Source organism: Grus americana, chromosome 4, assembly GCF_028858705.1.
Source record: "Grus americana isolate bGruAme1 chromosome 4, bGruAme1.mat, whole genome shotgun sequence".
Classification (NCBI taxonomy): domain Eukaryota; kingdom Metazoa; phylum Chordata; class Aves; order Gruiformes; family Gruidae; genus Grus; species Grus americana.
Window position 1 is genome coordinate 15,768,268 of NC_072855.1, and position 118,354 is coordinate 15,886,621.

General features: G+C 40.8%; 2 protein-coding genes across 4 annotated transcripts; both read right to left on the reverse strand.

Annotated features, from left to right (window-relative positions):
* Nucleotides 1-9,927: 9,927 nt before the first annotated feature.
* RAB28 (RAB28, member RAS oncogene family) lies at nt 9,928-78,719 on the reverse strand. Of its 3 annotated transcripts, XM_054825325.1 has the most exons (9): nt 78,213-78,719; nt 72,172-72,260; nt 70,626-70,722; nt 65,280-65,368; nt 55,329-55,458; nt 20,930-21,033; nt 17,946-18,023; nt 11,534-11,634; nt 9,928-10,602 (listed from the first exon to the last, which is right to left on the reverse strand). In XM_054825325.1, exons 2-8 carry the CDS (start codon nt 72,190-72,192, stop codon nt 11,539-11,541), a joined length of 615 nt encoding a protein of 204 aa, XP_054681300.1. In that variant the 5' UTR covers nt 72,193-72,260; nt 78,213-78,719; the 3' UTR covers nt 9,928-10,602; nt 11,534-11,538. The 3 variants fall into 3 exon arrangements, with proteins under 3 accessions (XP_054681300.1, XP_054681298.1, XP_054681299.1); XM_054825323.1 differs by lacking the exon at nt 72,172-72,260 and having other exon boundaries at nt 78,213-78,704; XM_054825324.1 differs by lacking the exons at nt 11,534-11,634; nt 72,172-72,260 and having other exon boundaries at nt 78,213-78,668.
* A 24,013-nt stretch (nt 78,720-102,732) lies between these two features.
* NKX3-2 (NK3 homeobox 2) lies at nt 102,733-105,401 on the reverse strand. Its single transcript, XM_054824596.1, has 2 exons — nt 104,766-105,401; nt 102,733-104,294 (listed from the first exon to the last, which is right to left on the reverse strand). Exons 1-2 carry the CDS (start codon nt 105,172-105,174, stop codon nt 103,819-103,821), a joined length of 885 nt encoding a protein of 294 aa, XP_054680571.1. The 5' UTR covers nt 105,175-105,401; the 3' UTR covers nt 102,733-103,818.
* Between the last annotated feature and the right edge of the window lie 12,953 nt (nt 105,402-118,354).

A 118,354-nucleotide genomic window follows, 5' to 3' on the forward strand; every position in this document is an offset into this window, starting at 1 on the left:
TTAAAATACTGTAGGCTGATACTACTAGGAGCATCCAAGTGCTTTGGAGAAATGACAAAAAGAGCTGGTTTGCATATCTACTCTCCAGCCATCTTCCCATTTCCCTGCTTCCCACCGCAGCTCTTATTGCACCATCTAATTAAAAGCAGAAGGTGAGCTCTGGGCAGGCATGTCACTTCTGCATCACAGCAGTGTAAGCAGCAATGTTCCAGCACTCCACAGCGCTCCTGGGACCTGCTTCATTTACCATATTGATGTAGTCAACATAACCTAGAGACAGCTATATTTAATATATAATATTAATAATTGTAGGTATTTCCAAGTTATAGCCACATGACTTAATATGCACTTCTTGCAGTACTGAAACCTCTGGGTTAAAACAGTAGAGAGACAGGTGAGGAGAGAAACAAATATTTACCTAAAACTTTGCTAGCACCAACTACCAAGATATGTATATGTGCATAAGTGTATGCTGGTTTATATATATATATTTATGTACACATATAAATTGCTTGTGTGTGCAAGCAATATAATGTCCTGCTAAAGTACACAGCAACAAAAGAATCAGTTACACTCAGAAGAGAGATGCGTGGTTGTTGTTGAGGATGACTGCAGTCACCAAGTATACAACAGAAGCCACTGCTGTAGTATGTTGAACATTTAAAGAAAGAAAAAAAGAAAAAAAAAAAGAGGTGACTTTTTGGTAAGTTTTTGGGTTTTACTAGAATAATTAGGGAAAGGCATATATCAGTAAAAAGACTAATTTGTTAATTCAAAAGAATCCCAAGACCGACTTACGTGACTACTCAGTCAGGCAAATCATTCACCCATCCCCAGGCTTTGCCAGAACACCGCAGTGATCACTTGATCACAGTTTTCAGCTGTCACTTGGGTGTCTTCTAAGTAGAAATGGACAACTTTTTTTAATGTTTATGTATGTAAACAGTCAGCTATCCTTGCTGGGATAACTTTTATAAACTTGAACCTATTTGCTCCAGGTCTGCCCTGTGTATTTGGCTATAAGGGGAACACCGTCAGGCTGCACAGCCGCACAACAGAAGCATTAACAAGAATCCTAGACAGTATTACTTGTTGCTTCCGATGTCCAGACAAGGTATCAGTCAAAACTAGAACTCCAGCACCACAGTAGGTGAGCACAGGACATTCCCACGAGTGTCCACGGCAGCCCTGCTGGGTGAAGTATTATGGTCACCCCGAAACGAGTCCCCAGACCCAGGCAGCTGAAGTGTTTGTACAAAGGCACACAAGAACCGTTTGCACCTCCTCCAACTCGGAGCCAGAGATGCCATTCTGCCACTTCTGCTGAAAACACTCATCTGCAAGGCCCAGTTCCAAATAATCTTAAAGACATTATCATTTTAATTTCTTGGTGAATAGGTATCAATTAGACTAGTAAAGTCCTATAAGCCACCAAAAAACCCCCAAACATCCCCCCCCCCAAAAAAAAAAAGCCCAATATGCCAAATATTCAGCAATTCATCACTTTTCATTGCCCAGCACCTCCACCATGCTGGGGGGTGTGTGCATGTGAAGAATAGAGAAACAATCACAAAGACCAGAACTACCGCCAGCTACTTCATACCATCCTCTTGTAATGGATATTGCAGCATCACCATTACTGCGAGAGCTGGCTTATGAGGTCAGCGCATGCACAAGGATCTGGATTCAAACTTTCTCAAAGCTGAGCCAGCGGTCACGATCAGAACACTTTTTATATTGGAGAACACTTCCTTATTGCAGGAAATCTTTAATGTCTGACAAACCTGCCGTGGTAACACATCTCTGGCTCTGTACAATTCCAGAAGAGAAATATAGGTAAGCTGCAAAATGCAGTTTCCGCACGTAAACTGATCTCTGAGAAGCACCTTTACCCTCCTTTTTTCTTTCCAGTTAAGTTCCCTGGTGATGATTCAAACCAGGTACAGCACACAGCTTTGATTAACTTCATACCCAGAAACAAATATTGATGCTTCTAAGAGCTTCGCTTGCCTGTAGCCCTCTGCTACCCGCAGGAAAGTTATTTTTCATGTGCTGAATGACAAAGAAGATTTTTACCAGTAGCAGATCATTGTTAATGATTGGGGATCTTCACAAACCCTACAGTTGCCATAATCTACCATATTTCTGTTGGTGGCATAAACATTTTGCTGTAATAGGCAAATCCATGGTTGCAAGTATCTGTGCCATGATTTAACAGATTTGTGCCTCTTATACTGGTTTCCAGTCAGTTGTCAGTAAATGTTGAAAGTTGTTGTATTTACTTGTTCAGACAAATATTTCAAAGCACACGTGGAGCGTGATGCCACTGTTTCCTCCTCAGATGAACAACAGACATTGGAATTAACATTTTTACTCTTCTGAGGTGAGGTTTGGCCTCATCCTTGCTACTCCAGCCTAGGAAACCAGAAAATGCTAAGAATCAGATTCAGAAAACCTGAACTTTTGTTCACAAAAGCCACAAAATGTGCCCTGAGAGAGAAACATCTACTGACTAATGGAGGTTCATGTGCACAGAGGATAGTATTTTGAGATTATTAGATCTGTGAGTAGCCACTTTGAAGTATCTGCGTACAAAAGGAGTTATAGGACTTTATCCTGTAACTAAATGCAGAGCCAACAGCCCAATTCTTGTGCTGTCTAGCATTTCTCTGCCTTTCCACATGGCCACTCCACAGACCAGCATAGGACTTTTGTGATACAGTAGACCCTGCATGGACCCTGACCACAGCCTTCTTTCATCTGCATGATTTATGCTACTATGGAGATGAGCATATGTGCACAAACCCACCTTTATTTTGAAATTGTTGCTTTTTCCTCGAGTCTGTTTTGTCTCTGGAGGGCACAGATTTCCCACTCCCCGGTATCAATCACTCTGAGTTTTTCCCCTATGTTTATTTTAATGAAACTCTATTAACAGGGCTAAATTATTTGAACTCAAATATATATTTTTGCAGTACGTACACAGATAGCAGTAATAGCAGACAGCATTAGGTATAATACAACAGCACAGGTGCTGTGTGTAACAGCTGCAAGGAACTGGATTTGCTCTGCACAGGGAATGGGAACATGCACCTGGTATTTCCAGATATCCACAACCTGGGTAGTGTCCAACCTGAATCAGTATGGTCAGTGAGTCTGCAATAAGCTTCTCGGCCAAAGAGGAAAAGACTATGCCCACACCCAGGAGGATGCAGAAACATCCAACCTGTTGTCACAACTAAACAACTACAGTAAACTTATACGCACCTAAAAACAATAGTTTAGAAAAAAGTAAGTTTGCGTCTTATCCAAAAGACAACAGAAGAAATTCAGCTGCTGGTGACATGTACAAATCAAACTAATTGTATCTCGATCAACTTACACTTCTGTGATTGCAAAATCTGGCTGAACCTTCTCCAAGCATGAGCATCAGCACCGGCTGTCATCTCAGTCCGCTGCGGGGACCTGGCTGGCAGCAGGTGCTCTGGGCAGAGGAGATCAGAAAGCCATCTCATCATGTCATCAACTCAGCCGATGACTGTATGGAGGCAGAGTTAAACTCTGACTTGCAAAGGCCGGCCTTTGAGTCAGAAAGATTAGCAGAACCATAGCAAAAAAAAGATGGGGAGCACTCTCTTAAGAGTCTTGATTATATTCAAGCTTAATTGGGACAAACACAAATAGTGCTTTTATGCTGAGAATGCGCAACCCCCTGAATACAGGCTTATTTGCACCTGTGAATTTCTGGGTGATAAAACCAGGAAAGAGGTTAAACTGAAAGACTTCCATTTCCTTTCTTACATCAGTGTGTGATTCCTGGGGGATATGATTAGTTTTCTCGTAGTTTACGCTAGGGTGTGAGCTCACTCACTGTTATAAATGGGTTGTCTGTATAATTGTTACCAATTACATGCAAATTGCTGCTAAATGGCACAGACAGCCCATTTGTGCCAAATGTTGGTTTACACTTTGCTCTCTTTCCAAGACAGTGGGGAGATAAAAAAGCAATTGGATTGATGAGTGGGATGTCAAAATTTCTCTCCAGTTTCCATTATGCAGTTAAACATTGCCTCACCATTCTTTGACAAATACTGGAATATATCCAGAAATCACACTTCATTTTTTCCAACATGGTGATCAAATACCTCCCCAAATCTGAGCAAGAAGTACCAGCTCTTGTTTATCCTCCGTGTCAGATCTGCAATTCAGACACTACAAATGGGAGCTTGAGACGTTTTCCTGCACTATCAGACCGGTATTCAGCTTGCAGTGAGGCTTGCCAAGTGTCTCCAGATTCCGTTCTCTGTTTCTGATTCATAATGGATCTGAGGAGCATTCGTTCCAAAAACAGCAACTTGCCCAATGTCAGTAAGTGGTCTGATCACACAACTGAACCACATGTCAACTTTTTTTTTTTTTTAACTTCTTTATCATTCATGCTAGGAGAAAGTATCAGAAAAGCAACTGAATATATGAGAAATACCTTTTTTTTTTTTCTCTTTCTTTTCAACTTGGGAGTGGCTTTAGTTTATACCCTTCACAATGGGGAGAAAATTTAAGAAACAACACTGAAATTCCTGAAAGAACTCTAGCTTCAAAGGCATTTATTTCAATGGAGCCAGATTTTCGGTGTCAGCAAAGTATGCCAGAATGTATTTAGCTTCAAGTGTGTACTTAAATCATGTAGACTTCAAGGGAACTTAAATACATGCTTAATTTTGAGCATATGCTTAAGTGCTTTTGGTGAATAGTATTGAACCACAGCGTTCACCTCTTTGTAAAGGAGAGAATGCTTTCCAAAGCAACATTTACTTCTCAGGGCACCGTGTGTGTCTTTTAAATCCTCCTTTGATGTTTCTTGGTCTACTTTGTTTTTAAAAGCTCACCAGAAATCAAAAAGGATTAGTAGGTCATGATCCTGCAAGCTACCTGGTATGGATCAGCCCAGGAAAGGACAGAAATGGAGTTTAGCTAGCAAAGAAAAAATGTTTGCCTGGAGCAGTTTACAGGACCAGTTTTCTGAGGTACAAATTAGTTAAGAACAGCTTGGTATTTTATTTTGTATTTATAATCATTGTAATTCTAAAGAATATTTAAAATAAGAAAAGTAGAAAGTAGGATATAGGATATTTAGCAGATCATAACAAGCAAAGATGATTATAAAATCATTGTATAAAATACAACACAAGCAGTTTTTTCCACTCATCCTTAAAAGAAAAACTTTCCTGAATGGAAGTATAATTACCACATTTTGATTTTAAAATGGGGACTTGAATTAAGTTTTTTATAAAAACATTGATTGCCAGTTGAGTAGAGGTAGAGAGTCTTGAAAGTGAGATTAAAAAAAGATCTGGATTCGTTTCCTCCAGAACTCAGGGCTCTAAATGTGGTATCTGAGCAAACACAAGCTCTTGACCTCAAATCTATATTCTTCTCCAAGGTTCATCCACTAGGATAAGGAACGCTGTGTAGCGGTTAAATACAAAACAAACCTGAAATTGGTACCTTCTGAGGTTTGGTTCTGACCAACCTTTGAAACAAGATTGCTTTCAGTCAATTGGTTATTTCAGCACTTGACATCACCCCCACATAAAACAAGGCAAATGGCCAATTAGCTAACTGGAAGATTTCCAGTTCAAAATGGTGCCAAAATGAACGAAGATGAAGTGGAGTAGGGGGGAAAAAAAAAAAAAGTTTAAATTGGCTGAACAGTCAGCTCTCTATGGGAAGCTGAAAATAGAAATCAGTTCACGGAACTCAGGAGCTTCACTATCTTCTATTTGGGGAAGATCAAACTTCGGCATTTGCAAGTTAAACAGGGATCCCCAAGGCTTCTAGAGAGTACTTTATAAAAAGAGGTTTTATATAGGACCTGTGTATTTTGCAAATAAAACTGCAGCACATTAAATTCTAATCACATTCTATTCATAGCATCTGAAATCAGAGTATAAATTTGCTTCCTATGGATAATTATCTGGACTGGAGTTTTAATCATCTCATATGTATGCCATTACCCCTGTGCAAACATGGATAATTTTGGGCTTTTTCTTTTCAGCAGCATTCAGCTATTTTGACATTTTAAGTGGTTATGAGGTGGTTTTAAATAAAGACAGCCTAAAGAAATCAGATGATATGTTAAACAGTAGTACTTGAACTGAGCAAGAAAAGAATATAATGTTGTAGAATAACCTCTTTGCTTGGGAAGTAGTGCTCAAATTCCAGGAGCAAAAGTAGTTAATCATGTCAGCTTTGTAAATATAATTTTTATAAAAGTCAATGTCACTTTAAATACATTTATCAGACCCCTCATGCAAACTCTGAAGCTACATCAGAAACGAATGCAAGTATTCTAAATCAGAAAAATTCTCCTGCAGAAAACTTAGTCTTCTGTCAATGACAAAACATAAGGACAGTGCAGTTCTAGTTAGATATACCAGGATTTACTCGAAAAGGGTTGAAGACCACAAGTTATGGGGGATGTAGTTTTACTTCCCATCAGTTACAGGTGTTGGGTGAGCGCAGAGCAGTGATCCAGGCACGGCACAGGCACGGAGCGACGCGGCTGCAGCACCGCTTGCTCTTCCCAGCGACGCCTGAATCTTTGGTCTCAGATCAACACATGAAATAGGAACACCTCCTAAACACTACCCTCTACTACAACTTGTATGAAAAGGTCACGATCATCATGAAACACAAACGACAAACCTTCTTTTGTGAAAAAGCAACTATATTCCTAACATGAAATGAATGTAAAAAGGAAAAATATGATTTTTATTTATTTAAATTGCCATCATCATCAAAAAGTGAAAGAATAGCCAACTTTAAAGATTACTATGATATTTTTCATTATAAGATTATTATAAAATTTTGGCTACCAGGTGCATTTGCATTTACTCTGACAAGCAAGTTAGCTCTGCATTTAAAAGAAGCTGCCTGATCCAAAAGCCCTTTAGTTCCAGTGAAACCCAAACAGTGCTTTATGGAACAGGTTTTTTGGTAAATAAATGTCTAATGATGCAGATAGATAGCACCAACAATTTTCAAATTCCTCAAAAGAGGAACACTCAGTAACCTTGTAAGTGTCCTTTAAAACTTTTTTTTTTTTTTAATTATTCTGGTTAAAAGGAAACCTTGTGTGGTTTTTTTGAACTTTTATGAACTGTGAAAAGAACGATGTATTCAGAGAGGAGATCACAAACTCGTCGCAGGTTCTGGCACTCACAGCAGCTGGTCGTAAGGGAAAATACCTTCACAGTGCTGTTTGTGAGAAAGCCTCAATTTGACCCCTCCAAACTTTAGAACCACAAAAGATAAGAAGTTGCACAAGTCTAATACCGCTTCAAATACATGTTTTAAAAGCACTGGTTACCTAATATACAGCCAGGCACAAGGTACCTATTGGTGTCCACCACATCATGTGAGACTGACCCTAGTGAGGAGCTGAACTGAGAAACAACTTTTAGCTGGGGAGCCGTTACCGAAATGATTAGTTACAACAGCTCGGAGCAGGCAGATCACTTCACCAGCGTGGATCTGTGTAAGATCAGGGCCTGAACATGTTTCTTCCCTTCATCTGGCCTCAGCTTCAGGAAAAAACATGCTTCCCCCCGCCTCCACCCTGCTCTCCATGTCAATGGACATTAAGCATATGTTGCCTCACTTTTGGAAAGCGTCACATTATTTAACTTCATTACTGTTTGCTGAACTGCTTTCAACCAGTTCACACCTTGCAAAAAAACTTTTAAGTGCATTAATATGGCACATGCTTAAACTCCACCATACGTGACTTGTGCGGATCAGCAGTGGGACGTTACTTTTGGAAGGAGACCGGACACAGGGCGGTGGCTCGCCTGCCTCCCCCTACACACCTCTCCAAATTTGCTTCCACCCCTCCAGCAAGCCCTTGCCTTCCCTGCAGAACAGCGTCTCCTCCCGCTCTCCACGTCGTTTTAATCCTCCAGAATTATCTCTGACCTTTCTGCTCAGCCTGGTGGAACTTGGGCTGTAGTGATGGCAAAGGCACCCCTGAATCTGCAGCTACAGCTGCTGCAGCACTTCAAAGGCAGCCAGCACAGCTACGGATTTAGACGGCAGCTGGAATCCGAAGGCTTGAGGTGGGGTCCCCAGGGCTGAGCAAAGAGAGCAAAGCTCATTTGTAAGGATTAAAACGTGGACAGGTAATGGATCTAAATGGGGAGGGAAGGGTAGGGAAAGGCAGGGAGAGTGGAAGTCAGTATACAATACAGAAAATCTGAGGAGGTTAAGAGGGGCAGCAAAAGGAGGGGCTGGGGGCACAGAAGACAAGAGATTCCTGGTTAGCATAAATAATATACACGTATGGTAGGGAGGAAGAATGAGAGCAGCTTGGAAATGTAAACAAAAATATCTTCAGAGGATGTAGGGCTTTAACATAGAAAATGGTGAAAAGATCAATGGGAGTAAAACACAAAAGGATGTACAAGTCAAAGACAGCTAGAAAAACAGGCACTGAGAATAAAAGATCGTGATGAGATGGAGACATAAAATCCATCTGTAAAATACCCTGGACTGGGACAGGTATCACATGAAAAAGCATTTTCTTCTGAAAAGTGAGACTACAGAAGTTTTTAAGAGAAAAGCAGTCTGCTTTTTAAGTCCATGCTACTTATTATTACTTGGGAAGCAGGACTATGAAGTTGACTCACATGCACCAGAGATGGCTCCAGACATCTGCCTGGGCCAGGCTGTGCTCAGCTCCTCGGAGAGGGGGCAGTTCTCGTGCATATTTGAACATATGGGCAGAGTTCAGGACACAAACACACCAAGAAACCTGAGGGTGCAACAAATTTACCACGTGCTTTGGAGAGCATAAACTTGTAAACTCATCAGCTACTTCAGAAAAACTGTTTGAACAGAAGTTCTCATCTGTGGTAGTGCAAGACAGTTCACCTTCAGTTGCATTTAACTATAAGGTAAAGCTATGCAGGGGGACACGAACTCCATGGGACGGGAGCAAGAACACAGACTGTAATCCTGGAATAAATAATTTACTGCAAATTCACACCTACCTTAGTGTAGAATAATTTCTCAATATCTCAGCTTGTTTCTTAGAATTTCCCGCATTTGAATGATAAAATATTACAATACTAAGTCCTTATCATGCAGTTATAAAACTGTGTGTCAAGCTGCATGTTGAATGGTTTAAAAATGAATTTAGGTTTTCAATGAACTTGGAATATACCAAAATAATAATAGCACATTTTTGTCATCTGCACTTTTTTAACATAGTTAAAATAGTTAAACTATTTTATTAAACTATTAATAGTTTAATAGTTCCAACCATTAAGCATTTGCTTGAACAGCTTAATAGGAACACTCACTTGAAGGACCTTATCATTTTCACTTGCGATAGACAAGCTTCCTTCACTCAGCCTCATTAATTTCCTAGATCTCCAAACATTTTGCTGTAGTTTGTAAGAAAACACATTCTAGAGTTAAAACAGGAAAAGATTTCTAGTTTGGAATCAAGTTGGCTTAATTTTTTTTCTCTCCTTTGCTTTCTATTCAGATGTGCCAGCAGAGAACTGCATATCTAAAAGAGACTGCTAGAAAAGGAACAGAGGAGAAATGTGATGATCACAGAGCAGACAACTTTTTATTTGTCATTTACTCTGAACTAGAAAGAAAAGAATACGAGGCCAAAAGTCATTCAGTTAGTTATTAAAAATGACTGATCCTAATTGATCTATCAACAGTTTCTAATGCATGCTGAATGTATCACTCAACTTTTACAGCCCAGACTGTTGACTGAGGTTCATCCATATTCATGAAGACATATGAGTGTATCTACTACTGCAAGAAGTAATGCTGATGTGGTAATAAAAATACACAAAACCAGTAGCTTTTCAAAGTATCCATGGAGACAACTTGAGACTTCAGAAAAGTAACTATTTTTATATTACAGCTTTATTTCAAGCACTGTTTCTTACTGGATACAATTTATACATTTTGCACTGTATATAATTAATTGAATACTTTCCAAATTATCCCTATATGAAATATGTTACGTGCTTAAAATTATCTCCAAGTTACATTTTGCTGAGTGTTAGTTCATATCACAGGAAAAAAAAAAAAGAGAGAAAAAAATTATTAAAATGCTTTGGCAAAATAGCCTTCCATGGTGATGTCTTTAAAAGTATTTTGAATGCAGGACTTCTTCATCCATTTTTATTTCGGTATCAGTCAAATACATGGAGGAAACATATAAACACAGTTACAACTGCTTTATTTAAATATAATTTAAAAGAATATATATCTTATTTTTTGCAAAGTGTGTGGTTTCAGGTTTTTATTTCGTCCAGTCAAAAAACTGCCTGCTGCTTCTCAATGTACAATGGTGCAAGACGTTTTTGAAACCTCTAATTGCATTGTTGCCATGGTCACTGTTAAAACAAAGTTCCTGGTAATCCCAGGGCCTGTGTCAAGGTAGGAGGACCGCCAAAGGTATCAAAACAGAGAAGAATAGTATGGTCATTGAACTGTACACATTGAGCTTCTAGGAGGATTAACTGTTCTTGTCACAGGCTCCTGACTGTAGTTGACAATATCTGCCTTCACCACCCTCTGTCATAAAAGAAAACACAGTAACAATCAAAAAATATAATCTTCATGTTGGCAAAGCATTCAACAGATATTTTACTATGAAATATGAAGGGAAAAATATCAGGCAAAACAGACACTGTTTAGGGGTCTTTTCATTACCTTACAGAATGTCTTATCAGGTGCTAACTCTTGTTATAAATACCAGTTTATCCATACTAAGCAGAAGGAAGTGCCTTGGTAGGTTTTCACAACACTGCAAATGGAGCATGACTTTTTTTGCAAAAGCAATGAATAGTTTTACTTCCATTAAAATTGTTTTGTATGGAAATAATAAAACAATAGTTGTTAACAAAGACTATGGCATGCATTTTTTAAGAATAACTGCCTAAACTGTAATTGGAAATTGTACATAAGTTTATCTTTCCATCTTTACTCCAAGCACTTCACAGGAAAATATGTACAGAATTCAAAGCAAATTTCAAATACAATCATATTTCAAAAAAGCTTTGATAGGCAGACTGACTAAAGACTAAATTAACATAAAAAGAACTTCTGCATACCATAAATACTTATTTTCTAATACAGATCCAACAGATACTAGCCATTCTATTTATAAAGCATTTGATAAGACTGTTGGTCTCTCCTACATGATGAGAAGGAAATGAGATTCCAATTTGTGTCCATTCCATCTGAGACAGCTATGTAACATTTTGAATATACAGCACTGAAGGACCTTCCTAATACAGTATCAGGAAGTATTTCAAAGTTTTTATGAACTACCCGGTTATTAGAAACACCATGTAATTTTACACAGAGTTCCAAATTAACATGTTAAGTATTACAAGTGCTTAACAATACAAAATATATTTTTCCAACAGAACTCACTGTAACAGTTGTTACTCCATGTAAAAGCAATGCAGCTTGAAAAACACCCCAAGTTTTCCATCAATACCTGAACTACTGCATTGAGCAGACTTTGCTCTGGCAGTTGGAAGTGCTCTGACGTTGGTTATCTTCTTCAGGATATTTCACTAGTTCTGCCCTGACAACATGCTGTTAATCATGTTTCAACATAATGGATAGAGAGGAGGGAGAAGAATGTAAAAAGAGAAGAGAAGGGAAAAAAATTGAGAGATTGATCAGTAGTTGAAAAGAATGAATGAATGACATAAAATGTTATGCAGAAGCAAAATGAAAGTGCATTTCTTTTCAGACAACAGGAGCAACATGTCTAGCTGAAAGCAGCACTGTCAGCATCAGGGATGCTTCTCAAGCTTCTTCAAGGACATGCCCTTTGAAAGCACCAAAGTGAAATACTCATACATGCAATCAGCGAAAGTCTATGAAAGCAAGAGAAGGGACAGAAGGAAGGCAATTCAGTGGAAGAAAAGATGACGATGGCCTATTACTTTAAGTCTAGGGTACTTAAATATTACATTAGTCAGCTTCCTATCTACAATTGTAACAAGTGCATGAGATGTACACATGCATCTTTTCCATGGCATAACTATCGTATTATAACTACATATATTATCAAAAACAGTGACATAAATTAACAACCTCACAAAAAGCTTTGATTTTTTTCTTTTTTTTGCTGCAAAGCTTTGATTTTTCTTTACTTCATATCAAAATAAAAGGCTCTCACTTTTCCCCTTAAAGGCAAACAAAACTGTTGAAAGTTTTCTCACTATTAATACAGTGTTCATGCAAAGGGGAAAAAAATTCATAGAACAATTTCAGCAAAGAAGTAACAGAGGAGGTAGGTGTGCTATGAAAGATACCCTAAACCAGTTTAATAATTTTTTCTTATATACCTCAACTGTTACACAACATATTTTCAAGGCTAAAATGAATGGATAACTTAATAAATACTATTATTTTAAAGGAAACAATATATAAACTGGATTATATGAATATATAAACAGTATATGTTAAAGATTACCTCTGTAAATAAAACCTGTATGTCAAACAAGCAACAATAATTGAATTGGCTGGTAAGGGATCTGGATTTATTAGCTGCTGATGTATTCTTCTTGAGTTTAATTGATCACATTCGTATTATCTTATCTAGTGGACAACACTCATGATTTACTGGACTCCTGGTCTGATGTTATCAAGGGAAAGGTTGTCAAATACCATGTAAGGCGGTAGTAGGAGTTTTAGCATTAAACAGTGTTATCTGACCTCACAGGACCTAGTTTCTTCATACAAATCTTTTGACTAGAGCTGGGGGGGGGGGGGGGGGAAGAAAAAAAAGTCTTGCAATCAGTAGGCAATTAATTGTTCCTCAAAACATTGGTTTAAACCCCATCCTATAAACACAGGCAGGTTAGTGACCCATGCTTAGGCACATGTAGCAAGCAACTGACTATCATAAATGACTTGGATTTTCTAAAGGAATTTCATCTAAATAAGAGTAAAAAAAAACCACTGCAACATTCCTTTTATTAACTTTGCGGTAATTAAAAACTTGGGCTTCTTTGTATCAGTTTCTATGTCAGGCACATCACTGCCATGGTTCAAAGCACTGTCAATCATGAGAAATAACCTTTCTTGGTGCAGGTGCTCTGAATTCCAGATCTGAGTTATCTGCCAAACATTTTATTGCACAAAGCTGGCACACACACCCTAATTTGCTGAACTGGCATTTAGTTAAAGAGAAAACTACACATCACTTACAAAAATGCTAGCTTTTGCCAATGCCAAGGAACAAAGCTGTACCCCATGCAGTTTTTACACTACAGTTGGAAGTAAAAAACATAGTAAGAAAAACATTTGATTAGTAAAGAAGCTATTTCCTCAAATTTCATAAGACCCTTGCAATTTAAAAGGGAGAGTGTTTTGAGGACTGAAAATAAGTCAGAATCTGCAATTTTCTTACTTTGGAACTGTTCCACTTCAAAAACATTCTCTACTTTCCAGTCACGCAGAAAGAGCAATCTAGTTCTTTGTTTCACCACAGTTTTGACCAAATAAAGGTTTGATTAACAGTCATCTCAGCGTGTTAACAGACAAGGTTTAGTAGCTCTAGCTGAGATAGTTTAAAAACTTACCACCCCCAAATGTCTGTCCTATTCCTCTGCTGGAGATCACTGCTGCCAAAGGAGAGCTGGTGGAATGTAACGTGTACTTGCACCTCATCCGCTTCAGCGCAAAGTCTGGCAGCTTCACTTAAAAACAACTTTCAGCAGCATTTTAAGCTAAGCTGCTCAACTTTACCCTGATGTGGCCAAGGCACATGATCACCTTCCATTTTCTGATTCTGCTGTGGGAGTGATAAATTCCAGCAAAAGGGCAGTAACAAATAGCTTGGGTTGTATTAATATCTTAAACTGCTGCAGCTGTTTTCTACAACAATGCATGGTAAATAATTCAATTTCTATGGCTTGTTCTCGCAGTTAATTAATAGAAGTTTTGCTGTTAATTGGAAGGGGACCAAGAACTCCATCCACTTTTCACAAGAGCTTCTGCAGTTCTGCCATTCAAAGCTCAAATGTCATGAGTCAAGCCCCACAGATTCATACAAATTAAAATAATGTGTTTGGGAATGCTATTACTTTTTTCTAGCCACTTGTGAGTCACTTCTAAGATCTTCCTAGTGACTGTAACAATTATAATTGATTTTAAACACAAGAAATATGATCTTCAGGCAAAAAATCAAAAATGCGAGAAATCATTTTTAAAGAGTCTTCTCAAGATTAGACAATCAGTAATAATGAAGAAATGCATAATAAAACATAATTCATGTACAGCATTTCACTGTTGACATTTTATACAAACTCAGTATTTCATCTTATACTTTGTTACCACCTAGGTGGAATGAAGACATCTGATGTTCTCTGACAAACATATTCCAGCAACAACCTTCTCATTTTTCAAAATAAGGAAACCTCACATTACACAAAATATGGAAAATTCAAAGATACCATCCAGCGTGTAAATAGTGCACATTTGTAAAAACTAAAATGTATTTTACTCTTTGTTTAAAAATGAAACTTAAGTCGAAACTTGCGTACTTACTGATTTAAGGATTAGTTGCACTTACTATTGCTTTTTTTTTTGTTTCTTTACAGCATTTATCTATCATCCATCCATCCATCTATCTATCTATCTATTTTTGTAGTCCAATAGCTAGAGTACTAAATGCCAAAAAATGTTACGGAAAACAGTCACATAACTGTTCCACAATTTAAGGAAGCTCTGTGCCCACTTTACAGATGGGAGAGGAAAAAAAAAAACCCCACACCAAAAAACCAAACACCAACCCACCACCTCCCTAAGGAACCTGTACCTGTCATACAAGTCTGTGGTAAGCCAAAAGCCTAGTAATGGCACCGTCACCTAACACCACCTCCTCCACCCAAGAGACCAGCTCCATGCTTTTGGGAAACAGCATCAACACATTACTTCAATTAGACTTTTCCACTGCAGGCTAATAAATTTCTCTCAAGAAACATCCTTCTATTCATCTCCATGAGGACAGGAAGGTTAAAGTTTTCCTTCTCCAATTTTATGCAGAGACTTTACCTTTCCTATCTTAAGAAGTGACCAAGGTATTTGGTTGCATACAACAATGAACCTTTAGATACAGCTAACAGACAGGCACTCCAATACAATTCCCATTGGTTTCTCACCAACTTAAATTTGGGCAATTCCTACAGCCCACTCGATACAGCACTCTGAAAGGAAGCAAACGTTTTACTGGTAACAAAGAACTATTGCTTGTTCGAAACAGATTGAAACTACGCTTGATTAGCAGAATCCTGCAAAGTCAGGCAGCAGCTTTCCAGCTCTTACTCTTCAGCTACGTGCACAGTGTAGCAACACATAGTGACTTCTGCTGTACCTGAATGGCCATAATGTAATTTCTTTTCTGTCCAACTCCATTTACCGGCTTTGTTTCTACTTTTGTTGTTGTTCGTTTGTTGTCCTTGGTTTTTTGGTTTGGGGTTTTTTTTTGGGGAGGAGTGTACCTTCTTTTATCACTATAGCTTGGATTGACATTAACAGTAAATGTGTGAGTCACAGTGAGTATTTAATTTATGCATATTAACTATTTATAGGCCAATATCAATTTGACATAGAAAGTTATATACTCTTGAGTCAGGGCTATATAGAGGGTTTTACTTTAAAAACAACCTAAAAATAGACACTTTCTTTAGAAACCTACAATTTTTTGTATAGCCACATTTCTCATATTCTCTTTTTAATTTAAGGTATTTGCATACCTATCTACAAGCTTACTCCTGAGTTACGGGAACAAACCACCACACAGCACAGAGAGGTCTAAGACTGATGTTCCAGTGCTAGCTAAACAACCCAAGAAAAATCAAAGACTCTTTATGTGCTGAATTATTTATATGCAAATAATCATAGAGCTCAGAACAACAGATGGATAGTGCCTTCATAGTAAAAGATGAATGAAAAGACACAATATTTCTCTACCTATAAATTAGAGTTTTCCGAAGCTCCTTAGCTTTGCTTGTTGGGTATGCACTACAAGTATATTTTACCATTTTACTGTTTGCAATACAGTTTTCTACTTAACCACTTCAACACAGATTGTAAACACTGCTGTGCCAAAACACTTTCGGAAATTACATATTTATTGTATATTTCAAAAAGCAGGAGACCAAGCTGTAGGTAAGAGATGTTTTGCCTTTCTTTTAAATAAACTTGTTGACTTATTTTGTGGTACTTGTTTAATGTTGGTACAAACAAGCAGTTCCACGATATAACACCACTAGAACAGCTACCTTTTGGTTCAATAACTAAATTTAAAATAAGTGTATTGTAATCTCAAATGTCATTATATATTAAGGGTTGCCTCAGTAGCATAATCTTTGTGTTTGAGGTTTCTGAAACTGGGTTTGTATAAACTGGGTTTTTGGTTTAAACCTATGCACACAGTCTTCCTGGCAGAAAAATTATTTTTAGAAGCAGGAACTAGGAAGAAGGGGGTGGTAAGGGAAAAGCGGTTATATTGGAAAACCTCTTGTTTGATTGCTTATTTGAACAGTTAACACATTTTCAATCTCCTAACTTTCACTGATAAAAACTAAGTGCCTTCCAACTCTGGTAGATAGAGTTAAGCAAGTACTCACATTTTAATTAATATAGTTACAGTTCAAATTTTTAAAAATAGTGAAAACATCTTTTCCCCACTAATTTGTAAGGTCATAAAACAATGTTCTCATCAGAGCTATTTTGCATACATCAGTTACTGAACAGCATGAACTCAACAAAGCTCTGCTACGGTTCAGAGCAGGACATGCAGCAGGATTTTCCCATGCATTCACAGTGAAATTGCTGTATTCACATCCCTAACTCACTGCTAACCCATGTCAGAGAATGGGGCACAACATTCTTGATGGCCTTCCCACCTATTGCTGGGAAACATTCTCCTCTCCTTCGGCCCTTTCTTAGTGCAGAGGAAATTGCGGAAAAATCCCCAAGATAACACTCACCACACGAAGAGCAAAACACAGAATGCAAGGGCAGAAACTATACACCTCCTTTAAGGGGAGATTATTTGGGACAGGTACAGTGAGAAAAATAATTGCAGATGCCAGGGCGCCATAATAGCTACCCAAACGCATGGTTCCACAGGTCTGCATGCTGTTGAGAATGGGTTTACTGAACCAGAATAGGATTCCTTTCTCATCTGCACATCAGAATAAAACAGAAAATAGTGACTACAAAGTCATTATTCCTTCCCTGAGGCAGATAGCCAATACTGAGGAAAGTATTCTTGTGCTGTATTATATATAGGCATATAATGAAAACTAAACTCTGAGATTAACTAAACACAGGATTTGACATAGTTAATTCCTGACTCTGACTCACAAATAATATTTTTTCCTGTATGACTATAGTGAAGACTGATTTGGAACATTTCCACTCACAGAAGCTTATGCCTTCTATCACTTAAATTTGTAGTGTTCTAAAATGAAATTTGTTTTTAAATATGTAAAGAATTAAAAAGAACAATTATGATAAAAACTTTATCTGACATCAACATACAGTAATTAATGTATATATGTCTCCCATGATACCTGTATATGCATACATATAGAGAGGTTTTAATTTCTAAAACAATTTTAAGTACTATTTTTCAACAAACAGCTCTCAAACTAAAGTTCTTTCCTGATTTTTTTGAACATACATTTTCTTGTTTCAGCAAGTTTATCATGATGGATAAATAAAGAATTATTATGTTTTTAAAAAGCTGTTGTGAAAGTAAATAATTGTCTTCAGAACAACAGATGCAGCTTGCTTTAAAGGACAGTTATTAATTTGCAATGAGATTTTTTTTTAATACTAAATAAAATACTAAGAAATAACATGTATTTCTGGAAAATCACCTGTGATTGTTCCAATTCTGCTTTGTTTAATTTGATGCCAAGTATGTCAGCAGCAATTCTCTGAAAACACAGGAAGACCTATGGAAAAAAATTAAATTGCATTTAAATGATTAAAACCAGACATCCTTGAGGTTCTTTCAAATATATCAAACCATTCTTGAACTGTAAACAATGAGATATACAAAATTATGACCTGTGCAAAATAGATCTGAAAATAACCTCATCTGGTACATTCAATTTTGTTTAAGAATTGGAGAAAATAACTCAACAATGGTACAAGGAATGAACAGTTTGCTGGGCTGTTAAGCAACACTTTTACTCTGCCTCCAGAGACCTAAGTTTAAACAAGCTTTTACACAACCCACCTCTCAAATACTGCTCTCAGTGCTATAAAATATGAATAAGGGTATTCAGTAATGTTTAGCACAAAAACATATTACCAGACTATTGTGCAAGAGAGTTGTAGGTTTCTGAAACTGAGAATAACAGAAGTGTGCATCAACATCACCAAAATCTCTACTGCTCACATTTGAAAAACATTAACAATACAAAAGCCAAGCAATGATACATTTGTTCTGAAGAGTCTTGCAAAACATTCTGAGTGTTATACTGAACAGAAGTTATCTAGGGAACAAGCAAGACGGTGTACGGCATGCACCAGCCTAGCAGAGTTAGAATTGGACGTGGTTTGACAGATAACATGGGGTGGCAATGCTATCTTAAATAACTCCTTCACTTCATCTCAATCCAGTCCTCCAATCTTATTGTTTAGGAAGCGGCATTTTAAATGAGATTAAAGAACACAACAGGTGTTAAAGAGGAGCAGCTTAAGCTTGCACTGCTGCTGAACACTGTATTGTCAAGCTACACATTATATTGTATCTACATCGTTACTCAACTGAGCTTACAACCTAACCTACTAACAAACACTGCTTGCATCATGCAGATGCCACCCCCAAAAGATAAGGCCTGTGTAAGTGCTTTTAATATTTTTCAATGAAAATTCAAAAAAATACCATTTACACAATCTCTTCTTAAACCTGACATGGAAACTAGTAACGAATTAGTGGCACAACCAACAAGCCACCGTAGCTTCTGAAATAATCTCTTTCTCTGAACTACTTGGTCAAGTACTGGTCTACTCTACCAGCATCCACGCAGCAAGAAAGGAGATCCTGAACAGCCTTACCTTTTCCAGAGACCTACTTTAACCCACACCAGGCTCTCAGGTGTACTGAACTAGATCACCTGCCAAGAGGATGCTTTATGCAGAAAACATCAGGCATGTGTTCAGTGCTTTAGTTATGCAATTTGATGGACAGTAAGACAGTTAGCTATACTAAATCTTTTATAGGTTTTTCTCCCCTGAGGACACTTTCTGGCTTTTCTATGTACATAAAATTATCTTTTGCAAATGAGTCTGTTAGAAAGATCTGAGGTAAACAAAACAAATCATTTATCTTAACTGAGTATTTAAGACTCCTCCAGTCTATATCCACAGTAGCAATGGACAACCTCTTCTTAAATCACTGTCTAGGATAAACACCCTGTCTTTCCTGCACAACTACCCACATACATGAAGATTTTGAAAGGCCAGTGTGCACTAACAGTGAAAGAGTTAACTGAAATCTATACTGAAACTAAAAATTAACTACTGTAAACTATACCTCATAACTTCTTTTGTTAGTAGACTTTTAAATAGAGATTTCTGGTTAATGCTTTCTAGGTATCTTCAGATTTACTTTTGTTTTTAAACAGTAAGTTAAAAAAAGGACAATCAGTATATATAACAGAATGCTGCTGTAAGTCTTGAATTAATTAAAAAGAGGTAATAAAGATTTCTTCATAATTTGTAATGTTAGGTATATCAACCTTATAAAAAGTACTGCTTTTCCTTCCTATTACCAAATCCCACAAAAAAGTTGTCTCCTTGACAAAGGAATACATTTTATCAGATGCATACTTCATTGACTGAAGTATTATAAATTTTTTCTTGTTTCTAGCATACGAAACTTGATTTTTCACACATTAAACAAAAATTTATGCCAAAGATTTAACACAAACTATAAGGAAAATCAGGATTCATTGGATTTGTAACAGCAGTATTGTTAGACTTTACAGAATAGCTATTATCTTATAAAATTAGGTAGTCCAATGTAGAAGTTTCAAAGATCTTAAAACAACAAGCGATTCCATTTACGTTACAGAATTATACTTCCATGTAATTGAACATGGTCTTACCGTTCAATAACATAAAAATAAAGTAAATTATGTTGTCATAAATAGGAGACAGATACAGGACTGTTTTATGGGAATGACAAAGTCATTAGGTATGTGACAGAAATCAAGCAAAACAATACAGTGTGATTTAATTTGACTGATACAGTCAACTGAAAAAGAACCTTTTCTTCAATAGGCTTCCAACTAAAACAAATAACGCAGTTAGCTCAAAGTCAGAAGATTGTTCAAAAATGTGCTCTGCAAAGCATTACAAATACCAGAATGTTCAAATTTCAATGGACCTGCAGAGGGAGTTTGTCTCATGGCTCAGGATCCATATTAAAAACTTTGATCACAACAGGCTCTTGTGACACTATCAACTGCTGAAAGTTTCTATATTGATGGTCTATAAATGGGACTCCACCTGGATTGAAGGAATACATTTAACTACAGGCTGACAGCAGAGATCCAGCTGGTCACAGTTCTCATGCTGATGTATAAGCTAGGCCATTTCCATATTAAAATCTATACCTCAAACTGCAAATTGGATGAGAAGCCACTGTAATTAATAAAGAACATATATACTTATACAAAGATCTATTTTTTACACAAGTATGTAGGCAAAAAGGACCAGCAGCAGCCAAAGTTCTCAATGGTTTTATGTGTGAAGAATAATAAAACTGCTACATCGTATCCCAGAATAATGGCTTTAAAAAAAAAAAAAAAAAAAAGACATCTATAAGGATTTTATTTTTCATACTTACAGAATCTCCTGTCTTGGCTGACACGAAATGGCTACTGAAATTGTTTTCCTGACAAAATCGTTGGTGCTTGTCAACTTTCACTGTGCGCATATGCTCCAAGTCAACTAAAAATAAGTTGGGGAAAAAAAAAAAAAGGAAAAATTACTACAGTGGAGCCCATTTAGTTACTTGTCTCAGACATTATACCTTGGAAAAGCATTAGATGTAATCTTTTCCTTTACAGATGTATACAAATATAAATTTCTTTTTATATTTGCAAAAAAATAAAAATAACTAATTAGCTCAGATGAATTTTATTTGCAAAACTAAAATGAAACCACAATTAAAATTATACAGTCAAATGCAACAAATTTATATCTGAAATAAAGGACAAATTTATTTCTGGATACACAGAAGAAATTTGTAACAACTTTCCTGCTAACTACATACAAAAACCTACGACAGAACTAAATTTTGAGCATTCTCTTTGCAAGCATGATGCATATTGAAGATTCCAGTGTAATTTAAAGACTTTTACAAAATAGAGTTCACCAAGCGCATCTGAATCTACGTATTTTTTCTAAGTAAAAAATGTAAATGAGTTATAAAGAATTTTATTGCAGAACATGGTAGAGCAAAAACATTCACTATAATAAAAAATGAACTCAGTAAAAACATTGATGCTTAGCTACTTGCATATGAAGTTTTCAATTCCACAAAGGTGTGGTTCAGAAAATTAAAAACAGTAAAATCCGTATTTCAAGAGTCACAAGCATTTTCATTTTTATCATTTTACAACCACTGGAAGCAGAGCAAAGCTTTCAAATGGTATTTTATGTTGAAAAGCACTGGTTGCTTCCAAAACAACATGGAACTCAAGTCTTGCACAGGTTTTATTGTGTACATTCCAGTTTCTCCAAATCTGATCCTAAGGTAACTGGAAACTATATTGAACAGTTTCTCTTTTTATTGCATTACAGTTCCTATAAGGGTGTTGACTCAATGCCGTCAAATTATAAGGCAAATATATTCAGAAGGATTTAAGGACAACCAGGCTCTTTGAGTCAATACAGGAAAAAAAACTTAAACTGATTTCCTGAGGAAGGGACCCAACTGACTTGTAAAAACTTGTAAATTTGCAAATCTAGTAAGCCTGCATAATAGTGTCATTTGATTATCAGCTGAAAAAATGCTCTCCTACTACATAAAAGGCTTTATTTTTAAATGATATTGGAGGTCTTTAATTTGTAGGCTCTGGAGATTTTCTCTTGGAGATTTTCAGTCTAACAGGGGATTCCTACACCCCATTTATACTGCTTACCTTGGTTAACGTGGAGTTTTTGCCACATATTACTGTTCCTTGCACATCAGTAAGGCCTTGTTTATAAGAACAGGCCTAAAATCATCCAGCTACCACAGGCATTAATTTGCGAAGGACTAAAATACTAAGCTATTAACACTAATGTTTGTAGTACAGTTTTTCATAACACTAAGTGCAGAATATACAGTTTCTTAAAAAATAGGAAGAACAAATACATTTAGTTAGATAAAACCCAAAGTCGATAACAATTTTCTTCAGAACTCATGCAGTCTACATAACAGCTACTTAGCTTTTTTCTCTAAAAAATAACTACCAGAAGAGAGCCTCTGCTGAAATGCTTTTAAGAATAAAATACAGCACACTAAACCATATCATTATTAGCTATTATTTTTACTCTTCACATATTAGCTTTAAGTGCAGCTTGGAAGACACAACAGTGAGATTACTCTTTTGGGAACAATAAATATGTATTTTCTTTATTTTTATTTGACAAGGTCTTACAGGAACCTTAACCCCACCTCCAAGTTTCACTCACTGTATTTCTTCGACTATACCCGAACTCTAAAAACCTACACACGATTACAACAAAAATAAATAAATAGATAGCATTTACACTGTATCCCTCTACAATACCATGACATGCTTATGCAAGTCCATAAAGGCAAAGTCACAAGTTACAATCTCTCTCCAAGTCTCTTTCCCAGGGAGGAAAGAACCAGGAGTGGAAGAACACAACAGCATGCTGATGAATTTGCAAGAAGAAAATGCCACTGCCATATTGCAAATCATATCCTCAAATACCTCCTGTTTTCTATTTGAAGAAACATCAAGAATAATATACCATCAGCGGAGCATATACTTTACTACAGTAGAGAAATTAAAAGCACACAAGATCCTAGAATCTAACAGACTGGAATTGAAAATCAAGGTAAAATTACATTTCTGAATTTTGTGTAATTCTCAGTCCCTCTCTCTGCTTACAAGTATTTCACCTTGTGCCTCCTGAATTATGGGCAGTCTGCTGTGAACTGTACGGTTACTGTTATGCCAGATAACTGCCAGGTAACTGTCCATGTGCACACTCTCAGCCCACAGTAAATGCAAGGCAATTCATGTTACATTAGCTCTCAATGAAAGAGGGCACAGTTTTAGTACAAGAAAAGGGTTTCAAGCGTTAACAAATATTTAACTATAAAAAGTTGCAGTTTGCAGTCAATGAAAGACGACTATGCTAACTCAAATTACTTTTCATTGCCACAGGCTAAGGGCACAGTCATAGACAGTTACTGAAGATCAGCTAAAATACAGTCAATAGTTACCCTCCAGTCTTTTCTTTTTTTTTTTTTTTTTTTTTGAACATCTGATGTTGGTCAGCTCAACAGGCAGAATTCTTAGCACACCAGGAGATAAGTCTTGTCCGGCTTTTGTTTAGACATCACAGCAAAAAGACTTTAAGGAGGGATTTGGAGGAGAAAAATTATTTTCTAAAAAGATGTTTATAAGGAATGTAGGGACTTTATAGAAAGAAAACTGACAGCTGGCCAACGTGGGCTCATATGATGAGCCAATTAACAGCAGGAATAGATATCTTGGGATGAAGGATGATAATAGAATGCACTTAAGCCATGAAAAGTTTAAAGGCAAAGACAAAAAAGTTTTGGATAGAAAGCAAGAGAATCAGATACATAAATACAGTTTGATTTTACAAACCAGGAAAATGATCTTGTAGAATATTCTAAATGACTAGATAACATTGCATTGGCCAAGAAAAAGGAATTACTGAAATTAAGATGCAAAATAAGAACATTTTAACTGTGGTAATGGTTATGATGGGCCATATCTAACAAAGGTTTCAAAGAAAGAATCTGCAAGATTTGGACACGCATCAAACAAACATTTAGAGAAAGGCTCACAGTGAAGTTTATGTGTCAGATGGCACAGTCATCGTCCTCATCTGAAGTAAATGAGAAAGAAGACAACAGAAGGAGAAAATAGCTCCATTTTCACCACGTAGAATTTAAATTGATGGCTAGAAATTCACAATGGGATGTCAAAAAGAGACACAAGGATTTCAGTTTGAAAAGTGAAAAGACATACAACCATTTGCAAACAGTGAATCTCTAAATGACACAAATGTGACAAACCAGCACTTTGAATTAAGTGCTTGGATACAAACTCTGCTATCTACATTAATAAATTAAGTTTTCTGATCATGAAAATCTAAAGCAACCCCAAGATGTGTAAATTTTACAGAATGCAGTGAAAGAATTTCTTTGATGGATCATGTCTTAAAAATGAGACCAACAGGAATAGCACTTAAAGTAGGAGTTAGCAAAGCAATAGTTAAAATGTCAAAGGAGTACAAGAACATTGCTACTTCCTTGACTATACAGGAGCCACTTGGTATATTTGCATTAAATTGAATACTTAAATAAACCACATGAAAACTGAAATCAGGAGAAGCAGAGGGACATCACGAGCAATGGCGGGGGGAGAGAGAGAAAGATAGGTCATAGTATTGTTTCACTGATTGGCCTGATGAGGACAGAAAAAGGGGCTCATCAGCCCCAAAGTCATTTTGAAGTCCCTTTCTAAGAAAAAAGCATCCACAATATGGGCTGCTGCCATTTGCTCATTTTTATGCCTGGAATACACACTAAAAGCTTGTGTGACAACTCCAAAAAACAACACCCAAAAAACAAAAAACAAACAAGACAACCAAAGTTGCCAGATATTCACCAAAAAGTATCTCTGGAATCAAACCAAACCACCTTTAAGCTTGTCTGGTGTGAAGAATCATTTCAATCAAAGCTAGCAAGAGAAATTGGTGCTCTACAACTAAAAGATCTATACATGTTTGTATGTGCAGGTATCCCATAAAGATACTGGCACGATTAGGACTTCCACCAAGCCAGAGAGATTCAAGTGAAAAAAAATCTCACCTTGTAGATGAAACCAGCATAGATCACTGTCTGCTGTAGCAAAAGCAGGTAAGGCTTGCTAAAAGACTTGTTTCTTATGAACTCTGGAGAGTTCAGTTTTGATTTGTAGGGGAGACTAAACAGATATCTAGTGAGGTGAAAAAAGAAAACAGAATATAGGAGACAAGTATGAAACTCCTACAGAAATCCCAAAGACACTCCCTTTCAGGCACGCCTGAAAATGTGAGGGGGAAAAAAAAAAAAACAGGTAAGAAGAAAACTGCAGAATCTACATAAGGAAAAAGATATAAAGAAGAAAACTGCAGAATCTATGTAAGGAAAAAGAGATAAACATCATCATGGTCACCACTGTGGAGAGAAAGTGACATTTCAAAGATGACAAGGACAACATAGTCGGTTTAAGTTAGGACCAGAGAGATTTGATTGGACCACATCTTTATTTAGATAAACAACATTTTCATCATCCTTTGAATTCCTGCTGTACATCACTTATTTGCAGTGAAAAGCTGATAGTGCTAACTCAAAATGGAGAAGGAAACTGTATTTTAAATGACTGTCTGCAAGGCTAGATACCACACGATAGAAAAATTCTGAACAAACACTTGAGACAGTATAAATAGTTATTCAAAGTCAAATCTCTCTGTAACTTTGAGAAATTAAGAATAAGTCACTGAAATTTTAGTTTATTGGCTAGCAGCAAGGGAATAGAAAGACACTAGATAAAGTGCTAGATAAAACACAAATGGGTGCTTTGCAATCTACCCACACACAGCTGTTCAACAGCAATCCAGTCTTGATTAAATAATTCTGCTATGTTTTGACTTGAGACTTGGGAACCACTTAATGGTAAATAAATTAATGCCAAATATATTTCTTTTACACTATTTAGATACATGTACCATTCCTTTAAGATAAAAAAGGCTTGCAACAAGCCACGTAGCACCATTGTGCAAAGAAATGATCATTTCCATTCCATTACACCATACAAATGTGGAAAAACAACAGTCAGGCAATTTAAATAATCCTTTAGCTCACCTGCTTCACTGAAAGGAACCAGAACAAATGCAATCAGCTAGCCAGAGTTTGCTTCAAGGAATAAAATGTGATACCAAATCCCACAGCTGTATTGTCTTAAAATAAATTACATAAAAATATGCATAACAATCTACTAGAGTAATACAACTGGTACAAACATGAAGCCAGTAAGCATTTTAAAATATGTATTATCACTTAGTAGAATGATGAATGTTCTGGTTTTGTTGTCTTTCAAAATGCCAAAAATGTAATAATTGCATATTTTTATTTAAATATTGTCACTCGAGCAAATAACTGCACATACTCTAAAAAGACAACAAAACATCATTTATGCAGAATGTAAAGCCTGCTACTCATGCTATTTATCTCCCTTTCCCACAGGGCTGCCAGTCTCTTCTTTCATAACATCACTGGAGAAGAACTCCATGTAAAACTACTTTTTTTTTTTTTTTTTAAAGCCGGAAAACATCCATTTTGCATGAATCTTCCTTTCAGGTAATTCTGGAAGAAACACAAATATATAACTTGTACAGGTACTTCCAAGCAGCTGAAAAAATAGTGACAGTACTTGTTCAGAATGGCATAAACAGCTGAGTGCCATGCATAATGCATGTTAAGCAAGTCTGAATGTTTAATAGTTTGTTGGCATTTCTCCTGGATCGTGAGATTACACTTGCAAACTATAAGGCACTATACAGTCACTGTAGATGACTACACCAGCAATAACTAACCTAACTATTTTCTAAACCATACGTATGAAAAGAAACATGAGACAGTTCAGAGAATTTCAGTAAAGGGATGCCTCTCCACCCAAATCTGACCGTCTTTCACTTTCAAAGCTTGCAATTGTAGTAACTGCAAGTAACTGTTACAAAGGGGCAGTTCTCCTATTTAAGCTAATCTTTTTCTTTTATTGTTAATTAGAGTATTTGCCATTAAAATTGGTACAAACACATAAATGAATTTGCAACTATCTGGTTTTGTAGTTATGCATATGATAACTATTTCATATTTTAATATAATCAAGGATAGTTTTAAATTTATAAGTAAACATCTATATTAATCTACCGTATTGCACAAAAATATATTCTTTTATAGTATGCTGTGAAAAACGAAATATAAATCTTTCTGCAAAGTATTTGCAGCTGTTCACACAAGGTATACAATTACACAATGTTTAAATAATGAGCTATCACGATTAGCCCACACAGACATGACAAGTAAAATGCTTTAATAATTTATTAATTTGATTTACATGTGCTTAAAATTATGTACATATTTTCTCTTCTGAAAATACTCCAGGGTCATAAAAAAGGGGGCTGTATACGATGATCTCTTTTTCATCCTATTTTTTGGTATAATTTCAGACTAATTTCTTAAGAACAAACCTAGCTTGAGCACCTGAAAACCCAACAGAGTGATGAAGATACTAGTTCTACAGTGGTATCTTCATGCCGTAATGCACTGCTCAACAAGTGCAGTCCGTTTAATTTCAGAGTGTGAACGTTCTGCTTCTCCCATGCATAAGCAAAAGTGCACAAAGAGAGGAATAAAAATGGGATTTCTCTAAGATGTGCCAAAATATCCACTGTTCTAAAAAATAAAAGAGAAATCATGATGAATACTGGGAGCAGCATTCTGGGTAACAGGATTTACTGCCCAGTTTATCAGACCTCTGCCCCACAGCACCTCAGCAGAGCATGGCTTGGCAGGTCCCACAGCCCTGGCCACAAGGAACCCCTTTCAAGCCTCTTCTGCCATAAGCAATATTACCCGGTTTTAATTCTAATTCTGCCATCTCTCCAAAGAAAATAGAAAAAAAAAAAAACAACAAAAAAACCTCCCTAGCTTTTTATTGCCCAGCTTACCAGTCACCTACTGCCTTACCACTAAAAAATGGAGCTATTTCATTATGCCTTAGCTTTTAAAGAATATTTGAATGGGTTATTTAGAACTTCAAAGAAGTGCACTTTCATTTTCCAATTAGATACAAAGGTTCTTTCTACGTAGACAAAAAATCATCTGATATAACATATATCTGATGTTATTAATAATAATTAGCTGATATAATAACAGAAGAATAACCAGAATTATGCAGAAATAATAATAAATAAATTTGACAACAAATTGTACTGAGTCTGCAGTACTACCAAACTTCGGGTGTTACCTAGCTTTCTAAAAATCAGTTTTGATTTGGTACTTTGAAATTACTACAGCACACACTTCTCGAATATTCAAACCTAAACGGAGTGCAAACTGCACCTTTTTGTAGTTAAATTTTTATTAATACTTTCAATCTTTTTCTCACACTAAAATTGTATAACTGCCAAGAAAAGAAAACTCTTTCATGGAAGTCCTGAAAACTATGCCACTACTCTGATTTAAGGAAGCTCAAAACGAAATATAAATATAGTTCCAGTACAGATTTTCTCAGTAATTTTTTTAGGTTATCAAGAAAACATCTAGAGTGTTGATCTGGTTATACTCATGTCAGACAAACTACATGTCACATTAACTACCTCCAGGAAGTTATTCCAAACACAAAATAAACTGTTTATGCCCCTTCTCAGATAGATAGCATGACAGATTGTTATTAGTTGAAGACAGATGAAATACATTAATTTGATTGCAAGCATGTGTTTACTTTCTCACTGTCATGTACACTCTACTGCTGATTCTTCCCCATGAGGACATAGTAACAAATCAAACGTATTAGAAGACTTGCTAAGGCAGAATAATAATAGCTGGTCCTGCACTTCAATACTTAAAAAACTGTACTTAACTTTTCCAGCTACAACAGGAAATTACTAGGTTCAGAAAGAAAAAAAAAATTGATAGCTTAAAAACTCTTGTAATTTACACAAAACATTGTAACACTTCCTCCTCTAAAAAAATTAGAATTATCAGCAAATATGCTTGTCAATTATTAAAGAAAAATGTACTTTCTCAATGCCCAATCTATGATCTGAGCTCCTTCTACACCAAAAGACAAATTCCTACAGATATAAAACTAGAAAGTGTATGCCTAATCTGGGAAATGAAAGGTGAGCAATTCCTAGGTCTTCAGTTAAAAACAAAAAGGTGTCCTGCCTGTGAAGTGAGGGTTGCCTGGTTTTATGCATACCTCTCTTATGGGCCTCCACTTGTTTGTACAAAGCCTATGTGGAATTCTCTTTCCTCTCAAAGAATGACATACGAAGACACAAAATCTGTGATAAACTGCTTAGAATAAAGGTACTTCATACAATAAAATCAGATTGATGATGCTAATAGTTTGTTCTAACACAGGAAATAGTAAGAAAGAATGTGTTTAGCATGACCAGTTCTCTTTGATCCGTATTTATGGAGGTAGCTATAGTCTCAGTATTGTTTTCTACATAAAAACATACCATATAAAATGAGACTTTCAAAGACTGTTAAATAATAAAGGATTACAGCATTTTTTCTAAAGCTATGAAACATAGTGGTTCTTGGGCATCTTTAGAAGACAAAAGGCTAATATGGTTAACATTTCCAAGATTTAAAATAGATTTCAACAAAAAACAAGAAGAGCAGCCAGAAGCAAACGTCTCCGTCTCAGCACACCAAGTCAAGCTAACTAGAGAGGACACAGTGTGACAGGATTCTCACCTAATAACAAGCATGTACAATGTTTGGTAGATGACAGACTGTTTTTAAGAAGATACGTTAACCTTTGCAAGTACAAACAGCAGGCATCTTTTCATACCAAAGTAAAATCTCTTATGAAGAAAAAAAAGAATACACCCAAGTTTCTTTTCAAAACTAAGATGACAGATGACTGGTTTACACAGCTTGAAGAGACAGTTAAAGAGAAAATAAGAATATTTTTTTCTCAGCTAGAAATTTCCCATTTTCATTTTTCAATAAATTCTTGGCAGAAATTCATGCAACCATTTATCATTTGACTGAACAGACTAAGATTACACTGATAGTTAGAATCTGATCCCTTCTGTCAGGCACCTATACTTCTTACCCCTACCTCTAATGCAGTCATTTTTGGAAACAAGTATTCAAAAAAGATGGTATTATTCAGCAAATACCCAGTTGAATCACCTTGTAGGATTATTTTACAATTAAAACAACTCTGCCTTTTTTTTCCTTTTTTAAAAGGGACACAGAAAGCAAGAGAAGAGAATGAAAGGCAGGAGCTGACTGTCATCTCCCCACTCTGCAACTCAAGTCCCTAAGTACACTGAAGATACATCTAGACGGCAGAGAGTGGCATAGCAAAGACACAGGCAAGTTAACTTGAAATGCATTAACCTGGGCACAAGGAGTTTAGATGTCGCAGTACAGACCTCTGTGCAGATGATTTTACCACCTATCTCTGTTCACTGTCTGCAGCGTACAGACCTACATAAACACACCCTTACGGTAAGCTTAACAAATCAAGTGAGGGTGTGAATGGAAGAACATGAAACGCTTCTGTGCATACTGGTATGGAGAATGACAGCCCAGCTTCAGGAAATTAATGCCACTCTCTCTAAAAAGCATCACCTCACAGGACTTTAATGTTCTCTAATTTCACATCTTTGGTTGATCAGTTTTTACTTTGCCCAAAGAAATTACAAGCTCCTCCTGGAAAGATGACAGTTTGTTCACTCTTGCTGGTTATGTAGACAGTCGGATTCTTACCTGGCCATTATCGACAGTTTATAAGCACTTTGCAATAATTAACAGATCATTTGCTGACTAATTCTCTTCCCAGTAAATTACGCAAATACTATTCTTATTTTTAGCAATGGAAAAATAAAACATACATGAAAAGATAAATTTAAAGCCTTGCCTAAGATCACATGAAGTTTCACTGAACCATGAATTTATTGCTTTGTGCACTAAATCATCTTTCATCTTCTTTAACACTTGTGTTCAGGCTTCCTAATCTTTGTGCAAGTGTGAAAATTGATAGCAATTAATTTTACTTCCTTTTAAGTAAAAGCTGTTAATTTGGACTCAAACATCTTTATAAATAGCTATTTCCTGGATACAAGGAGAAATGATAAAATGGATGGGACAGGAGAACCCCCCTAACTGGATTTTTCTTGCTCTATTAATTCAATTATAAAAATCATTGGCAGTCACAGTGACAAGCACAGCACACAAATGCAGCTGGGAAAGGCTTATTTACTGAACGACATTGAGAAAGCAAAACAAAATGAAACCAACCTGTACTCACACAAACCATAATCCAGGATGCCCAACAACAGCTGGAATTCCAGTCCCCACAGGCACACTCTAACACACTGGCATTAAACAATGAAATGTCTGATGAAATTATAAATAATACAGTAACAGCATTTAAATGATACAGTAATAGCATAAGGGTGACCATCTCAGAGAAATGACAATTCTGTTCATTAAGTACCATAACTCAAATACAGTACAGCATAAAAATATGTAATTATTTTTTATCTCTGCAACTCTAGCTGCAGCATTTCTTCTCATATTCTTAAAAGTTTCTACAAGTAATAAATACAATATTTCACTTTTTGGATCCAGCATCCTTCACAAACACAGTAATGAAACATACTAATTTAAAAAAAAAAGTTTCAAGTGATATATCATTTTCTAATTGGCAATGTTTTAGTGACACTAACAAGAAAAAAGTTATACCATTTAAAAAATCTACATTTTCTCTCACCAATATAATACTACCCTTTACAGCACAACAGATTGAGAAACACAGAATTACTTGATTCATAATCCTGTAAGAATATTTTTAACACTACGATGACTGCAATATATATATTTTAAAATGTTCATATGAACTCCTCCGGACAAATGAATTTCTATGAGCCTAACTTCAAAAAATACATTTCTCTTTAGATTACACATTACTGGTTTTGACAGTAGTTTCCAAACTTCCCTATACTGAACTTTAATGACTGCCCAAGCACTAAGAAACAAAACTTACAGACAGAAAAATAATAACAGACCCTTCTTTGATTCAACATGAAATTATTTTTACCTGGGTTACTGAAACAACATAAAAACCTGTTTAAATTGATTTATTTAGCTGAGCTACTAGTGACAATTGCTGGACTTCAATAGCTTTTTTTTTCCACAAAATAATTTCCCTCCTTGTAATAGTAAATCTACTTTTTAGGACAGAGGTTAAAGAAGTGTAAAATAAAATATTCTAAATTTCTCATTAATTCAACTATAGATATTCTTTGGTTTGGTTTAACGATTTCAAACACAATAGAGTTTTAAAAAGATATTACAGTACTATGATTACTGAAATTCAAAGTTAAGTGAATATTTTTTTTAAATGTTCTTTAATACCTTAGTGAAGACATAAAGCTGTAATGTACTAAACATTCAGAAGATGGTGCTAGTCCAATATATCTGCAACCCATGGATGGATCAGCTTTTCTTCATCGCTTTCAAATTTTTTCTCTAATTTTGATGTATCTACTACATCATCACTGAATTTATCAATTTCGGGACAAAGTATAGTTATCTTCAGTTAAATACTAAGAACACTACTAAATGATTTACCATTCTAAAATTCACAGAGGTTTAGTGGATTGACAGCCACAGAATATAAAACTAATTATAATTTCATCAACTCAAGGTCTTGGGATCTTAATGAAAACTCACACAACATTTCTTAGACCCTACCTTCAGTCACTCACATCTGTCTCCTTTTGCAGTCAACAGCAAGACTTTCTGGCCACAGTTTCAAGACCTACTGATGCCAGCACCAAAGCTCAGAAAATCTCACCAACCTGTCCCACTCCTGGTTGTTCAGTCCCACCCTCATGCCACAGTGCACTATTTTCTCCTCACCTACTTAGGAGGCCAGGCAACTCATACGAGCTTATGAAGCTCAATGAGCTGATCCATGTTAAAAATAGCCATTTCTTTTTGCAACATTCTGTTTAACCCAGATTAAGTCACAGATCTGATTTCCTGTGGGGCAGCAGTGCTACTTGGAGCTGTAAACCAGCTTTACTGCAAAACCACCTGATCATGGAACTGCAGCCTCCATGAGCTCAGAAGGGCTGAATTCTTTGTCAGCATTCAAAAGGGCAGGCAAGTTAACAAAGTCAGTCTCACTATTGCATATGAAAAACTATTTTTTTAATGTTATTAGAGGCCAACATCTCCTTATTAAGAGATTAGATGCAGTCTGTAATTATAGACAGAATACAAAAAAAAAAAATCCCACCTACCTTACCCTCACCAAACCCCCATAAAATGTTAGATACATTTGCAGTTCTGCCTATAATTCAAACCTTCTACAGTGCCTTGTAAGCTAGGTACAGTTGTACCAGCAATTTCTTCCAAAAATAGTAAATCCAGGCATACTATAACATCAAGCGAAAAGCTTTATCCTTACATAGAAGTTCCTAAAACAATGTTTTCAAAATAATACAGAGGAACATAGAGTAATATATTTCATGAAGCCTTGGAAACAAACTACTAATACAAAACTTCTTCCTATAAAAAGCATTTACCTAATAAATAACGCTTCCTCACAGGACCCACTCCAGCATTCCTGATGGCTGCTGCTGCATCCATCTATACAGGCCATTTCCACAGGTACCCTCCTGTTGATTTTACACGAAAAAGCCGTGTTAAAAAACTGGCTAGCCTCTTGAGTGTGATGCTTTTACCCAATACCCTGAATCACTTGCTCCTAACAGAGCCAACCCAGGTCAGCTCCAGGGCCCTTCCATGCCTGATTCCATTGTTGCTTCCAGCAGATGTAATAAAGAGTTGGAGACACTTAGTGTTTCTCCTACATACCCCTCTGGGAGCTCTCCCACAACAAAAATTATAAATGAACATGAAATCATTCACTGGGATATAAAAACAAGCCTTAAACGTTCAAAGATCAGGCCAAGTCAGTATTATTGTTATTACAATAAACCTCCAGCATTAAGCAATTTCAAACATCAGTTCTTCTTCCAAACTTTTTTCAATGTAGAGGCAAGATTGGCACATATCTGAGTGAAATTACTCAGTTACTAGGCAATTTATTACTGCTTAACTGTTCCATGTGTATCAAATCCCATTTGACAGCAGCCCAGTTTTTCTTCCATTTGGAAGCTTTTGTAACTAATTATTACCAAGCCAAACTGTTTTCAACTGGCAGTTAAAAAATTAATAGTACAACTCAACTTTATATTAAATTACTTTTTATGCGAAAAAAGTAAGACTGCTTAGTAAAGAAATATAACATGCTTTGATTAACTATAAAAGGGGAAATGAAAACCAAACATATTCAGATCACTGATAGTGAATTTATCAGCTATTTCTTAAATTCAACCACAGCATTTCAAAGACTACAAAGAACTGAATTCAAACTATTTGTATTTCAACAAGATGATGATTTCAAACCAGACAGTAGAAGTGGGACTCTTTCACATTTGCCAAATCACATATTTCATTTCACTAACTAGTGACCCAGGCAAAAAAAAACCCCTGAATTTCAATCAATACATCAATCATTGCTTCATCATTGTATTGAAGAACTGTTCTTGTCTCCAAATAGAATGAGCATATAACTTCTTTCTTCATGACAAATTTTTATCATTATGTGAACACTTCGGTCCAAAACTTCATTAACTTAATAGAAGGTCATAATTGATTCAGATACTGAGGAAAGGCTACAAAAGCTCTTCTACAATATTTATGTCTACTATTTTTCAAAAAAAATTAAAAACATCAAATAGATGGCACAGTGAGACAGAATATACTAACATTGTAACTTTACAGTATTGACCAGTCTCAGATAAGCAAGAGGCATCAACTCATCAGGCTAGCTACAAGGGACTGAACAAAAATTGTTAACAACTTTGTCAGAGACTTTAAAGCTATATAATACATAGAGGACCCAAGGAATAAGAAAAGTACTTTGTACAGAATTTGATTGTTACACACCTAACAAAGCAGGGTCCATATTCTTTTCAGAGCTAACCTGTCCATCTGGCTGTGCAGAGCAATCCAATTCCCACTTCTTTTCTCTAACACAAAGACAAAAAAACCCCAAAAACCCCAAACCAAAAACCCAAACAAACAACAAAAAAAAAACCTATACAAAAAAAACCTTCCATCAAGAAAGTAGATAGTTCAGCAGAAGGGACTGGCCTGAGGCTAGTTAGAAAAGTGGTAGTTTCTTTAGGAGCATAAGCTACCATGATTGCAAATCAAATGGATGGTCCTGGCTTTCCCTGTTCTGCTGGCCAAGCACTTCCAAACCTCCCCATGTGATAGTAGGACTGCAGAATAAAAGGAATCCACGAGTTCATTCAAACCAGAACAACTCCCATTGTTCTGTTCAGTTTAGGTTGGATCAGGGAACTGAACCAACTCTCTGTGCAGTGCTACCGTGACTACGGTTGACAAAAGCGAAACTGGGTTAAGCCAATTGCGAAACAACCTCCTCAGACTGGGCTGAGCCTTGTGGGGAACACAACACTGGGAACAGCCAAATTTAGACACATGTACGCACTCAAAAATTTTTGTTAGGATTTACTTTAATTTGAAAATATTAAGCAAGTTAAGGTTCAGCTGGGACTTCATTTTGTAAACTTTTTAACACTTTTTTCCTAAAACTTCCTAAAACCAAAGACGACTTTAATAGTTTCTGCTTCGTTCAATTTTTGTTGAAGTTAGAGAAATCAGCTACATCAGACTTACAGCAGAATTTAGATGTTGAAAGAGTATTTTCCCAGATCATTTGGTCAGTCACAACCTGAAACAGTTAAACAAACCCACTCTACTTTTTATAGTTAGGAGTCCTCAAGGATAAGAAGCACTTCCTTTGCTAGGTTTGAAAAGGAAAGGGAGAATATGAGTCAAGAAGTTAACAAGTACCTCGTAAATAACCCCAAGATATTATCTACTAAAATTTTAGCACAGCCCTGATAATGACCTATTTTCTTTTTGACTTAGTACACTCCTCCTCTTCTAGTATACATTAAGAGGGCATGGAGGCATAATTTCCATGGGTGAAGTTTTCAAAATTAGGATAGTAAAGAGATTCTAGTTAATGGTTAAACATTCATTTAGGCCACCACTGAGCATTCTCTAAAAAATTGTGTCACCATCATACTTCCATTTAAAGCATATTTATAAAAAAATATTAAACAGCAAATTATATTTTTAGAACTTTTCGGCAAAACAAACATCTTTAATATAGTCTAGGAAAGAAGTGGCATTTTCAGGAGAGTCTGCGTGACTAACACAGCTGAATTTGTTAACAGCAGATACTATAAAGACCCTGAGGGCCTAAAATTAATCACTAGGGATTACTCAGATACTCAGTGCCTCTCTCTATCCCACAGATTTCTTAATTACTTTATCCAAAGACTGTTGTATTGAAAAATAAATGAGAGACTGTGGAGCAACCACCAGAATCCAGGTCACATTCTCTCACCCGCGCTGTTCCAACCAACCAGCTACAAAGTAATATATATAAATACAGCTACACAACCTAAGGCACTGATGGCAAAATGGGAAGGGAGGGGTGTGTGTTTTGTTCGCTGATCGGCGGGGTTTTTTGGATGGTGGAGCAAGAGAGCAGACACTGTAATAGCTCAAGGTCAAGAATTTTTCTTTAAAATCTGATATTTGAAGGGCTGGTATAACCTATGCCAGTAACACACCTCAAGGAGCAGTCAACAGCAGGTATTGAGGCAGGAAAGTAAGAAACAGTACAACAATCATTCCTTGATACACACCTCACTTTCAGACAAACTGTGTTCCTCAGCCTGACACTACATCTCCAGGTTGCAAGGAATACAGCTGAAATGTTTTATAGTCATTGGTGGACCAGCCCTTCACAAATCTCTGTGGTTCCTTTTATGAACCCAAGCACTTTTGGCTTCTACAACAGTCAATGAACAGGACTTCCACAATTTAATTATTCACAATGTGAAAAAAATAATTTCTTCTGTTTATTTTAAGCTTGCTGTTTAATAAAACGGCATGAGATTTCCTCAGGTTTGTATGGCGAAGATGCTATATAATTGTTCTCTAGTCTCTTCGCACAGTTTTATACACCTGTTTGTCTTTTTCCTACTGCTAATGAACTCAATCTGGTTTGTCCCTCCCCATATAAAAGCTTTTTCATTCCTCTGGTGATTATTGCCCTCCAATATGCACTGTGTAGACTGGGACCACCTAAACTTCCTAATTCTTCGGGATAATTCTGTGATTTATACCCAAAATTCTAATCCCATCATCGATGGAGTCCTATAAGAGCTTTACAGTTTGGTACAGGGATACTCACTGGCATTTTGTTTGTCCTACTTGTTTCTTTTCTTTTCAGAAATGATAGCGGGAAATTTTTAGGGAATTCTGATTAAACACCACAACAATGAGACATCCAAGAAATTTGAAGTGATTGACAAGCTTTTTGGTTCTTGCTTGCTAATAATATGAAGTTATAACATACTTAAGCATATAAGCAGAAAACAACAACAAAATAACTTTGAAAGAATTTACATTGCTACCCCACTCAACTTCATTAGTTGCCTACGCAAAGAAAACACAGGCATATTGCAAAGAGGGATATGTCAAATGAAATCACTACCAAACCCTCAAATCTGAAACATTAGGCTGCACACTGCAGGCTACACTCTTGGGGGCAAAAGTGATATTGAAGGTATAACACCAGCGTGGAAACCCCAACACAGCAGTTAGAAGTGTAACAAAGCAACAAATCCCAAGATAGACTGTTTTAGTGACAGCAGCAGTTAGCACAGGCTGTAATCTGCTAAGATGAAAAGATAACAGACACCTCAACACCCTCAATTAAAAAAAAAAAAATTGCAGCTTTGAAGAAACTTCAAAAGCATTTATGATTATTATCATTCGGCTGCTCCATGAAAAAGTCAAAAGACTTAATTAGGAAATGTGGCTCAGGGGACATCTCACTTCAGTGGATCAGCACAAGTTACCATGCAAAGCTTATTCTGTCACACTCACACACAGGAGGTTATATCTATATGCCACGTGTAGCACAGGCCAGTGCTACAGCCATGTATCTCCCAGGCTTCCAAACTGTATGAAGACAGTTCTACATCCAGATCCATGCTCTGAATGAGTATTAGTGCACACTGACACAGTAACCTGGAGCTAAGCGAACTTACTGTTGCCCTACCACAGTGGACTGGTCACACCTCTTTAGACAGGCTGCCACCATACATCCGGGAAGGCACTGCAGCAATGACATCTCGCTTACAGAATGGACCAACTAGGACAGGCCCAAAGAAAATTGCCCAAATTCCCAAGGTACGTATACATGCTTACTAGGTTGCAAAGCATTTTATACTCCAGCCCCCCCCACTCCATCAGTAAAGACAAAATGTTCTTGAAGGAACTTTTTTTTTTTTCTCTCTGAAAGCTCCTTACGGTACAGAAGGTGAACTGAACAAGGAACAGTCTAAATCTTTCTTCTTTCTTTTAAATATTCAACATCTGATAAATTCCCCGCATGTTTCTGTCCAACTGATTAGTCAGATTTGGTAACTCAGACTTGAAAAAGAAATCCTATAATTACCTCAAAATGCTTAAGTCATGAGCAGGACTATAATGCCTGCAAAACATGACGCGAGGGAAGCATTATCCTTCTACGCTTAGTCTTAGAACTCAGGAATTTCAGTGAACAAGATCCCTCATTAGAATTAGATGGGGACAGATGTACCTGCATGGTGGGTGGGCATGGGTGGACATCAGCCCCTCAAACCTCTCTAATGAGTAATTTCCTCAGATTCAAAGAAAAATTTCATAAAAAGTTAAAGAGAAATGGCAAGTTGCCTCCTATTACCACTGGCCTAACTGCTTGGGCTGCTGCTTCTATAAAACACAGGGTTTTTTTTCAAACAAAATTATTGTTAAAACCATTTGGCTGAAAGTGAAGAGCTATTGAAAAGTACAGTCAAACTGGCAGCTTGCTCTTAAAATTCCCCCTACCACTTTTATAAGTATCGTTTTGCTTGTGGCTTTTAACAGCTGTTCACACACGCCTAAGCTAGATGTGAACTTTTATTTTCCCAAAACTAAACGGGAAGCTTTAAACAGCATCTGATTTAATTTTTTTTTAATTAAAAGTGGAGGTTAAAAGGACCGTGGAAATGGATGATGCAGCTGTGCTGATGCTAGGGAAAAGAATTCCAGAACAAGAAGTGAGGTAGAGTAAACACACAAAATAAGTTTCATGAAACTAAGTGTGCACCACACTTAAGTGATTAGCTAATGGGAAGTTAACTCTATGTTTCTTAAGAAACATTTTCCAAAATTAAATTAAACTGTATTTTGCAAATAGAATTTGGCTATCTACTATGCTCTTCCTTCAGAGCAATCCTAAAATTAATTCCAGAATGAAGTGGTTTCACAGGTTCCAATATTATTCCCAAATACATTTAGGAACTCAGAAAACTCAGACACAAAATTCAGAACTAGCTCACTAATAATGCCATATATTTACTGGTTTGGTTCTCAAAAGAATTTAACTTCTCCTGTATTTACATGTCTTCTTGGAATAATTAAACGTTTAGAATCAGACTTACAACAGTACTGAGATACTGAAAGATGCAGGCAGGTATTCCTAGGGGGACTTTTTAAAGAAGCAAAGCAACTATTGGGCAACTAGGCAATGGTTGAACCACATTTGAAAATCCCACCAGACAGCAGTCTACATTTTTAAGCACCAGCATACTCACAAAAATTCTGCCCTCTTGGCCTAATTACTTAATACATAGCACTATATACTAAATTCAAACAAACAAAAAAAAAACCACAGAAAGAAAGGAGAATAAAAATGCCACGGTTTATTTCTACTTGTACGCCTTAAGTACAAAAGAACACAATGACACTATAATAATTCTAGATATCACCACATATTTAAAGGGTCTTGTCTACTAAAACTCTTAGGAAAAACATAAAAGTATTTTTAAGGCAGAAAATTCATAGGATTATGAAGGAAATACCACATTAATCCACATGGATTATATACCCTGTAGACTGTAACAGCTCCAAAAGAAATCTTTTTCAGTGCACTAGTACAGCTACTATTTAAACGAAAAGACCTGAGTAGTTCATCCATCAAGTTTATTCAGCCAGAGAAGCTGCTAGATTTTTTTATACGATGTCTAATATACTACGAAAATATGCAAAGTAACCCACACTTCTCAAAGCATAACTATTAAAAAAAAAAAAAAACCCAAAAGAACAAAAACCTGGTGTCCATACCGGGCTGATGAAGCAGCACTCCCAGAATATCTATGAACAAAGAAGAAAACCAACAACGTTAAGAGCATTCCCTTTGCACCAAGCACAAGGGACTAGGTGTAAAGAGAATGGAGAGGATAAAAAAGTGCAAGAAGACAGACACGTAATCCAGCCTGAACAGCATAGCCTAACAGAGGGAGGAAGGTGGAAAATTTTAATGATGCAGTCATCTGTTTGTCTCCCTTGTCCACCCACATGCAAGACACTTGAGGATGAGAAATAAAGCGCTCATAACAAATATGAAAATTGGACCTAATCAAAACCAGGAATCCAGAATATCCTATTCACGTCCAATAAAAAAAACCTACAACCTGGATCCCTGCCTAGGGTTCCTCTGGGACAGAACTTGATACCGTCTTTGATGATATGAAGCCTTGATTTCTGTTGGGTTAGTTCCTTGCTGAATCCAAGGCACAGTCTGGCGAATGAAACCCAGGTCACAAGTAAAATATTTTATGCAGGTGCATATAAATTACATTTGTGCACTTTAACACATCAGACATAACAAATAAAAGTTCACCACAGGTAAACATGCTGATAAAGCACTAATGTTTCTGAACCTTCTACAAATAAAACCATGCTTTAAGAACTAAGATTAATACACTGTACACCACTGACAGATAAAATGATCCATAGTGCAGAAAGAAAATTCAACTTCCATAATTAGGAACTAGCTATAAGTTACTTTTGGTTTAGTTACCTAATAGTACTGCCCTCAGCACTACAAATATATATAAATCTATTATGAAAGTATCGCTCGATGAAAAGACAAAAGGAACTATCAATGACTATGCATTTGGCAGAAATACAGTTCCTTAATATTTTACAAGTTAGCCGGAAAAAAAAATGGCCATGCGATCTCAGAAATTGATACACACTACAAATAAGATCACAGAGATGCACTCACACTATAAAATGCTCAAAAACAGATGGCATGGAAACAGAAAATGCCTTGTTCCCACAAGATATTTCTTCGTCCAAAGGATACCAGAAATGCTCTTTCTTTTCCCTTTTGTCAGTCAGTATGACTCTAAACATATCAGAAGCTAGCTCCCAAAAGGAGCACAGAGATTTTCCTGTTTTGAGGATTCTTAGCTGGAAGTGTTCTCTTCAGCTTAAACAACTATAAAAGCATATGGTTCTGCAACCTAGTAAAGGCTAAGTGAAACTATTCAAATTCAAATGGAATGAAAGCATAACCATTTTCATCAATAAAGCAATATAATCTGCTCAGGACAAGGAAAGTGGTTTTATTGCATGTTTGCTCAGTGTTTCCTTTGCACCTTGGTTTCCTAATATCTGACTTCATTGAGAGATTGACTCTGCCTCCTAATGGCAGCAGGGCTTGGGATGTTAGTAGAGTCTGCACTGCTTGAGAGAAAAAATGATGGCCTTTTCACAATTATCTATTCTAGTTGAGGCTGAATTACTAGCCATGAAAAAAGAGTTAGACAGCAAAATATTATGACCTGTGCCATGCAGATCAAGTCTGATTATCAAACAGGGCTTGTGGCTAAAATCTCCGAAACAAATCTTGGTCACGCTGACATCAAAGGCAAAACAGTACAGCTGACAGTAGAACTACACACTCAGTTTTGAATTTATGATTTTTCAGTTCCCTCTCAAAGCACATCAATAATACCCTAAAGCTTATCCCCACATATTTGTCCATATAACAAAAATGTAAGGTGCTATTCAGTGTAAACATCGTAATTAATCATTCTATGACCATTTCTTTCAAAATTAAGAGATGAGTGATAAACAAACTAACAGTTGTTTTGGTGACTGTTACAGAGCAAAACAGTGGATTTGTAAGTATGCTTCAATTTTAGAGAAGCCATGTACAAGACATCTTTCCGTCCATTTTGCTCTCTAGTAACCTGCTTCCATTATTAGTTCATTGCCACGCTCAAAGTTTAAATATATGAAGGAAACTTCAGTGTTCTTTCACTGCTTTTGAAGCCAATGAGACTGCTTGGAACAAGTCAAGATAAGTGTATACCGTGGGATTGTGATGTTGCTATAGTACTTACTCTTCCATGAATAGTAATTACTCTAGCAAGTGTGTAAAGCAGACAGGCCCAGTTGCATAAGGCTCAACGCAAGTTTTATGAACTGCAGAAAAGCATGATTAGTATAGGGGGGAAAACATGTTTCACACTTTTATTGTAAAGAACATGAGAATCTCAGAGAAACTGCCAGAACAGATGTTCATAAATTGGGCCCTTAATCTGCAGCACTTTCCAGGTTTTAAGCTATATCCACTGGTCTGTAGAACATATTCCTCTCTTTTTAATATAATTCTTCTGTTTAGTTTTTTTAATAAATAAGTTTATGACTTTAGTAGTGTTGCCAGCTGTTCAATTTTGATTTACTGTCAGAGTCTGCTTTAATATATAGTGGCTTTTGTGGCTTACCCATATAGATTACATTTTAAGCTTCAAGATATCACTATAAAGCAGCTGGAAAAAGTACTGGCTGTGCTCAGAAACCAGCATTATTGCCCTGGTGATCAACCACTTAAACATGCAACTACACCAGTAACTGTTCTCTAAAAATCTTTTGGATACACCATTCCCAAAATAAAACTGCAAAACTTATGGCATATGAGGAGGTCATTGTAACATATATAGTTTAAAAAGCCAGCCCAAGAAAATTGTTAATTGTTAATTATTCAGTAGGTGATGTATTAGCTGGCAATAGAGATCTCTACAATAACTGTTCTTTACTGTTTCATTACATTGCTTCCTTCTACTGTGTACCTTGAGACAACTTAAGAAATAAAACCTCTTCACATTAAAAAAACCCAAACATGTAAGTTCAAACATTATGAAGTCCAGACATTTTCACTAATTGTTCCTGATAGACATCAGTAGTAGTGTAGAAAGTTACAGTTATTGTAACTTATTGCATTGAAGTTACTGTAGGATGACAAGAACTAACAGAGTAAAGAACATAATAAGTAACTTCTATGAAAATCCAGAACCCTTCTACAGCCTGAACGTGTATTCCATATTTTACAACTGCTTTATACAGTGCTTTCTATCAGATTTCTTTACAGCATTGTTTACTGAGTATTGCTGTGAAGGAACTGTCAGTACTCTTCATACAGAACCATGTTTAACCTTGTAGAATTGCAATATAACCAGACTAGGCTCTTGTTCCTCTATTATCTGCAAGTACAGCGTAACGTTATTAAAATAAACTACCGCAACAGTATTCTTAGAATTGAACAATGGATCAAAAGAAAAAACTCAGGAAACTCTCTACAGTTGGACTAGTCCAGAGTTACCAGTCAGAACAACTAAGGTTTTATTATTATACTGAAAACTGCTTTTTCTGCTCAGAAAAAAATCCTTTTTCCATATAAAACTAACTCCCTAAAAAAACTCTAACCAAGAGAACAGAACAGTTTGATTCAGAAAGATCAGTATCATGCCTAAGGAGAGGGGGGTTTTGTTTGGCTTACACTGTTTTCTCCCAGGTTTGGATTTGCCAGTTGGACAGTATCCATAATGCATTACACTCACAAAGTTCTATCATATCTAAAAGACTGTAATACATCATGGAAGACATAAAGGGAAAAATAAAACAAAACCAAAACTAGCCTTTATACCCATACCATCAGGATTATAGCTCATAGGAGAATGGGAAGAGAAGCATCAGCACTACACTTCCCATGAGACATCGCAGTGGCATCTCTACATCAAAATACTTCAAGCTTTTCCACACTGGTTTTGAAGGGGGACTGAGAAGTAGACTCCCAAATGCCACCATTTTCTTCTATGTGGGAAGCAGAACATAAAAATATTTTTCACAGAATCATTGTGGTTGGAAAAGACCTTTAAGATCATCAAGTCCAACCATTAAAACAGGGGTTTTTTGAAACAATTCAACTTAACAGCCTGACCAACAAGTCCCATACACTGCCTTCTTCCTTCTGCACACTTACAGCAAATGACTTTTCAAACTTCTGTAAACGTATAAAGTAAGTTTTTAGTGACTGAGGGTGTCTCTTTCTTTCCACAATATCAAAGGTGTGCTATCTGTACCAATCTTAACTTATTTTTTCCAGCCTTCATTTTAAATTATCTACCACAAAAAATGCTTAAGATTACAAAACCCAGCATTTTAAAGTTGCCCTCATATTTATACATAACGATTATATCCCAGTATTTTTCAAAAGTGAGCCTTCCTTAAGACATTTTATTATTCTGTGTGTTCCATTCAACTATATAGTTTGTAGCTTTTTTTGAATGTGTGTTTGCTTAGCATCTGAAACAAAGAGCAATGATCCTTATGGATCCTCATGGATAGCAGTTTTCAAATGCTATTACATAGGAATACTTAGGAATGATTTGTCTAGTCAAAGTCAGAAAAAGGTAATGTTATTCCTCTTTTCTGTATACATATTTCAAAACTTTAATGAATTCTACCATCACATACTAGTATGATATATTCCTATTATCACAAATAATTAAGTACATGTATTGGACAATACTTACCACAAAAGAAAGACCACATAGTATAAATATACAAAAAGTAATCAAAAAGAATATTATAATCTAGGGGCTTGTCATGAAAACATCAGAGTAAATTTGGAGCAGCTCACTAAAGGCACTCTAAATTTACACCTATGTAAACAACCAAAATTTTTATCTTAAGGTCAGTGATTCCCCATACAGAATAAAAGAATGCAGCAAATGTGAGATGGCTCATTGTACAGTTTTAAAAATTTTTAAGTGTTAAAAACACTAGTCTGGATGAGATGGGATGGTTACTCCTCGTGCTCAAGGATCAAAGGACAAATATATGGAATGAAATTAAACCTTCTCAAAAAGTTTGGCAGAAGTTACATATTTACAATTCTCTTGTCATATTCACAAAATATACTGTTGCATTGTTAAACAATGGAGATAAAATTTTGAAAGCACTACTTCTGCAAAAAATCTGAGTTAAAAAAGCTAAAATATATCATGAAAAATTCACACGGAACTCGGTATTTTTTAAATAGAAACTATGTATAATGTACATAAAGCCCTCCTCTTTCAAGATCTTATTTTAAGTAAACAAGCTAGATTTCTAATTTTCTGTTCATCATAACTGTACTCCACCTCCTCAATCAACACGTTTCAGCAAATCTTAAATGATTTTTAACACTGATTTTTTTGGCACTACAGAATCTTAGATCTCTCCTTTGAAATCAGCAAACATATTTTGAGGTTATCCTCCATATCATGAGGGCTGGAAGCAGAGAGTGTAAATAACAACAGCAACACTGTCTGCATTTAAACTACCTGGCTTAACTATTAAGATCAAACAAAGCTTGATAATGCCTTAGTAGTTACTTCAGAGTCTCTTGTTACACAGACAAATAATGAAATACCTTTTTTCAAATACCTTTTTTCCTCAAAAATAACTGACCTATAAAGTAAACCAAAGTAGATAGCACAAAGAAATTGCAGCTCATTCAGAATCTTATTAAGACATGCATCTCAAATACTGGAACAATGAATAATTCATAACCAGAGGTGCTAATGTCATAAAGGTATTAATATGCTTAAAGATCTACCAAAAGCCAGTCATTTAGCAGAGTATACATGTTCCTATTCTGAAATGGGCATCATAAACTCAGAATGTCTCATTATATCAAGTGTATGGAGCTATAACTGTAGACTAAACTGAAAATATATATTATATTCCACTTCTCTTGCAAATCCCCAATAAACATCATAATGTCCTGACATTTGTACAATTTTAAAACACACATATAATGCATTCTCCATAATTTTTCTTCATTCTTAAATCTACATGCACACAGTTCATACTATACCACTAAGACAGGCTGATTTGAACACTCATTTATCCATCTTCTATTGTATTTTTCTTCTAAAAGGTCTGAGACCAAATTATTCTCAAAAACAGCAACATGGGAAGATAATCCTACAGTATTATCTTAACTTTAATCTCTGTAAGAACATCAAATATTTAAAAATATTTTCAGGACAATGTTTCAGAATTGCATTTTTCATACTACAAATTCCTATTAATCATATTAATGGTGGTTATCCATTATGATTATTGCCCATATTAGCTTAGGCTATCATTCATCCTTTAAATTGAGCTGAAACAATTACTGGTTACTTCCAATAAAAGTCTTAAATTTTTTATGGTTCATTGAAATAAATAGAAAAAGCTTGAGTTTTCCCTGCTGACTAGGAAGAAACTTCTCTTCCACACTTTCTGCCTGTATGGAGTAGCAAACATACTCAATTATTATATGCATTTCAGTTGAAGTTGCAGTGTATACATAAATACTGTAAAACTGTTACTATGTTTTATTAGTCTGACTCTGAAACTGTGAAGCATTACAAAAGATTTTTTACTGACTTATCTAGCTTTTAAATAGAAAATAATGCTACAACAGCACTTGTTTTTTCCCCACTTTGTCCAAAATCCTACTACTAATGCCCTATTCACACTTGAAATTTGGTTATCCTCTCTCATCAACTTCCTTCAATAATAATATATGAGAATATATTTCCACAGTAGTTAATGGAGACATTCCTACAAATCAATGTGCTGCAGTGATACAGAAATAAAAGCTTATTTCACTGTAATGATGCTTCCAGACTTCTCTCAAGTCAGGTGGTTACTTGCAGTTAATGATCTGTGACATACCACACAAGTAGTCCTAAAAAGACTTATTATCCACTGCATGTGCAACAATATTTGCTTTATGGATGGCTAAATGAATGAAGACATTCAATGTAACTGTAAAAGTAAAATCAAAAGAAAACTTACAAGTAACATGTTTTCTTTGAGTAAAAGAGCTGTGAACATTTTCCATTAATACTTAACCTTTTGCTGGAGCAGTGCAACCACATATAATGCTTGAATCCATAAAGCCCAAGAGCTGCTCAGGGTTAACACTGATTAACTGCCCCCAATCAAATGTTATAACTTTTAAAAATTTCAGAGAGCTTCACTCCACTAATGAAATCAAATTGCATTTATGTCATATGGCAAAGGTGGGAGCAGGACAACTTCCAAAGAAAAGGAATTCTGTCCTGTCTTAAAAACAGGTATTTTTTTTCAATCCAGTAAAATAGTCATGAAATTGACTGGGTTTTAAAACTACTTATTTCATGCTGCACTGACCTACATTAATATTCTAATAGAAAAGAATAGAAAAATAATTTTAAATAAGCTACAATCCAACAGCACAATATCTCCCATGACTCTCAGACTGTGCAGACATTCACACATTTTCTGTTTATAATTTTTTTCATTTACTAGACTCAGCTTTTGTCCACCATATGTCCACCATAGATTAACTATTCCCTTAGGCACAATTAAGGGCTTTCCATTTGTTGTAAGAAGACCTAAGTATGAAGGACGCAGCCAGAAAAAACATTTCTACCTAAACCAAAAACAGAAGCACATTCAGCCTGGACTATGGTTTATGCAGCATCCTTTTTATTAGACGTATGTCTACATTGCTAAATAAACTACAGACAAAATCCATGGAAACAGTAAGAGATCTCTCAGCATTTCATTTGTGTATTATTATAAAAACAGGATACATATACTGTTCTAACCTTTGTATTTAAACAGTTTACTTCTACTTCCATTTTTTCAATGACATCCTTAAAGATTTTTCTGAATTTAAGCATAACCATTAGCAAATGAGAATATAGTATTTACCGGCACTTCTGTCACATTGGCGTTTGAGTTTCAACTACACTAACAATATTCTAGCACGTCCTTGAACTTGGTCTTAGTACTTGGTTGGTCTTAGCAGGCAAAACTTATGTGTGCAAATAAAAACCTGAAGTGCAGCCTCAAGATTTTAAGTGCAGGAAGAAGAAAGCAAGTTATTCACACTCAACTAAAATAAAAAAAGGCTAACATAAGAACAGTCTGTCAGTTGGACTAGTTCATGACTGCCCTCACTTTCTTGTCAAAGTATCATATGATCCAAATGAGAAAACATTAAATTTCAGCAAAACAGTTTGTACAATATCTAATCTGTATTGGTTCAAATGAATGCAAATTAATTGATTTTCATAGAATTACACCTGTTTATATCAGGGCTCTGTCTAGCTATACAAATCTCAAACTCAGACAAGTGGTATAATGGTAATAGAAATTCTGTGGGAAAGACGTATATATTATTCAGCTTCATCCCTGTACTGAATCCCATACTGCAGCAGAACATAAATCAAAAAGCAAGCTCACTACTAGCTAATCCTATCTGTGTTGAACATCAGAAACCGGTCTTAAGACAGGTAGTGCAGAAAATTGTGATAATGATGAAATCATCTTTTGAGTAGCATGACAGAAAAGGTTTCCTCTTTCCACTCTGTTTTTTTTTTTTTTTTGTTGGTACTGTGGCACAGGCCACTTGGCTTTTGAGAGCCACCATCAAACTCTACCCTTTATACATGCTCCAGTAAGGGCTGCAGCATTGGAAGAAAGTCCAGAAATCTAAAAATCTGCCTTTAACCAGGTGATTTAGCAGCTGCCATGTCCATTGTGACTTCTCATTCACGAGATCATTTTATGAAAGACTCTGAAAGAAGGGTCTGAGGAAAACATTAGCTGATTTGCAACCAGATACCTTTACCACAGCAGATTACATGGAGATTGGGGCGAGAATGGAGTACATACGCCCAGATCCTTATGATCTATCCTGCCAAGTGTTTTCCCTTCTCAGCAGTGGAATATGTCTAAGTAAATACTACACAACAGCAATAAACTTTCCTTCCTTTGTTCTGTATAATTTTCTGCGAGCTCAGCTACTTTCTAAAGAACCACACTTGAGACTCAGGCTCTGTTTATATATCTCTGTGTGGCATACATCACAGTTTAGTAGACTTGCCCACATGGCAACTTAACAGACATAATTAAATAGATGACTTTGACAGCAATGGTAGCCAGCACCATTAATACTATGCCAAGCATGATTTAGGATCAAAATCTCACAAGACAGATGCCTTCTCAGACAAGCAAGGTAATTTTATCACTCTAAAATGTGTAAGTTTCTAGATTGGTCCCATCCCTAAAGTAATACAGACAACATTCAGACACTGGGTTGGAAATATATTATTATGGTGAATAAAACAGCATTTTCACCTGTGATTTTCCCTTTCATTAATTGAAGTTTCTTGTTAAAAATAATTTTAAATAAGCTACCCAGCCACTGAAACAAACAAATCCATAAGACTGCAATTTTCTATTAATCTTACAAGTTTGTTGAGACAAACATTCTATACATATTTTAAAACAGGGGAGCATTCTACATTTATTCAAATGAGTTGGTAAGTTGACCGTAGTACAGGACAAGGTTTTCTTTTTAAGGGAGTCTCTACATATAAGTAGTTTACCCTCCAATCCCAGGAGCATGTGTCAGGCTCAGGTGACTGGATCTGCTGTCAGGCATATAGGAACTGTAGTTTAATCAAGCATGAGACTCAAAAGAACAGGGTCTTTGCATTTACTGCTCAACACTTGTCTTAATTACAGGTGAAGGACCTAACAAGTGCAAGCCCAAAGGAAACAAGAACAGAAAACAGCTGAGGGAGGTTGGGAGGGACAAGAGAATGAATGCATAGTTCTGAATTTTAATAGGCCAGAATCTCAAAATTTATATTAATGAAGAAATTTTCTGAGTACAATGGGGACACTAAGTGTATAAGGCAATAACAGACTGGGTACGTCCTATTACCAGCCAGATTCACATGAGTATGCAGTACACCAAGCATTCATTTGTATCTGGGCTGAAAAATGTATGTTTCTGCGCTCAGATAAGATAGGTAAAAACATTTACGTTGTATGTAAATGCAAGTTAAAGGGTACACTAAAATGTAACCTTTAAACTTCACGATGTAACAGCATACCACTTCCTGTTCAGAGATAGCATTCCAAGATCAATTAATCATGGCTAAGACGAACAAATGGTCAACATTCTTAATTAGTGTTGATGCATTCTCCTCTGTGCCCTCATCTGTCATGAAGACTGTTTAAAAATCTGAGTTATTAGTCTTTATTGAGGAGTGGATCTGGTTAATATCTCTAAGAATAGAAATCATTCATCCATCCACTATACACTGGTACCTGATAATTTCTACCCCCTATGTAAGCTACAGATAACCACCGCCCTGAGACCATCTTGGTAGCTATAAATCAAAAAGAGTGCAGCTCCCATGCAACCTGGGTTAATTTTTGTTTACAATATATCCACTGAAAACGTTGGTACGACACTTGAGGAGTCTGCTTATAGATTAGTGCAGAGGAAAATATATAAAGTAGTCAAGGTAGAAAGGAAAGAAACATCATCAGTCATACAAAAGACTATAAAAACCTCTCTAATTCACACTAACAACTAGAAGATCCATTGCGATTACTGAACTTTGTCAAAACCAAATTTAAGCAAAGATCCTAAGTGCACAAAACACAATTAATTCACTTGATAACTATAGTTCAATTTACCCTATATGATATAGGTCAAAGTATTTGACTGCAACATATCTACAAAAGTTTTAAGTTACTTCATTGAAACTCAAAAGCATTTGTTAATCTTAACAATTAGGTTTACTCCCTTACTTCTGGTGCAAATGAAGTGGAATAAGCAACACAGAAATAAGCACACCAGATATACTTTGTATTAAATAAGATTAAAATACCACAAAGTTACAAGGAAAGTTAAATTTAAGATTCAACACCAACTGTAAATTTTAGGATTATTAAGATCTTATGATTTACAGTTAATATGAAAAGTTCTACATTAAATTTTACAATTCCTTTACTGTTTACCAAATGCACAGACAAAAAATCTACCGTAAGACAGAAATAACTGATAATAAGATGTAAGTGCAGGGAGCAGATCTGGAAAAGATCTTGACTCAAAACAGTTTTCTACTCTCTCTGACCAAATGTGTAGGTCAAGCTATGAAAAAAATGTATGGGAAGGAAGAGAGAATGAAAAATAAAACTTAAGCACCCAGGAGGAAGACAGTCACCTTAAATAAAGTACCACTTTCACAAAGGATGACTGCATCTCTGAAGCTCCTGTTATCCCAATTATTTTTAATATATTAGTGAGCAATGACAGTCCTTCATTTTAGCTAGTCCTGAAGAAAAAAAGGAAAGGGGGGGGGGGGGCAAAAAAAGAAAAAAAAGAGGTGGAGAGGTCCAGAATTTAGTAGATCTCAATTCATACTACTCTATTATTTTCAAATAAATTTCTGATGGATGAGAGACCAGAGAATGATTGGAGGTTTCTATGTAGAAATTACCTTTCCAATGAGTAAATCTTAATCTCTTACAATCACGTCAGGACATTTTAATAAATTGCCAGCACTCTGAAGTTAATTATCATGCTTTACACAGGCACACAGTAGCTTACTGTGTTCATATTTCTAATATATTGCAATGTATGATAAAATAATCAAAAGTAGCACTGATTCATTTAAATCAGCACCGAACAATTTCTTCAAGTTTGGTGGAATACTGCAGAAATTCCTGAAAATTTAACACTAACAGAATGACTACAAATTAAAAACACTAAAAAAATCACGCAGTTTTATAAACAATTTAACAGCTAGTACACAATCATGTACCATATATTGCTATACTTGAAGTAACTTGTTTTCAATGACAAAGATGGCTCAAAGAATTTATTTTCATCTAATAGGATTCATATGTAGAGTTTTCTATATTTCATTGTGAAGAAAAGTATTTCTCATTGCTTTCTTCCAAGCTTCTTTTTTTTTAAACTATACCATTATTCCTATTTCTGAAGCACTACAGCAGAGATCCCAGTTGCATTTACCCCAAAATGAAAAAATACGCATTTCTTTCAGACAGTCTAAGTAAGTGAAAACGGTCAAATGGGAGCCTAAGCCAAGCTGAGTATACTTTAAAGAGCAGCACTAAATTTAGGTCAAGGTTTCAAAATGGATGGTTTCAGCTAGGCTTCCAAATTCTTATCTAGGTACCTAAATACTGACCCAATGCTTTCCAATTGTTATGAATGAAAAAAATGAAAATTGCATAATTGGCAATTTTTTAAAAACTTTTATCAGAAAGTTAAGCGTTAGAATAACTTGCCTGTGGATATAGACATTTCTAGTCTTTAAGTAAGCATACCTGGATATTTTCCTAAAACACATGTATAGCTCAAAAACCAAGTACAATCCTGAGACACAAACTACTGACTGAAAGTATTTCTCATATATGACGCAGGAGGTCAAATAAGTTCATCAATTCATCAAATGGCTTTTCTTGGCTTTAAACCTATTACCGCTCTTGCATTGTGTACGAGTGTATTATTACTTACTGAGTAAAGAATTTGAACTATTCTGAACACAGTGATTCCACATGAAGAACTTGTTAGTACTGGTAGCTTATAATATGCAAGAGTCAACACCATGCTTCTGTAGAAACACCTTGTGCCTGGAGTACTGCATTCAGCTTCTGGAGCCCCCAACATAAGAAGGACATGGACCTGTTGGAGTGAGTCCAGAGGAGGCCACGAAGCTGATCAGAGGGCTGGAGCACCTCTCCTATGAGGACAGGCTGAGAGAGTTGGGGTTGTTCAGCCTGGAGAAGAGAAGGCTCCAGGGAGACCTTATAGCAGCCTTCCAGTACCTAAAGGGGGCCTACAGGAAAGCTGGAGAGGGACTGTTTACAAGGCCATGTAGCAACAGGACAAGGGGTAACGGCTTTAAACTGAAAAAGGGTAGATTTAGATGAGATATTAGGAAGAAATTCTTTACTGTCAGGGTGGTGAGGCACTGGAACAGGTTGCCCAGAGAAGCTGTGGATGCCCCCTCCCTGGAAGTGTTCAAGGCCAGGCTGGATGGGGCTTTGGGCAACCTGGTCTAGTGGAGGGTGTCCCTGCCCATGGCAGGGGGGTTGGAACTAGATGGTCTTTAAGGCCCATTCCAACCCAAACTGTTCTATGATTCTAAGATTTATGTAACAAAAGGAGCCTTACTACAGTTACCTCTCACAGGCCATTAAAGTATTGCAGTGGAAGCCCTCCTAGATATTCTTCTCCTGTTTTCAGAAAAGCAATACACTTCTAAAAGCTTCATTTTTATCATGCTGAAATAAAAATAAAGCGAAAAAATTTACCTCTAAGTAGCACCCCCTGCATGCTCAACAAGTGCAACAACAAACATCCTTAGGATCAAGTGAAAGCAATAGTTTGCTTTTGTTCTTTATAGACAGTTTCTGAAGGAAAACAAGGTAGCAAGCACATTGTCCCTTCAGCTACCTTTTTTCATAAAATGAAAGCCCTTTCACTAGTCAGTGTCAGCCTTTATCTGGAAACTCATCTACAAAACCGTATTCTATTTGCAGATGATCCCAAGGAAATACTCGGATTTTAAAGAACTGCAGGCACGTATATGAGAAAAAAATATATATACTTAAGGTACATAAAAGAGAGAAAACTCCTTCAAATGGAAACCAGTGTCTAATTTTCTACCTCTATGGTGTCACTCCAGCAAAAAGAACGTTATTTATCCTATGTTACAGTGTATCTTACAGTAAATAATTAATAAGATTTGCAGAACACCAGCTAGGAAGTCTAATTTGGGGGCAAAATATAAATCAGTGAAAAATATTTTTCATTTGAATTTCAACAGAATCTGTATTATTGACTCTGGTCTACCAGAGTACAACACTGTCTGTGTTATACTTTCAGAAGTGCTATTTATATATTGTAACTCTAAGAGCTTCTCTGTTTTCTTCCCAGAAAATAAGTAGTCTTTCATAATTAATATCATGAAATGTTACAGCATCACAGTAACAACACTACAGTTCTCAATTAAAGTGTTGTTTCTACACTGTTTTCAAATGCTTTTAAACAATATTAACTTGCTGGATGAGGTCTTTTTTTCAGGTTTGTTCATGACAGGGACATTGTGACATGGACATAAATTACTTGGAAAGTCAAAAAATTCAAATCTAGCTTTTGTTGTTCAAATAAATGTATGTACATTTATGTACATTAAATGTATGTACATTAAATGTTTGTAAAAAAAAAATCTATACTTGCTTCCACCACTTTGTTTCTAAAATTGCTTTATGTTGCTTCTATCATCTTCAATAGAAAAAGGGTAAGAGAGCCAAGATCAAGACCTCAGATATGCTAATAAGGATATTTCTGTACGATTTCTTACGTGGAAATGGGGGAATTTGGTATTCATCCTATTAGGAAACTAACCAGGTAATGGTTATTTAAAGTGGCATATTTTGGTGTTCAGAAGAAAACCGTTATATCATACTTACATGATGAAAAAGAGGACGGGATAAAAAAATCCCAGAACAACAGGAAATAAGTAACCTCGTGCAAAACTACAGATAGCATGCAATAAAAGCTAATAAGCACCTCATAAAGATTATGTCTAGTGCATAGTGCAGTTAGTTTAAATAATATATACCAGTACTTAATTTAGCAGTCTCTCAACATACAGAACCATGAGATATACCTGTTATTATATCCAGGAATGCTTCCCTGTTCTCCGTTCTAGATGCATACCATGGCTATATCCTGAAGCCCTATCAAATTCAAACATGGGTGAGAAATATCCCTCTACACCTGTGTGTAGCTCTCCAACTAAAGAAAGCACAGGCAGAGAGGCTGCAGGCTTGGCAAAGCATGATACAGCAAGTCCCTCAACCTAACTACCCAGAACCAGAATCCTGAGGTACACCCAAATATGTCACCTGTACACAGCATTGAGTTTCATTTTACTAAAGATACGTGCCCTGTGCCATTTCTTCAACAGAGAGCAAAATCTAGAGTATTTCAATTAATATTTAAGTATGAATAACTTACTTTTATTTCCAACCAAGGCCACAAGTGGCTGTGTTTCTGATTCTTCATTCACTCTTTTTACCACATTATACCAGTCTTCTAAATTTTCAAAGCTCTGGCCATTGGTAATATCATAAACCAAGAGAATACCCTAAATAAAAAGATATATTTAAAATGTTACAGGTTATAAAAACATTTGAATATGGTAAAATTTGCATCAGTCTAAATTATTAGCATTAGCAGTAACAAATAATGGCATTGTCTCTTTTGAGGAATAATCAAAGGAATTACAAGCTTCTGTAATAAACACATTTCATTACAGTATTTGTCCTGCATTCCATGTGTTCCAAATTCAGATGCTAAGTGAACTAGAAGGGAAAAAAAAAGACAATTCAGTAAACAGCACAATTATTTAAATTAGAAATATTCCAAACTGCCTATGTTTTATGAAAAACTCAAAAAGCACTTCACACTAATAGTAAGATAAAAATCAGACTGGAGAAGGACTTTTATTTTAGCTAAAATTATTTGGAGTTTCACTGTTCTCTTTTCAAAAAAATAATTAAAAATAAAAGCAGTTCAATTGTACGTTTCTGCACTTTGTGTCTCTGCTCTCCTTTGGGAAGAAAGGCCAGATCCCTTCCATCACTGTTGTAAAAGACAAGCAAGAAGTACTGGGAAGCTTTAAAATTTCAAAGGAGAAACTAAAAATGTAGTCAGAAGTCAAAACCAATAGAGTCCTATGTATTTGGGCCAGGTTACATGTAATAAATACTCAAAACAGAGATTACTGAGGATTCCTCAGAGCTAATATCTTATAAGATAAAGCATAGCCTATTAATAGTCCAAATACTTCACCTTTTCCCCTCCATAATTCTAAGATCAGCTCTCACAAATCACTCTCAATTATTGAGTCTTCCGTCCCTGCTTTCCACTACACCCTAATAAAGTAAGTATCTCATAAATGAGGAATAAAGTCAGAATTGGCTTCTGTTGCACTTGTTCTCATGGTGTTCACATCTGGAAAAAAAATTCCAGCAACTGCACACTGTTCCTCACATGAAATTTTCACAAATATTCTAAAAAAACAATACAACGCATACAAAATTAGCTGCTTTCTATTGACTCACTGTCAATAGAAAAGATTTTTTTCAAGTCAAGTTTTCCAGTCATTTGTCTCAGCCCAGCTTTACTTGATAGTTTCATGAGGAGTGTCTTAGCTCGTAAAATAGAGTGCACGCTTATTAAATTAATTTCACAGATGACAACAAACTGGTAGAGACTGCAAGATTATTTGAGAAAAGTTTAGATTATATGATGAGAAACGATCTAAAAATAATAGGATGCAATTCAATAAGTACCATGACAAGTTCAAAGGAAGCAATAATCAAATGCACAACAGGAAACATCTGGCTTTGCAGCAAGTTCTATATAATAGGATCAAGGAGTTATAATAGATCACAGTTGAATATGTCAAGCTTATTTTGTAGTAAAAAGGCAAATATCACACTGGCATGAAATATTCCAGGTGAAACAATGCATCCAGCTTTGGACACTGAATGTTAAGAAAAATGTAGACTAGAAGAGACCAGTAACAATAGAAATTAGGAAAACATGACTGACATCAGAAAATTGAAAAAACTGGACTGTTCCAACAAACACAAGACTGATGGCAGGCATGATGATGCTGGTAAAAGTTGCAAGAGAAGATAACAGGAGTTCTCTTTTTATATGCTCTTATACATAGTTTGCAGATGACACTAAATTGGGAGGACCAGCCAATATGCCTGAGGGCAGGGCTACAATTCAGAGGTATGTAGACATGCTCAAGGAATGGGCAAACAGGAACCTTTCAACATTCATCAAGGACAAATGCAAAGCCCTGCATCTGAGGAGGAATAAACAATACTGGCTGGGAGAACTGACTGGCTGGGAAGCAACTGAAAATGACCTGCAGGTCTTGATAGACAACAAGCCAAATAATGAGCATGTTCGCTGGCAGGGAGGATGGCCAATGTGATCCTGGGCTGTATTAGCAGAAGCACAGCCACTAGTTCAAGGGATCTATTCCCTTTTACTCAGCACTAGTTAGATCATATCTAAAGCAATACATCCAGCCTTAGGCCCCTCAAGACAATGATAAACTGGAGTAAGTTCAGCAGAAGGCCACCAAGATGATCAGAGGCTGGAGCACTTGTCCTGTGAGGAAGAGCTGAGGGATCCAGAATTCTTCAGCACAGACAGGTGGCAGCCCTGGGAGATCCTAAAGGAAGCTTTCTCATACCCATGAGGAAGCTATGAAGGAGATGGAGCCAGGCTCTTCACAGCAGTGCATGGCTGGAGGATAGAACACAATGGGAGTAAGTTGAAACAAAAGAAATTCAACCTAGATACAAGGAAAAGCTTTTTTACCACGAGGATAATCAAGCAGTGGAATAGGTTGCCCAAAGAGGTTGCTCAGTCTCAATCCTTAGAGGTTTACAAGAAGGAACTGGAGCAATGTAGTCCCATCTCACAGCTGACCCTACTTTGAGCAGGAAGTTTGACTAGAGACCTCCTGAGATCCTTTCTACCCTGAACTTTCTTACAATTCTGTGATCAATATGAGATGTAGCAATAGGTTTAACTTACAGCAATGTGTTGGGTTTTGTGTGGCAAGGTTTTGGTAGTGGGAGGGGCTACAGGGGTGACTTCTGTGAGAAGTTGCTAGAAGCTTCCCCTGTGCCTGATAGAGCCAATGCCAGCTGGCTCCAAGATGGATCCGCCCCTGGCCAAGGCCAAGGCAATCAGCACCTCTGTGATAACATATTTAAGAAGGAAAACAAAAGAGTTAAGGAAAACTTTTGCAGCCGGAGAGAGGAGTGAGAAGATGTAAGAAACTCTGCAGACACTAAGGTCAGTGAGGAAGGAGGGGGAGGAGGAGCTCCAGACACCAGAGCAAAGATCCCCCTGCAGCCCGTGGTGAAGACCATGGTGAAGCAGGCTGTCCCCTGCAGCCAGCCCATGGAGGAAGGATGAGGGGGTGTAGAGATTCCATCTGCAGCCCGTGGAGGACCCCACGCCGGAGCAGGTGGAGGCACCTGAAGGAGGCTGTGGCCCGTGGGAAGCCCACGCTGGAGCAAGTCCGGGCCGGACCGGTAGACCCGTGAAGAGGGGAGCCCACGCCAGGGCAGGTTTGCTGGCAGGACTTGAGACCCTGTGGGAGGGACCCCACGCTGGAGCAGTTTGCTCCTGAAGGTCTGCACCCTGTGGGAGAGACCCCACGCTGGAGCAGTCTGCTCCTGAAGGTCTGCACCCTGTGGGAGAGACTACGCTGGAGCAGTTCGTGAAGGACTGTAGCCCGTGGGAGAGACTCCATGTTGGAGCAGGGGAATGTTGAGAGGAGTCCTCCCCCTGAGGACAAAGAAGCGGCAGAGACAATGTGTGCTGAACTGACCGCAACCCCCATTCCCTGCCCCCTTGTGCCGCTGAGGGGGGAGGAGGTTGAAGCCGGGAGTGAAGTTGAGCCCGGGAAGATGGGAGGGGTGGGGGGAGGTGTTTTAAGACTTGATTGTATTTTCTCATTGCTCTACTCTGTTTTGCCTAGTAATAAATGAGATGAATCTCCTCTCTACATTCAGCCTGTTTTGCTCGTGACGGTAATTAGTGAGTGATCTCTCCCTGTCCTTATCTCGACCCAAGCCTTTTGTTAGACTTCTCCTCTCCCATCCCGCTGGGGGAGGGGTGAGTGAGCGGCCGCGTGGCACCCAGCTACCGGCTGGGCCTAAACCACGACAAGCAAGAAGATTACAGCAAGAGTATATACTAGGAAAAAACATGTAGACACTAAGAATAGCAAAGCTCTGAAATATACCACCTTCAGGGATAGCAGAGTCACCAACACTGGAGGATTTTTGAAGGTTGATAAAAATGAAATAGACATTATACAGGTATAGCTTTGGAGGAGGGCAACAGATCCTACTGAGATCCCTTCAATTCTTATTTCACATGACAACAATACAAATATATCTCTTTTCCTTAGATGCCATCAACTCCTTGCCAAAATGAGTTCTTGTTCCTTATATGGCTCCTATTTATTTCTGAAAAACAGTTTTCACCAGTTCCTTCAAGGAAATTAAGAATTATGATGCCCATCTTTTCCCTTGCTATCTTTCCTCCTTTACTAATCAAATCTAATATTTAACATCCACTTCCCTCTTCCAACTTCTGAACAATTTATTCCTTAATATCTCGTGTCTCAGTTCACTTCTCCTGACTATTTTAACTACCCAAATGCCTGTGTATGTATATTTTTGTCTTTCATAATATAAGCCTTGCTCTAGGAAGGACAAACTGATGTTATTAAATGCTCAGTGGAAAAGAAGAAACTCAAGCTGAAGGACAGGTATTATAAAGGTTTAAAAAAGCCAGACATAAGGCTGAAAGTTGTAAACGAGAAAGCGCACATGGCATGCTTCTTTCACCAGTGATCAAGTTCTCTCACCAGCCTTCAGCAAAGCAGACTATCTAAACCATCTTCAGTACTGAAGAGTTTAGTGAGAGTTAGATGTAAGATAAAGTTAATAGAATCTGAGCATTTAAGGTTGGCCAACTCTGTTTCTAACTAATTCTTCATCCAAATGCTACTGTTACATGGTCTCTAGCCAACTGCAGCCTACCTACACCTTTGGAATAAAGAGTACTCACAGTGGATTTACTGTGAAAGAAATCATTGAAGAAAGTTTGCAACTGGAGCTCACCTAACTTCCTTCTGGTCCCCTTCTCCAGGATCTAAAAAATTGCCTCTAAAGCATATCCTTTTCTTAACCAGTCTTTTTTTGAATCTTGTCAATATTTCCTATAATTAAGAAACACAGATGGCAGGTATGACACCTTAGAGACAAAAAAAGGCAGCATAGCATCCAGGTCATAAAGAATACTTCTTGCTTAGATTTTTGCCACAACCGCACTCTGTAAGCAACTTAGTATGATACAGTTAATTAATGAAGGACTACTCATAACTTCACAGGTAAAATTTATTTCACCTTTTTTTATTTAACATAGAAACCCCATCATTGCTTTTACAAAAATATATATTTTCCACAAACTTACAGTACGTGGAGTACAGAATGTGTACATAGTATAGAAGCTGTTACTTCCCTATTATGCATAAAGAATTAAGGTGGAAAATTAACACTGGCTTTTGTTACGCAGAAGTAGTGAATTTCCCTGCCATGAAAAAGGTTTGAAACACATGGAGGATAACATGCCAAAAACAGCATGTTAATTCTCTAGTCTCCAGCAACGTGGCAAATAGTCCCTCTTGCATAATTGCACGCTAGTAAGAGAGACATTTTGCCTACATTAGTGCATATGTGAGTGCTTTTTGTTTTGGAATTACAGAGTGTTTTCAAAAATAAGTCACTGGAAACCGAGAATATTGCAGAAATTATTTGCTGGTCTTTGGAGAAGGTATAGTCTGTCGTACTCTTATTCTATTAACAAGCCAACTTATGAGGTAGTGTATGCCAGCGCTTAAAGATACTTTAGAAATGTGGGTAGGGGCAGCAATTACAGGTGAGAGATGGGAGTGGTTCTCAACACAAACAGCAGCAGTGCTATTATACAGCAGAACTGCTATTATGGAAGTGTTGTAACCAGGCAATATATCATACTAGACAATCAACATTTAAAAGGTGTCAAGTTTATGTCAGGATTTGTCACAATAAAAAAAAAGCTACAGAAAACACTAATTAAGACCATATGTTCTCTTCATCAGGTTTATCCTCAGCTGCCCTCATCCTATGACTGACTGTAGTATAAAGGAACTAAATTAACTTCCAAATTTCATTAATATTCATTAAATATGCCAAATCAATCATAAAATTCTTTTCTAGTCATAGAATATGACTTTTCTAGTCTAGAATATTCATTTTAACAAAGAGTAACTTCATTATGATATCTTGCACATCTGCAGAAATGCTATTTTTACAGGTGAAAACAGTTTACAGTCTACGTATACTTAATAACTGTTGTCTTTGCTGATACTGAGACTACTATCACTCAAATAGATGCAACTGAGTCGCCATAATTGAAAGAGCTACTATCTATCAGCTCAGCTGTGTTAACTGAGTATATGATTACTCTTAGACTCTCTCAATTCTGAGATAAATGCGTCAGTTTTAATCAACACTGACAGAAAGCTGTTTATAGCATTATTTTCATTTATAAAGATCAGAGCTCTTTTTTCCCTTTGCAGGGAAAACTTTGCAGAGTTCTTCTGACCCATCAGTGAAATTCAGCTACCAAGATGGGATGCAGCAACTATATCATTCTGGATACAGAACACCAGAGAAAATTTAAAAAGGGAAGACAAAAAAGCAACTGCTTCAAGACAGCAAATGAATTGCTATTTCTCCAACCGCAACCACGCAAGCAAATTAAATAGGTTCCCATCCTCAAATCTGGCACTCTATTTTAAAACTTGGCACAAGAAATCAGGGACCTCAGTCAAAAAATGGCATCTTAACAGTAACTTAATCAAAAGATCTATCCTACAGAATTGATTCAGCTCTCATTCAAAGAGAAGGAAACCTCCAGTAGCAAGGTTTGCAGCAAAGTATAGACAGATGCTTCACTCATTCCCCCTGGTATCCTGATCAAATTTCAACTGAGATCAAGTGAACTGTAGACTTGCTATTAAGATAACTTTTTCAGTTGCTGTAGATTCTCAAAACTCCCATCTCCAGCTGGTCTTAGTATTTTATAAGTAGGTCTACCATACATTTGGATTTCTGAGTGGAAAACCAAGAATTCAGACACTTGTGATTTCTGAATCTCATGATGATCAACCAGATGAAGTCTATTCAAGGCTGTGGGCATCTGCAAATACTGGATAAAAGCATAATCCATACTGTAGGCATGCTGCAAGCTATTCTACACATGTATTTTAATTTGAATGATTTAGATTTGGAGAATACATGCAGATGAAAATTTCTACAACAGATCCAAATCATCTACTCTAAGTGTATGTGTACAGCTTGTGTACTTTACAAACAAGATGTTTAAAATCCCAATTGCACCACACATGCTGACCAAGTGCAACACACCATAGGTACACCTACTTCTTTTGTAGCAACCTTCACTAGAATTACTCCAATATTTTAAAGGCTTTTTTGTACTGGAGAGCCCAAAACTGAACAGAGTACTCCAAATGTAGCCTCAAAAATGTCAGAAGATGACAATCACTTTCCTAGATTTGCCTACTTCACTCTTATTAATGCAGCCCAGTATTCAGTTAGCTTTTACTGTAGCAAAGGTGTATTGCTGACCCCCATTCAACTGGTTTTTTCCAGTAGGATCCATTTCTCCAAAGCCATTTCACAGAATGACTGAGGTTGGAATGGACCTCTAGAGGTCATTTGGTCCAATGCCCCTGTTCAAGCAGTATCACCTAAAGCCAGTTGCCCAGGCCCACGTCCAGATGGCTTTTGAATATTATCTCCAATGGAGACTCCACAACCTCCTTGGGCAACCTGTGCCAGTGCTCAGTCACCCTTCCAGTGAAAAAGTGTTTCCTGATGTTCAGAACCTCCTGTTTCAGTTTGTGTCCATTGCCTCTGGTCCTGTCACTAGGCACCACTGAAAAGAGCCGAGCTACACCTTCTTTGAACCCTCCTTTCAGGTATTTCTCTATATTGAACCTTCTCTTCTCCAGGCTAAGCAGTCCAAGCTCTCTCAGCCTTTCCTCACAGGAGAGATGCTCCACTCGATTAATCAGCTTCATGGCCCTTCACTAGATGCTCTCCAGTTGATTCCCCCTGCATAAGGTTCTTCTGGCCCAGGTGCAGGACTTTGCATTTGTCTTCAGTGAACTTCACAAGGTTTCTGTTGGTCCATTCCTTCAGTTGGTCATGCTTTCCCTCCTTCCCAATTCGCAAACTTACAAACAACATTTTCTTCCATTGTTCGAAGAATTAATAAAAGACATGACTCCAGTACCAACCCCTCGGGAATACGACTTATAGCCAGGTACCAGTGAGACATTGACCTATGGACCTTTAAGTCCAGCTGTCTATTCAGTTTTTCAGTCACCTTACAGTCCGCCCATCCAGTCTGTATCTCTACATTTTGTCTGTAATAATATTATGGGAGATTATGTCTATGGCCTTGCTGAAGTCAAGGTAAATGACATCCACTGCTCTCCTCTCCACAGAAGGCAATCAAGTTGGTTGGGCACAATCTACCCTGGCCAATTCCATGCTAACTCCTCCCAATTACTTTCTTGCTGCTTTGCTGTCCATTCATGGGAATTTTTATACATACTTTTTTTTTTATACATTTTTATATATACATTTTTCTTTCTAAATACTCTTACTTGTTCTACTTTATCTTTCCTCTTTTTCTTCTAAAAAGCCACAGATGTTCAACATGAAATAAGCTTCTGCCTAGAAACAAGCTGAAAGCAGTGCCTTTCCAAATTATTCACAGTGTTTCATGAACAGATGAAAATAAAGGTAGTTTTATGTGTCTTCAACAGGTGCTGCTACAAAGCTAATAGAAAAGTGTGTTACAAGTCAGCTTTGATGATAAGAAGCCTATACGGAGACATTGGCAATACATGCCAACAATGGGAGAGAGAATAGTTCATTAAAAAAATTAGGGTTACAATGAGGGTTGGGAGAGGATTAAAGAAGAGATTGGATGTATGGTTTTTTTGTTAATGTGCTCAGAATGACTAAAAATCAAACTTTTGTAACTTTAGGCTTACTGATAGCAATTTTTTCACTACTTTGGGGCACTGGTATTAACTTTTTGACCTGCTATTGCTGATAAGAAACTCCTAAGTTTATCACCAAATTCAATACAGAAAAAGTTAATAGTCTTTTATTTCCTTCACTGAGTTTACTTTGGGCATATGGCAACAATTTGTGATTAATCAAATTCCCTCTGTCATGGACACCACTTTCTCCTGTTGCTTGGTAGATCTTTAACAGGGCAGCAAAATGGTTTTTATTAAAAAAAAAAGAAAATGCTATAAAACACATGCAACAGCTAAAAACATTCAGGCATTTTTTGAAAGTGACAAAATGTTAAATTGACAAGTTTGTCTTTATCCTATTAAGTAATAAATCCTAATCTCCTTAATTAGCCATTTCTGTGCTGTACTTATTAGTACAAAGTTTCCGTCCAATAAAAGTTTTAGGATTCCATATTCCTACTGCTTAAAGTATTGAGGGAAAAAATAAGTGTGCTTGGTTTTTTTTCAGATAAATATATCATTGTACAATAAAATGTTATGCCTATTGTTCTCATTACAAACTCCAAATTAAAGAACAGAGTACATTTTAGGATCACTCATGTTAAGAAGTTTGGCATATAGTACATCCTCCTAAACCATCTCGTAACTCAAGATACTGTTATAATATTTAGCTCTTACTTAATCCTAACATTCACTTTAAGTTGCTTAGTTAACCTCAAGATAAAATTAATTTTCATTGGATAGGAGTTCTGCAAAAATATTTAGCTACCTGGTTGCCTCCTTTTGTTTGCCCTCTTATAACCCCAGTTGCATGTATGAGTTTAATGGTGTAGGATTGCTCTTAATTTCCTCCTTCTACTTTTTCCCCCCAGGAGGCATCTGTTCTAAAAGCAGCCACTATATCTACCATGTGGATACCCAAATAGCCTTTACTATTTACTGTGATTGCTTTTCTTAACTCAAGACACAAAGCATGGAAACATACATCTGTTCTTGAGAGTTATTCAGTTCTACAAATGTGCACCCTTGCTTTGCTTTTTAAGGCGGTTCTAAGAAATTAACTATGCACCAAAATTAGACTTGAACATTAATGTCATTTAATTTTAGGTTAAGCAGAGAGTCAATATTTTTGCAATTTACAAAACCTGTAAGATATGTGTAATTTTAAGAACAAAGTTTCAATGAATTTTATATAATTACTATAGATACAATTATCATAATTTATACTGTACCTGAGCTCCATAAATATATTTATCCAGCATTTTGCCTCCTATCGTTTGCCCCCCTACATCCCACACTTGAAGAGTAACATTCAAATTTCCTAAAAAAGAAAATGATACAGATATTGCATAACCTAGAAAATTTAGAGACAAATAAAATTAAAGATATATTATCATGGCAGGTAATACAGCTCTAGCATATCAACAGCAACGGCTTTTTACAAGTATACAATAAATAGTAACTAAATTTCAACACCAAGATGACTATCATTTGGAAAAAAGTCACTTGTGTCCAGGTAAGTCATTAAGATGCAATAAAACTATAGCTGGGTATTAACATACTTAATATTTTAACAGAAATGAACTGGAATTGCACAAAGTATGCAATGACTTTGCATACTAAATTATGCAAAGTATTCTTGACTAGAAATTCAGAAATTTTCAGTTTCTTCACTGAAGAAACATGTAAAACTTTACAGAGAAAGTTCTATAGCACGGTATTTGTAATTGAAAGGTAATACAATTAATGCCAACTTAACCACGTTGTTTCATACTCTGTATCTCTTTCCCACCTCCCCTCCAAATTTTCTTTCAAAACTGCATTTTGGTAGTGATGCTCTTAGTACTATACAGTTAAAGAATTATATAGTTGACAGATTAAAAAATGGAAATACTGACAGACATCTAAGTTGAGGATGCAAACTATGATTTTTCCTCCACCCACCACCACAAAGCAGGCAACTAAACTGGACATGATTTACATAACTTCCATCTTCAAACAATCCACACCAAGAATAGATCTTCCTTTCTACTCTAGTCTTTAAGCTATGTTGAAACTGTTAACAGGTTTTCAAAAACAAAGTAATGAAAAATCTGTGTAAATATCAAATATTTAATATCCTGCAAGTCATACATATTCTGCAAGCTAACAACTCAGAAACCCACAGACTAAATATACACACAGCAACGTATGTCACCACATGGATACAAATGTATTAAAGTGTAATTTGGCTCATTTTGCACAGTGAGAACTGTTTTCAAAACTGCACTGACTACCTGGAAGCACCAAACTCTAATACAGTAAGATCTGATGAAAATTTTTCTAATCTACATACAACTCAGATGACTTACACATTAATAACAATTCTACATACTCACAAATAATCATAACTGCCTATTAATTTTATTCCTAGATTTGAAAAAAGAAAAAAAAAATTGCAACAAATTCCACATTGCAATTGAAAGTCGAGTGAAAAAGAACACATTCTTTTGGGCTGCTAAGATATATATACTCTTAATTCTACTATTCTATGTTATTAACAACCTTCTTATTTTACACAATGTGATCTATTCAGCCATCAATTTATAACTAACACATTCATATTAGTTATGCAAGGGAGTGTGCTCCATGGAAATAAATCATCCCAGTGCTTAGTGAATATAAACAGCAAATTAGAACTATATAGCTGAATATGTGCTACTTGTGGTATTAAATAGACCACATTATGTTTCTATGATGCATCTTGCTTTAATCTGGTTGAAAGCACAGATTTCCTAAACCGCTACTTTGGTCTTAAATATATCGAGATGAATGTGAAACAACCTATTCACAGAATTTTTAATCTACATTGAGTTTTAGCTAATACTGAGATAAAGAATTTCTACATGGAGCTTAGTAAATACATCATAAACACTTCAGTTCAATAAAGGCAACCCTTTATAGAATAAAAAGCTTATTTGTTTTGACAGTGCATATACTATGTATTAATTATTTTTAAAGCTTAGAACATAAGTGACTGCAAACAATCCAGGAAAGTCTTTCATAAGCATCTGGCGTGGATAAACTGGTGAATCCGCAGTCTGAAATGACAATGCATCCTCAGTGCATAAACAAACTAAACATACTCAAAAGCTCACCAGACTGCAGTATTCTACCCCTAACTCGGTTGTATGTATTCTACCGGAAATTTACCACGTCATTCATGCCAGCTATTTGTTAAAAAAGCTTTATAAATATTATCACTTTCAAACTTAACAATTCTCAGATGCCTAATTTTGTGTTCAAATGCTTTAAAATGTTTCTAACTCCATTTTTCGTCCTAAAAGTAGTAATTATGCACAGCATACTGGGCTTAGCATCTGGATAACTGTATGAAATTATCTGAGAAACTTTAATGCAGGAAGTTAAATTAAATGGTCTAACAGTCACTGTTCAACTTAAAAATCTACTATTATGAATTATTTACTTTCCTTCACTAACAACAGAAAAAAGAAATCAGGGAAAAAGGTTGGAATGTTCTTTTAAGATGAAGTGGTTCTCAATTAAGACCTCACTAACTACTGAAATTCATGCTGATCATCTCCAGTGCAACACACTTCATTCTCCCTTTTTTTCAATTACGTCCTGTAGTATTTGCTTTGTGCTCAGATTGATTTGGCGGGAGAAACAAGGATGTTAGGATTATTCTGACTGAAGGAAAAACTCCAGACAATTTGCCTAGCAAATATTTAATTAAGAACTATGATAGTAGCGCATGAAGTTTTCTGCAGAGAGTTTGATTTAAGAGGAACATACGAACTGGAGAATGACAACAAAACAAAAAGAAATCACGCATAAGACAACAGTTCTTAGAAACAAGGTTAACATACCAATAAAAATAACTGAAGAGTCCCATAAAAAGAATATGTAATACACTGATAAGGAACACAAAACCACTAACACTTCTTTACTCTGTAGAAAATCCACACAAGCGCGAAGTTAAAATAACTGAGGCAACACAGTGCAGGTATCTAGACTATTTCTGGTATGAATTGAAGCCACTGGGCTGATTCAGTAGTGATCCTGCAAAAGTATACTTGGTGCATTGGTTAACCTTAAAGTGCTGCACAGTCAAGATGGAACTGAAAACACGAGTCTGCCCACTTTTTGCACTGACGACTTAAAAAAAAAATCCTTTTAACAGAAGAATCCTGTTTACTGGACTGCACCCACAACCCTCCTAAAAGTATTTGACTATGGCTCTTAAGAATATCTATCAGCAGACCCTCTGACTAACACTACACTATTTAAGCAGTAAAATCTACACCGTGGTTGCATCCAGACTATACAAGATACTGCATGAATAAATATACTGAAATGGATTTGCATTTGAAAAAAATATTTTGAACAAACTGCATGAAGAGAATTTCTCAACAGTTGAACATTAAAAATCATATTCAAAATTAATCAAAGCATTTACTATTTGTATTAAACCATATTGTTTTACCATGTAAAATATTTACTTTTTTCACTGCAGAACTGAATCAGTTACTAAAACAACAGGAGACAACTACAGCTTTTACTTTTAAAAAAAAAAAAAAATAGAAAAAAAATACTTTATTTTACAAGCTAAAATGCATTTCTAATGTGGCCTAATGTAAACTTCTGTACAATTCCAGAAATCAGTAATTTTAAATTCTGAAATCTTTGTTTACATTTAAAGAAGAAAAAAAATCAAATACTGAACCATAGTTATTCTTCAATTCTCCTGCTAAATAAGAGAAATTGAGGCTTTTTTTCCTACTGATATACACATTATAATTTCTGTTCAGCAGTATGAATTAACCTTTCAAGTAAACATAGCAGCTCTGCAAACCCAGAACTAATCAAGAAATTAAAAAAATCCGCTTGCTTAAGTAATGCTTCCCATTCCAGTACTTAGAAATTTTACCTCCCTCTTCTCTTCCTTCCCTCTCACTCCCCACCATCAGTTAAGCTTACCTATAAAACACAGAAATCCATATATACCTGAACACATACACAGGCATAGGCAAAACCAGAATGACAATCAACAGAAAAATGCTTCTTCCCAAATATGAATACATTCCACACATGTTACTATTTTGTTAATGACAAATAAGGAGAACAGATGTACAGACTTTGTTGCTAGTTTGGTGTATTTTCATCTACATTCTGAATTCATTACAAAATAAACTAGAAGAAAGTAAAACATGAATGAATCAATAGTTGATAATTTTCCAAATTTTCTACTCGGCAAGAATATTTAGAACCCCAGTAATGTACTAATAGCTTCTGTGTGCTTAACAGCTGGAAAAAAACTTGCAAAATACAAGTTCTCAGCATGCACACTGCATGATTTGTGTACACATTCCACTTGCAAGTACTGCTGTTAAGTATTATGCACACTGGTATTTTTAGAGGCATGAGCAGGACAATAAAAAAATTATTCTGTTGATTTTATGGAGAAATAAGCACTGAAATTTGGTACTTTATCACTCACCAGGTACTAAAAAAAGTACAGCAAAATGGCCAAACCAAAATAGTGAATGCAGGAATAGTCTGAAAAGATTATTCTGTTTCACTTAAGAAAATATACAAACATAATCAAGAAATTATTGGCAATGTAATTTTAAGAAAATAAGTTCAAGAACTTTATATATTTTCTTATAACTTGAGGTTATAGTTAAAATGCTTCATTTCTGGGTTTGCTTCCCTCCCCACCCTCCAGAAGAAAAAAAGACATAACTACAGAACTTGCATCAACTTTATCAAATCTCACTACAACTTTTAATAATTACACATACTTCTGATTTCCAAAACCAGAAGAAAATGCATTTCATTAAATACTTTCATACTTAGAAATCAAGCAACATCGAATCAATGAAAAGACTTATTTCAAACCCCCAATTGTTCGGAGACAAACTTCTACCAGCAACTATTCTTTTTTTTTTATTTCTTTGCATTTTCCATGCAGTGTGCTGCAACTGGCATCTAAATAGTTTCTTTGCCGTCATGAAGTGAAACATCTTGAATGCTCAAACTGTATTTTTATGAGTGCCAAGGGACCCTAAATTTTAGTGGTCTATTAAATGCCAGCAATTTCATGCTGCCTTGCATAAAACAGCATTCACATATTAGAGCACTGCGATTCCATAGCTGCATTATGCTTCCCTCACACAACTTAAATACAAGTTGTGTATTTCATTTAAAAAAAAAGAATCTATTTCTTTCAAAACACATGTACTTTTTCGAGGAACATATTTAAAGTTCCATTTCATTGTTGTATGTTACACTACCCACATGGACAGCGAGTACACTCAAGTAGAGATAATAAAAATCATGAATATAGATAGCTTTCCTTTTATTTCACTTCAGTGTTTTACTAAAGATATGCTGCAAATGCATAACCCTTTGTCACCTGGCAAGAACATACTAACATAATTTTCTCTGAATAACCTAATTTAGTTTGCCATAAAAAGCACTGTACTAAGCTTATTTAGTATACATTACTTTGAAGAATCTGTTTTTGCAAGTCTTACTGCTGCCCAACCTTTCAGTGTTAGTTTTTGTTCTCTTACCTGGCAATAGTATCCTTTTCAAGAAGAAGTCCAGTCCTATGGTTTGTTTGTACTGTTTTCCAAATGTCTCTTGGGCAAAACGTGTGGCTAAGGATGTCTAAAACAGAATAATATCAAATTAAGTTGTCATTTTAAACAGCAAAAAACTTGATGTTAAACCAGAAGCATGAAATACAGTTAAGCACTTTTTAAATCAATGCATGCTGACAGTGTTCATGGATTTGGATTGACAAACATTCCAGCCAGCACCAACATAATAAGAGGAGGTGGCAAAGGCTACTAATTCATGCAAAAAAAAGCAAGGTGCATTATTTCCTTTGTATTTCAAAGATACTGTGATATTCATATTACAAAATATTACACAGATTTGAATGAGGTGTCATTAGTACGCTCAAATTTGCACAAATCTAAGCAACACTACCTATACTTGAAGAGCTTATTACTTTTATAAAGCGTTCATTTCCAAAACAAGGGTCCTTCCCTGGTAGAGAACACCATGATCCCAGATCAACTTTCCAGGAGGGAACAGAGATCCGCACAGTGCAGAGTCCCACAGGGGCTCCAAAGTGTGGCAGGATTCCTGCCACTGTACATCAAAGTTTCAGGATCAGGGATTACATGATGTCTAAGATAGGAAGATTACTTCCTTGTACACAGAAAAAAATAAACTGATGTTACGAATGCACACTTGCAGAATCATTCCTTTAAGCAGAACTCTTGAAACTTATTCCTTCAATTGATAATTTTTGGATTTATGAAAGTAGACCAATACACTGTTGACCTATATAAAGAATCAGCTTTTATTATATACTGCTAAAAGGATACACAACTAACCTACACAAAGTCATGAAGCAAGGCTTTTATATTCTTTTACTAGCAATTTAAGTTCTCCATGCAAGGCAGAAGAAAGAAAAAGAGAAAAAGAAAAAGAGAAAAAGAAAAAGAGAAAAAGAAAAAGAGAAAAAGAAAAAGAGAAAAAGAAAAAGAGAAAAAGAAAAAGAGAAAAAGAAAAAGAGCCCCACAATCTAAGGTTAAAAAAAAAGGAAAGAAGAAAAGAGAAGAGCAATTAGAAAGAATACAAAGGTTTGTATTGCAGAAAAAAAATAAATACCATATTAAAAATTAATGTCACATAGATAAAATACACCCTACATCAAATTAGTGGAACATGCTTACAAATCACTTGTTGACATGACATCTGAAAATAAAAAAACAAAGTAATTTCAGGAAAAAAAAAATCTAAATATGCATTTTTATATGGGGGGGAAGCCCAACAGCCTCACAAAATCCTTACACTGTCGGAAAACTCAAAATGGACATGAAGGATTTTTTTTTTTGCCAGCTTTCCATTCATCAAGATCAAAGAGATAAGTAACATTGTTATCAGAAAACGCTGTAGAGCACATTTAGTTAAAAATGCAAAGCACAATAATGCCAATAGTTCTGAAAAATGAGAGTAGGCAAGTTCTATTAATAGAACGCTTATAAAAAAGATCTAAATTATGCTAAAAATGTCAAATGTACGCAGAAAGAAAAGGTAACTTACTCTTTTTTTGCATGAAAACATGGCCACCAGAGCTCCAGCATTAAAGCTCTAGTATGAATAGGCAAACGTTTATTCAACTATTAAATTACCTGTGAAGTAAATAACACAAGATTTACTGTTTTCTTGTTTCTGTATCACTTTAATATTCCTATCACTGTCATATATATATATATATATATAAAAAAATAGATGATATTTTGATACCAGAAGATATGTTTAGGAAGTAATCAAAAAAATAAATTAAGGACTATGGCAACATTTTCACATACTTCACTGAACTCAAGACCCAAGAAGATTAAAAATAAATAAATGGGGAAAAAAAGCAAGTAAGCATAAATATGCTTATATGTTTATATCTCTGTGGAAAGGGCAAAGACCACAGAGGACGAATCGTGAGAAGATTCTTCTGCCTACAGCTATGTGACAGTAATACTAAGAACATGAACAAAAAAAAATTCAATACAGATTTAGACTGTAGTACTAAAAAAAAAAAAAGAGTAGAACTGATTCTTTTCATCACAATAGTTGGCATGTCAAGATTATAAAGACATTATTTTTAACCTGTCATGACCTTTAAGATGTAGATAAAATAACAACATTGCAAGAATACACCATACAGTCTTCTCCTTGAAATTTTCCTTTTTGCAAAAGTAACCAGTACCCAGAGTACAGATTAAAATATCATCTGACTATATCATAGTATGCTATATTCTCCAACACGCTAATTTAGATCCCCATTAAATAAGCAACCACTCCCTTCTTGTTTTAAGGGCTCAGTAAATATTAGTTTTATCACTCTGTGACACTCAATATTCCCCGAGGGCTTCTAGGGGTGTTAGTAAAAATAAACAACATACGTTCAATTAACAGCCAACCAATAAGAGCAGCAAGTAATCAACAGTATGGCAAAGTTCTCTTAAACAGTTTTCCTCTACTGTGCTCTTGAATGCAGAGGAATTTACAGCAGAAAATCATTGACTAACTCCTTTTTAATTTTTTTTTCTAATAAATGTTAGAGCTCAAGGAAGGTGTTGGATTACCAGAGTCCTCTATTTATTCACAGAACAAGCATTTATCCACAAAATATTAAGAGCAACAGTTCAAACTTCTCCACAACAGTAAATGGAGAAGTTATGTCAATGCATATTCAAGTACCTCTACAATGCAAACACTCCCTTCAATCCTAAAATTGTTCTCTGCCATGCTTGCCATAAAAGATTTTGCATGACAGTTTTGCCCGCAAGGATATGTTGAGTATATTCTATGTAAAAAGTAACCAAAGTTAAATAATGGTTCAGCAGAACTGTAGCTGTAAAAATAAATAAGTGATCAGTGAGCATTTTTTAAAAAAAGATTATGCTCCATTCATAAAATTTCAGCCATTAATCTAGAGATCAGAGGATAGTATGATACCAAGAAGGCCTCATGCCTTGACATCTCTATTAAGACAACCAGGCCGCTAACTTTCATAGTAGACTTTCCATTAGACCCAGTTTGGCAAGTTCACATATTTGCCTTAAACATTTCAAAGCAAATGTTTATATGCTGCTCTGAATAGAAATACACTGTTGAAGGTTGGTGTTACAAACTCCCCCCTTTCAGACCAAAAAAATGTCTTTGGGTTCTAACATATAGCACTCAAGACAGCAGTAAAAAATAATACATAAAAATTACAGTATTCTAAGTGCAAAATACAATGGGATATTTGGGAAGGTGCTTTGGAAACAAATGAAGATGCAATTAAACCTCACTGGTGAGGCAAGACAATTTCTTGCTTCTATTTTTCATTGTCAACAACTCATAGTACAAACTGCTGACATGCCCTTCCTAAATACCTACATAGTGAGTAAATAGAAAAAAAAAACAAACAATATTTATGAAACAGTAGCAGACAAGTCAAACACAACAAGCAACGATAGCCAGCTCTAACCAACACTGACTACTCATGAGGACAACACGGAAACTTGTAGAGAAAACCCTGCTAATGACAATCCTTTAAGTAAAATCCTACAGAAGAAAGCTTTCAGAAAGCAATGCCAAAGTGTAGTATCATAGCTGTAAGAAAGAAAAACTAAAACTCAATGGGAGGCAAGGACATAGTTCTGAAGCCATGAATTTCCATTTCCAACTTTACCAGCCAATTGAGAACTCACTTTCCAAAAAGCAACAGTCGTCCCCCCCCTTCCCTCCCCCAGTCCCATCTAGAACATCAATGCCATTTTCCAACCACAGCAATGTTCACCTCTCAGTCACATCCTATCCCTACTGGCAAGAATTTTAAGACAGACAAAATGAAAAGAAACACTAGGCTAAATAACGGAATGCTTTAACTAGCATAAAACTACATAACTGTCCAACACAGAGAATTTCTGACTGACAACAGTCTGGCTTTAGGGGGAGGGGTGTATTTTTTAAGCAAAGAAAGTAGTTCTGTCAGCCGAGGCTGATGTCTTTCCACCCCACTTCTAACTACTGATGAAACTTTGTTCACTGAAAAAGAGAAAATTATCAAGACTTTTTGACACTAGATGTGCACCTATGAAGCTAGGCTAATCTGCACAGGACACTTGATGCAATTTTTCATTTGCAAGACTGAACAGTGACGTTTTTGTCAACATTGATGAAGTTTTTGAGCCTATGTGTAACAGCAAGATCCAGAATTGGCACAATGCTTAAAAATCTGGCATCCTAAAGCAAGCAGGACACCACTCTGCATTCCAGCCTACATTTTAGCTCCTGCAAATTCCCACACCAGGTCAGGTATTTGCTCTTTCATCCTCATGATCCGTTGTTAAGAGAAGGAAAAGGTAGGATGTTTCTGCTACCATATTTTAGTCCCAGTTGCAACAGCTGGCAGAAAGACAGAACCTCAGCTGCTTTGCTCCTCCCACGTGCATATTTTTCAGGACCTCCCTTCCCATGAATAGCTCCAAGATTTGCTTCCAGAGGCCCAAAACCTTTTTCAACAGTAGCAAATCAGAGTAGTTCTAGCTCAAAACAGCGTCATTATATACTTCAACATTAAGCCAATTTGTGCATAGCAAAAGTAGAAATATCTGGATCATAACTTTTTTTTTTTCAATCCATACTAGTACTGCTGGTTTATTTTAATAGAAAATCATTTTGGCTCAGGAAAAGTGGATTGATTTAAAACCTAAATGTATAAGGCTGCTGTGTGTATGTAAGTTCCATGCTGTAATCAAAATCAGAGCCAACTACTATTAATAAATGCTGTTTATTTTCATCTCACATTGTCCCCGCTTCTGATTTCGATTGTTTTCCTAGCTTGTCTGGTTCATTAAAATCAGTCTCTATTATGATCTTCCTACTAACCAATCTTGTCTTCCCCAATTTTTCTTTTCAACAATTTACCATTTCCTTACCATCTATATTTTACTCTAATACTTTTTCAGATTCTAGTCTCACTCCTCTCATTCCTTCTTCCCTTTTTACTCTTCTCTCCTTAAAGCTTGCTCCAGCAGTGCTTATTCCTACCCTTAAAATTCTATCTAATTATTCATTCAACCACCACAAAACAAATTAATAGAAGCACAACATCCCTCCCTGGCCTCATGGATAGAAGGATTCCTACCTAGTGGAAACACAAACATTCCCCTCAGCTTGAACTGACGCTGATTTGTTTTTAAACTGCTACCAACCCTTGCACAGAACCTGAATCACATTGCTTCTAAACAATGGGTGTGGAAAAAGAAAGCAAGTTTACACCTTCAGCCAGTTGACCCACAAAGACATAATTTTTTACCCTGGAGAACTCAAGACCAGAGACACCCAGATGGCCAAGAGGGAGGAAATAAAATCTTTTTTTTTTTTTGCCTTTTTTCTTGGGGGGGGGGGGGGACAGGAAGGGGAGGTGGGAAGAAAAGAGGGAAGGGTGCAGCAGGAGAGGGGGCAATATAAAGACGTCAAATGTGAACACCTCACACTAAACACGAGACGCAGTATTTCAGATATATTCCATTATTTTCTACACTCCTCCAGTCTGATGATCCCAGCAGCAGAGGAAGAGAAAAAACAATGTCTTGCCCAGTAAATGAGAGACTAAGTATGCACGTGTGTAAAGACCAGCTGTGAACCAGATGTGAGAGGCAAGCTATTTAGAGTTGAAAACATATAGACATATGCATGTTTCAACAAGTAAGCGGAACGAGTAGCCAACAAAGGAGAGGAACCTCAATGATTTAGTCTTCTGAGGTGCCTGAAATAGCACTAGGTACATTTTATCCTGCTATTCCATGACCCAATCACTTCTTTATTTTTACAAGATCTTACAATAAATCTATTATTGCCAAGTGTTTGCTGTTAGGCCATAAGGATGGCTGGAAGAAGCCTCTATTACAGCATCATCTAGGGGGGACAAGAGGAAAAGCAGCCCACCATAGCATAGCTGCTGCTCATGCAAAATAAACTGCACTTGAAGCACAGGATTCCTGGAGCCAGCAGGAGATTCAGTGAGTGGCAGCTCCCATGTGAGAGGTAGGAACCAGCAGGAATATACATCAAAACTCAAGAACGCTTGAAAATCCATGTTTGGCAAGAGGTCTTGCCACAAGGTGCTGAACAGCAGTAGTGAAAGGATTCCTCAGTTTGAATGGAAAACTCCTGGGGAACGCTACCAGTGAAACAGTATTTCAGCTGTCAATCTTGTACATTTATTATGCTCTCATCACATAGTCACTTGGAATTGCCCATCTACTGACTCAGATGAATACAATACCACTTCAGACTGGGTTTAGAATCGCTGGAGACAAAAATCATTTTGTTTCTTCATAGAGCTCTACGTAAGTGAGCAAAACCATGCATGTGCTTTCACTAGAAGCTTATTTCTATTAATGGCAGGCAGTTCATTTAAACCACCTCTAAGGATATTTCTACTTTTCAATTGAATGGTGAGGCAGGCAGACTTTCTGCCTACCCATATTTTCAAGTTAATGATAGAGGGAAAACTGTATTCTTCAAATACACATTAAAATAGTCATTTTACTGTATATCTCACAAAAGGATTCAGGCTACATATTGCAATAGAGATGTTCACAAGTGTAAGTAAAAGATCAGCGACTATTCCCGTGGGTAAGAAAGCACACTCTCTTTTGCCTTCTTTGGTCTCTATTTGTGAAAATTTCTCTTTTTAAAGGTATAACTTGTTTATAGACAAACTGCTTATAAATAGTAATTATGTTGATAGAGGGAAAAAAAAAGTAACAGTCACAAACAAAACCTAAATTGACCCAGAAGCGTCTTTCCAAACTCGGAAACACTAACTCAAACAGATGCAAACTGTTCTATCCACCTCAGGAGGTTATTAGCTCTGAGGCCGAAACGAAGAGTGCCTGGAAACCCAGCGAAGCACCCTTTACTCGTCGTTTCGGCAGGAACCGCGAATTCACGTGCTCGGCCCCGGCCCCTCCCGGGCACCGCCGGCCACTGCGAACAGCTTCGGGCTATTCCAACAACTCCGGCTGAGCAATTGCCCGTCACGGGTGCGCGATCTGCAGCGCACGGGGATCGGTGGGGAAACGCCATACCGGGCAGCACCACAATAATTACGTTATTAGCCGCTCCTTTCCCTAAGGCTCAAGAAAATTGGATTAAAGTCGTACACGTCTGTTTATTGACCAAGCCTCTTCGGGTGCCGCGAGGGTACGGAAACGCCGTTAGAGAGTTTCGCTGCCGAGCGCAGAGCGCGTACAGCGGCCCCGGAGCGAAGCTCCCGGAGAGGAGCCCGCCCCTGCCTGCCGGCCGGGGGAACGACGGGGGCCCGTCCCGGCTCTCCGCTACGCCCCCGCCCCACACACGCAGGGGATACAACGGAGAGGAAGAAATGCAGGGCTGAGGGTGACGAGGGAGCAGTCAGCCGGCGTCACGACGCCGAGTATCGCGACAACGGCAGCGCGATAGACTGAAGGCGCCACGCGCTGCTCCCTCCTCAGCGGGAGGGCCTGAGGGGGAAAGCCAGGAACGGGGCTGAGGGCACCGCGGAGACAGAGAGGAGCGGGGCGCTGCTGGCGGAGGCCGGCACTGACCTTGCCAGTGGTGCCGTCCCCCAGCACCACTAGCTTGAGCTGGCGGTCCGGACTCTCCTCCTCCTCCGAGTCCGACATGGTCTCTACGCCCCCGGCGGGAAGGAGAAAAGGCGGAGGGCAACTGGGAGGGACAGGGTGCAGAACCGAGGAGGGGAAGGGGGAAAGGAGCGAGCGCCGCGCTCACGGAGCCGGCAGCGGTACAGAGGCCGGAACCGCCATCTTCCCTCAGCGCCCCCGCCGTCGCTATGGCCCGCACAGGGACGAAACCAACGAGAGAACGGAGCGAAGGGGGAAGAGGGAAGCTCGTGGGCGGGAGCTACAGCAGCAAGTCCAGCAGCCGCTGCGGGCGCAGGCAAGGGGCATCCGCGACACCCTCACTTCCCCTCCCCCCCCGAGACCGGCCGAATGGTTCAGCCCGACTCCGCTGCACGCAGCGGTGGTTTAGCCCCGAAGTGACGCCCCGCGCGGTAACTAAGGAACGTGGAGGTCAGAGGTGTCGCGTGGGCGGGGCATGGGGCGGGGCTAACGGCTCCAACGGCCGTGAGCGCGGCGGTGGGATCTGCCATCCCGAGTAGCCGGCGTACGGTGCGGAATTGTCTGGCCGGGGGACGTCCGGCCCTCTCGGCCGTGGGGCCCTGCCCGTGGTGGCTGCAGGCCTCCGGGAACGGGCCGCGCCGGCCGGCCACTTGAAGGCTTACACAGGGGACGTGAAAACCGGGTAATCGCCGGAGAGGTTTCCTGGGTGCTGCCGAGCTGAGGTGATCCGCTTTCACCAAGGGGCTGCGTTTTCATCCCGGCTGCGTCCACCTGCGCGGCCGAGTCCCCTTCTTGGCTGGGCTGCCACACAGCAACAAGACATACTAATATTTTTAAAGCAGTGTGCTGACGCAGAAAGCAAATACAGCAGCAAGCGCAGCACCGAGCCCCGCCTAATTTCCCCACGTTGCAGCTCAGACGTTCTTGGCAGCTCTTTGCCTAACCTGCCAAACCCACCGGACAGGGACACCGCCGTTTCCTTGGGCAATCTACTCAGAACTTTTCTACCTATATATGCAACTAGTAAGAAAACTTGCCTACATAGCCCTAACTGAATTTTAAGCCATTATTTTATTATGCATGATGATCATGGACAAGTTTGTAATGTCGTCTGCAGCAGCCTTTCACGTATTTGAAAATTTAGTGTGTCTTCAGTCTGTTGTCTTTTCCATAGACTAAACAACTCCGCTTGATTCAGGCTTTCCCTGGGTTGTCTTTTCTAGACTTCTGATTATTCTTGTTGCTTTCCTTTGGCCTCCCTCCATTTTCTTGAAGTGGTATGCCAAAAACTGGATACAGTACTTTGGTTGAGGCCTTATGAGTACTGAGTAGAGTGGAAGTATTACTTCATGTGTCTTCCATACGAGACTCCTGTTTATATATCCCAGTATGATGTTTGCTTTTTTCACGGTATGACATTGCTGACTCATACTGTTTCTGATTTGCTAAAAAAACCCTCTGAATCCCCTCCTGTTATCAGAATTTCATACACTTTGAGGGTTTATTCCTGTTTAACTGTAATGCTTTCTGCATGTCCCCATTGAATATCATCCTATATTTCAGGCTACTTGCACAATTTGTCAATATAATTTTGATTATAATCCTGTCCTGCAAAATGCATGTTATTTCTTCCAACCTGGTTACATCTGCAACTTTAAGAATCATATTTTCTATTCCAAAGTCATTAATAAAGATACCCAATAGTACCAGATCTCTGCAAGCCCCTATTTGATATACCCTTCCAATATAACAAGTGATGTCAATTCTTTGGCCATACTTTACACAACTTGAACAAAAGAGCCAGCTAAAGCTGTTTAAAGTATAGATGTACTTTAATGGATTCAGTATCAAGCTAAGAATTTTTAGAACAACCTTGTGTAATGTCTGAATAGAAATCATTCCCATTTCACTCTCAGATTTGCTTTTTGAAATGTATGTCAGAAATTTCCAGTATTACAAGTACACTGTTTTACTCAATCCTCAGCAGGATCAAGAAGATTCCTTATTACTCATGTGTTCAAGTGTTTGCAAAATTGAGGCCAAATGCTTTCCCAATGACTTTCTGAAAAAAGGGGGGAAAAAAGCAGAAGAGACCTTAATTTCTAATGGAAAACCAGACACACATCTTTGTCACTTTCTTCATACTTCAAAACAAATTAAATGTGTTACTCATCAAGTATTTTCCACTTCATCTTTTAGCCTAATCATACTGCAAGTTCCCTTAACTAGGAACTTCAGCAAGATCAGCGTCAGAGCTCAGCTGAACAGCATTTCTGGAAGGAAGAGCAACAGGGACAAACATGGAGTTTTCCGTTATGATTTCTGACCTATGGAATGGTTAAATTTATATTTAAAAGCTCCGTATCTCACACTGGGGCAGGAACTGTTCATATTCCTGCCAATTCTGCCTCAATCAGATTAAGAAAGAACATAAAAAAGTAATTCAAAGCTTTCTGGCACTTTGGGAAGAAGCAGGGTTCCATTCAGCCCCCAAGACGAGAATTAGGGAGGTTTGGGCTGTGTGTGCAAAAGCAGGATGATCGGAGAGGGAGGTGCTCCAGGTCTGCAGGCTACATGTATTCTCATTTGAAATACAACAAAGAAATGTGTGTGTTATAATACATATCCACAAACTTTATTTTCTTCTTCGATTATATTCATTTTTCTTCCACAAATCACCTGAGCTTCTTAAAAGTTAGCATCATCATCTAAATGAGAGAACAAAATAGAAAGAACTGATTCATCTTGAATATGGCATTCACAGGTGTAAAGTTGTCTTGAAGCTATCTGATCTATTTAAATAAGCATTTATATATTAAGGCATAATTTCAGAAATACAAAGAATACTTACTATGGATAAACATGTGCGTTTGCTGCTGACTACCAAGATAGATGAATGGAAACAACCTTAGGAGACAGCACAGTAATGAAAGCAGACAACTCAGCCCCCAAGAGCATCCTTGCAGTTGTTAAGTGATGACAGGGATGGATGCACGGATGGCAAGGATGGATGCATGGATGACAAGGATGTATTAAAATCCTTTTTTTACTATATAAAAAAATCAGTGTACGAGATTAAAGCTGCCTGGTGGAGTTAATAGTTTAACAATAAACGTACAAATAATGTTTACCATTATTTCACTTTATACTAGCATAACAGAGCAAACAATCAGATTACAAATATTTATACATCTTATTTGTCAATGTTCAGTAAGCACATTAACAGCGGTTATTTTATGTGGAGTGGTACAGATTGTTGGTACCAGCACATCCCCTCTAGGAAGGTTTTCAAATTCAAATATTTTTGTCATTGCAATCTTAACCAGTTTGTTATTTCCTAAATATAACATTTTATAGATGAAAGGAAGCTACTCTTGAACAGCTTGATACTATACAGGTAAAGGAAATATATGAAGTATGTTGAAAAGCACTCAAATTAACAAACAGCAGGTTTTTTTCATTGATGGCAGTATGCAAATAATTTGAAACTCTTCTGCATTTTTAGAACACTAAGAAAAAATCCTTGAGCAGTACCTTTGAATAGAGCTTTCGCTGAAAAATGCCTGGGTCACCCAATGACACAGAAAATAATATATATTGTTTAGCGGACATTCAGTCAGTATTTTGACATTTCCTCTTCTGTTTTTCATTATACTTTCTATATATATTATTTCGTTATGAAGGAATTGCACTGGTAATCCACTGGTGATTGCGAGTATTGTCAATCATAAGTGAGATGGCAGCAATTTAATAATTCTCGAAATAAGAAAGTAATTGTATCCCCATTCTCTGTCGAGTTTTGTCTTATTGGCTTAAGCATTTTCTACGGAATTAAATCAATTTAATATGTGAAACCAAATGGTATAAGCAGTTTCCTATCTCTATACTTGAGAAAAAGGGATAGAAGAACCATATGACTTAACTTCAATTCCCTAAACCAATAGTTCTTCACCAGTGGAACCTTGGGTGCTTGAAAACACTTCGCAGGAGTCCATGGAAAATTGCTGAGAAAAGCAAACCCAGAAGGCTTAGATTTAGCCTATGTAGATTTTCACTTTCAGTTGAGGACTTTTAAGAGTCTCTAAGACTGTAAGTTGCTGCTGCTCTATGCCACTACTAAATGTTCCACCTTTATCAGCTGGGCAGTGAGTTTAATTAATGTTTTCATTTGGTTTGGTTCTTCATCTTCGGATGATCACTGAAGTTGTTCCAGATCAGTTTTAGGTGAAAAGGCCTGAGTATTTGGAGGCTTGGCAGCTCTCCCTAAGTGGGATCACTACAACTGCTGAGTGAGTTTTGACAGAGGTAATGGAGTGCAACGTATTTTTCCCCACCACCACCACCATTTTGTTCCAGTTTAATGAGAAAACAGTTGTTGGTGATCAGTTTCAGTTTGAAGAAGAAATAGCACAGTTCCAGTTGATTTCTTTGCCCCCTTGTTAAGTTACCCTGACTAAATAATTGTAGCATATACCGTCTACTATGTTTGCGAATGCAAATTGTACAAATGCAAACTAGACCTTTGTGAATGCGTGAATTTTTTAAAATATAGTATAAGGTTGCATTTCCTACATGCAAGTGTCTACAAAAAAGCCAAAAATCACTGCCTGCATAGGAAATAGCTGTATGCTTCCCCCAAGCCCTGAGAAAAGGTGCGAATCAAGCTGAATGAGGAGGAATTCTGGGCTGACAGAAAAAGAAATGGCATGTGTGAGAGCCTGCGACCTATTTGCCATCCTCATCAGGAATGCGGGGTCATTAGCTATCGAGTCATCTGTGCCGTCCTCTTCAGTGCTTGATGGAAACAACACATTTCTCAGAGTGACCGACAGGAGCTGTGTCCTCTTTTACCAATACAAGCCATTCTTTTAACTTTCGTTCTACTGTTTCTTCCTGTGCTCAGACACATGCATTTCCTTTTGTGTTTCTTTCATACCAATTTTTCTAGTTCAAGTCTCTCTAAGCTGGGATCCATAGACCCTCCTCTTCTTCAAGTTGGAAATGGCCATTACATCTGTTTGAACAAGGAAAGCGTCCTTCTTGAAAACAAAGGAAAATTGTTGCAAAAAAAGTTGAATGTGCATTTAAAAAAAAATAGATTTATTTGCGTTATAGTGTTGATTTTGCCACTTAGCTCTGGGGCAGAGTAGAAAGCAGCTGTAACTTTTAATTGCACTGCAGATTTGCAAATAAATACCAAACCGTTTCTTCTTCATCAGTATTATCTGTAATGTCTTTACTAGATAAGTCTTTTCTTCTGCACTGCTTGATTATTGTACGTTGAGTCAGACTCAGTGATTAATGCGGCTGGCTAGACTGACAACTGAGTGGAAATGGTAAATAATCATTTGTTTTTGTACATGTAAAAAACACTTCCTACTCAAGTTGGAAATCTTTGCTTTTGGAAGGGCATTCTTCCATCTTGCTTCCTGCTAACCTAAGGTCATTTAAGGAATAACTGCTTTAAGTGCTTGTTGATTACAGTGATGTAAATGTCTCTGGCCCAGACGCTGCAGTGAACAAGACTTTCCACACAGGAATATGGTTAAACTGAAGGCCGCAACTTTTATGAACTACATTGCCTAATAAAACAGGGAAGAACCGCTAGCCAGCTGTTCCCCACAAACTACCCAGTAAAAGAGGACCAGTGAGGTTCACCAAGCACGAGACTATGGAGGCCAAGCTAAATGTTTAAGAGAAGGCTAACCGCATCCTCCCTCCTGCAAAAGTGACCAAGGCATGTGGTCCCAAACAACGTATCTCCTCCTACACTGTCTGTGCTGGGAAGAGAAGAGTAAAGTAAGTATTAGCTTTTTCCTTTGTGTAAGGTGCTAAATTTTGCCTGCATTGTGGAAAAGGAAATAGCTGACACCTGGCCAGTATTTAAGACATGAACAGTAATTCTGGCCACAGCTAACATAAAAACCCACATTGGAAACTTGCTCTCTAGTTGTGTGAATGCACAAACAAGTTCTCTGGTCTTTCCACTAGCCGACTTTGCTAGTAAAGCCACACTGCGTTTTCAGTGTGGTAAACACTTTTTCTCACTGTTGAAGGAAAGCATGCTAAGTAGAAAATCCAGCAACAGCCAGGCTAAATAACAACAGCAGTTAGAGAAAGAGAAGGGGTCATAATGACCTTCAGAACAAGAACTAATGTATAGAAGAGGCAACTGGAATTCACACAAAGTATGTCTAACTTCTACTGAGACAGTCACGCAGATTTCAAGTTTCCCACCTGAACACAGAGGATCACTGGGAACTGCTGTTCCTTGTCTCCAGACCACGATGCTTGTTAGAATAATGGAGAAAGCTGTCTTTCTCACAGCATTGGCCTGTTACCAGTTCAATAAAAAGCCATTCATTTTTTCTTCCTTTTATAACATGGAAAAAATTCTAGGATTATTTTCTAGCATCTAGGACAAGTTTGGAAGGACCCACATGAATCACTGGTGTTATGTTGTAGAATTCCTAAAGGAAACCATCAAGTTCCATCACAAAAGCAGGAGATTTGCCCCCACCACTCTTACTGGCAGCTTGTTCTAGAGCCTAATGGTTTGACTCCATGTGGTGGGTTGACCCCACCTGGCAGATAAGGTTCCACCCAGTCACTTGCTCACTCTCAGCAGGATGGGGGACCGAATCAGAAGGGCAAAAGCAAGAAATAAAGGTTGAGACAATGACAGTTTAATAAGTGAAACAAAGATGTTGTCATGGTTCAACCCCAGCTGGCAGCTAAGCACCACACAGCCTCTTGCTCACTCCCTGTTCCCCTCGGTGGGATGGGGAAGAAAATCAGAAGGGTAAAAGTGAGAAAACTCATGGGTTGAGATAAGAACACTGTAATAATTGAGAAAAAAAATAGTAATAACAATAATGATGAAAATAACAAAAAGAAATAAAGCCCAAGAAGAACAAGTGATACAAATTAAAAACAACTGCTTACCACCCACCAACTGATGCCCAGCCAGTCCCTGAGCAGCAATCACCACCTCCTGGCGTACTCCTCACAGTTTATATGCTGAGCATGACATCATATGGTATGGAATATCCCTTTGGCCAGTCTGGGTCAGCTGTCCTGGCTGTGTCCCCTCCCAACTCCTTGTGTACCCCCAGCTACTCACTGGCAGGGCATGAGAAGCAGAAAAGGCCTTGAGTCTGTGTAAGCACTGCTCAGCAGTAATGAAAACATCCCTGTATCACCAACGCTGTTTTCAGCACAAGTCCCAAACACAGCCCCATACTAGCTACTATGAAAAAAATTAACTCTATCCCAGCCAAAACCAGCACAGGTGCATGCACAAGCAAAGCAAAAAATTTAATTAATTCACTACTTCCCATCAGCAGGTGAATGTTTAGATGTTTCCTGGAAGGCAGAGTCTCAGCATAACCATTACTTTGGAAGACAAATGCCATAACCTCAAACATCCCCCCCTTCCCCCTCCTTTCCCCCAGCTTTTGTTGCTGAGCACTACAATTGCATTTGTTTTTTTCACAAATAAATCACCTTTCCAATAGACCTAGTAGTCATCTCATTCATCTCTTAAATTTTTAGCTATGATGCCCTATCTTCTCCTGGAGATTTGGTTACTACTTTCCAAGTAAACCTTGCACTTTACATGGGTGAATCTTATCCCACATCAAGTGTTTCAGACCAGAGTTATCCAGTTCTCTTTGCCCAATATCTTGAGCCTCCTCTATAGCTTCTCAACATCCTCTTACAAGTTAATCAGTCTGATCCTGCTTTTTGTGGGCAGCTCATTAAGAAATGCATTACACAAGATTGCACCTGAAGCTTATCGTTGAGGTAGCCCATCCCCTGCAACCTGATACTTCTTTCAACAATATCCATCATCATTTTCTCTTTAGCTAGTTCTCCCATCTTCACTTTATCTACTGATTTCCACCTTTCTAGCTTAATGAGTACCTACTCTGTCTTTATCAAAGTCTACATAGATGATATCTACCATATCACCGTTGTCTAAAAAATCTTTCACCAAAGAAAACTGTCACGTTAATCTGACACATGAAGTAAATCTGTGTTGCAATGTATCCTATTTTCCACTTGCCTGGAGGTCCTTAATTACTCTTTTTCATGCTGAACTTTATGCCAAGAGAAGTCCCTTGGAACTTCATGTCAGTAAATGCCTTTATATAATCTATCAACCTGTGAAGATGTTATCTACTTGTGAACAATTCACAAGAAGACAAACAATTTTCTAAATAAATTATTAATTGCAAATTATTTGTAAGACTCCCATGATAGTGAATGTACCCCTTTCAGCATTTTTATGGTCAGTCTCTCCAACAATAGTCATTCACTATCGATCTCCATCCAAGGAACTGCACGTACATGAGTTCAATGAATCTCGACATGGGAAACTCACTGCGATCCCCTTTCTGCCAAGCCTAACTGACCTGCTCCAAGTCATATATGCTGTCAGCCTCAAAGGCAAGATTAGAGCTCAGGGTTTCCTACCTCGACCTCTCCAAATATACATTTATCTCCAACACTAAACTGCAGATCTTAGTCATGGCTGTTACACCTAAACATGCAGTTCTGTGTTCATTGCGGCACATACCAACCATGCTTTCGGTGTGCTCAAACCTAATTAGTTCCCCAGACTCCTAGGCTTTATTTTGCTAGTCTCTGTATAGCATAGAAAAATATTCTGGGTTGTGATCCACTTGGCAAAACTTGAATCCCTGTTCCAGGAGCTTTTTTCCAGAAAGAGATCTCTCTAGACTTCAAATTATTTTGGTTATGCATCTGCATAGCTCTTCCAGAAGCTCTGGTATTGTATGGGAAAAAAATATTACCAGTCCGATTACAGAGGGACTCAGCTGTGAAGAGACAAGAGACTACTCCTCTGCTCTTTCAGTGCTTGTCTATAATTATCTTGGCAGCTGGAAGGCACTGATGGTCCAGTACAGTTGTCTGTTGTACTCAATAAAATTGTCTCATTGTTTCTTGGTTCTTCCCCATGACTGTGGCAAGTTTCTGTTTCTTTCTTTATCCCTACATGCAATTTGCAATTTTTAAGGAACAAATATGGTCGATTGGCTATACATGGGTACATCACCTAGTGAACTGAGTTTCCCATGCCTGACTACAGATTTTAGCTGCTATGAATATAGGAGCAATACAGTCAGGTGTACACCTCAGTTTGGAATTACTCAGCTGGGTGCAGTTTCCTGTGAAACTTTCATGGGAGAGGTAGGTTTGCACTGCCTGCAGACACCCGAGCCTGATTTTCTTGAGTAGGCAACTATTCCAGTCCAAAATTAATTTGAAATGTCTGTAAAGTATCATTTAGTAGCCTCCTACTCAGGTACATACTGCTGTTTGTGACTAGATAAGATACAGGGCAAGAGAGGATGAAAGCTAGCGTTACCTCCACAAACCATCCAGCCATTCGTCAGCTGTGCCATTTCAGTGCAATGTGTCAGTGAATGAAGGCAAAGATAACTGAAGCACTAACTACCCCAGCGTACTTTGCCAGAAAATTATCCCCATTTGAATAGTTAAATGTTACATGTCTTAATCGGCTTTGAAATGTCTATTGTGCCTGACAGGCATTAGTGTCACTACCCAGCGTGGCAGAGGGCTCTGACTCACGTTCAGAGAGCAAACAGCTGCAGCAGCCCACCATGTTATTTATCATCCCCACCCCTCCGTTATTTGCTACCACACCTCTGCCCGCAGTTACCACCACATCAAGAGATTTGGCAGCAACAAACATGTGCCCACACCTCACCCACACCACAGCCTCGTGCCTTCGCGTGAACTCATCTTCATCAGTGACTTAAGCCGTGAGAGTGTGGCCAGGCACAAATCCCTGCTGCCACTTCAACTGCTGTGACCTCCAGCAAACTGGAGAGCTGATGTCCTGCAATCAGCAGGGCATCACAGTCCGATTCAGCAGCTGACCTGCCCTAGCTCTAATAAACGTAATCTCTTAGATATTATTGCTATTGTTTAACAAAGTAGAGCTCACAGCTCAGTGGTAATGTGTCTCATCTGGAATGACAAAGGGCTAAAATTTCAGATACTTTTCCTGTCCATCTTTCTTTTTGCACATGACAGACTCAAATCAGAACTGCCAATAATCCATAAGTGAGTACGGCCAGCAGAATTACATGTCTGGAATAACTGATTTTCAAAACCCAACTTTGTATTGATTTTCTTCTGATGTGGTATCAAAAGTTATGACTCACCCAAAATGCTTTCGCTCAATGCTAGGCTATGTGCTCCCAAACTAATTTCCTCCCAGGAAATTTTACGTGTTTGAGGGCAGTTCATTTACCGCTGCCAAAACTATAGGTGTTCTTGATGGAGCTGGAGTAGCTTTATGGCGTGATTATCTCAGATCTATGTTTAGCCAAATTATAGAGATGTATTAGCAACCCGGTAAACACAGAAAATAGTAAGGAAAAGATAGTTAGGAGAAGTACACCAAGAAAACTTAAAAGCAACAACTGTGACAGAATTTGCATGTCTAATTCTGTACTCAATTAGACCAAGATGAAACCTTGCAATTAAGGTTTTGAGAATATGCAACTGTTACTAATGAGAGATTAAGTATTATATTCAATGTCTTGAGGATTCCACCACATATCCTTTTAGTATCTAATAGTAGATCAGATCCTGTTGATTTTACTTTACTCAGGCAAAATTCTTGCTGGTTAATAACAGACTAAAATTCATGTTCAGTTTGGCAATATATTACATGAATTAAGAGCTTGCACAGCTTATAGCATGGACTTGATGAAATACTATGAAAAATACACATTTAGAGTACTATGAGAACCAAGATTCAGACTTAGAATTAGATGTGATGGCTCTTTAATCTTTCTCACCATGCAACACAATTTGAAATGTTTGGCGTGATTTTCTATGGTTACTTGTAATTACAGTACATGTTTTTAGAAAAAAATTATATTTGAGTTGATAAAGCTCCTTTTAAATGGACAAACGTACACTCGCACCTACAGCCACACACACTGTGACTGCTGGAGCACATCAAGTGAAGTGGCTGGGTTTTAGATCCCCACTGACAAACACGAACCTGTTGGATGCTGTGCAATTCTGTCACTTCACTTTGGTGCTTCAGTGGCAGCTGTAATCTTCTGGGGAAAAACAAAACAGTCTCATAAATGTCTGAGCTGTTTGGCCAAGTTCCTGCGATCCTCTGCCTACACAAAACTGCCTTCTCCTCAAGCTCTGTTATCCATTAAAATGTTGCCAGAGATCTCCACTGATCTCACTTTGTCATGCAAGAACTTTTCCAAAATATTCCCTGCTAGATTTCAGCTTTAACTGGTAGGTGTTAGTATGTTTTCATTTGTCCTGAATCATTCGATGTCTCCCTCAAGTGCAAAAACAAGGATCCTTGAGCCAGACTCTTGCCATGCACATGCGAAGGATTTTTCTGGAGATCAAAGGAGAAAATCTGGCTGGTCTGAAGGGTGATATCACTGCTAACCCTGTTTTATTTTCTGCCTAGTGAGAATGAAGAGAAGAAAGCTTTATACAACATACAATGTAAACACAACAGAGGGCATGAGCCTGTCAGCCTATCATTGACATGAGACGTGCATACCTGGATCCTGACAAGGATATTTTGTGAGCAAAGGCAATAATGAGGTTTTGAAAAGCACACATTTAAGTATGGCGAATGCTTTAGAGCTGTGCTTGTACAAGTTGTGATTTAAAAGGCTGGAGGCTTCAATCTGAGCCACTAAAATTCAAAATGACAGAAACTTGCAAAATTGTATTGCTCTGCATTTAATAACATTTACATTTACGAGCTGTCAGTTTGAAATGCTGAATAACTCATAAGTTAGAACACTGAACACCAGTTTGGATTGCGCTCAAAGTTCATTGCTTCCTACTTAGAATCTTTCTCAGATACTCAGAATAATCCTTCCATCCACGCAGTTTTGTTATCTCTCTTAATTCAGCTTTGGCCCCAAAAATATATTGACTTTGCAGGAAGGTCAGGGAAAGACATGTATCTTTTTGCCATTAAAAAAACCCCAGGCATAATTAAAAGCTCCCTTTCTGCTTGTTTAATGTGCTAATATGAGACCATTAAGACCAATGTACCATCTACTGCTTGGTTGCTCCAGCTGTCTGGATTTTTTTGTTAATTTATGGACTCAATTATGTAGACTCTTAAATCCACAGCATTGGTGGGTGGTAAGATAGATGGTTAATGAAGAAACATAGAGTAGGAAACTCCTTTAATGCCTGTTTTATATGTATCTTGGGTAACATTTTTAGGAGAACAAGGATCAAAGATTGTAACTTTAAGGAACTCTCAAGACAGGAATAAATGTACATGATTTTAAGGCACCCCTAAAAATTATGAGATGGCTAATATCCCCATGATTCTGTGGTCTGTTCTAAAGCAAAAATATTAAGCCAAATGTTTGGCTCTGTATAATAAAAACAGATTATCTAATGGTTTCCAGTGGGAAATATGAGAAAGACCATTCATAAAGACTCTGTAATAGTTATGAATTATAAAGACTTCCTCATTTTCAGTATAAACTGAGACCCCAATAGAAACTGTTAGATATTTATTCACATGCCCTCAAAGGGACTGCACGTGGACATTTTTAATTAACATTATTTGCAACACCTTACTCAAGTTGGTCGTTATTAATTTGACATGTTTTGAAGTCCTGACCAGAAAGTTTTCATCACTTACTCTAATTACACCATTCTTATATGACTCTAATACTTCTAAAGGGATACAGTGATTTGCAATCTATACTTATTTTAATTAAAAAAGAAAACCATGTTTAAGTAATCTAGGTCATAACATACCAAAAAAAAAAAGTCAGGAAACATTAAATAAACTTTGGGTCGTTATCTTTAACATACCACTAGGCCTTCTCTATAAAGAAAAAAAAATAGATTATTTACAAGTAAAGGCATGGTTTGACAGCCTTTCTCCGTTTCCAGAGGTGCCTCTGTTGTCCCCATTTTACTCCTCCCTTTCCAGCACTCCAAAACGTTTTTATGCTTATTAGTGGGTATAAAATGGATATAATCACCCTCAGTTCAGCTCCATCTGTCCTCACCATCCAGATGTCTGTGCCAGTCAGTTCAAATGATTAAGCTATGGTAAAACTTCCTTGTCTTGCCTCATTTGAATTATTTTCCTTAGCTTCTCTCTTTCATGCAGTTTTACCTATTGAAACCATTCCCCAAAATCGTATGGTGAGTCTGCAGAGATTTATCTGAGGTTACTGTGGTGGTAGCAAAGGCAGAAAATATGCAGGAAACTATTGACATGACCTTCATGTTTGTGCCTATAAAGGATAAATAAACTCCACTAGCTTCTTCCTAAAGAATGGTAAACATGACTAGAAGAGAAGTGCCACTGGAGAGACCTGAGAGATCGGCAAAGCCTGAAGTTGTACCGTGATGGACACAGAAAGACTTGCTCAGCCATTGAGAAAATCCAACAAGCTCAATTATGCTTACGCTTTGCTCTTTAGCCAGAAGCTAAAATGTTGAAATTTAACGTCTTAAATAAAACGGACACTTGGCATCTCCCTTTGAGAGCATGTGTTAAAACTGTCTGCAGACTCAGCTACACCTTTATCTTTGCAAATTACATCTTTTCATTGAAACTTAGTGACAGAGAGTCTGGGTTTGTAAATAATAGCTGAAACTCTGGAACACAAGATGGCAGTGTCAGACACCATGTACCAAGCTAGCAGGGACCACAGACTGGTTTGGCTGGATCTCTTGGGAGGGGGGACAGACACATGCAGTACTGGGGTCTTTGTGCTTTCCTTGATACCCCTATGGAACTCTTGCTAGGAAGCTGAGAGACCTTTCTGTTCCAACAACACCTGGAAAATACCCTGCAGAAGGAATACAGAAACAGTACTCTCTGTGGAACAGGTCTTGTTCCCATGCAGATCTCTGAGATCTCCAGGTTTAAAATGGTGTGTTAAGATGTAAAATAATATGTATCTTGCAAAGTTATCAAGGAAAACGGACCTTCTGTCACTGGAACATTGATTTTCTTTCCCTAGGGTCATCCTTGGGGGAGAATGGAGATATAGGTTAATTTTTATTTTTTTTTCCAAACTCATGTATCACCAGTCTCTGTAGCTAGCTTTAGACATATAGTAAAAGCCTAATCTTTGTCAAAGACATACTGGAAAATTTATTTGTTAGTTCTTAAATGCCATGGTTTTGTCTTGTTGCTTGTTTTAGGAAGCCCACTATAATGCGTAAAGGTGAGCATGTGAAGGTCAGAGTGGAGAAGGTGTGAACGTGATCTAAAATGTGGCAAAAGCCCCAGACCAAACCTGGCAGAGATGGAGCTATCTGGAGTCCAGACACCTGGCAGAGTCTCAGTGGAGAAATAAACTTGAAAGACCCTTTAATCACACCAATATGTCCAAACCCAGTGAAGGTCATTAACAATTACTGTTCTGCTGAGTTTGGGAGATTCTTACTGGGGTGTCCTTGATGACTTCCCTAGCACTACGGAGCACCTGAGCCCCAGTCCTGCTCCCACTGAGGGACATGGGTCTATTCCTTTTCATGATGCAGTTCGGGACCCCCCAACCTCCCAGGTGGAACCAAGCAAAACTTTCAGGGTCATTACTTGAGCAGGGACACTCAAGTCAAGCACTTCTCCCGTTGGCCTAAAACCGGGCAGATCCCTTGGGGGCGAGGGGAGGAAGGACAAGAAGGTGTTTGAGGATCCAGGTGGTGCAGACACGGGTGGGAGAGCTCAGTGGTACTCGAGGCCCTGCAGAAATAAGGGTCGGTGGGATAAAGCACCTGGGGAGATGGGTGGCAAAGACACAGGGCTGCAGTCCTGCATGCTGGGGCGGGAGGGAGCGAGGACACAGAGGAGGGATCCGGCCCCAAATCTCCCTGTCCGCCCCATCACCTTCCCCTGCGGTGTGTTTGAGTCTGCCTGAGGACCGGGGCGTTTCAGACCAGCCTTCCTTTCCCAGGCAAGAAGCTTGAAATAGAGGGCTGAGAAAGCAGTTTGTTTAGTTCTTGGGGAATCTGCAAGAACACCTCAGACATGCCGTGAAAGTTTAACTAGAAATAAATCTCCTAATCAAAATACCTCGCCGGGAACTGAGAAACCTCAGACAAGCGATCCCTCTAGTCCTTGTTTTCAAGCGTATTGATAGAGAAATCCTTCCACTTTCTCCGTTAAAAACACTATAAGAACCACATTTCTTCACCCCCAGCTGTCCAAGGCAGGGTTGGGTGTGTATGCTCTTTGCGGGGCCGTTTCTCTGCGGTCACCGCGGGGGGTGGGGGGGGGTGGGGGACTTTATCCCTTCCGCAGAGGAGCGGGGCCGTGGCGGTGCCGCGGCCAGGCCAAATTCAGCACTTTCCCGCCGATGACAGTTCCCTCTCGCCGCCCCGAGCCGGGGTCCGGCGGCAGCTGCTGGCCCGGCAGCTCCCCCCGCCCGCATCCCCGCAGCATCCCCCGACCGCTCCGCCTCTTGAGAACACGGCGGTCCTCCCGCCCTGCCGCCGCGGCGGCTTTTTTCGCGGGTGCCCAGCGAAGAAACAGAAAAAAAAAAAAGAAAAAAATAAAGAAAAAAAAAAAAAAGAAAAAAAGAAAAAAGGGAAAAAAAGGCAGTGGGGGATGCTTGATGTCCAAGGCGGGGGAAGGGCTTGAGTTCACGAGTGGGTTATGTAGAGGTGTTCAGGGGGCGCGACAAGGGGATGAGGGCACTGAGAAGCCCCGAGTAATGCCGCGGCTAGTGTTCGCCAGCCCTCGGACAGATCTGCCTGTCCCACTGGAAACATGCGTGTCTTTGCGTGACCCTGTCTGTGCTTCTCTGTCGCTCTAACTAGGCCTTGTGCTACGTCGGGAGAGCAGCACAACGTCAGGATCTGACCTTGTTTGCTCCCTCTCTGCCCTTCCTTGCAGCTGTGACTGGGATATCCGCAGTCCATGATTCCTGCCGAAGGAAATGTTTCGTGTGGCTTTTTAAACGTTAGTGCAACAGAAATATTTAGGGCATAAAGAGAAAGCGATGCCTGCCGATCTATAGAAGCGCGGAGTTTCCCGCCTTGCAGCACTCGGCAGGGACGTTGTGCCGTGGGTGTTGCGTCGTGGCAGTTGCTGCAGTTAAAACCAAACGCAATGGCTTAGTTCGTTGATTCATTAAAAAAAAAAAAAAAAAAAAGTAATCGCCCAGGGTAAATCCTCACTCGGTTGCTTTTGGCAAAACGTCTCCCGGCGGGGAGGGTCCGTGGGCACCGGACGCGTCTGCCCGCGCAGCGGGTCGATGCCCCGACGGCCGGGGCGGGCCGGGCGAGCGAGGCTGGGGCGGCCCTGCTTTCATCGGGTGCATCGGACCCCGCAGAGAGACCTTCCACCGAGTGCATCGGATTTCCAGAGGAACCGTGGAGGTAAACGCCCCAGCAAAGCTGACGGATGCGATGGAAAGCTCTCCGCGCCCTTTTTACGGCTGAACCTCCCCGCCACCCTTTTCTGCCTGTCACATATAGGACGGTTCGAGGCCATATGTCCCCACGTCGAGGACGATCGGGGCTTTTCGCCTGCGCTGGGAGCCGATCTCCTTTCGCGGTGCACAAATAAGTGCACGAGCTTTCCTGGCCGCGTTGGCGATGAGGGCAGCGGGAAGGGAACAGCCCGCAGAGACGCCTCAGACTCCCGGATCAAGTCGCTCTCCCAGCCGGGGCTTTCTCCGCGGTGTATAACCGCCCCGAGGCCGAGCCCAGCTCGGTTGCCCCGGGAGGGCGGTGAGCTGCGGGGCCGGCCGCTCCGCACGGGGATCACTTCTGTCCCCGCCGGCTCGCCCCACGAGCTGCGTCCGGGGGCAAACTCCGAGCTCCAGCGGCCTAGGGGAGGGCGGGGGGGGGAGAGAGGTTTCGGGGTGTAGTGGCATCCCAGGTGCCCCTCTCAGAGGAGAGAGGCTTGCTGCAAATGTCATCAGGGCCTCGCAGCCGAGCCCGGCGCGTTTCAGCCACATATGGTGGGTGGATTTAGGTGTCAAAAGCCGGCGAATTAGAAATGGTAATTGTCCGTCATTATGGGTGAAACGCGATCTATCACAACAACTGGAACATGTCTGGGCGCTAGCAAAAATAATTTGAATGATTAGCGATCATTATGGATGTCAAGCTGCGTCCATTAAGTTGTATGAAGAAATTATCCTTGACGTGCGAAATCAAACTACAAATACACAGGCCTGGCATTGAGGAGACCCTCCTTGCTGGGCCGCGGGAGGCCGGGAGCAGCCCGGCAGGGCGCTCGTAGGGCCCGGGAGAGCCGCCTGGGCGACCGTGCTGTCGGGGCCGGGCCGCCCGGCGCTCCCGCCCCGCCGCCCGCGGTGTCCCGGGACGAGGGCTCTGCCCCGAGCCTGCGTGGCCCTGCTCAGGGTGGGGGGTCAGGGGAGAGGCGCTCGGTCGTTCAGAGAAGGTTTTGTAGGGAGAGGGAGGCGAGGGGCAGGGAGCCGGGCAGGATGCGGCGGCGAGGGGCGGTTGTCCCGAGCAGTCAGCAGGCATCTCCCGGAGGAGAGAAATGATGGGGAGAGTATTCTGAAAGATGTCCTCTACAAGGGACACGTCTGCATCTCACGTGGTTACACCGGCCCTCGGCAGGCTGGGACGTCCGGAGACCCGCTTCCCCAGCTCCTGCGGGGGGGCAGCGCGCCCCGGCCCCGCCGCGCTCCCCAGCTCGCAGCCGGCGCCGCCAGCCCCCCGCTCACCCCCGCCGCGTCTGCCTGGCCAAAGGGCTTTGCCACCGCTCTGAAAACGAGACTCTTCCCGAGGCGAGATCGATTTACCAGTAATTTCCACGTTGCAAGGGTTGCATATATTTTTTTCTAAGATAAAATGTCGTTTTTTCCTTTAAAATTCTCTCCTTACGAGGAGGGCTTGCGATAGATTTTTTTTTTCCTGCACACTCTCCCTTCGTTTCTGATCCTTCTTCAGCGAAATCATTTGTTCGCAAAAAAACGAAGCGGATATTTCAGTGTCCTTTGGAGGTATTTTTGGTAAAATTATGCGATTGTGATCCCCCGGGCCATAACCTGACACGGACATCTAAGCACAATTTCCCAGGGTCCGCGAATCCACGGCGCAGACCGCCCTTTTTAAAGCAACACGCAAAAGCTTTTCCCTGAGAGTGAGGAAAACCGTCCATTTCTTCCAGGCACTTTATTTTTTTTTTAATCCGATAAATTAGTGGAATTTCAGACAAATTAAAGGAACCTTTAGAGCCACTTGACAAAATGACAGACTGCACCCCTGCAGAGTGATGCTTATAACCAGCGAATGAGTGCATATATTCTTTTCTTGTTGCGGTAATGGGAAAATGTTATATGTCCGTAGAATTTCCCCGTTTCCGATTATTTTTTCTTAGTAAAGCGGACTACGAATCGTCTTTTTTTTTATAATTAGCCAAGTAAAAATTATTTGTTTTGTTTGTTCATTTAGAAGTCCTGTGCCACCGTGCAGAACACAGCAGCGACGCAACCACCTCGGTAAATCGGCTCACGGCATCCCCCACGGAGGAAAACGGCTCCGCGGCTTCTCGGCGGTGCCTTTCGGGCTCCACAGCCGCCACCCGCCCTCCGCCGCCCGCATCGCCCCCAGACACCCCGCGGCCGCCGCCCGTTACCGCACACGAGTGCCAAAAGGCAAATCCCGGACACGACCCGTCCCTTCGTTTTCGCTATCCCGAGCAGAAAAGCCCGTCACAAACCTCTCCATCAAGCCCAAGTGCTGCCGGCAGCCAGCAGAACTGCCTCCCCTCCCTCGTCTCCCAGCCTACCCCGGCTTTATTCGTGCAGTTTGCAAATCTGTATTATTCCCGCACAAGCCAAAAATAATATTAGTCCTCTCCACGCGCATTTCATTCCTAATTATCACTCGAGTCCTTTGCGACACGAAGAGTTTCCCCGGCCGGTTTAAGCGCAACGCAGCGCAGATCCATGGGCAAACTGTTTTACCCCTACCCGTGAGAAAAACAGGGGGGTCTCGCCGTCGGGCGGTTTTAACGGGGAGCAGATCACCGGTGCCGAGCAGGGTCCTCAAACCACCCGCGCCGAAAGGCAGCGTCCGGCTCTGAAGCAGCGGGCAGGGGAGACAGTGTCTTTCTGAGCCATCACCGCTTGCAGGATTTGATTTCCCCACAGAGCAATTCAGGAAACAAAGCAGTAACCCGTGCCTCCCGAGCAGCCGGCTCCTGTCCCGTGGACGCTCGCCCCGGCCCGGCGTCCAACCTTCCCCCCCCGCCTCCCGCCACCCCTCTGCCCCGGCCCGTCCGGCGCCCCTGCTCGCACACTGATGCCGTCCAGCCCCGAGAGGCTGAAAATCAAACCCTTCTTTGCCTTTCCACGCGTTTTATGATTTTCTGGCCATTCTTGCTCAGTGTGGAAGCACTGTTTTGTTTGTCAATCGGCCGTGCATGAATAGGCTGCCTGTAGCCTTTTTAGCTCCCATGCTTTTTCTAAGAAAAAAAATAAAAATGCTTGAAACACCTACGAGCACTATTACCTAGGTCTATAGCTTTATTAATAACTGTGTCCCTAGTCTGGTGGGAAGGACATCAGTCACCAGTCCTGGTGGCAACTTGCAGCCCTTTGGAGACAGCAGGTAGTCCCCGCAGGTCGCCTTCCGCCCGTGGCCAGCAGCGGGGCAGCTCCCCTGCCGCCCCTCGCCTGCCGCTCCCACAGCCGGGCTGCTGCCGCAGGAGAGGAGAGGCTTCCCTGGCTCAGTTGCAGCTCTGTTTTAGCGGAGGATCTGTTGCTGGCTGCCAGCAGTGTCTTTCGGGAGCCCAAGCGCCGGCCTCTTTGCTACCGAGTCAGATTTTAAGCAAAAAGCCACGGGCGCACCTGAGAGTCCCAAACCGCCGTAACCTGCGGCTCTGCAGCCACCACTCCCAGCTCTTTTTTTCGAGGAGCGCCCCGACAATGGCACTCATCGCCAGCATCACTTGGGACCAGCCTTGTGGCTAACACCTCTCTCAGCTCCGGTACAGAGGTGGGGAAACAGGCGGAGATGGTTCTTCAGTTTCCCCAAGGGCTCAGGGCAGCGGAGTCAAACCCCTCATCCTCTGGCCGGGTCTTTCCTCTGGGGCCCGTGGGACCCGGCTGGGAGCTGCGGCAGCGGGGGGTAGCGGGCAGCCCTCGCCCCTGCCCTGCCCCGGGCTGGTGCCGGCCCTCGCCGTGCACCGCGACATCCCCGTCCCGGGCGGGCCGGGGCGTGAACTCGCCCTCGCTCCGGTCCATCCCTCCGGAAAGAGTCAGGGTTTACGTGCGGATTGCTGAAATTCTCTCCCTCCCTTAAAAAAAAAAATCCCAACCAAACAAAACCCAACAAAACCAATAAATACAAACCATAATTTAAAAAAGCACAAGTCCCACCTGCGGGTGAGGATCTGCCCGCTCCCGTGGTCTCTCGGCAAGGCACCGGCCAGCCGCCGTGCGCAGCGGCCGCGGTGCGGTGCGGAGGGAAACGCAGCTCCTCGGGGGCAGAGCGGTGCGCGGGACCCCGCAGGCGGCGGCATCAGCGGGGCCGGGATCTCCGGGCAGAGCCTCCTGGCCCACCGGTGTCTCTGCTCGCCCCCGCAGGAGGGAGCGCTGCCCCGGCACGGAGCGGTGCGGGGTCCCGGCTCTGACCGCCGTGCGAGTTGGCCGGGAAATGTTTCGTTTGCTCCCTGGTTCACCTTGCTGCCCGGTTAATCACGTTGTTCCCCGCAGCAGCGAACAACGCAAAGGAAGAGTCCCCTTTGGGAAGGCTTTCGGACAGGCTAGGAGCAGTAGCAGCCCTGAGGATGTGGCCGGGGCAGAAAGACCTGCCCTTTATTTTTCCCATCACCTCGAGAAAAAGCAGGCTGCTCGCTGGAGCCACCACTGCCACCGCCTAGCACTACCCTGGACGCGGAGGGTCTGGCTTTTCGGCCGCCTGGGTCAGCCCCGCTTCGGCAGGGCTCCCAGCGCTCCCGGCCCGCTGCGGCAGGGACCATCCCTGCCTCGGGCTCCGGGGCCCTCCAGGCGGAGCTACTTGCTTCGAGCGATTTGGTGCTGCAGTCCCGGGGAGCCGCCGGGAGGGCAGCTGGGCTTCCCCGTGTCCCCGGCCCGGGGGCCGCCCTCGGGGCGCCTCGCCTTCCCACTGACAGGAGAAGCGAAGCGGAAAAGTGCTTGCCAAAGCCCCAGGCCTGCCGGGGAGAGGCCCTTAACCTCCGGGCCACCTTTGCCCCCTGCTCCCGGGAGCCCCTGGGAGGCCGGGCAGGTGCTGTGCTGCCCGGGGGACTGCCGGTGCTCCGGCATCTTCTGCTGCTTCTCCTCCTCCCGGGGAAGCGTGGCTGATTTCTACCTGACAAGTGTGTGTGTGTGGGGGGGGGAGAAATCTACATGGTTTCCTGTTTTATTACCCTGTGAGCGAGCAGGAGGTATCTAAATATAGGCAGCCTCCCGGTTGCAGAGTTGGTCTCTGCGCCTGTGCCAGTGTTTAATACACAAACACAAGCGCCTATGGAGACATATGCTAAGATATACACAATTTACATTACATTTCAACAATCGAATGTCTTGTAGCTGCGGTAGTTTCTCTCTCTCCCTCTTTCTATTGCGACTGTTTTCTCTTCTTTAAGACTGGAGCTTGTCCACGGCCGGATGGAAAATTATTCCCACGGCTCCTTTACGGATTTGGGTTTTGGGATAGAGGCCGAAGTTGGGAAATACCGTTTGGGAGATTATTTTCATGATGCAGCCGTGGTTGTGCTGATGAGCTGAATGCATGTTCGGGGGGGGGGGGGGGAGGATGGAGAGAGCGTGCTAGAGCCCAGGTTTTGCTGATAATTTGAACGCCAAAAATCCAGACTTATTCTTTCGGCCTTTGTACACGTACGCGCTGGTTACTAGGGATTTTGTCAGTAAGAAAAGACAAAAGGACTCAGAGTATTTGCTTTATATTTCAAATCGTAAAATTATCAATAAAAACAGGAATATAAACGCCTCCAAATTCCGGTAAAATTCCATTAAATTATCGATTAAATTTTTCCGTAGAAAATTCTGACGTTTCTCAAATATCAGATTTTGTCAACGCCAAACGAAGACACTCCCAACGCGTAAATATTCGATATCAAACTCAATCCTAAAATTCCAAGTAACTTCATTCTGAACATTTTTTTTTTCAGCAATTTCTGTCTCGAGTAAAATGCATCTTAGTTTTACCGGATTCAAAGAAAAATAGTTTGACGCTTTATTCTGAGTATGTTATCCAGTGTTATAACCCGGGGAACCCCTGGGAAGCTCTAATGACCGACACTTTCTTTTCATATCAGGCGGTTCCCTACAGCGCTACATCCGTCAGCAAGCACGAAGCAAAATAATAAAGCACCGTGCCCCACGGGGAAAAAAAAAGAAGAAAAAAAAGAAAAAAAAAGAAAAAAAAAATTTTAAAAAAGGGCGGCTTCGAAACAATCCTCTCTCGAACAGGGAGCCCGATAGGAACCATAACCGGCTTCGCCAAAAGCCACCCCCGCTGCCTTGACTCCCCATCCTTACCGGGGCCAAACCCTCCGCTGGTGTAAATGGTCCCATCGAAACTGGGATGGGAGTTCGCGGCTCCATGTCTTGTATGGGGTTGCAAACCTCACACGGGGACACGGGGCTGCAGGCGGAGAAACATCCCCAGGGGCAAGAAAAGGAGCAAACTGAGATGTCTGCGGGGCAGCAGGGGCTCCTCTTCACCTTCCCAAGTGCACGGGGGCCCTGCTCCTGCCACCCAAAACTTTCATTTTCCCAAAAGGGAAAGCGGTGGGAAAAGCGGAAGGAAATAATTAAAAAAAAAAAAAAAGGAAAAAAAAAAAAGAAGAAAAGGGTTTCAGGATCGGGCCTAATAAATGTCAGTCCTCCCGCATCCGCCAAGGTCAACTCTATAGAGGCCCCTTCCCGCCAGGACCGCTACATCTGGAGCGCTCCTTTGGCCGGCAGGATTGCCGACCCACCCGGCGGAACAAAACCCAAACCAAAGCATCCCCCGGTGCCACGGCCACGGACGGCTTTAGGAGCAGACAGCTCGCTCCGAGCCCGCGCAGGGGCCGGGGCAGCCCCCGGGGAGCCGCCGCCTCTCCCCACCGCCCAGGACAGCCGGGGGTGCCAGCCCGGGTGCAATCTCCCTTGCAGGGCAAACGCAGCCAGCCCGCAGCGCTGATTGCCCGAGCCTGGAGAGAGCGAAATAACAACCGGGGAATGCCAGGGCGAGCGGGCTGAGGAGGAAGCAGCCCGGCCGCCTCTTGGGGTGGCTCGCAAGGACCGCGGCCGGGGGGCGATGGAGCAGCAGGGGCTTCCTCTTGTCCGTTCCTCCGAGCCACTCCGTGCTCGGGAGCCGGCGGGAAGCCCGTGCGACCCAGCGGGGAGGGAGAGGAGCCGGCGGTGAGGGGGAAATCGGCGGCGCCCGCGCGACGCTGCCGCCTGTGAGCGGGCCCCGGTAGGGCTCCACCGGCATGGAGAAACTACCGCAGCCACCACCGGCTCCGGTCCCTCTGAGCGCCATTACCCGGCGCCGGCCCCCCCAGGTAGACCTGCCCACCCCAGCGCAGGCTGCCCGTCCCGTCTGGAAGCGCTGGCCGCGGCTGGGACGGCAGCTGGCGGCGGGGATGCGCTGCCAGCACCGCGCGGAGGGCCCGGGCTCGCTGCGGAGGCTTGGAGGGGATTCAGTCCAAGGCGGGAGGCTGCCCCAAGCGGCTGTCGCGGCTGTGTCGGGATACAAACGGCCCCGGCCGTTTCGCCGAGGACTGCGAAGCCCCATCCCGCAGCCCCAGCCGGAGCCTCCGCCCGCCCGCGGCCCCCCGGCCCCGGCCTCCCCGCCAGGCTCCGGCAGAGAGAAAACAATCTGCCGACCCACACACTTTCCCCGGGAGCTGCCAGCGTTTTAAACCGACACGGCCCGTGGAAACGGGCAACTGCCGGGCCGCCCGGTCCAGCCCGCACAGCGAGACCACCCTCGCACGGAAAATCCGATCTGATGTCCCCGCGGCTCCTCCGACCGCACCGCATCCTCACCGTAAGCCGGGTAGCTGAAAACTAAACCAGCGATCCTGCTGTCCGGTAGAAGGGGCATCGCTCCATCCTGGACACGCGTTACCAGATAACTCCTTAAGGCTCCCGGCCCGAGCCCTTTTGCTTCCTCTGCTTCCCACGGAGGGAACCAGCACGGGTGCTGCACAGTGCACAGGGGCAGAGCTGGGGACCAGAGAGCGAGACCTCCGCCAGGCACCACGATCCTCACCGCCGGAGCTGCCAGTTCCCACCAGAGCCACTGCCAGCCTCCGTGCGAGTGGGAGAAGGAGGGACGTGGTCTGAACTACAGCCTCAAGTCTGCTGCAGGGAAAAAGTCGCTGAGGAAATCCGTGTCCACTCTCAGAAACAACACAAGCGGCAGAGCTAAGTGTTAAACTAAAGTTTATAAATTAAAAAAAAAAAAGTACAGCGGGTAGCTTACAAACATTCACAATTCATTTTAAGTAAATAATCTAGTTGAGTGCACAGTGCCGTTAAAAGAGAAAGGGAGGGGGGAAAAGAAGAAGAAAAGCAATGAGTTACCTTGAAAGAAAGACTGTAATTACATTGCTGAGCAGATCAGAAATCCCCGCCCCTGAAGGAGAGGTCTGCAGAAGAACTGTAAAAGGCACTGATGGTATTAAAATTTCCCATTACATCGATTTCTTAAAAAGCCTGACTAGAAATATTCACATTGAATATAAAAATAATAATAACAACAACTTTAATACAACTGGAAAGTGCGAAAAATCCGTAACTCCTCCCTCCCCGAACACGGAAAGATCTCAGGAAAAAAGGAAAATAAGAAATCTGGAGTTTCGATTTAAGTCTCACCCTTTTGTGACATATTTATCCTTTGCCAGGGATCATGGAGTACAGGAATAACATGGACAACAAGGGCAGGGGGGATCTGAAAGAGGCTTCCTTACATTCAGCACCATACAAGGCACACTCAGTTTGCAACGAGTTGGAAGACCAAGGACTCAGACGTCAAAAATAATCTTCCTTACAATCCACCGAGGGAGTCCTTGATCTCCTCTTTTGAGCTGCGTTTGGTTTTGCGGGTTTTTTTTTTTTCTTTCCTCCTCTCCTTTTTTTTCTCTCTTTCTCTCTCCCACACAAGATCGAGTCTCTACCAATCCGAAGCGAAATAAACCAAACAAAAAGTCTACACCAAATACACTGACAACATGGATACCATGAACTAGTCGTGCCGAATCGCGAGAGTCCTCGGCTGGCGGGGTGGGGACAGGGTGAGGGTTGGGGTGGGTTGGCCAAGAAGTCCTATGTTGGAAGAGGAGAGGGTGAGGAACCATCCAAATAATATTAATAATAAAAATAACAATAAAATAATAATAAATACTGTCCGAGGCACTGAGAGCTGCAGCTGGGGCTCTGGATTTGAGAAGATGGACGGATGGATGGATGAATGGATGGATGGATGGTGGGGGGGGCAGTGGCAGAGGGGAGATGGGTTTCCTGGCTGCCAGTGTGTGTGGTGGGGGGGTATGTATGTGTGCCCCTCACTGGGTGCCAGCAGCTGCGGCACAGGTGGACAGAGCCCACCCGGGCAGGCAGTAGTAGGGGTAGTAGTAGGAGGGCTGGAGGGAGAGCAGCGAGGGTGGCCGCAGCACCTCGCCGGGGTGGTACTGTCTCTGGTCGTCGCGCACCAGCACCTTCACGGCCACCTTCTTGGCGGCGGGGGCGGCAGCCAGGAGGTCGGCGGCCATCTGCCGCCGCTTGGTCTTGTAGCGCCGGTTCTGGAACCAGATCTTCACCTGCGTCTCGGTGAGCTTCAGGGAGGCGGCCAGGTCGGCCCGCTCGGGCCCCGACAGGTACCGCTGGTGGTTGAAGCGCCGCTCCAGCTCGAAGACCTGCGCGTGGGAAAAGGCTGCGCGGGAGCGCTTCTTCCGCGGCTTCGGTGCCGCCGCCTCCTCCTCCCCCGGCAGCAGCTTCCCGCACTTGCCCGCTCCGTCCTCCTCCTCCGGCGGACTGCGATCTGCGGTCAGGGGGAGAGCACGGCGGTCAGGGCAGGCAGGCACCGGGATACCCACGTCCCGTCGCCCCGCTCCTCGGAGGGCCCGCACCCGCGCAGGTGGCCGGGCGCGCTCCTCGCGGCCAGCCTGCAGCGACGGGGCGGGCGGAGACCCCGCCGAGCCGCTGCCCACCCCCCCCGCGGGACAGCCGCTGCCGGCAGCCGGGGTCTCTCGGTCTCCTTTAAGCGCCGGGCGCCCTCCCGGGCTGCGGGCTCAGCCTGGCGAAGGGCTCTCCCCGATCCGCCCTCCCTCGCCCCGCGGGACGCGTTTCGGGGGCTTTCTCCCCCGGCACAGCCCGGACTCGCTGCACAACGCCGCGGGGCCGGCGGAAAGCCCCGATCGTCTCCCCGCTGTCAGCCCTCCCCCACGCCCCCCGGGACCCTCCCGCCCTCCCCGCGCGGGTGCGGAGGGGCCGCCGCCGGGGCCGCCCCTACCTGAGACGGCGGCCGACATCTCGCTGTCGCTGAGGCCGGCGGCGTCCCGCTCTGCTGCCTCCGGGGGCTGCGCCTCCTCCTCCACCGCCGGCCGCCCCCCGCCCGCGGCTTCGGCGGGGCGGGCGCTGCCACCGGCGCCCTCCTCCTCTGAGCGCCGCTCGCCCTCGGGGTCCTCGCTGAGCGCCGAGTCCGAGTCCCAGCCCGCCGGCGTCCGCGGGGCTGGGCCGCGGGCAGCGGCGGCGGGCGAGGGGAGCGGCGGGCCCTCGGCGGCGCCGCACAGCCGCCAGCCGCCGGCCGCTCCCGGGGGCGGCGGCGGCCGCCCCGCCGCGTGGCGGGCGCGCTCCTCCTTCTTGTTGAGGATGGCCTGGATGGAGAAAGGCGTCAGGGCGTTGCCGCCGCGGACGGCCATGGCCCGGCGGCGGGCGGCCCTGCGGGCGAGCAGCGGACCGCGCCGCGCCTTCAGCTGGGCGACCGCATCGCCGACCGCGGCCGCGCCGGTGCCGGGCCCTTCTCTGCCGCCGGGAGGGCGGGCGCCAGCGGGGGCAGCCTCTCTACGCCGCTGCCGGCCCGCCCGCCCATAGGGCCGGGGCCGCCGCGCCGCGCTCCGCCGGGCGCCGCCGCGGGTCCCTGGCGGCGCGGGCGCTGCCTCCGCCCCGCTCTGTCCCGCCCCGCGCCCGCCCTCTCCTTTTTCTCCCGGCGGCGCTGTCATCCCTCACCGCCGCCTGACAGCGCCGGCCCCGCGCCTTCCCATTGGGCAGCCCCCGCGCAGCCCGCCCGGCGATTGGCTCCCCGCCGCGGGGCGATGCGGCTCCGCGGGGCGCGCGGCGGGGCGCGCCGCGCCTTAACCCCTTGCGGCCCGCGGGGCTCTTCCCGCCCCCCCCCCCCCCCCGCCGGCCGCCCCGGGCGCCGCGCTGCCCGTCGGTGCCGCCCGTGGCGGAGGCGACCCTGGGAGGGACCGTCCCTCTCCTTGGAGGAGAGCGGCGGCTTCCACCCGGAGAGTGAGGGATAACAGTTTCAGGGTGTTTCCCCTCTCGCCGCGCCTCGGCCGAGCCGGGCAATGAGCGCTGCAGCCCGGTGGCGGAGAAGGGTCCGGTCACGGCGGGAAACGTCGCGGAGGGAACGGGAACAACGTCGGCAGGCTGGCAAGCATTTGATGCGTGCTGCTCGGGGAAGAACCTCGGGGAATTGCTTATTCCAGGGTCTGTCGGGGACCGCGCCGCCGGGAGCGGGGCTGTGTGCGCTGCGGAAAAAGCGCCCAAACCTCCGGCCGCTCGCCTTGTGGGGGTAAATGCAAAATAGCCTCGTCTGGTTGACGATAATGGCCTTTTCACCATTCCATTTGTTTAAAACCGTGGTCCGTTACATATTAGGGACGGTCTTTCGGTCCATGTGGCTTTTAAAGACCGTTTTAGGAGAGCAATTGCTCGCAGATTAAAGACTGCTTTCCTCGAAACGATTCTTTCCCTGAAAGAAAATGGCCCTAAACAAGAAGCTTTTGGAAACTATTACACGCACGTGAATTGTATAAAAGCGACTCGTTGCCGAAACAACAATGTGCCCCAAGCATCATGCTTGTCTTTATTTCAGACATTATTGGCATTCTCAGAGCTAACAGAAAAATCCCGGCAAGGATATCAAGCAGGTACACGCGAAATGAAATGCCAGCGCATTTCATTCACTTCACGACCGTGGTTTTTCGGTGCTGGCGAGACGCGGCAACCTAACGAGCTAGAGGATATCAAAATGATAGCCCCAAACTCGGCTTTGCTTCGTGACCCGAATTCCCAAGGTGTTAACCTGCTTCTTCACGGGAGTGATTCCACCTCCAACATTTCCTTACTTGATCCAGCGGAGATGAGCCTCTGTTTATAGTAGACCACGAAGCCACGATAATTGATTATCAACGACTCTAGCACGAATTAAATGTTTTCAATCATCATTCTTACCCGGACAATAAACTAATGAAATAAATAGTGCCGCTTTCATACGCAGCACGAAGCCGGAGAGCACCTTTGCGTGACTGAACGAGAACAGGCTTTATCCTTCTGAACAAATTCAGCCCGTTTTAATAATCTTGCTTGGGCTCACTCCTTATCCCTTTCTCCCGCCCAGGTATTCCCCGGGGTAGCCATCGCTTCTGCCACCCAAGACTTCGGTGCCACGGTACACTCAGGAAATATCCAAAGGTTGTGGGGTTTTGTTTTGGGTTTTTTTGTTTGTTTGTTTGATTGGGTTTGTGGGTTTGTTTTTGTTTTGGGTTGTTTTTTTTGTTGTTGTTGTTTAAGAGCTGGAGGGAAATAAAAGGCATCTGGGGAAGCTACGAGAAATCCACTTAGGAGGAAATGTGTAGGAAGTGTAGGAAGGGTGCCCTGTGCGGGCATTTGAAGGGGTTCTAAACGGCCGAGAGATGAAATCTGGGGTGCCAGAGGAGATGGGTAGACGGAGACTTGGAGAGAGAGGAAGGTCCGCGCTTCTAAGGGGAAAGGCTGGAGGTGCGGATCGCGGGAGCCGTGGTTTGGGTTGACGGCCGGAGAGGGGCTCTGGGGCACGGCGGAGACGGGGAGCTCCGAGCAGGACTGGCCGGGGCAGCTTCCTGGTGTGTGTTTCTTTTTTCGGGCTCTGCTCAGGTGCGGCAGACGCGCCGAGCAGGAGGCAGAGCAGGCGGCTGCTTTGGGGCTGGGGGAGCGGCAGGGAGGAGGATGGGGCGCGCTCCCCGGTGCAGCCTCCCTCCAAGCTCCGACGCAGGCAGTTTCCAGCCCGCGAAGTCCCTGATTTACAAGGCTTCGCATCCAAGCTCTTGGAAATACCTGCGGTTAGTTTACAATGGCTGTAATTCTTTGCTAATTTACCCAGCTCCCTCCCTGCCATCCCCTTTTCTTTTTTTCTTTCTTCTTCTTTTTTTTTTTTTTCTCTCTCCCCCTCTCCTGCCTCCCGAGGCGATCTCTGCGCCCTCTTCCCGGCCAGAAAACTACTGTTTGGGGGAGGAAATGCCTGGGGAGGAGGCCCGGAGGAGAGCGAGCAACAGCGGGGGTAAGGCGCAGGGGAGCGGCGGAGGGAGGCCGGGCAGGGCCGGCGGTCCCGGAGCTGCGGCAGCCGGGGACCAGCTGGGTGGTCCCGCCGCGCCCGCCCTCCAGCCCCGCCGGAGGAGACGGGCAGCGGGAGGGAGGGATGGGGGGAGAGCTGCGGCCCCGGCATTGCTCCGCACTGACCGCCCGGGTGGAGGGCTCGCAGCCGACTCCCGGCCGCCCTCAGCTGGGGCAGCACCGGGGGGCAAGGGCTTCCCCCGGCCACGGCGTGCAGCGGGCAAAGGGGGTTCCCTTCGAGCAGGGGGGGACACGGCGCAAACCCTCCCCGCAGGGAAAGGCTCGGGGGAGACAGGAGGAGGCAGCGGGCTGGGCAGCCGAGCCGGCAGAGCAGCGCCTGAAACGGGGATGGCGGCGGCGGCACGATTTCCACCTTGCCCCCACCCCTGATAAGGGCTCCGCACCCCCCCATTCCCCGCGGTTGAAAGTAGGCAAAACCCATACGTTGTGTCGGATCCGCCGTTTTACAGACGCCTATTACACTGCAGCGGGGAAACCCCAGACGCCGCCGTACCCCATAACCGCCTCTCCCTGCGCCCACCGGAGACCCCTCCAGCACTTTATCCCACACCCCGCGGAGGAGCCCGGCTCGCCGCCCTTCGCCCTCCCGTTCCCGACCGGCGGCGGCCGGGACGCCCCGCGGTGGAGCCGGCCCGGCGCTGCCGGCAGACGGGCTGCCCCACCTAGAGGCGTCCCCGCCGCACTGCCCGGCCTCGGCCGCCCCTCGGGGCTGCGGGGTTCGGCCGCGCTGCCCAGCCCTGGGCGCTCAGCGGGACCGGGGTGACATCGGGGGCCGGGGTGGGACAGGGCAGGAGCGGACAAGGTCACCCCATGTGGGGACACGGTGCCAAGGCACAGCCCCAGTGCCCTGTCCCAGCATCCAGTGACAAACCATGGTGTGCGCTGGGAAAGCGGGAGTGGAGCCTGCCTGGCTGCAGCGTGAGGTGGCTTCTTACAGTCACCTGAGTCGTTTTTCTTTCCAGGTGCGAGGAGACTGGCTCACAGAAGCACTGCGCATAGTGCATGGGGCGATGAAACAGGGAAGGATGTGTCCTGCTTCACGGGCGTCTTATGAAAGCATCAGATAGACATGTGAAGGACACTGCACGTATACACGAAGAAGGTGGCTGCAAAACCTTAAAAAAGCCTTTATAAAAAGCACAAACCATATAATGTTTTATAAAAAGACCCATATGGTCCCCTGGGTGGGAGTAGCTCGCACTGGGAAAAGGCAATGTTATAACCTTTCCTTCAGGGTAGGATTTGCCCGCCCTGGGAAATTAATGAGTGATGTGACCCCCGTGTGCCAGCTCTCGGGCATTCCCAGAGCCAGGCAAGCTCAGGAAGGAGTTCCACTTCTGTCCCGACTATTTACACCCCAAAACCCTTCTCAGGTCTGAGGCAGGCCAAAGAATTTCATTGCCCAGGGCTACCCCACACTGTCACCCTCTTGGCAGCACTTCCCAAAGCCTGCATGGGGGTAACACCTTTGCCATACCTAATCAGAGGCGAGATCTTTTTTTCTAGAAAGAAGCTGTCCCCCCAAACTTGTCTCTGTTTTTGCTCTCGATATTCATACAGAGATGCAAATCCCTGCAGAGTGTCCTGCTGGGTCTCCTAGGGACTTAGGTGGAAGATGGCAATGGTACCAACAGTGCTTCCTCCTATGAGGAATTTTAGTCCCCTGTCACTCTGTTGGTGATGGAGAAGATTTGGTTCATGGTTTATACCTCTGCTGTGCTCCTCTCTGATTGTGCAGCAAAGGCACATAAACATGTCCTGGACAACTCGCTGGTTTTGCAGGAAAATCTCAGGTCATCTGCTTTTGAACAGGTTTTGAGTCTATTTTTTAAATAATAACAATTTATTTCCAAGCAAATGTAACTGTAGCTACACAGTAGGTGTCAGTTGTGCATCTCTAAAACAAGTTCTGAGCAGGATTCCTCCATGTGCTTTGGGAGGGACCTCACGTAAGTAACTGCTGCAATGCTCAGCCTTCAAATGGCTTTTTGCAGTTGATGTCAAAATCCTGTGCTGTTGCTGAGATGTCAACTGTAAGATGCTTCTGGACTTCAGTGAGAGAAGCATATACTGCCTACAATTGAGAGAAAAATCTGAATGATTTTTAGAATCCAACTAAATATTAAACTTGGAGAATGTGCAAATATAATGCTGACAATGAGAACTTTAATCTTACTAACTTGACAATCTCTTAGCTCAGTAGGTTTTAATAGCTGGTTTGCAATCCCCTTCTCTGCTCATATTCCTTATATGGGGAAAAGCCCGTGTCCTTTAACGCAGGGAGGCTCAAACACAAACATTCCTATAGGAGTTTACAACCAAACTGAAAGGAACGCTTGAATCTTGCTGGTTGCATATATACAGTGACACAATTTGGCCCAGTTTTATTGCTCAGAGCTGCTGTTTCTAGGAAAACCAACCCAAATCTCCCTCTTGTTTCTTCATCTTTACAATAAAAAGTGAAGACTTGGCATGCAGAGTACCAAGTGTGAAAACAGAAGTACCAACATTTCATTTCACTGCACGGCAGTTTTTCTCCTGAATTATTCCTCCTTGCAAAACCCTGGAAAGGAAAAGACATACGGACTACCTAATCATCATGCTCCCAAAAAGGAGTGAAGATGTACGGTCGTTGCCTCCACTTCCTGCCAGGAGGCCACTAGCTGCGTAGGCCTGCATAGCCCTGGCCCACAACTGCCTTCGGGGGAGACCATCTTTTGAAAGAAATCTTCTCTTTGAGTCTCTCCTTATTTTTATGCTAGATTTCCTAGTCCCCCGGTAAATGGGTATATACTCCTCATCTTCTGATGTATTTATCTGTAGGACAGAAATACAACCTGGACAAGATTGACTTGATTTACTAATAAAAAGCAAACTAGCATCGCCAAATGGCCAGATGCATCTCATAGTCATTAATTAAAACCTTTGCATTTTTCTGTGCAGTAAATATTGTGATATTTAGTCCCTGTATTTAGCTTTTTATCTGTTTCAAGCAATTTTAAAAGGAGGCAATAGTCTATTTATTTGCACTCTCTGGTAGAAAAATTGAAGTAGAAACAAATTGAATGACTTATGCCAAAGTGATAAGTGTGTGTCACCTGTAGAGTATCTGGTCTATCTATTGTTCTGAGTTTTTCCTTATTATTTACTAGAACATTTTAATGAATATTCACCATATTACAGTAGATGCATTTGCTCTGTGCAAGTCTCTAGGCTTTTAAGAATACTTATAGGACAGATTAATCATTTGATATTTATTTGGTACAATATTATATGAAGTCCAGGTTTCCTTTACCATTGCTGCTCAATGTATAAATAAGTTATAAGCTTTCCTACTTTTTATTTGAAATAGTTGAGCTCACTTTTCACATTTGATGGACTAACTTGGTAATTAAATCAATGGCTACATTGGGGTAACATCTAAATATTTTTATTGCTTCTGACGCTAGGTAAATCAAGTAAGCCTGCTGGCCTCTCAGGATACTGGGGCTGTTTACGTTTATAAAGTGATTTCACATCTTTGTCTAAGAGTCACATCTTTATTGATAGCAAGTCAACAGGCATTTTATATTGATTTTTCTTTATATTTAGTATTCATATTAGGAGTAGACACCCATCAAAGGTAATATCTGGGAGTGTTTGGGTCTTACCCATTATAAATTTTCACAGATCACCTACGACTCAAAGACTGAAGTGAGCTGTGAGTTCACGAGGTAATTGCGCAGGGTGGTTGGTCTGGTCCCTGCGAGCGTACCCATCCCTCAGTTGGGCAGAGAGGGAAGCCAGGCAGATTTGAGTGTCTCACTCCATGGTAGCTCCATTCTCTGATGGGACTCTAGCCTCTCTGAGAGCTTTTTGACACATTTGGTGGAAAACAAGACCCCCAGCTCGACATTCTGTGTGACGGGGGAGTGCATGCCTGCGGCTGCCTTACACGGCCAGAGTGTTGGCCTCGCCACGGTCCATGCCCAGTAACCCTTGGTAGAGCAGCCAAGCCAAGCTGTTTGAGCACAGAGACCTTGGATCCAGTGTTGGGTTTATGAAGTTAGGGCAATTAGCAGGTTCGCTGTGTGAGTTGTTTCCACTGGCAATGGTTTTGTATGTACAGTGACTGTACATTTCATCTGAACACAGCTTTTACATTAAATCACTAATTCTTTTGGCTTGCTCAGTGAGAATACAAATACTTACATAAACTTCACAAATAAACTAGGGACTCCGTTTTGTTCAGTTCACATGCAAATTTAATTGGCTGCCTGAAAATTAGCAAACATGACACAGGTTGTCTGCAGGCAATACAGATATTGCTCATATTTTCTGTGTGTATCTTAGAGAATAGAGACTCTGAGCTTGTCAATTATGAATGACTGCAAATGCGCACCCTGTCTTGTCCTTATGACACTCAATTCTCTCCTCTCAGAATTCCTGTCTTCATTAGTGTTGTCTTTACTTAAGTTTAGAGATTCTGAGCTATAGGTTGTCTCATTCTGAGCATTTTTATGGTGTAGAGGGGATCACAGCCTGGTATTCCTGTCATAGAAGTAGATATTTCTCTAATTTATTAGCCAGACATATTTTGGGATTTACCAAACAGAAGAAACAATATTAATGCAGGTGACAGATGACAAAGAATAAAAATGTGTAATATGACAAAAGCACTTTGCACCCTACCCGTTACATGAACGAGAGTAAACGAGACGGTTGAAGAAGTTTCCAATAACTAAAGGACTCCTGTGACTAGGTGGAAAACTTTTGTGATGTGAGAGGGATCAGACATGCAGGTAGACAAAATGTCAGTTATGAATCCCTTAGAAAATGAAGAAAGTCCTTTTATTTCTCCAGGAGGTTTTTCACAGCAAAAAGATGCAGAAATCTGCCTGCAAGTGAAACGGGGAAGGCAGAGGAGTGCTGGCAGGAAGGACATTTTGGTAATACTTTCAAGATGGCAAGCTGTGATTTCCTGCACTATGGATGAGGTTATTGTTGGCAGGAGGAATGAGAGCTTTCTGCTCTCCCTGCCTGGGAAAGAGGGTCGTGTGTGGTGTGGTCTTCTGGTGCTTTATAGTATTGTCTGGTTTACGAGACCTGATTAAAATCCCCATGCTTTTCTCTATATACTCTCAGTGTTCCAATCCCATATAGAAGCATGGTAGACTGCTGGCTGTAGGAAGTGTTAAAACCCAGTCTTCACCCAAAAAATGCTGCTATCAACTGTCCTTCCATATCTCTGGAGGAATTCTGATGTGGCTATATTCCTTTCACACAGCGTACACTTTGTGCGACACCTCTGTGTCAAAGGAACTCCTTTTGAGAAGGGTTGTGCAGGGGAATGTACTATTTTGCATTAGGTATGCTCCCTCATCAGAAAATACAACTCTTAAAGCAAAGTGTTGTGCTTCATAGCTCCAAAAGATGTCTGCAGTATAGTCTTCTGCAAAATATGCAACAAAGTCCTTACAATCTAACCTCCTTGTATTGTCACGATGGTTGTCTGGTTGACTGACCATCCCAAACAGGAATGGCATATATGCACAGTGATCAGTTGTGTTCCTGTTGATATTCATATCTCCGACCATAGTTATCGTGGAGGGGGCAAAAATTGTCCAAAGGCAAAGGACCTTTGCATACAATAATATCTCATTTACAGGGTTTAATTTAGCTACTTTAGTGGCTTCTCAAGAGGTAACTGTAGGAAATCTCTGCAGCTGTAAGGTGTGTTGACTTTGAAGCCCTGAGAACTGCTGGCAGACTCTGGAAGAGCAGCAGCACGCCTGGAGAGAAGAGCTGACATCCCTGCAGTCTATAGGGGCTATGGCAGTACCTGGCATGGAAGAACTTCCACCTTCCAACTCCAAAAGCCTCGCTTCTTGGTCTGCATTTGGCCAGGCGCGCTATTACAGCTCCCAGAGCTACTTTCTAACACGTGGTGACTTCAGAAGCAGGCCTGGGCAGGTCATATAACTGCTTTGGTATAAGGTAGCAGCTGCTTTTACAGAGGGCATATTAAGTGTCAGAACACCTGGATAATGAGACAGTGAGATCCTTTCAGTGAGGAGAAGTCAAAACTACCTGCTGTGGAGCTGAAAAGTAGCCTGTCATCTACAAATCAATGTCATGTCAGGAATCTGCGTTGCTTTGTTCCAATGGCTGTAGCCTTTTGGACAGGGTATGTGGTAGCGGTATTTCTCATGAACATCACAGCGCCATACTCTTGCATTTAATAAACTCCTTTTCAAAAAGTGTTGATTCTGAGCCTCATGATAAGGCCAGCTTATGAGAATAGTGGGGTGTTATTTGCTGTAGCTAGCTCTGATAGGCATCCCTTACCATGTGCCCTAGCATCTGGGCCCCAGCTGACGTATAGAAATCCCTTCTGCATTTTCTCCAAGGTGCAGCGAGTGTTTGATGATTTCCTTCAAGAAGGACTTTATTTTCCCACTTGCTGGCTCAGCTGGTGTTGGAAGGTGACTCTGTACCAGTTCTTGCTTGCTGGGTCCTGGGAGCCTGAAATGTGATTCCAGTCACGTCAGAGTTAACTGGAAAAATGAAGAATAAGGATGGCTAATGAAAAGGGGATTATAACTGTTCTAATTGATATTTTCACAACTTCTCTTATCACTTTTACTCTCAGCCACTACTAAGAGTAAATGTAAAGGCCCCTTAGCCTGTGTCCAACTTGTTTGGATGTCAGTACATCATCCACAAAAGTTCTTGGTCATGGCAAGAAGACTGAGAGGAGGGAACAATGGAGCTGAAGGAAGGACTTTTGAAGAAATAAAGGGAAGACATGGGCAGAGAGAGAGGTCAGATCTGCCTGATCCAAGAGTATGCAACAAACTGATGAGGGAAAGGAAAAGAAAAGGGAGAATTGAGAGCTGAGAGGGACCCTGTGGGGGAACTGGAGCACATGGGATGGGAACAAATGGACATTGAGCAGAAAAAGACAGGTCGGATGAGAACTGAGGACGGAGGGAAGTAGACTGGAAAAGTGCTAGAAACAGGGGGCTGGAAAAAGAGAGAAATGGGAAAATCTGGGCAAGGTACCTGTGACTGAAATGGATAGCTTCTATTAAACCTCCAAATCTAACTTGTTACACTTGAGAAAAAAAACATTAAATGTTCCTCAAGAAGTTTGATGTGCCTAGAAACATAGACCCATGTTATATGGAATTGAGTATGCGTATATTGTATCTATAAACATACACTAGATGGATTGAGACCTGTGCATGGTATGCTATACAGTACATCCATGGATACAGAGATGGAGAAAGGTATTTCTGCTAAAAGTGGTGACATCCTGCCTGTGCTGATCTGTGCCATGCAGCAGCTCAGGAGGCGCTGGTGGATGGGCAGGTCAGGATGTCCAGGCAGCAGTGGCCCCAGGACCATCGGATGCCAGCCCCTTCTTGCTCCCCTGACCCTTATGGGTCCGGTCGAAACTCCCTTCAGGCTCTGGGTCCAGCCAGCTGCAGCAGAGGGGTCGTGCGTGTGCGTGTGTGCGTGTGTGCGTGTGTGCGTGTGTGCACGGTGCACGCTGTGCTACCTGGCAGGCACCAGTTGCCATCTAGTGGCTATTTTAGGACTATCTGTGCGTGGAAAACAATTTTTTTCCCAACCAACCCTCAACCTAGCAATTGCTTTTCTAGAGAAGATTTGCACGGTCCACCCCCCAAAGCCCGCTGAGCCACTTGCACAGAAACAGAGGGTCTGATGCACCTGTGGGAGAACACATGGGCTTCCCTTTCTGTAGCACGCACAGAGTTTGGCCTTGCTTGGCAATCAGGCAAGCTACTTGCTTGCCTTCTAGGTGTGGATTTTGCAGGAGAAGAAGGCTGGGAAAGCCTCAAAACCAGCTGAGGGAGACCTCAGCCCTGCTGGGAAAAGGCTGGCTCCCTTACCATCAAAATGGCAACGCTTCCAGGAGTTCAGCAGGACCAGGATTTTCACCTCTTGCCTGTAACAATTCTGGCCCCTTACAGATTATTGGAATATGCTGAAAGTTTTTCTCATTATATTTTAGTGTATTCACTCTTGCCAGATTCCAGCCAGACCAAGACACAATATTCTAGCTGTTGGGCAAGCACAGGGCCAATATGGTCCAATGGGTACGTTGTACCTTGGCTCCACACCATCTCTCTCCCCTGGTCAATGAAAATTGAAGAGCTGGTACAGATGGACTGTTTCAAGTCTGATGCCCTGGAGTGAAAATGAAAGTAATTGGACTTCTTTCCCTTTTTCAAAAGCTGTCAGTCACTTTCCCATTCCTTCTTTTCTTACAGAAGAGGTGATAAAAGCTGAGAGAAAAATTGAGCAAGGTGTGAAAAGAGGGAGAGGAGCAAAGGAATGAGATCTAGGAAGGATGCTGCGTTCACTCGTGTTGTCTTTGAACAATCCTATTATCTCAAGAAATCAAATGGACAAATCCCAAGACCAGAGTTAGGTGAACCTACTTAGAAAAGTGAAATTAAAAAAAAACGAAACATTTTATTTCTTTCTTAAAAGGGAGACAGCTATGCAGGAATGGAAGAATTTTTCCTTCTCTGTCTCATAGAGTGCCTCAGTACAACACATCTCCACATCCAGTACTGTGGTAGCGTTTGCTTGTCTTTGTGCTCACTTGTGATGAATTATTCAATTTTGGATTATTGCCATTGTGGTATATAATCATAGTAGCAAATATTATCCAATTGTACTTTAAGTACTTAGTACTTACACCCTGATCTTATTGCTGTTTTCAGAAGCAAAACTTCCCCAATTCTGAAAATACAATAAAATTGTATGAACATCTATTACAAAGTTGTAACGGTAACTGGACAGTGTTTTGTTCATGCAAGAAAAATGAAGCTAGCAATATGTCTGTAACAGTAAAGCTTTGTGAATGTGTTACATGGCACAGCTGCCTTTCTCCTTTCTTGGCTATACTAGAAGAGGCTCCCTGGTCTGTTAGCTCTGGGCTAAGGCAAACTAATGTATACCTGCAAAGCTTGACTGCAGGGCAAAAATCTGAAGCCTTCGTATGAAAAAAAGTCATAAAAAAAAAAATCATAGGTGTCTTAACAGTGGAAAAAAAAACCCCCTCATTTTTTAAATACAGAACACTTCCTTGTTTTATATGTTTATTGCAAAACAAAAGAAAATTTTGCTTTCTGCTTCTTTCTAAATTGAGGCTTTCATGCTGTTCCTATTTTTCTTTTTTTCAGTGGGGAAAGAGGGAAAGAAAATATGAGACATTGGAAGTTGAGAACAAAAATGGTTTCAATTTTTAACACCAGAAAAGTAACAAAACTAGATTAAGCAAAATCAAAATCTTCAAGGGGGTAGCACCCTGCTGTAAAGAGATATGGTCATATAGGAAATAAAAGGCATAAATGCAACAGAGTTTTTAAGGTTAGAAAAAATGTTTTAAATCTAATTAGCAGCAAGGCTTAGGTGACATGGGGGGATTGCTGGAGATCCGTAGGGTCTGGTTAGCCATCTCACGTATTTGGAATAACCTGGGAGAACCTGCCCGCTGGATCAGCCAGTCTTTGCCTCCTCCCAAGAGCGTGGCTGCCAGGCAGCTGACTCCCAGCGCTGCCGGTGCCAGACCTTCATGGAGAAAAGAAAGAATCACGCCCTCCAGCCCCGTCTTTGGCAGTCCCGTCACACCTGCTGCTGCAGGCGGCGCGGGAGGGGAAAGGTACAACCTCCCCGCGCCTCCCGGGGCCGGCAGCCCTTCCTGCGCATCCCTGGAGCCTTCCCTCTGCCTCTGTCATGCCCAGCCCCTGTCGCCCAGCCCTGCTCTGATCCAGAAAAGGAGCGTGCCCAGGCGTGCAGGAGTCCCATTTTACTCTGATTAAAGTTTCCCCAAAAGCCTGTCTCCTGTGTTTGAGGGCCAAATAGAGTTCTAAGTTCAAAATTAGTTGAAAAAAGTTTTATTGTAAGTTTAATTTTTTTTTCTAAAAGTGGCCTTATATTGCCTATTTACTTAGCCTGGAAAATCCTGGATGAATAGAGTTAAATAAGCACTATATTACCGAGCAATTCTTAGCTCTTGTTTATATAAAAAGAGCAGAGTGAACCTATCATTGTCTGAAAGGAAAGGCATATTCCAGATCTCTGCTTGCTTTGGGCACTGAAGCAGGAATGACTATTTAATTTTAACATTTTTAAATTTATATACTGGAACTGGTGCTGGAGTATCATGGTATTCCTCTTTATTCATTCATCTTAATATATGTTGATTTATATAAATCATTGCATAGCACATGTGACATGTCACAATAAAATCTAGAAAAGGAAGGGACGTCATTAGAGGGTCAAGTTGTCCAGCTAACAAGACGACTGATAGCTGTGATAGTCCTCTGTTGTTCTCAATGACATCCTCAGTACATTCACAGAGGCACAGCCAGCGCCTGTGCTGTCTGGCTGTGTGATGAGCAAAGGAAAAAGAAAAAGGCTCAATTTTGATCCATTCATGTGGTTCACTAGTGAGGGAGGACCCAA

What these genes read in the sequence shown, in the direction of transcription:
- NKX3-2 (XM_054824596.1), bottom strand. Translation starts at nt 105,174, where the DNA reads ATGGCCGTCCGCGGCGGCAACGCCCTGACGCCTTTCTCCATCCAGGCC. An exon ending in GATGTCGGCCGCCGTCTCAG is followed by an intron (nt 104,295 to 104,765) that starts GTAGGGGCGGCC and finishes CCCTGACCGCAG; the next exon opens with ATCGCAGTCCGCCGGAGGAG.
- RAB28 (XM_054825323.1), bottom strand. Translation starts at nt 78,290, where the DNA reads ATGTCGGACTCGGAGGAGGAGGAGAGTCCGGACCGCCAGCTCAAGCTA. An exon ending in GGGACGGCACCACTGGCAAG is followed by an intron (nt 70,723 to 78,212) that starts GTCAGTGCCGGC and finishes ATTCTGTTTTAG; the next exon opens with ACATCCTTAGCCACACGTTT. An exon ending in GAAAAGGATACTATTGCCAG is followed by an intron (nt 65,369 to 70,625) that starts GTAAGAGAACAA and finishes TTTCTTTTTTAG; the next exon opens with GAAATTTGAATGTTACTCTT.